The sequence below is a fragment of the Mytilus trossulus genome, chromosome 8 (assembly GCF_036588685.1).
Source record: "Mytilus trossulus isolate FHL-02 chromosome 8, PNRI_Mtr1.1.1.hap1, whole genome shotgun sequence".
Taxonomy (NCBI): Eukaryota; Metazoa; Mollusca; class Bivalvia; order Mytilida; family Mytilidae; genus Mytilus; species Mytilus trossulus.
Window position 1 is genome coordinate 16,498,347 of NC_086380.1, and position 119,848 is coordinate 16,618,194.

Below are 119,848 nucleotides of genomic sequence, written 5' to 3' on the forward strand. Positions count from 1 at the left end.
GGATATTCAGTGTATTTTTATACACCGTACTCAGCTGGGTTTGCCTTGATTGGAAGAATATATTTACAGACAGCTATAGTATAGATGAAGCAGCTGTATTTAGACTTGGCATTTACCTGGGAATTCATTCCCAAAATACAATGCTGACATGGAATTTACCATCAATTTGGAATAAGCATGATAGTCATACTGCCATACACATCAATATTTTTTTTTTAAACCAATTTTATATATAAATGCAGTGGCGGATCCAGGAATTTCCATAAGTGGGGGCCCACTGACTGACATTAGAGGGGGCCCGCTCCAGTCACGCTTCAGTGATTCCCTATATAAGCAACCATTTTTTTCCCAAAAAGGGGGGGCCCGGGCCCCGTGGCAGTGCCCCCCCCTTAATCCGCCTCTGAAATGCATAGAGTATGAAATGTATAGTTTAGCAATGATTGTGTATATCCCTCCTGTAAATGTGCTTTAAATTTTGGTGTATCTATTTGGTATTATTCATTTATTTAAAAACATGATTTTATCATATTTTACAGAAACGTATCCTACAATTGTCATTTTTTTTGTTTATCTGTTTGTTTTGGTGTGATAAAATGGCAGCTCATAAAATGCCATGTTCAGTCATGCAGGGGACTTACTGAAATAAGTGATTTTTAAATCACTTTTTTTAAGTAGAAAATTCAGTTTGCAAGGTTTAGTCACAAATTGGGATTTTGTAGTTTTTCAAAACTTAAAACAAATAGATTTAAATGCAGGCCCGTAGCCAGGAATTTCCAAAGGGGGGTTCGTTTGACTCACAAACTCGACTTTAACAGTCACAATTCGAACAGAACATTGACTTTAACAGTGCTTATTTGTTTTCAAGGGGGGGTTCGTCCGAACCCCCCGAACCCCCCCTGGCTACGGGTATGAAATGATATCTTTTATTTAGTACATGTACATTTAAAAAAAAACCAACACTTTTTGCTACTTTTAAGTAGCAAGGTGTATGCCTTTGATGCTTTCATTTAGCTGAAAATTCTATTTTAGTTGAAAAAATGCTATAATAATGGCTTTACATATTGAACTGATACTTTTTTAAATGATTTTTCCCAGCAATGGGAGTATTTTTCCTGTGAAGTTCAAGGTTTCCTCTTTCAGATTATGTAATAAAATTCTACTGTTTGCGATAAAAATATTCACTGTTTAGGGGTGTTGAAATTAGGTCTTACATAGTTGATGCGTATCCGATCTGTGATTTGTATATATTTCAATGGTGCTCTCGGTAAGGCCAAAAAATATGTTTGTTTACGGGTACCTGACCGATCTTATTTTGAGAACCCACCCTAAGCCATTTTATTGCCGTCGTAAGAAATAATCCAATTATTATAAATAGGGGAACTCTCGCCCCATGGACAACTCGGACCTTGCAAGACGAACCACACAATTCAAAATCATGGCGCAAAAAATAATCAAAAGAAAATACTGACCTACCTACCTACACTACATATTTTGATGATGTAACCTTAAACAGACATGTTAGTTTTCTCGTTTGAATTGTTTTACATTGTCTTATCAGGGCCTTTTATACATGTAGCTGACTGCGGTATGGGCTTTGCTCATTGTAACATGTACAACAATCAAACATCAACCCACACTAAACTGAATGTAATTGAAAGACATCTAGAGGTTGATATCAGAGACGGATTTAGGGGGGGGCGGGCCCCTGCTATTTGAGAAAAAATTTGGTTTCTTATATAGGGAATCACTGAATAGTGACTGGAGCGAGCCCCCTCTTAGGTCAGTCAGTGGGCCCCACTTTAGAAAATTTCTGGATCCGCCACTGGATATACAGTATCGAACAGAAGATAAAAAAGGGAACAATATGGTGAATTTTAGAGATTAATATTATTTCATGTACATGCATTTGAAATATTTAAGATATATTGTTTCGATTTTTTTAGTTCTAGGTACCACCGTGACCTAGCTTCCATTTTTCGAAAACTGTGATTAAAATGCTAGTCTATTAGAGGGATATTTCCTTTTCATTGGTTGTAGATATGGAATCTTATTTTACCATGAAGTCAGATTTGAAAATGACTTTGGGAATGAAGATATCGTAAAGACTGAATGTCAGTTTTAGTCTTATATATGTACTTTATAATTTTAGTCTTGCATGTACATAATTATGTGTACATATATCACTGATTCAGTAGCAATGGTAAATAGACACTGCAAGTCTTAGATAATATTTTATAGTTTTGAATGTTTTTTCCGTTGACTAAAATTAGGTGGAGGTTTGTGTGTTCTTATTTCCAACAGAGGTAAACTCAACACATATCAATGTGTGCATGAAGCAAATTGATAGTTGCTAGATACGGAATGATTGTACCACAAGAAAGTTTTAACCTGTGTATATATACTTAAAATATGATAAAAAAAAATCATGTCTTTTTCAGGACTTCTGAATCCAACCATGTAGTTAAAATATGATAAAAAAAATCATGTCTTTTTCAGGACTTCTGAATCCAACCATGTAGTATGGAATGTTTTTGAGATGTGGTTTTGGTCGATGGATGTTAATGAAGGACCTGTAGTACAAAGTATATCACTGAATTTAGCTCTTTGTCTAAGTGTATTATTGAATACTTTGCTTTGAGCTCAGTTCATTGTTATGCAAATCATTCTTTGTGAAATAAAGATTTGACAGAAAACTCTCATGTACAAGGATTTGTCAAAGTAGTATCATCTCTATTTACAATGTAAGTATTAGGGAGATGAAAGCATTCTATTTTGATTTGAACCAAACATATTATAAAAAAAAGAACAAATTTACCAGAGAATGCTACTACCACTACTAGCAATATGATGCTAGGTTGTTTTAATACATCTGTACTAGCTGCCTACTGATGACTCGGTTCTGAGTGTAAATGGTCCTTCAACTATGCGGGGGAAAATTATAAGGCATATCTAGGCTTATCAATTTCTAAAACAATATTTCATTGTACATGTTTGAAATTTTTAAACAACCACAGAAATTTTTGCAGTTGAAATACATGTAGGTATCCTGTCGTCGTCTTCCCAAGATGGATGGTTTCCAGATAATAACTTCAGTATAAGTAAAAAGGAAGCTTTAAAATTATAACATACTGTGGATTCATTTATTTTCGTGGGTACCAATTTTCGTGGATGAAAGAAAATTTGCGTTTTTGTGGATATTTAATTTCGTGGTTTTGCCGAAGTCTTCATACAAGCCTATAGAAAATTTGTTAATCGTTGAACATTTAATTTCGTGGTTTAACTCTACACACGAAAGCCACGAAAATTGGTATCCAAAGAATAATTATGAATCCACAGTAATATTTATATAATCATAAAAGGAAGCTTGGGATTGTTTTGGGGGGGTTATATATATAGTCCCTAAGGTTGAGGAATAAGGGTTCCAAAGGTGACCAAAACAAGCATTTATCTAGTGTCCGTACAAAAAGTCGTGTATAAGTATTTCAATTGTTCTGAAATTGTACTATAATATTGAATACCATAAGTAGAAGGTTGAGGTCTATTTTGTGGGTTATGGGGCAAACAGTTTAGGAATTAAGGGCCAAAAACAAACATTTTTGTAAATTCCAGACAATAAATTGGTGTTATTTCTTTGTCCAGAATGGTTGTTGAATTACCTAAAACCAATGCTTTATGAAATCTTCTTTAAAAATTGGAGTTGAGATTTCTCTGTCCAGAATAGTAGTTGAATCAACTTAAAATAATGCTATACATGTATATACAATATACAATGCAAAATTCACTTTACTACCAACTGATAAATTTAAGCAGTCTTTAATAGCCATTCAGTCATTTGTCAGTGATTACAAGTACTTTGATTATCATTCTAGGGTTATGCCCTTTCACAAATGGAAAAATTTCTCAAGTTTGTCTCAACTAAATTTAGTGAAATATATATATATGTATATAATGCTTATTACCTCTAAACTCAGTTTAAGTTCAATTTTTGGCAGCTTCACTTTTTGTACCTTTTTAACGTTATATGCTAGCGGGGGCATCATCACCATGACTGTATGACATTTATATTTTAATACTTTGTTTTATTAAAATGAGTAGTTGAATAATTTTTGTTGCAAACTCCATTAGAAATTTGATTTGAGATCATTTTTATACGACCGCAAAAATTGAAAACTTTTTGGTTGTACATTGGTATCACGTTGGCGTCATCGTCTTCATCCAAAGACATTTGGTTTTCGCACTCTAACTTAAGTAAAAGTCAATAGAAATATATGAAATTTAAACACAAGGTTTGTGACCATGAAAGGAAGGCTGGGATTGATTTTGGGTATTTTGGTCTCAACAGTTTAGGAATAAGAGCCCAAATTAGCATTGTTCATGGTTTTTGCTCTATAACTCAAGTATTAGTAAACAGAAATCTATGATATTTTAACATAAGGTCTATGGCCACACAAGGAGGGTTGGAATAGATTTTGGTAGTTTTAGTCCCAACAGTATAGGATTTAGGAACCAAAAACAGGTCCCAAATAAGCATTTTTCTTGGTCTTTTTAACAATACCTTTAGCATAAGTTAATAGAAATCTTTAAAGGTTTATGACCACAAAAGGAAGGTTTGGATTATTTTTGGGAATTTTGGTCGCAAGGAATAAGGGGCCAAAATTAAACTTTGTTTGCTTTCATCAAAAAAATGATTTATTGTGCTTCTTTGATATGCCAAATCTAACCGTGTTAAGATTTTTAATTTTTTGTCCTGTTTTTAAATTGATCTACATTAAGGTCCAAAGGGTCCAAAATTAAACTTAGTTTGATTTTAACAAAAATTGAATTTTTGGGGTTCTTTGATATGGTGAGTCTTTTAAAACATGTACTTAGATTTTTGATTATGGGCCCAGTTTTCAAGTTGGTCCCAATCGGGGTCAAAAATTGTTATACCAAGTATTGTGCAATAGCAAGAAATTTTCAATTGCACAGTATTCTGCAATAGCAAGAAATCTTTAATTGCACAGTATTGTTCAATAGCAAGAAATGTTCAATTGCACAGTATTGCACAATAGCATGAAATCTCCAATTGCACAGTATTGTGCAATAGCAAGAAATTTTTAATTGCATTGTATTGCACAATAGCAAGAAATATCTAATTGCACAATATTGCGCAATAGCAAGAAATTTTCAATTGCACAGTATTGCCAATAGCCAGGAATATTCAATTGCACAGTATTGTCCCGTTTTCAAATTGGTCTACATTAAGATCCAAAGGGATAAAAATTGAACTTTGTTTCATTTCAACAAAAATTGAATACATGGGGTTCTTCAATATGCCGAATCTAAACCGTGTATTTAGATTTTTAATATTTGGGCCCGGTTATCAAATTGGTCCACATGGAGGTCTAAAGGGTCTAAAATTAAACATTATTTGATTTCATCAAAAATTGAATTCTTCGGGTTCTATGATATTCTGAATTTAACCATGTATTTAGATTTTGGATATTGGACCAAAATAGGTAAATGTCCAATTTAAAAAAAATTTAAGTTGAAATTCTTAGGCCTTAAATAAAATATTGTTTGTTTCCCCAATCCTGACCGACCCTTCAAAATTTGTGCTACTCTTAAAATTTTATTGTCAAAACTAAGTGAAATATTATTTTATTCATTTTGGATTTTCAGGCTTGCCGGATCGTCCGATAATATTCAAGCTTTTTGGAAAAATAAAATTATTTCCCTACCTACCTATCCACACCTGGCTTGGCAGGGTCGGGATTGGGGAAACAAAAAATATTTTAATTTAGGCCTTACACCACATTGAATCTGTGTCAGAAACCTATGTTGTGTCAACTATTTAACCACAATCCAAATTCAGAGCTTTTATCCAGCTTGAATGTTGTGTCCATACTAGCCCCAACCGTTCAGGTTTCCACTTCTGCAGTCGTATAAAGCTGTGGAGTATCTGTCCCATTCATTTGTTATTTCTTGATTTGTGTGAATTAACATTGTTACAGTAAATGTTAATTACTACACTTGCATACCACAACAAATACTGTATTGGTTCATGTATCACTTATATTTGTATCCATATAACAAAACATAAAATGAAAAGGAATAATTTTGCAATACCTTTTGAGTACTAAATAGCTTTTTAGGTATTTAGACATATTAAGACTTATCAAGTAGATGTTGATGATATCTGCTTGACATGCTTCAAATTCAGTCAGATTACTTTTGGAGCAGTTATGAGTCTTTGAAGCATGCTCACAAAGGTTCTTTTGGTGAAATCATTTTTATATTGGTCAAAATTTGTCTTTGCTTCGACCAGCTTTGGACATGTTGGAGGAGATATAAAGAATTGATATAAATCAGCACAGAGGTTTACTTCCTATCTTATTTAGCCCCAATAATCATGTCAGACATAAGCCATTGTCATTACTTAAAACCAATAAATGTATTCTAATCTGAGGGAAGAAATTCGACATTTTAACAAAAAAATTTACTAATGATACTGACGATCCACCACAAAGTAATGTAAATAGAACCATACCAATAGTAAGCAAATACATATAAAAAAAGATGAGGTATGATTGCCAATGAGACAATTCTCCACAAGAGACCAAATCGACACAGAAATTAACAATTGCTCTCCAAGCTACAAAATGTATCCAAAACCAAAGATGTAGAACATGTTCTATCATAATCATTTGGTAACTAATGTAATTACTGTCTCCCCATGTCTGTATTGAACATAAAAAAATATCAAATAAATAACACTCCTAATGCTCAGATCGGTTGTCAAAGTGCAACACAGTTATTAACACCATATAGGAAAAACATAGAACTTTATTGTCATTAGACACTGTCAAACATCCAAACATACTATCCACACTCATCTGTGTCCACACTTGTATATAGTTAAAAAAATATTTTTTGTATAACAGTTGTTTGAAGTTCCGTTTTATAGTCGAAATTTATAGGTTATCGACCAGACAGACATAATTGGTAAATGTGATAAAAAATTGGAACTAACGATAAAAAACGTGAAAACATCCATCACAGACATTCAACACAACTAAAATAGCAAACAAACAAATAATTGTCAAGGTATCGGATCCGGAACTATCCAATTGTCGTTGAACTTTTGATGTAACTATTTCAAATTTCCCAAAACGATTTATATGAGACGAACACCAATCGGTTATCAATAATTTTAACGAATGTAGACGAAACGTGCGTCTGGCGTATTAAATTATATTCCTGGTACCTGTGATAACTATTTACAACACTGGATCGATGTCACTGCTGGTGGACGTTTCGTCTCCGAGGGTATCACCAGCCCAGTAGTCATGCAGCACTTAGGTGTTGACATGAATATCAATTATATGGCCTTTTTTTTAAAATTTCCGGTTTAAAAACTTTTGAAATTATCGGAAAACGAAGGATTTTCTTATCCTAGGAATAGATCACCTTAGACGTATTTGGCACAATTTTTGGGAATTTCAGGTCTTCAATTCTCTTAAACTTTCTACTTGTTTGGCTTTATAACTTTTTTTTATCTGAGCGTCACTGATAAGTTTTATTTAGACGAAACGTGCGTTTGGCGTATTAAATTATAATCCTGGTAACTATTTCGTTCATTTTTCCATGACTGCAAGGTGAAAACAAAATTACAAAAATACTGAACACGGAGGAAAATTGTTAAAAGGAAAGTACCTTATCAAATGTCAAAGTTAAAAGCTCGAACATATCAAACGAAAGGATAACAACTATCATATTCCTGACTTGGCCATGGTACAGGCATTTTCTTATGTAGAAAATGGTGGATTGAACCTGGTTTTATAGCTAGCTACAAATGTAAACCTCTCACTTGTTTGACAGTCGCATCAAATTCCATTATATTGACAACGATGCGTGAACAAAACAAACAGACACAATAGGTAAAAATGTCAAAAATAGGGGTACAGCAGTCAACTTTGTGTTATAATCTTAATCACTATAAAAAAAACCCAAACAAATATGTTACAAAGAAGCACAAAAAGGCATATATCAAATTAGCAACCTCATTCGTAGCTTTTCTATTATATTGCGATTTTAGGTTAACATGAACTCTGACGTAGAATTGCACGTTTGACGTACATCAGTAGATATGCATGGAAACGTCACACAGGTTAAAAAAAAAAATTTTGTCGTCAAAAGTATGAACAGGATAATGTTTTTTATAGTCTATAGGAATATCTTCTGCAGAATTTAGATTAGAAGTTTCCCTTGTTCTTCTTGCCGCTTGTCTATATGCCGTTATTGTTTATTTCTTTTAGAAAAGGTACCAAAGAAAAACAAAAAATCATAAAGACAAAGCATAAGCAAATATGAAAGACAAGAATACAAAAATTATCATAGAACAATAACACTATGGTGGGATGTATAAGTCAAATCCACGTCATATATATATATATCAAAGTCACACAAAAAATTATATAGACAAAGCACAAAAGCAAAAATGATAGATGAGAATACAATGATATGACGGGATGCATAAGTATAAGAGTCACGTTAAATGAATATCACCAAAAAAAGACTATCATAAAAGAAATATTAATAAAGACAAAAAGAATACTTTATAGCTTCCTGTTCGGTGTGAGACCAGGCTTTGTGTTGAAGACCGTACCTTGACCTATAATAGATTACTTTTATACATTGTGACTTGGATGGAGAGTTGTCTCATTGGCACTTATACCACATCTTCCTATATATATTTAACCGATTATTAAGATGATACACAACGTCAGTACGTAGAATCTATACTGGAAGACCATCGTGTATTATTTGTGAAGTTGATACGGAATATTTATCGACAAGGTCCTGGTACCTTCCGATGAACTTCTTTAAAAAAAAGGACAAGACGTTCTTTGATATACCCCTGGTTCATCAACTTTCTGGTCAGACACTGGTGACGTTTTACAAAGTCTGGGTAAGAGCTGCAAGCTCTTGAATACCGATTAAGGGAAATAAATAGATGCAGGTGAAGTTGGAATATTGCTTCAAAGGTGGGAAAATTGATAATTTAAAAATTAAAATCGTCTCAGTTGTCATAGATTCTGGTACTGAGATGATTGTGTATGTCAAATTCGAGAAAGTATATTATATGGTATTCTTGTTTTATCATTTGCGTATCTTATGTGTCTCGCTTGTATTGCCAAACTAGATAGATACTAGTACATGTAAATGTCTGCCAACCCACGACAAAAAATTATATGAAATAATAAATGTTTGCTTGAAATCCAGGTAGTGTACTGGAGGAGTCCGATGTAAAAGTAATATGCATATATCTGTTTGTTGATTTAAGTTCTGGTGGTATACTCGCCCCACTATAAGATCCCAGGATATTTGTTGCTGACCTTCCATCGTATACCTGGAAATAACAAATACAATATTGAAAGGACAATCTTATAGTGTTGTGAAAAATTAAAATATCTCAAACTGTATTGTGCATTCTTTGTGAAATTAAAACGGTCGTTAAGCCTTTTTAATACGACAATAACAAAGAAACTGACAGCCGAAATAACAAAAAGCAAACCGAATGAAAAAATACTTTATGTACGTCATATTTTACTACTAGTATCAAAAGGAACACTCAAATCAAAGCATTTGAAAGTTAAGAATGTATAAGTTCCTATACACATGAGACACTTTAATAAAGGAAAAGCCAAATTTGGAAACTTAGTTGCATAGTATTTAGATTTTTCTGTGCAGTCTTTGAACGTAGAAAAAAAGTGGACAAGGGCAATTTAAAAACTCATAAGTAAAGAGCAACTGTTAAAACAATGAAAAAAAATCATTGTTCTATGATAATTTTTGTATTCTTGTCTTTCATATTTGTTTATGCTTTTTATATATGATCTTTTGTGTTTCTTTGATACCTTTTCGAGAAGGAATACACAATAACGGCATATAGCCAAGCGACAAGAAGGACAAGGGAAAACTGACGATAGACAAACAAGTTCACAAATGCATAAATATAAAACTAAAGTTATTCGGCAACACAAACAATACTAAAACGGTGGATTATGGCAGATGACCAAGAAGCAGATCATGTTAAGTTATAGCACTTGTGGTGTTGCTCAATGTAAGTACACATTCTTAAATGAATAAAGAGTCTTATAGTTAAAAAAACAGATGATTTGCGATTCATAAACGGACGATGCCTTAACAGTTTACGCACTTGAACGAAATGTTATTCGAGTATTGAATGGACATTGAAAAATCTATGTATACAAAATAGCATGTACCGTAACTTATACGAGACACGATAACATAAACATGCTATTAACGTTTTATGTACTGTTTAGCCTTTATCGTATCGTTATGCATATTTAGTAAACGGAAATTACAGTATATTCAGTGATGTACGTTCGATGCGCTCTCTTTTCGTATTTACCTTCACCTGAAACGCTTAAAAAATTATGCTTGAAAACCAATGATGTGCGTACGAGACACGAAAACGTCAGGACCAAAAGATACAATACCGTGATGATGACGGAATGAGAGGTTCCACAACATACAAGTTGATATAGAAATTAATTGATAATTGAAGAATACTATATAAATAAATACATATACAGCTGTCGTTGCTACATGAAATTTGCAAGTAAACGTGTTTTTAGTTTTAACTTGTATGTTTGTCTGTCACAATCTTCTGTAAGCTCAAAATGGATATGAAATAGAGAAATAAATTAGAATCTACAAACCTTTACAAAATCATAACTTAACTCCGTCTTGAAAAATGTAAATTTAATTTTTACTTTAAATCCACTCTCAACTATCACCGTCCAAGATCTAGTCTGATCATTTGCATAGTTTGATGGATAGCAAGGAGAAGATATTATTTTCTTCAAACCTAAAATTGATCACAAGCAATATAATGAATACAAACAATAGTCAATTATGAAGGATTTTACTCATTTTATTTTAAATTAATAGTATAACCGGTGACGTCTGATAATAGATCATAATGCAACAAACTCATACATGTTTAAATCTTGCTTTAGCTGTTTATTTTTATATCAGCTTTAATCAAAGATGGCTTAAGTCCAAAACTATTTCATGGTCAACAAAAGGGTGATGATTGGAACTTACTGATGCCTTTAATCATATTCTGAGTGCCGACACAAGGTGAAACAAATTCATTTCTATTTTAAAATAATATCTTGTCAACTTTTTCTAGGACGATTTCTCGACTCTGTTAGGTAGCTAAGAGTCCCGCTTATGAAAATATATGCTCTGATTAGCTAAAATTGTAAATCTTGGAAAAAGTGTTCTTGTTCGTACATCCAACCTCTGATTTGGGGAATTTTAAATGACAGTTAAATGCAAACACTCGAATGCTATATTTATTTTTATTAATATTTAATTTCATGGGAGGGGCTCTCTATACAGTTGTTGTGTTTGAGCTTAAGAAATCAACACCATTCTAGCATGAAACCGATTAGTCGAGTATAATATTGGTTAACGATAACCGGTACTACCGAGCGATACTCGAGAACTCGAGTTCTCGTTGACAATCCTAGTAAAAAGATAGCATAACGTGCTATACTGGATGAATAGGTTAAGAATATAACAAGTAATAAAAAGAAACCACATTGCGCCAGGTTATTTAAATATTATATTTTGTTGAATAACAATTAAAATTATTCATAAAAGACCGTAAAAAGTGAATTAAGCATCCCATAAGTTAGATAACATTCGGGTAAAAAGGAATGTTAACCCTTAACTATTAAACAAATTTGAAACGGTAATCATTAAATAAACTGATCATATATACATGTCCCAAATTGCAATTGTATACGCCGGAAGCGCGTTTCGTGTACAAATGACTCATCAGCCACAATCTAATAAAAACCGTCTCATTATTCATCCACTGCAGCCATATTAAGATCTGTTTATTTTATGTTCAAATTGTGCAGTAGTTGGTATTTGCCATTACATAATAAAACATTAATGAAAATTAAAAAACCTAAATATCATTACAAAATCGACGAGCTCAGAATAATAAAATTACTTTCCCGTAATATCAAATGACCCGAGATCATCGATATTTCAGCAACTAACGTTATTCTTTTAAAACAAAAAAAGTTATGATGAAGGTTTACGCCGGTCAACATGTTTAACATCGTTGCATGTAAATGCACCTGTCCTAAGTCAGGATCCTTTTGTTCAGTGGTTGTCGTTTGTTAGTGTAGTTCATAAGTGTTTCTGTCGTCTCTATTTGAATTGTTTTACGTTAGCCATTTTTGGGCCCTTAAAGCTTTATGTTCGGTATGAGCCAAGGTTATGTGCTGAAGGCCGTAATTTGACCTATAATTATTAACTGTGTATACACTATGTCTCATTAACAAACATACCACGTCTCCTCTTTTCATTATAACCACTACCTTTATCAAATCCTCACAACATTAATTAGTTTCAACTAGTTCTTATAGTTGTTAAATTACATTACCTTCACATCGGCTGACATCGAACCCATACGGACAGCTACATGTATAACTACTACCAGATACACTACATTTTCCCAATCGACAAGGTGTGGATGAGCATGGAGTCACTGAGAAAACAATAACATGTTAATCTTTTCTTATATATATTTATGAGTAAATATTGTTTTGTTGGCGATATTTGTCTGTATTAATAACATAGATTTGGAAAATGAAATATATTTTTGCAATGAATTCACAATTGCCTGTTTACTCCCCTACCAAAAATGATTCCGTCTTGTCAAAATAGAAATCGCAATACTAGTACTAGTGGACCAACACTGTATATAATCTGCAGGGCACATAACAATCATATTTTTTCATTTTTCATTGATTTATTTAAATTTGAAAGTAAGTCAATATAATGTAATTTTATACGACTGAAATACAAGTGAAAGGTTTAGCCAGTTATGATATAAAAGCTTCTATAAAAGAACATGTCTCTACCAAGTCGTAATCATGACAGGTATTACACATTCGTTTGCTATGTTTGAACATCTTGATTTGGAACTTTTCATTTTTGGGAATTTTCTGCGGAGTTCGTTTCATTTTGTTATTTTTTTTTTGCATAACTGAAGACGCTAAGCTTACTGACAAAATCGTCTATCCATAATTATTCATGATCATTTGTGCAACTTATTGTTTTGGTTATAGTTTGTTATGATCGGTATAAGGTAAAAATTGAAAAAAGGTTAAAATTTGTCGTCTAACAACAATGACTCGTATAAGAAGTCGTCTAACAGGTTGACGTAAATAAATAATTGGAAGCAATGAATATTCTGAATACGTTTGTCCTTGTCAAATTTTCTCTTTTTATAATGATTTTCAAAATAATGGAACAATTTGAAATTGCAATTACTCCACTATGTTCTATTTTTAACCATGTCCTCCATTTGGACTGGCAGGCAGGTTTATCGGTCACATTTAAAACAAAATATCCCAATAAAGATTGAAAAAGGTAATACCTTCACATAATCTTCCTGAAAACCCAGACTTGCACGTACATCTAAAGTTACTATTTATAATGGAACACGTCCCTTGGTTCAAACAGAAGTTTCCGCTGCAAGGTGTTACTGCAATACAATTATTATCGCGGTTCACACAAAATATGGAGAAAACTATCTACTAAAGTACAAATAAAGTTAAGTGCATCAATAATTGTATATTTTTACTAATTCACTAATATTGTTTCCATCAGCATTGCATGTATTGAGTCGAACGAGTGATCAACGTTGATAAGTTTTATAAGGGAAGTAAAATAATATATATTTCTTCCAAGGTTTTATGAAGTTGAATTCGATTTTTTCCCTTTCTTATTTATTAACCATGCATCGCTTATGAAACTTTTCATATGTTAATAAGTATTTCTAGTAGTTTTAATTCAAGCACAACTGACAAGAAAAAAATATGTTTTATAAACATTGACATGATTGAGTATAAAACGTTTATCTTGTTAAGTTACAAGGAGTCGTGATTTACATATAACATAACTTTATTAAACAAAACTTTAAATTTAGTCTTGTTTTTAAGTTTATTTGAAGGTTATTTACTGAACTGAAAATTGTCGTGTACCTTCACATTGTGTGCCTGAATATCCCCTCTGACATGCACATGCATAAGTTCCATCTATACTGAAACATGTTCCTGAGTTTTGACAAGGACTGCTACTGCATGGTGTTACTGAAATAGAGAAGAATACAAACAAATCGAATTCTAAAAATACGAAAAAGTACCCAGAATCAGGACAACTGAGATATTTATAGAGGTAAAACTTCTGTATATCAAAGTATCATATATATCTATATAAAAATGTTGTTCATCAGACGCACCTTTCGTTTACAAAAACTCAATAGTGATGTTCGATTCTAAATAGTAAAAAAAAACCAACTAATAAAGTACGAAATGGCACTCAAAAACAGGTTTGCACTCTGTAAAACTTCCCCACAAACGTTATACTAGTTATGTAATTTTTATATCGACTGAACATACATAACAATAATCAAACTGACGAAGTCTATAAATAAAATAACTAAAATGCCAAGCTTCAAGTTCTTCATTAAATGAAAATCAAAAGCTCAAACACATCAAATAATTTGGGATAAATCACCTAAATTTTTAACGATATGTTTGTTCTTTAAAAAGTGCTTCGTTATTGTTATTGTCATATCGCAAACTATAATGTGAACTTTGATTTTTGCAGAAATTAACAAATTGCAACATATTTCTAGAACATCGTCTGTAAAAATTAGAAATTTAATATATATCTGAAATTAAATTTTACATTTACTTTAAATTTCACTGTGTCTTACCTTCACAAGATTCTCCAGAATATCCCATGTGACATCTGCAGGAGAATGTACTGCTTCCAACAGAACAGGTACCATTGTGAAGACAGGGATTGTTTAAACATGGAGTAACTGAAAACAAAAGCAATTGTTGTCACCAAAAAAAAAAATAAAATGTCGACACATACATTTGTATCATTGTGTAAACTGCAAAAGTTTCAAAGTTAATGGTTCATGACTGAGGGACATTATCATTGATCTCAATGCAAATGAGATGTGCAAATGGTAAAATAGCTGCCTACTAAATAAAATTAGAGAAAACGTCTTACTAAACAAGGCAACTGTCAGACCATATCGTTGATTTTTATTTATCAAAAAAAATTACACGAAATTTTACTGAGGTCGATCGTTCTGCCGATGAAGTGTTAAGCACCTGCCATATTGCAAATATTTCAGTTCCTACATGAACATAAGGCTATTGTCTTTTTGTTACCCTGTGTAACCTTATACTTTTATCTGAAGGAGTTATCTCCCAAAACACTGTTTTTCTTGTGTCCACTTCTCCTTCGCAATCGTAAAAGATTACTACAAATTTATTCTATAAAATTACTCGTTATATCCTTCGCATCATTTGTCCCATTTTGACCGAAGCAATATGAACACTCCATATGAAAATTATTTCCCCTTATGCATTTGATATAAGAGATATGCAGTTTTCTCTTGTAAACCATAAGTGAAATAGACCTAGGGTCTTTTGATTTGAGGTTCTTGGTCCAAAAAAATAAATGAAAACTAGGTCAAGGTTAAAGGTCAAAGTCATATTCTAATTTTTAAATTTGGGTTATTTCCACATATTCCCAAAAACCGTATAAGATATCAGCAAATTATTTTTACTAAATTTTTAGTTGTGACATGTCGTAACACATACATATTGGTTTAAAGGGTAAGCTTACTTCAAATTAGAGTTTTCTCCCCTCTTTTATTTAAAAATATACATATATTGATATAACTCATGAACCAAATATAATTAAGACTCGGGGTACTTTGATTTGAGGTCTTTGGTTGATAAGCTGCAGCTCAAGGTCATAGGTTAAATTAACGTTCTAGATTTTGACCTTTGATTTTACCTCATAAGAATACATGGCAGTAGGTTTCAAGCCATAAAAAAAATTGAGAAAGGAAATGAGGAATGTGTCAAAGCGACAACAACTCGACCATAGAGCAGACAACAGCCAAAGGCCACCAATATCTCTTCAATGTAGAGAGAATTCACGCACCCGTAAGTGTCTTTCAGTTGGCCCCTATACATATGTATACTAGAACAGTGATAATGGACGTCATACTTAACTCCGAATAGAAACTAAAATTAAAAATCATACAAGACTAACAAAGGCCAGAGGCTCCTGACTTGGGACAGGCGCAAATTGCTGCGGGATTTAAACATGTTTATGAGATCTCAACCCTCCCATATACCTCTAGCCAATGTAAAAAAATAAACGCATAACAATTAGCACATTAAAACTCAGTTCAAGAGAATTCCGAGTCCGATGTAACTATATAAAACGAGATATTTTTTTGAATCAGTGTCAAGTTAACTTTCAAATAATACCATAAGAAACATTTTACAAACACGATGTAACAAATAACCTCCCATATTTAAAAAAAACAACGTTTCATAGAAACCATATATTTTTTGAATCAGCGTTCAATAAGCTATCATTTGACGCTGGAAATTACAATTTAAACCAAATTTTACTACTTTCATATCAAAATACATGGTTTTTAGTGGAAAGTCCTTCAATTGTTCTCTCGTTTTAATTATGAATGATTTTTTAAAGTTAAAATTACATCTTGTGGTAATCCTGGAGAAACAAGCAACAAAATCCGAATATTTCTTGTAATCAACCACACGATGAGTACCGTTTCAGAAGCAAAGACTGTTTTTATTTCAGAAGCGCGTGAGAGCATCCCTTCCTTATTTAGGAGTTCGTCTCGCTCTTTCGCTTATTTCAGTATAATTTGTTTAAAGATGGAAATATTAACCGAATATTGATCTTGTGTTACAAATAACAAAATTTTAAACAAAAGCTTGTATTTCGTCAAATAATACAAATGGATTCAACTTCAACTTTTTAATAATATACACAAATCCAGTAATTTTGAAACAATCTCACAGAAGACAGAAGAGTACTGATTCATGAAACTTAAGCCCGATTCTTACAATTTTAACTAAAACATAGTACTTTACTAACGAATATATTTTATTCATCAAAGAAAACAAATTCATTAATATGAACTTTGACAATATATTTAAAATTAATATCATTAAATTATACCTTCACAGCGTTTCCCTGAATATCCTTTTGGACAAACACATACAAAGCTTCCATTTGCATTCAAACACGACCCAGAGTTGTCACAAGGACTACTACTGCATGATGTCACTGAAGCTAAGTTGAAGAAAAGGAAATAAAAATGAGTGTACTTGTTTTCTACATTGTATTCAGATAAATGTTTAATTTATCTTTAAAAATATCTTGTTTATTGATTCTGTTTTCACATTGGAAATAAAGCCCACATTATTTTTTCTTATAATTAAAGTTGTTCATGGAAATTAAATTTATCCAATTCATGTTTACTTTATAAATCATTGAGTAATATCTATCCAACTGTCGATTGAGTACTGAACTAAGTTGTAACCAAGCTATTAAAAATGTTCTATTTTAGTAACTGGCTTGCTTTGATGTAAATGTATGCATTATGCTTATCTATTTTATGATGCATGTTCTTCATTGTTGTGTGTGCTGAGTAATCTGTCAAGTATGCTTATAATTTCTTATTTGTTTTTAAATATCAAGTCGGTTAAGAGCTGTGTAGAGCACATATTTACTATGTTAATCTGAACATATCATGCCCGACTAAATAGATAAAATTAACTAACTCACTTATCTACTTATCAATTTCATACCCAGTACAATTGGAATGGGGAACTGGCTATAGGACAACGGCCAGTTGTCGCCAGCTAGTTTGACACTGATACTTATTCTTCATATTGTAATATGAAAATTGTCATGTCTTGTTTAATGATGATTGTTTTTTATTAGATAAATATGTAAGACAACCATACTATATTTACAACATGATAAACATACAAACCTAATGTAGAAATACGTTCTGTAAGATTGTCCTCACATCGAACTTTTTCCGGTAGACTATGTCTCAGTTCTTGTATTGTTTCATTCATTAACGCTAATGACTGACTAAATGAAATCATAGCTTTCATCAACGCAGCTTTTGTTTCATTTAGATTGTCATTGTTCTCTGTATTAATATCGTTCAACTCTTCTATTTGACATGTCATGTATCTCTTTATGAATTCAACTTCATTTTTCCAATATTTTTCTTGATTTTTCATATCTACAATTTCAATTTCGTTATTCATAACTCTTTTTAGTAATTCATTGTAATTTCTTTTCATCACGTTAACTTCCGCTATGAGGTTTATCACCTTAACTACAGCATTCTCCGAACTTTCAGTAGTAACTCCTTTTACGTATCTGGTGCAGTAGCACGAAATCAACGATACTATAAGAACTAACTGCATTTCCAATTCAGGCAATAAAACTTGTAAATAAGGATTCTTAAATTCACATTAACGAGATAATTTCTTTCTTTGCATCTAAATGTTGCACACAAGACGTTGAATGAGGAAGTTATGATCCGATCATGTACAGAACTATATTTTACACTTGAAAACCAAAACATTGCAAAAAATCGAATTTTCGTAACCCTCTTAAGGTCACAATAGAGCTAAGTTGAAATTACATCACAATCATTTCACATTTTCGTGAAACACTTTTACTAAACACATTTAATATCATGTTACTATTTAGAGCTTCAAAATTACCAAAAAAATAAGTAAAAAAGTAAAATCAAACAATGCAGAAAAGAATGGAAAACCCGAAATCTTGAGCAGAAACTCTAACAATATCATAATCGCTAATTAAATGACAGAATTAAAATCACAAACACATCAAGCGAATGGAAAACAACTGTAAGATATCGATAACCACTTTCCTTATTTCTTGCATATACATAGACCATTTATCTGAAAATTGACCTACGCACAAACACTTAATTTAGAGACGGAACAATACGAAGGGGACCAAGGTCAAATGACTGCATTTACTTTGTTCATAGGACAATAAGAAAAAAGGAAAATATCATAGCTGCATAAAATAAATTTGACTACATGTTATCCTCAACAAATACAACTGCACAAATCTACTCACAACATGAAATGAACCAATTCAACATAACATGTAGTGGACCAATTCCGCATAACATTGATGTATACAGCTTTATAAATTTATGCACATACAATTTGATGAACTTTCTACATTAGAAAATGCCTCTACTAAGTCAGGAATATGACAGTTGTTATCCATTCGTTTGATGTGTATGGACTTTTGATTTTGCCTTTTGATTTTTGATTTTTTTTTTTAATTTTCCTCGGAGTTCAGTATTTTTTTTTTTTTTTTACTTTTTACCCATGCGTGAAAAATCTTAATGGTATCTTTAAGTAGTTATTACTAAATATATGTAGTAATTTGCATTGATGTAGTACATTTAAATCTTTTTGTAAGTAACACATTCATAGCGTGATAGGAAGTTCTTGTGATTTTGTTCAAAAATGAACATACCTTTTTTTCATTCTACAACAACCAAGGAGTTTATTTTGATAAAGTCATGAATTCTTCAAGAATTTCAATTCTAAACATTCGACTATTTTTGACGAGCGGAACACAAATTACAGATAATGCGGTTTCAAATTGTCTAGCTAATCGGATATAAGATATATTTAGAGCTATGATATTTTTTTTTACAATGTCCCGATGACTGAACAAACTGTTCCTCTACTTATAAAAAACAAATTAAAATAAAATCCCCAAAATACTGAAGTCAGAGGAATGTCTAATCGGAAGGTCAATAATCACATGGCAAAATCGTTTATCATCATATGTTTTAACGATAACAAATTACAAACTAGAGGTATCAATAATCATTTGCTGAAACACATTCATTATAGAATTAAAATAGTGATCTATTAAATTTTAACGCTGTCTTTTTTTTAATTTACGAAGTTGGAATAAGAGACTAAGTGGAGTGACTTATGTCATACACTTAACCTTATTTACAGACGTTTCTGCATACTTAACTATTTAAAGTACTGTTTTCCTTCTTCCTTGTTTTGATAAAAAAATAGATAAGGGAAATCCTAGCTGTTGTTGAATTGCTTGATAGAATTACGTACAAAAAGTTATATGTGTGTTTACAATATTGTGTTTTGCAATATGAAAATGTTCAGCATTTATAAGAAATTGTGAGTTTGCGCGTCTAGATTTGTTATATTTAAAACATACAGCCACGTCAATTGTGAGTTCTCTATCACAAATGGTGTGGAGTTTGAGTGAACGAACGTATTTTGCCCGTTCATTACAGAAAATTAATTAGTAAAACAACAGTATACAATATAAAACAATATTTATATTTAACCAGTTAAGGGGCCATGACTATAGAACAGTTCATTGTTGAGGACTTTCATGTGTTAAAATTTCTTCTTGCAATTTAAGTGAAATATCTGAGTGGATTAAGTCTTCAAATGAAATTGAGAATGGAAATGGGGAATGTGTCAAAGAGACAACAACCCGGCCATATAAAAAAATAACAGCAGAAGGTCACCAACAGGTCTTCAATGTAGCGAGAAATTCCCGCACCCGGAGGCGTCATTCAGCTGGCCCCTAAACAAATATATACTAGTTCCGTGAGAAAACACATTTTGTGAAAATATTTCCTTCTTTCCTGTTATTAAATATTGTACACAGGTTAAATAAGAGGAGAAATTTGATTGGTAGTCTTCTAGTGATGGTTATTTTCTTATATGCAATGAAATGTTTTGTGCATTTTTTCTATAGTACTGGACAGGATAAAACTTCCCTCTTGCCAATTATTTCTTTATTTGAAACAAAGATAAATTGAGCAAATTTCAAAGACTAAGAAAATCAATGGTGGTATTATTTCTCCCCATATTTAACTTGTGTACAAGATTTAGTAACTATGTAAGCTCAAGTTTACAAAATATTCATTAGAAACCCCCCCCCCCCCAAAAAAAAAAAAAATGATGGTGCTTTGAAATACCCAAAACATATGTTTATGACACAGAAATGTGTTACTGCAATAAAATGTAGGATTAATTACCAAAAACCTTTCAAGTGCAAGGGAAATTCTTTTCGACCTATTTTCGTTTACAACCGGATGTGACGTACCCTGACGTACACCTTAAGCCAGATCAAATTTCAAACATCGTTGGAAAGCGTTTTGTGTTTTTACCCACTGACATCTGTTTGCGTTGTTTAACGTAAAGACGTTTTACTGGTATTGAAATACTCAAACCTAAAATTGCGAATTGGAGTGCGCATACAGAATTAAGTAAAAAATGCGCTGTTCAAAAGTAAGAAATCGATTGAGCCAAAACAAATCCAAACTGAAACTGAGAGTATATCATTAACTATAAGGGAAAAAACAACGGAAAAAAATAAAAACACTGAAGTGCAAAAACACAAAAAATAAAAACAAACGCCAATGCAACATACATAGAAAACAAATCATTTAGTAAATTTGATTCAGAACGATCTTTTTAAAGGTTACCACTACTGATGGACTGTCAGATCCTGAGAGTATCATCAGCTCGAAACTCCGTACTTTGGAACTGACACAGCTTCTAAAAAACTTTTAAACATTGTTCGTTAATAAATTTAGAAAGTAAAAGAAACTAAGCTTTCAACTTCCTCAAACAAAGTCGACCTTAGTTTAATTTGACTACTATTTCATGTCCATTTAGGTCATATAACTCGTCAAAATGTTTAGGTTAATATACATTCTTGTCTTTCACATTTTTGACTTTGAGCATGTTGATCGTTCGTAGTGAAGGTAAACCCAGAACAGCGCTTCGGACGCATTAACCTGATGTTTTTTTTATATTTTGAAAGCTGTTGCTGAATTGATATAAAAAGTTCCATTTTTGTATATGCTTCTTTAATTCTAATTTCTATCTACCACCTATATATGTTCTACCACTCATCTGACTTACGCTCTCTTGACAAATTATTGAATTTTCCGAAATACATAGGATCTACTACCACAGGAATATATATCTTCAGCTGTATTTTGCTAAACCAATCGGAAATTACGGTATTCAATGTTCTTCAATTCCTCATTGCTTTTTTTATTTTTTTAAAACTTTTTTCTATTTAAGTATCTCTGATGAATGGGATACAGGCGAAACGAGAATCTCGAGTTCACCATGTTTAGTCTGATATCTATCATTTTGCAACATTACGAGCTTGTTACGAAAACCCATGAAAATGGCTATGTCTTTAGCGATTACGTTTTATATTTTCTGGGGTATGCAATACTTATGCTTTTCTTAGAATTGCAACGATTTTTTGAAAAGCAGTCTTTTCCTGTTTGCATTTATGATTTTGCTACACCATTGAACGCACTAGCACATATTCGTATTCAAATGAAGATTTCCTATTTGACAGACTTGGCTTTCGTTGAATCTGGGTTAAACATTTGTTGCAGTTGCAAAACATATAAAATTAGCAAAACATATAACCATTAGGCAAGTTAAGAAGCTTAAAATGCATGAAATATTTGATTAATAGTATGCCAACAAAAAGTAAAATCACAAAAATACTGAACTCAGAGGAATCAATTTGGAAAGTCCACAATCACATGGCAAAATCAAAAAACAAAAAACAAAACGCATCAAAAACGAATGGACAAGAACTGTCATATTCCTGACTTGGTACAGGCATTTTCAAATGTAGAAAATGGTGGATTAAACCTGGTTCTATAGCGCTAACCCTCTCACTTTAATAACAGTCTCATCAAATTCCGTTACATTTACATGATGCGTTAAATAAACAGTCACAATCAATAAAATAGTCAAAATATGGGAACATCAGTCATCATCGTATAACAATTTAACAGGACACAACAACATCTACTATCTACGAACACATGGATTGATTTGAGTGTCTGACGTCAGAAAAATTATATACGTCACATAAATTTGTCGTTCAATGTGCATACAATAGTTATCAAAAGTACCTGGATTATAAACAATTTTAAATTTTATATAGGCAATGAGCGCAGACAGGGTTAAAAAATCAAAAGTATGTAAGAATAAATTACAGAAATCAAACTAGTCCAAAAGTTATACATAGAATTTATGAGAATCCAAAACTTTTAAAAGGAACAATTTAACAGGACACAAAAACCTATCCACGAACACATGGATCTACTTGAGTGTCCGACGTCAGAAAAATTATATACGTCACAATGTGCATACAAACCATTTTAAAATTTACATAGGCAATGTACGTATACAGGGTTAAAAAATCAAAAGTATGTAAGAATAAATTACAGAAATAGACCGAGATTCAAACTAGTCCAAAAATTATACATAGAATATATGAGAATCCAAAACTTTTTAAAGGGAACAATTTAACAGGACACAATAACATCTACGGTCTAAGAGCACATGGATTGATTTGAGTGTCTGACGTTAGAAAAATTATATACGTCACATAAATTTGTTGTTCAATGTGCATACAAACAATTTAAAAAAAAAAAAAAAAAAAAAAAAAAAAAAAAAAAAAAAAAAAATTCATAGGCAATGTACGCATACAGAGTTAAAAAATCAAAAGTATGTAAGAATAAATTACAGAAATAGACCGAGATTCAAACTAGTTCAAAAGTTATACATAGAATTTATGAGAATCCAAAAATTGTGAATTCCACTACGCCATTGATTGATTTTGACGTTGGAAACGATTGGAAACTAGTGTGTCCGTCTTTTTGCAGAGTTGTTCCTTAATTGTTATAATTGATAGTGGAAGTTTTGGTTCACACCTAACAGCAAGCTATAAAGCTTCCCAAAATGACTAGTGTAAAACAACTGGTTTGCACTAACCCAGTGTTAAATAGTGTGAGGCGTTGTATTCCTGGGGATAGCGTTCCAGTGTAATAGCACTAGCACTATGATTGGCTGGCACAAAGCAGTAACAATCATACATACACCCTTTGCTTCTTTTATTCATTTCTTATCTTTTTTTTGTACATAAAAAGCCTTTAAGAATTATTTTTGCAAAACTCTAATTTAAAGCAATTACCTTATGCCAAAAATTAAAGTATGAGTCAAAGGACTAAAACTCTTTTCAAAATAACCAAACCAGAACAATATTTGAGCTTGATTTGAAACTTTTTCATGTTTCTCTTCTTCTTTGTCTGCTTTTTGGGCGATTTTGATATAAATGATTAAAACAGTACACCAGCCATTGCAAAAGATAAAACCATTGCAAAAGATAAAAAAAGAGGTTGCATGCTTATCTGTTCATTTTTTTCAGCTAAAACATATAGATAAAATTTCACCTTTATAATAATGGTCGAAATGATTTATGAAAAATAATATCATAAATGTGAACTAATTTAGGTTCATTTACCTATATAATGATATTCTTTTTTAATATATATTTTGCACGTTTATATATCTTGTATTTTCTTTTGTAACTACTTTCAACTTAGCAAAATTATAGAATAATGGTAACGGTAAAAAATTACACTCAGAAAACTATTGCAAAGAAAAGTCAATGAAATTATTTTCAACTATTATTAATGACTTTCATCGTCGTAAGTAATAAATGAAACCTATTCATTTTTTGAAATTATTTTGAATAGATATCGATGAAACTTTAAGCTTAACGGAACATGCTGGTAGTATATATATGAGATAATCTCATCCAAAATGCACTGATATCTTGGCTCTCTATTATTACGACCTCAGTACGCACACTAAACAGATTTATTCTGCTGAACCGACTCTAAATACTAACAATGAAAACTGCTCTCTCCTGGATCTTGATATCATTATCTATAACGGAAGTTTTATACGATAATCTATAATAAAGGAGATGATTTTTTATTTCTATTGTTAATTATCCATTGTCAGATGGTGATGTTCACTTTTCACCATCTGTTAATGTATTATATATTTGGTGTTTATATATCTAAACTTGTTTGATTTGCTCATATATGTAAAAACTAAAAAGGAAAATAAAAAAAAACTGAAAGCCGAGTAAAATTCAAAAAGGAAAGTCTCTTAATAAAAGGCAAAATCAAAGGCTCAAACACATCAAACGAATGGATAACAACTGTCATAGTCCTGACTGGGAACAGGCGTTTTCCTATGTAAAAAAACGGTAGTTAGAACCTTGTTTTGTGGCTAGTTAATTTAAAACCTCTCACTTGTATGACAGTCGCATCAAATTCCATTACATCGACAATGGTGCGTGAACAAAACAAACAGACACAATAGGTGAAAATTTCAAAAGTAGGGGCACAACAGTCAACATTGTGTTATTATCTTAATCACTATAGAAACAAACAACTGAAACAAAGGAGCACAATTCAATAGCTGAACCACAAGTTGCGTCTCACATGTTTGGAAAAATATTCTGTTGCAATCATAATGAACTCATATTTTGTAGTATGATCTAATGTTGACATAGATCAAATGAATCATGATATTGAGAAAAGCCAGTCCATCAGTTTGTAAAATTCAAAATTATCAATACATATACATATATACTTAAAGAGTATTAATTTGAAGAACATCATTACTAACATTATGTATTTAATAATTATATTAATAACAATAATGACTAGTTCATTTGTTATACATCAGTGGAATTGCCATAGCTTTCATAACAATGGTCCAGAATATATATGGAATTTTTCAAATTCCTCTACTTATCTAGATGTAATATACCTACAAGAATCTTGGTTTAAATTTGAAAATGATCTAATTGATATTAACGGTTACACAGTTGCAAATTTCTTCGTTAGAGATGGTATAAAGGGGGTTGGCACAGCTATATATGTGAATGTAGACATCCAATACTCTAAGAAAGAAAAAAACTCAAAGTTTGAAACTTCTGTTGCTCAAATATTAATAAACAGTGACATGGTCACCATTATTAGCCTATTTGATGCATCAACAGACACAAAAAAAGATGATTATATAAATCTCTTGAATCAAATTGAAGGTAAATTCATTATCTGTGGTGACTTCAATGCTCATCATTATCTATTGGGTAGTAATAAAGCTGACACTAAAGGTAACTCATTGTACAATGCTATTAGTACCAAAGTAATAATATTATAGTTTTAAATGATGGATCAGAAAGACAACAACCCTCCGATCTACAATTGTCATGTATTGATATATCAATATCTAGTGTACAGTTAGCACACCAAATAAAGTGGACAGTAGGTACTTGATTCTTATATGGTAGTGACCATTTTGTTATACAATTAACATTGAATCAAACCTCATCTTGTTCATACAGCGAACAAGAGTTGATTTGGAACTATAAAAACATGTGATGGGTTCGCCATCTCATGTCATAAACAACTTAGTGAGAGCATTGTTTCTGACAATATTAATGAATCATGTTCTCATCTCACTAACAATATAATTAAAATTGCTGGTGAGTACATTCCATCTAAGAAAAAAAGGAACTATAATAAACTAGAAGTACCTTGGTGGAATGAAAACTGTACGTTGGTGGTAAAAGAACGCAATAAAGCTCGAAACAAGGCTAGACATACGGGTGGCGGTCATGATTATTTATTATATAAAGAAAAAGAAAAGGAATGTAGAAACACTATTAAATTAACACAGCAACAATATTGGGAAACTTTCTGCAGTGGCTTGAATAATAATAATAGTATAGGACAAGAATGGAGTACAATTAAGGAAATGATGGATAAAACAATTAATTTACTAATTATGCCTACTTTGATTTATAAAAATAATATATTTGAATCTACTAAAGAAGAGTCTAATATATTAGCTGAGGCATTTGACAATGTAAGTAGTTCAAGTAACTATTCTGAAAACTCCCAGAATTATAATGAGCCATTTACCCTTAATGAATTAAGGGAGGCTATTGCTGATACATCAGATACATCTCCTGGTAAAGATAAGGTTACCTATAGTATGTTTAAAAGCTTTGGTAATACATCACTTGGTATACTTCTTTTATAATATAACAGAATTTGGTTCTCACAAGATCTTCCTCTGGCTTGGAAACATTCAATAATAATTCCAAGCTTTAAAAGGGGAAAGATTCAAGTGACCCACATGCATATAGACCATAACATGTAGCTTTAATATCTAATTTTGTCACAAATATGGAAAAGATGATTAATAACAGGCTATGGTGGTACCTTGAGAAAAATCATATTTACTCACCTTATCAGAGTGGAAAACTACAACCAATCCTTTTTTAAGGATTCTTTATTTGCTACATCAATCGAAGAAGACGTCCTTAGATAGGAAGCATTTAACTAGCACATGTCTTGTTACAGGTTTCTAAATATACTTTTTTATACAAGTATATCACAGACGACACAAAGGGGAACATCCAGATAAATTTTCTAAACATTTTTTTGGTTATACCTATCAATTAATAATGTACATTTCATTAAGGACTATCATTTGCCCTTCTTTTTTCATTTTTTTCAATTTGTACCTTCTGATATGTGTGTGTTTTTTTGTCTCTCAACATATATATATTTTCTAGTAATTCAGTCAACCATGTCCGTCAAAGTTTCATATCATTACTCGCCAAAACGTAATACAAAATACTAAAAATAAATTAAAGACTGAAAGTATATATACATAATAGTTATGTTATATGAATTTAAGGCGCAATTACTATATAAGTAAGCGGCCTACCAAAACTAATAACAACAACAATATTTTGTAGTAAATGTTAAAACAGAACATAATTTTGAAAACTGTAAAAGAATGTATTATTTTAATTGTTGACAAATGTAACATAGAAGTTGCAAAACAGTCAATTAAATGGCTTACGGTATCTTTGTATCCCATGTGAAATTCAATAACGCCTAAAAAAATTAGTCCACAATGCATTTCAACATAAAAATAGTCGCACACGCTATGAATTTAGTACTTTAGGATATCATAAGGCATATTTTGTAAATGAAAATAATCATAAACAAAATTTTAATTTTGATTCTTTCCAATACAATGTTTTATCGAGATATGGTATTATCTATGACATTGAAATATCTTTAAAGTTGGTAACGGACTTCTATAACATACTATTATGTTATAATTTTGTAAATATTTGCACTAAATCCAGTACTCTGAATTGAATGGTCTGTTGTAAAAGTAATGTACATATATCTGCTAGTCGTTATTTGGTCGGATGGTATATTAGTTCCACCAAAAGATCCTAGGAGATTGCTAGTCGACGCTCCATTGTATACCTGAAATTGTTTTATGCAGAACTGATTAACAATTGTTTTGTTTTATTTATGCAGAATGAATGATGTATACTTAAAATTTCATTAGTCAGCAGCGTCTGCATACTGAGTATATATCTCACAATTAATACGATATTCCCGGACTTGTATTTCCTATCATTATTTTCATGATAGATGGTTGCCGCTCACAAGGAAGCTATTAAACAAAGAGTTCTAAATAGTGTAGCTGAAATCACTCCCTCGTAAATTTTACGGACGCCATCACGAGTTGGTTGTCCGTTATGGAATAACAGTTTCACAGATGATATCAAACATGTTCCTTTATGTCCTAAATACAATCCCTATGTTACCTACCGAATAAGACTATTAAACGGGGTTGTGATATAACATGATCAACACGACGGGTGCCACATGTGGAGCAGAATCTGCCTACCCTTCAGGAGCACCAAATATCACCCCAAGTTTTTGATAAGGTTCGTGTTTTTTAGTCTTTAATTTTCTATGTTGTGTGTTGTAGCCATTGTGTTGTCAGTTTATTTTCGATCTATGAGTTTGACTGTCCCTCTGGTATCTTTTGTCCTTCTGTTGCATTTTTAATATTAAAATAGTTTTGTACGATTGCAGTTCGATGATTTCAAACTATTTTGATAAATCATTTTAATTAATATTACTGTCGTGATCAGATCTAAACCTGTGTTAGAACTATCTGAATAATCGTTCATAGAAATATTCTATAGTAGTACTGTCAAAGTCAGTTCTAGACCAATACTACTAGAGTTCGTACAAGGACTGTCCATAGGACTGTTATAATAAACTGTAGTTAAGAATTATCAAATTATTTTTTTTAAGTCTAAGGTGTATGTGTATGTTCATTTATTTCTTCATGTTTATCAATATATATTTTCCTATAAAAAACATATTTCTGGTAAACTAGTTTGAACTTTATAAAAGGTTTAATATTTTGATGAAACAAAGATCATCAGAAAAAATCCAGTTACTCTATACATTCTGAATATTATAATTTGCTAGTGTTATTTAATCCAAACAAACCTAACATTATATAATCAAATTTAATTTAACATTTTTACCTTTTTTAAATTATATTAAATATGAACAGAAACAGAAGTTAACGAAGCTAAAAAGCTTATACAAACCTTATAAATATCAAAATTACGGAAAGATGAACAATACTAAACAGTTAATCTACACAAATATGACAATACAACATTAAAACTCACAGTTTGTAACGAATACTTAATAATTGAAAAAAAAATGATTGATATGATACATAAATCAAAATACCCATCTTAAAAGATCACTGACAGCAGAATTGTGAAACGACAATTATTTTTGATATACACACAACCGACAAGACAAATTTTTAAAAGATATAAAAAAAATTAATCTCGCTTTGATTTACCTTGTTTGTTTTGTCTCTGACCTATAACTAATTAGTCAATTGACTATGAAGTATATGTTTTTTAATCAACAAACCTTTACAAAATCACAGCAGGACTCTAGGTTGAATCTGCTAAAACTTATTTTGACTCTGTTTCTACTGCCAGCATCAATAGTCCAAGCTAAGTTAAGATTGTGTGTATAGCTTGACGGAAATCCCGGAGATGTTAGCGTTTGAGTAAACAAAACTATAATTAAATGCAAAAGGAACATTCATTTTTATGTTCATAAAGAAATGCCCATCAGGAGAGTGGAATATTCAAATGCAGAAGAATACTTTAAGTTCATCAATTTGTGTTTTTTTTTTACAAAAAAAATATATTCAAGGAAGTTTATTAATGTATTAAAAAAGCAATTTGTACAAACCAGGAATATTGCTGGTCATCCATAATGTAAAAATAAAAATCTTGCTTAACGTGTCTTCTGTCCATATACTTTTTGAGGTTTTATGCGTATGTCATTTTACTCATTTTGATTTTACTTATCAATATTTGATCCTTATTAATTTTAATATGTTATTTTATGATAGCAAGTTTTTTAAGATCCTCTACTTGTACATGTTGTAAAAGGACCATTTATTTACTTTTGTGAAATGAAGAGTCAGTTATGATAAAACTTCTTAAATAACAAAATTCCAATTAATTTGAAAATAGCAATTATATGGCGCATAAATTGCAAAAGCAGAACAATTCGTGTTGATTAGTCTTGAGATTTCTATTGTGTTTTGTGTTCTATTGTGTTTTTGTATTTTTTTTCTTTATCAGTTTATATTCCACTTATGAGTTTGACATATTAAGTTCTATAACGCGAGCATTATTATACTACTTAATAATGAAATATTTGCCAGTGATCGTTAAAGATACAGCCATCCCAAATTTAAATGTCATGCACTTGAATGATTCAGAAATAATTCATAAGGGATGGAATATATCGTGATTTTACCATGGGTTGGCCATTTATGACAAATATTTTACCCTGAGCGATTTTGTTTGACATCAAGAGTATAAACATGACGTCATATAGTTCGATGCTAAAGACGATGCACGTATCACATTACCTTCACATCGATTTCCCTGGAGTCCAGATGGACAACTGCATGCATAACTACTACCCGATACAGAACATGTTCCACATCTACATGGGTTTGATGTGCAAGGAGTCACTGAAAATTCAAAATAGAATAATTGTTTCATCTTTTTAAAATGAACTTGTGATTTTGTATATGATATTGTTCAACTGCATAAATAATGGATATTTCGAAATGACACAAAGGTATTCGTTGTGCAATAAAATGATGTACACATGTCCTAAATTCAAAATGTCTTATTTACAATTATAGGAAAAGAAGGCGTTTCTATTAAAGTACTACAAAATGAATAAACAAATTTACACAATAGATCGTCAAACAACGCAATGATCAAAATAAAAATGACACACCACACATTTCACTGATGACTCTGTTAAGTATACGCGAACATCAGATTTGATAAGTTTCATTCGATTATAAGTCATTTTTGCATGGTTGCATTTTTTTTTTTCATTTTTGAGAAGCAAACTATCAACTTCCAAAGCTATTGAATATACAATATCATTTAGTGGAAGATACAGCCGAATACCTCGATTAACAAGAATTACCATTTCTGCTAGTGAATGCTATTGAAATGAACACGATATATATGTTTTTAAATTTTTTGTTTTGTCGTGGTAGATACATTGAAACAGACATTATAAAATAAATGATGAATTAAATCTGGTAAAAAGTGTACCTTCACAAAATCTCCCTGAAAACCCAGACTTGCACGCACATCTAAAGTAACGATTTACAATGAAACAAGTTCCCTGGTTCAAACAGAAGTCTCCACTGCAAGGTGTAACTGGAATACAAAAGTTATCCTCGTCATGTTCATCAGTCAGAATTTTACTACTATCTTATCCATTATCTGTGTTCTCCTCTAATATTAAGTGAATCAGGAACTGATGCCACACCTTCAGTGTAGTCGGAATTGGTATCGCTGAATTCTGATATTTCTTTGAAGCTTTATGATTTATCAATATTGACTACAGTAATTTTGCATTGACACATTAAATAGTTTGACTACGTTTAAGAGTATTGAAATCATTCCTGAAATGATCGTTCTAAGAAAAAGTACAAACTTAAAATGTTACTAGAAATACAATACGTAAGTAATTTAGACTATTTGAAGATGATGTACATATTAAAGTAGTCTTGTACCTTCACAACGATTGCCTGAGTATCCAGTCTGACATGCACATGTAAAAGTGCTATCCACATTGAAACATGTTCCTGAGTTTAGGCAAGGACTACTTTTGCACGGAGTTACTGAAATATACAAAAAACTTAAATTCGAAAAATGAAAACAAATGGATGAATTACTGAAAAGTACAAGGCGCTACAAAAGCATAGAATTAATTGATAGTGAATGTACAACATCAGTACATGAATTAATTTGAAATACGTGGAATACAATCTTTACACTAGACGCGCGTTTCTTCTTTATGAAGTTGAACACTCAAGGAAAATTTGTTGACTAAATGCCATTTCACCTAAAAGTAATCACCCACCTAAAAGCTGGTTTTGTTTCTGTTATTTCGTTATTTTCTTTTATAATTGATGTGTTTCACTCAGTTTGTAACCCGGATTTGTATTCTCTCAATTGATTTATGACTTTCGAACAGCGGTATACTACTGTTGCCTTGATTTGCACTCAGAAGAAACACACCTTAAATCTTACCGATTTTCGTTGCTAGCTTGTTAGTTTGTTTCGAAAAGACAAAGATAACTAAAAGCACGAGATCGTTATTTATGTAACTGATGTTTTACAGCAAGGTTTGTCCTTTGGAAGAAGACTTCGTTATTATCAGATTATTAATTATAATGTGAAATTATAACAAACATCGGATTTCCGTAACGACGTCCATTAAAAGTTATCTAAATATCATTGCTTCTTACCTTCACATGATTCTCCGGAATATCCTGTGGGACATCTGCAAGAGGAGCCACTGCTCGTCATAGAACAGGTACCATTGTGAAGACATGGGTTGTTCGAACATGGTGTTACTGAATACAAAAGCAACTGTTTTAACATTAAAAAAAACTGTCGCCACAATTGTTTATCATTGTGTAACATGTAAACATGACTGAAGGACAGATTTAAAAATAACGTAATCAAAAGTAAAAACTTACATAGTTGTTGAACAGCTGCCGGATACCTTATCATTTGTTGATGCGCTTTATTTTTATATTTAGCAGAAAATAAAATACTTGAACCGCTCCTTTTTTTTTTATATTTATCATAGATTAAGAGGCATTTAAATAAATTATCTAAAGTGGCACGTAATAAAGCAAGCAAGAAAAATAAGCATAAACAAACAAATAAGAGTTAACAAAAATAAAACTAATAATACGATATTATATATCGGAATACAATATATATGGATGAAGTAAAAGATTTTCATCAAAAATATATAGTGCTAATGGAAATTACATTTAATTAAGCACATCTATACATAATCATTCACTATTATATCAACTAATGACTTTATCCCAGGTGTTCCAGTACATGTTACTACCTTTCACACTTATTTTTTTGAGGAAATATGTTTTTCTAAAATAAAATTTTCTTTCATATATAGTTTTAAAATCCCTTTATATGAGGTTTTTCCTCTTGCATCTTTGATCTGCATATAAAATACTTTACTATTAAAATGACTTTATTTTTAATAAAAATTAGTTCATTGTTAACATCAAGATCAAACATGATTTTATCTACATTTAGTGGAATTTCAATATGTGTTGTTTCAAAAATCCTGGCATTCAGATGGTTCCAAATGTCTGCATCAATATGACACCCCAAAAATAAGTGTTCTCTGCTTTCTGTTTCTTCCTTGCAAAATGTACATAAACTACTCTGTGCACGCTTCATCTTTAAAAGTAAAGTATAAGTACCTAAAATACAGTGAATAATGCGGTATTGAAACCATCAGAGCTGGGTATTTTTTGAAATTTAAGTGACGCAGTTATGATTTTTATTCCAATCCCTACAACGTCATTCAATATACCCTCCCATTTTCGCTCAGCTGCTATAACAACTAGTATCGCAGCTTGATTGAATATATTATACATTTCTTTTGAACTTGTAACAAAGCTTGTTGTTGCTGTTCCCTTTCAGTGTTGATTCCCATAGATTGGAACCGTTTTTTTAATGCTACTTTAATACCATAAATTTGTAAAAATGTGGGTTTTAAAGTATATAGCCGTTCAAAATTTTGATAAGACAATATATTTCCTTGCTCATCTAGAAGGTCATTCACAGCTTATACCCCGTTTTGTGCCAAACTTCTATAATAAACACTGACGTTATCAATTTTAATGGTCTCATTATTCCATATAGATAAAGATATGACTTCCACAAAACAACGCAAATAACTTCTTTCCAAATAAATTGTTTAGTTGTTCCAAAATAAGCCAACTCTGTAAAATTTATATTTTGTGTAGCAGTAAATAATTTGATCCACTTTGAATTCAATAAAATACTCTTATAACCCATGTCAATTTATGTATACAATTTCTTAAATTAATCATTTGAAAACCACCTCTGCAGTATTCTTGACATAAGAGCTCCCGATTTACCATGTCGGAGTTACCATCCTAAATGAAAGCATACATTTTACTACTGAGTTGTAGTAGTACATTTTCATCTTGACTTGGGACAGATAAGAACAGATGATTCAATTTTTATATAATTAAAGATTTTATAATAGTTTTTATACCAAACGGAGTAAGCGACTATTTTGACCATTTTTGTATAATACTTTCTATTTCTTGAATTTGAGGAGCATAAATTAGATTAAACATTCTATTCAAGTCAACACAAAATGTGATACCCAATAATTTGAAGGAACTGGAACCACATTTCAATCCCGACTTTACGCATATTTCATCTTGACTAAGTTTTTTACTTTCTATCCATATAACATTTTTTTTTATCTAAGTTTAGTTTCAGTCCTGATATCCCAGAATAGAATTGTAAAATACGGAGGGATGCACATAAAGAGGAAGGAAATCCATCTAAAATAAGTGATGTATCATCAGCATACTGAGACAATATTAACTCTGTATCATCTATCGTAATACATTTAATATCATTACTATTCTGACTAAAATGCCAAGTATTTCTGCATTTAACACGAAAAAAATCTGACAGACAACAATTTTGAGTTACTGGTGAAGAAATATTATTATAGAATGTTTTTATCTCGTTCATGATTGATTCTCAAAAAAATTAAATTTTAAGTATCTCAAATAAAAATGACCAGAAGATAGAGTCGAATGGTTTTTCAAAATTAATCAAGAGTAATATACCAGGGATGTATTTTTTTCTCCGTGAAATGTAAAATATCGTATATAAGTCTACAGTTCTCCCAAACAAATTTCCCGGGAATAAAGCCTGTTTGGTCAAAATTAATTAGATAATTAAGAACTGGCTAGCTCTATCTGCTATACAGCTAGATTCTAATTTATAAGTTTAGTTTAAATGGGTAATTGGACGTCAATTTTATAAAAAAACTGTCTCGATTTACCTTCCTTTGGGATACATGTGATAACTTCCTGCTTTTGTGTGACAGACATTTCACCTATTTCATATCGTCATTTATTGACCTGAAGACAAATGTTCAAATATCTATCCAAAAAAAATTTAAAAGTTCTGCTGTGGAGCCATCTGAACAAGGGCTGTTATTATTTTTCATCCCTTTCAATGCTTGTGTTATTTCACTAAACTTTAGGTACTAGTAATATTACCTTTGAAAGAATCTTTTTCATTATCTTTTAATTGAGGGGTTTGAAATGTTAATTCCCCTTTTTTGTTTGCGTCAATATTTTTATTTTATTTTCTACTACAGTGTTATCAATAATAATATAGTTTTTTTATAGTTTTTTTTTATAAAATTTTGGGTTTTTAGGTTACAAAATTATTAGTTGGTCTCTCTCCTTCTTCAAACCACTGGGTTCTTGATTTAACAGATTGACCTTTAATCTTGTTTTGTCGCAAAATTCTAAGTTCACTTTGTGTAAAGCATATCTGCTATAACCCTTTTTAATTAATTTTACATATTCAGTATCTTGAAGGAAAAAAGTTGTTGAATTTCCAGAGGCCCCTGCTTTTTATAAACTCATTTATCTTTAAAGTCAAAATTACTGGTTAATGGTCTGATCTGTAGCTATTGCCAATGTTAATATCACGTATGTCATCATTAAGGCTTTCAGAGATCAAAACGAAATCTAACCGTGATTATTTAAATGGATTTTTTTTTCTCGATGTAAATCGTGTAGGTTCAGGGTATCTATCTCTAAAAAGAGTCTTATATTTTATAATTTCTAAAATTTTATCCCTTGCTTTTGGATTATTCATATGTTGGATAGTTATGGGTAACTAGGTCAATATTCTGATTTAAGTCTCCACAAATCAGACACAGTTGATTATAAAAAAGTCTATGATTTCTGTTAGTTTGTCATAGAAGCAAGGAGTATCAGTATTCGGCCCGTAAACATTTATCAGAATAAATCTTCTTTAATACGGAGTTCGAAACCTCTGTCGATTTACTGTAAATCAAATGCTATAATGCCAATACCTCGATACGTGCAATATCCAAGAATTATGTTCTTGCATGAAAATACGACTAATGTCTTTGATATTTTCCTGATATAAATCGGTTAATATTAAGAAACGTCATCTCCACTAGCATAGTGTAGTTACGAGTGATGTTTTAGTTTTGAATCTTGTTGGTGCCTTTATCATCAATTGAAAGTACCTATCATGATCATCGTGATTGATGCCATTAGGGAATGCGTACTCCCCTGAGTACAATTGAATACCTATAGTGTTTTGGTGGATTAATTTCGCTACGTCTGAAGGTATCTATTCAGTATTTTGTGCCTTTGTTATATGAGTTGTGTATGTCTCCTTTAGCCTGTCCGTATTTTTGACAAAGTTTTAGGTTTAGGACTTTCACATATTTTACCACTGAAGACACATTAAAAAATTTGAAAACAACACGTTAAATGATTTTCATGCGTCCGAAGCGCTTTTCTGAATATTCCTTCATCAGGAACACTCAAAGCCAAACATTTGACATCTGAGGATGTATAAGTACCGAAACCGTTGGGGAGCTATATGACAAAAATACCTAAAATAAATACCCAAATTCATCTTAAGTCAAAGGAGTAGGTCCAGTAAGACCTTTTTTTGGCCCCAAAATATAGCAGTTTTACAAAATTGTTAAAATGTAAACTTTTACTTAAATATTGGATAGTAGAATGGTTCTGCTACACAAATATGGGCTGTTTTTGACAATACAATGCACATATATTGGGTACTAGCACCATGAAGTCGTGCTAAATTACTGAAATCTTCACACTTCCAGCATTTTAGTTAAATTTTTGACAGTTTTCGGGTAAAACGAAAGTGGCCGCATTCGTGTTCCTCCAAAATATTGAAATGGAAGTTGTATTTGTTGATAATACATAAAATATGTAAAAATTGAGGATGAACACGGATGCGGCCACTTTCGTTTTTGACAAAAACCATCTGAAAAGTGTCATTTTTTTGCATATTTGGTAGATTTTTCATATTTGAGCTTGAATCGGATCGTTTTTAATGATTAAATAAGTTAAAAATTGCACACAAATTAATTGAATCGTATGAAATAGACACTTGAGTGTTTAAAAAGTGGTCAAAATCTTTCGTCAGATGAGACTGAAATTGGAGGCCAAAATAGGTCCTTACCGGACCTACTCCTTTGCCTGAAGGAGTTGTCAATACTGACTGCAGTACCCACAGTTTGACATTATAGTACACGTAACTTCTATGTCTTTTCGATTGATTTACAAATTACGAATTATATGCGCCTGTGATTAGCTAGATATGATATCAGGTTTAACAAATTAAAAGCGTCACCCCCATACATTCCTAAAAAACATTCCCCCTCCCCACCCAAAACAAACCCAAACAAAAACCAAGCCAAAAACCCAGTAATTGGTAGTGAAAGCGTGGCTCAGGAAACAGAATAAAACACAACGATTCATCTTGTAAAGGATTTTTTTTTACAATCTTAAGTGGAACCATTTCACCTAAATCATGCTCATAAACCCTTGTATGATACATGTCCATCTATTCAAAAAAAAAACTTTTCTAGAAATAAACAGAATTGTATAAATGAGGAACCGAACATAAATGATCATAAATAAAGTTAAAACCTAATTTAAGATCACCCTTATTTAATTGAATGACAAAATCTCCCTGTGATGGTTAGTTTTTGATCTTGAAATACCCATAGTAAACCCGTTACTGATAGCATGTATAAAAAAGATAATAAGATGATAGGTGTCCACATTTATTGAGTATTATTTTTGAACATTGAACTATTAGAGATCGATCGAGTGTTGATATTGTTGATATTTTTTAACCACATGTTTTTGTTTATCTTCCCCCATTACAAACAAACCAACCAACCAATCTGTATCATACATCAATAATTATAAAATACCTTCACACAATGATCCAGAGAATCCACCTGTACATGTACACCGACAAGTTGTTCCGAATACACTTTTTGTTCCTCCATTATCACAAGTAAAGCCACCACATGGATCAACTGTAAGTGGACGTTTGTCGTAGAAGTTACAATAACCGCTTATAAACGACTTAAGTATGCAAAGTTAAAGTTAAATTTTGAGTAAATCCTGATGAAACCAGCAACAAAATCGGATTTTTTAAAATATAATCAGCCACACGTACAGAAGCACAGACATATTCTATTTCAGAAGCACGTGACAGCACCCTTTCCTTTTTATCAGTTCGTTTCGCTCATTCTTTGGCTAATATCACTATTATTTGTTGAGGATAAACATATAAGTCGGCTATTGATCTTGTGTTACAAATAGCACAATTCAAAACATGTACTTCGTCATATCATACACATTTTTTTAACTTCAAAGATTCAAATATAAGTGTTTAATGATACACAAATGTCCAGTAATTTCGAAACTTTGTTTACAGAAGAGTACAGATACATGGAATTCAAGCCTTTTAACGAAAGGATAATAATATGGTAATAATAATAACAAAAAATGATTTGAATACCGTATAGCGGGTTATTTTCACGGATGTAAAATTTCGCGATTTCCATAAATAAGGTATACGAAATATTTTGGCGATTATTATTTTGGCGGATTCAAAACTTTTATCAATACCTTTGCATGTACACTTTTAAATTGGCGGAATTTATTTTGGCGATTTTGTTCTATCCGCGTAAATAAGCGAAAATTCACACCCCGCGAAAATAACCCGCTATACGGTAATTTATGATACATACACTTAAGTTTATGATAAATTTTTAAGTCATTCTCATTAAATTTTACCTTCACAATGTTTCCCTGAATATCCTATTGGACAAACACAGACATAGCTGCCATTTGTATTTATACATAATCCAGAATTTTCACAAGGACTACTGCTGCATGATGTCACTGCACATAAGTCAAGAATGCAATTTTGATATTGGTAACAGTTTTCTTTATTAGAGTTAACATCATTTCAAACAAGGCAGAGCATATAGGTTACGATTTATATATTGTATTCAGATGAATATATTATTCATATGTAATGCATTGCTTATTGATTCTGTTGTCACATTGGCATTAGATCCATATATTCACACATCAAATTATTTCGTTCCTTGGATTTATAATCGTTTAAACTCGTTTATTGAAAATAAAAGTAACCAGATCAGGTTTACATTATTAGGAATAGTTATCAAAGATACCAGTATTATAATTTAGTACGCCAGACGTGCGTTTCGTCTTCATAAGAATCATCAGCGACGGTCAGATCAAAAGAGTTATAAAACCAAACAAGTACAAAGTTGAAGAGCATTGAGGACCCAAAATTTTACAAAGTTGTTTCAAATACGGCTAATGTAATCTATCTCTGGAATAAGAAAATCCTTAGTTTTTCGAACAATTCATTATTAAGTCTAGTCATGCTTATGCATTTTTCTATAAATATGTTTCCTAGAATTGTATTTGTAATTGGAAAACAACAATGTTTATACACAGCATGTTCATTGAATCCATTGCCACATTGTGATATCAAGTGAAATATATTTTCTACGTGTTCTAAAATTTAAACTATGTTTTTTTTTAATTTACCTTCACACAGTGCGCCAGAATATCCCTCGGAACAACTGCAACTAAATTGGTCTCCTGATACAGAACAAGTGCCCTTATGAAAACAAGGCTGGCTACTGCAAGGTGTTTCTTAAAAGAAATATCAATAAGCCACACATTGTAAATAGCTTTTTGCTAAAATATCATATTAAATGGAATGTTTATATAATGTTTGTATGATATCAGTTTTATGATACGTAATTGATCGTGATTTTAATATAGTTATTGTGTAACTGTTGTATCATTTATTTTCTCATCATATTTAAATCTTCATCTTCCTTGGACGATTCACCTTTGAGGAAAAAAATGTGAATTTTCTAGTACAAATTAGGGTTTCACTCTAAAACAGTATCTTATATGTTTTTTTCTTCTAATTAAATCATCTAAACAAATGGTGGTTAAAATATTTAAAATACTATTATAAGGTATCCAAAACTCAATTGCAAACATTAATGAATGAAATTCACCCAGTTTAAACCTGGTTAAAATACTACAAAATATGACTTTGTTTCGATGTTCTTACAAAGTTGCATCTAATAATAGTTATCAAAGGTACCAGGATTACAAATTCGTGCTTCGTCTACATAAGACTCATTAGTGAGGCTCAGATCAAAATTGTTTTAAGCCAAACAAGTACAAAGTTGAAGAGCATTTAGAACCCAAATTCCCAAAATGTTGTGCCAAATACGGCTAAGGTAATCTACTCCTGAAATCTTTAGGTTTTTCGAAAAATTCAAAGTTTTGTAAACAGAAAATTTATAAAAATTACCACATATCTGATATTCATGTAAAAACAGAAGTGCTTACTACTAGAATGAAGACACCCTCTGGGACGAAACTTCCACCAGCAGTGGCATCGACATTCGGCCATTCCCGATTTGATTTTGACAAACTTATTAGATAAACATTGGTGTGATGTTCTTATGTTATGTTTCTTACGTTAAGTACAATGACCGATAAACGGTCACTTTAAGGAGCAATATGAATAACGTTAAAAAAGGCAATACCTTCACATGATGATCCAGAGAATCCCCTTCTACAGGTACATAGACAGGTTCTTCCGGATACATATTTTGTTCCTCCATTACGACAAATAAATCCTTCACATGGGCCGACTGTGAAATCAATATATATAAACGAGTACTCAACTCATTTTTTTTTTAAATTGTTATACAATGATGACTGCTGTGCCCATATTTTAACTATTTTTTTTATTATGTCTGTTTAGTTCACGCATCATTGTAAAGATAAACAGAATTTGATGAGACCGTCATCAAAGTGTGAGGTTTAGTGCTTTAAAACCAGGTTTAATCCATTTAAAAATGCCTGTACCAAGTCAGTAATATGACAGTTCTTGTCCATTCGATTTTGAGGTGTTTTGTTATTTCATTTTGCCATTGATTATGGACTTTCCAATTCGATTTTCCTCTGAGTTCAGTATTTTTGTGATTTTATTTTTTGATACTATTAATTAACATATAATTTACAGTCTATTAAATAAATAAATTTCAACTGACTGATACTACAAAAAATCTAGTGAACTACTTGTTGTCACACAAAAATAGTGATATTTTCGTATGTATTTTCGAAAATGTGTTGAGAAGAGTTCAAAGGCTAGTGCGTTCAATTCTTAATGCCGTTGCTAGTGTCCAGCTCCCTTTAGTATTAACCGACTTTTTTTCCGTATTGTATTTTTCAAACCGCATCTTAAATTGTAATGACTACTCGCCAATAACAAGTGTTATAGACTTATTAAAAGGGATATAGTTACGATACTGTTGTCAGGTCATTAAAGATTGCATATTTTGGCTTTAATATTGATTCACTTATAGGGTCTCTGCATCGGAACTAAACACATTTCTTTCAGCAGTTGTTGGCATGACACGGGTTATGTTATTCTCATATATTTTATGATAGTATGATACTAAACCCCTAACGGGATGGATTTTGCCTAATATTCATATGATGAAGACATAATTTTTCAATCAGTTAAATTGAGGTCTGGAGCTGGAATGTCAGTTAACTGCTAGTAGTCTGTTGTTATTTATGTATTATTGTCATTTTATTTATTTTCTTTTGTTACATCTTTTGACATCGGACTCGGACTTCTCTTGGAACTGAATTTTAATGTGCGTATTGTTATGCGTTTACTTTTCTACATTGGCTAGAGGTATAGGGGGGGGGGGGGTGAGATATCATAAACATGTTCAACCCCGCCGCAATTTTGCGGCTGTTCCAAGTCAGGAGCCTCTGGCCTTTGTTAGTCTTGTATAATTTAAAATTTTAGTTTCTTGTGTATAATTCGGAGTTTAGTATGACGTCCATTATCAATTTACTAGTATAGATATTTTTAGGAGCCAGCCGAAGGACACCTACGGTTGCGGGAATTTTCGCTACATTGAAGACCCGTTGGTGGCCTTCGGCTGTTGTCTGCTCTATGGTCGGGTTGTTGTCGCATTGACACATTCACCATTTCCATTCTCAATTGTATTATGTTCCTGCTGGAATAGTACAGGCTAGTGAAAGTGAGCCTCTTTGCCTTTTGGAATTGTTGAGATCAGATGGTGACAATATTCATTAAAAAGAAACTGGTTTGCAATGCAGCGAATTGCAAATCACGATTTACAAATGTCGGATAAATAAAGGCAACAGTAGTATACCGCTGGTCAAATCGAAACAAACACATAGAGGAATTAAGACTGCGTATGAAATATTTTTTTTTTTATCTCTAATGATTATATTACGAGGAATATGATAAATGATTGGATAAAAACAATCACACAGAGACCGTAAATATTTCAACTGGATAAGTAGGGTAGGAAGGGGGGATAATTTTGATAAATAGTAAGTTCACATTACTTTATAAAATAAAACAGTGTTGAGGAAATATCTGAAAGGCTTCAACAGAAAAAAAAAAACTGATAATCACTTCGATATGCCACAAGCAAGTCTTAATATCTTATGTTAAGATAGTAAGTAAGTTATTTTTTTTCATAGTGTGCTAGTGACCTAATACAATATAGATGGGGACAGTAAATTACATATTCGCTGTCACCCAATTCGGAATTCACTGACCTCATATATATTGTCTTAACCCACTAGCGCACAATGTTACTAATAATATTTTGAATTAAAAAAATATCTCAGTCATATCTGATCTAAACACAAATAAAACAATTTCAAATTTGGAAGTTTAGATAGTGAAAAGCTTTTTTGGACCATTTATTAGTTGTCTTGAACACAAATCATAGATTCAAAGCAATGATATTGTTTTCCGCATTTACGACAAATGTGCAGCTCAATTCTGTACAAAGTCAAACTTTCACAATGAAAAACTAGAGGCTCTAAAGAGCCTGTGTCGCTCACCTTGGTCTATGTTCATATTAAACAAAGGACACAAATGGATTCATGACAAAATTGTATTTTGGTGATGGTGATGTGTTTGAAGTTCTTACTTTACTGAACGATTTTGCTTCTTACAATTATATCTATAATGAACTTTGCCCATTAGTAACAGAGAACTATATTTGGTAAAAATTTACATAAATTTACCAAATTAATGAAAATTGTTAAAAATTGACTATAAAGGGCAATAACTCCTTAAGGGGTCAATTGACCATTTAGGTCATGTTGACTTATTTGTAGATCTTACTTTGCTGAACATTATTGCTGTTTACAGTTTATCGCTATCTATAATAGTATTCAAGAATACCAAAAACAGCAAAATTTCTTTAAAAATTACCAATTGGAGGGCAGCAACCCTACAACCAGTTGTCCAATTCATCTGAAAAAGGACAGATAGATATTGACTTGATTAACAACTTAACTTCTTGTCAGATTTGCTCTAAATGCTTTGGTTTCATAGTTATAAACCCAAAACTGCATTTTACCCCTATGTTCTATTTTTAGCCGTGGCAGCCATCTTGGTTGAATGGCCAGGTCATCGGACACATTTTTCAACCTAGATACCCCAAAGATGATTGTGGCCTAGTAGTTTCAGTGGAGATTTTTGTAAAAGATTACTTAGATTTACGAAAAATGGTTAAAAATTGACTATAAAGGGCAATAACTCCTAAAGGGGTCAACTGACATTTCGGTCATGTTGATTTATTTGTAAATCTAACTTTGCTGAACATTATTGATGTTTACAGTTAATCTCTATCTATAATAATATTCAAGATAATAACCAAAAACAGCAAAATTTCCTCAAAATAACCAATTCAGGGGCAGCAACCCAACAACCTATTGACCGATTCATCTGAAAATTTCAGGGCAGATAGATCTTGACCTGATAAACATTTTTATCCCATGTCAGATTTCCTCAAAATGCTTTGGTTTTTGAGTTATAAGCCAAAAACTGCATTTTACCCCTATGTTCTATTTTTAGATGTGGCGGCCATCTTGGTTGGTTGACCAGGTCACGCCACACATTTTTTAAACTAGATACCCCAAAGATGATTGTGGCCAAGTTTGGATTAACTTGGCCCAGTAGTTTCAGAGAAGAAGATTTTTGTAAAAGATTACTTTAATTTACGAAAAATGGTTAAAAATTGACTATAAAGGGTAATAACTCCTAAACGGGTCAACTGACCATTTTGGTCATGTTGAATTATTTGTAGATCTTACTTTGCTGAACATTATTGGTGTTTACAGTTTATCTCTATCTATAATAATATTCAAGATAATAACCAAAAACAGCAAAATTTCCTCAAAATTACCAATTCAGGGGCAGCAACCCAACAACCTATTGACCGATTCATCTGAAAATTTCAGGGCAGATAGATCTTGACCTGATAAATATTTTTATTCCGTCAGATTTTCTCAAAATGCTTTGGTTTTTGAGTAATAAGCCAAAAACTGAATTTTACCCCTATGTTCTATTTTTAGCCGTGGCGGCCATCTTGGTTGGTTGACTAGGTCATGCCACACATTTTTTAAACTAGATACCCCAAAGGTGATTGTGGCCAAGTTTGGATTAATTTGGCCCAGTAGTTTCAGAGAAGAAGATTTTTGTAAAAGATTACTTTAATTTACGAAAAATGGTTAAAAATTGACTATAAAGGGCAATAACTCCTAAACTGGTCAACTGACCATTTTGGTCATGTTGACTTATTTGTGGATCTTACTTTGCTGAACATTATTGCTGTTTACAGTTTATCTTTATCTATAATAATATTCAAGATAATAACCAAAAACAGCAAAATTTCCTCAAAATTACCAATTCAGGGGCAGCAACCCAACAACCTATTGACCGATTCATCTGAAAATTTCAGGGCAGATAGATCTTGACCTGATAAACAATTTAACCCCATGTCAGATTTGCTCTAAATGCTTTGGTTTTTGAGTTATAAGCCAAAAACTGCATTTTACCCCTATGTTCTATTTTTAGCCGTGGCGGCCATCTTGGTTGGTTGACCGGGTCAAGCCACACATTTTTTAAACTAGATACCCCACTGATGATTGTGGCCAAGTTTGGTTTGATTTGGCCCAGTAGTTTCAGAGGAGAAGATGTTTGTAAAAGCTAACGCCGGACGACGGACGCCGGACGCAAAGTGATGAGAAAAGCTCACTTGGCCCTTTGGGCCAGGTGAGCTAAAAATTACTTCACCCTTTGGTCAAAATAAGTAAACAATATTATGGCAATGTCAAGAAAATATTAACTTTTTGCATGCGTCTGAGAAACTGGGTAAGGGCGATGTTCTACCGAGCCCTTATCCAGTTTTGCGCCGAGTACAAAAATAGTTCATATTTTTATGCCATTGACATATAATATTGGTTTTATACTGCAATTTAAATAATACATTGATAGCTTTTTGAATCGTAACACAAATATCAATCTTATTTTCATCCCTTAATGGACTCCTGATTGTGGAGAAAATGTTCCATGATGACATTGACATCATCAACAATATAAGTATGTTACTTTATGTACGAAATCAACAAACTAGTTGCAATATAAATATATATATTTGTTTTGGATAATATATACATAATAAGAAATAAGGTATGTTTACTTGTGCATATCTGCAATATCATTATAGCAGAAATGACCCCAAACTCGGCCTTTTGTAAATCCACATCTGCTGGTGGATTGTTAGGTCAGATGTTATCACACCTGTAGCCAGGGGAGAAGATTTGGTGATGAAAATCAGGATACTATTTAATCATTATTATGTTACAAAAATAAAGAAATCTTCTTTAAACAATCTACCTCATGCGTATCTGGAATTTCTATTTCGTTTTTCTTTTATTTTATTAGCTCTTTGAATTTTATTAGGTTTGACATCAAGTATCAATAGGTATTTATAGTATACGCGCACATCTTCTGCAGTAAAATTTGTACATCTAATGCTATTCCTTTTGTATTATCAGATTACAATGTTTAGTTTATCATAATATATTAGGTTTTTTTTGACAAATAATTCGGCCTCGATTATCCCTCTAATGTAAGAAAGCCTTTGAATAAAGTAATGTCTGTATCATATATCATAGGGATGTTTAAATTCCCTTAACTGACTTTTAAACCAACCGATAAAATCTATTTAAATGGATACACATACAGTTTTTACAATATGTTTTGATGAAAATGGTGTGAATATTTTTTTGGTAACTGTACCTTCACAACGTTTGCCAGAAAATCCGTCGGAACAAAAACATGCATAGCTTCCGTTAGCATTTAAACATGATCCCGAATTTAGACACGGACTGCTGCTACATGGCGTCTCTGAAGTGATAAAAAATAAGTTCAGATTAAGTGGAGGATTTTGCTTTAGCTTTTTTTTATAAGACACCAAACCAAAATATATAAAAAAAGTAAAATATTATTCATAATGACATAACCATTCATACAGATTTATAGACAATACTCTGAATATATGACGACTGCCACGTTGATATAGAGGGAACTTGATTGCACGAATTCATAAGTTATACATATTTAAGAAAGTTAATAAAAAAATAATAACGGTTTCATTTCATCACTTTTACTAGCGCATTCATTGCTTTCATATATCTTGTTGTGTCTTCTGTACTATTGTTTGTCTGTTTGTCTTATTTTCAAGCTATGGGTTTACCTTCTTGTATCGTCCGTCCCTCTTTTTTTCGAGTAAAAATATTTGTATACATACATGTAAGTGTTATACAAAACGATTTATTGACGTTAACAATAGTATGACGTTAAAGATACAAATGAGACACTTATTTCATTTTAAATTTCAGTCATGTATTTGAAATGTTATTTAAGTAAAACATATAATTTCATTGATCATTTAATCTGGGTTTGACGATGCTTATGAATAATTCTTCTTCCTGTATCCGGAGAAATTCAGTTTAGCCATTCATCATATACAATGGAAATATCGTAAATCAAATGTTAAACCAACGATGAAAATGGTCGGTAACCCGTGATGATTGTTTAATTTTTATGGTTGGTTTGCTGCCTATGAACAGTCTCAAACTAGCGATATTTTTTTTAAATATGCATAATTAAATTTGCTGACAAGAGATATATTTATGTTTCACTTTATTATATGTAAACAACATATCCTTGTCAGTTGATTCATGAATCTCTTATAATATTTGAGATGTGAAAATAGTAAGGTGTGGTACAATTATTAACACATTGATTATATTATATAGTCTTCCATATACTTTGTTAACTCACCTTCACATAATTTTCCTGAATATCCATTTGAACAATTACACCTGAAGCTGTGTCTTGATATAGAACAAACACCCTCATGCAAACAAGGCTGGTTACTACAAGGGGTTACTACAAATAACACAAAAATCAAATTACAGACTAACATCTTAATTGTTTGAAGGTTTCTTCAAGTAATAAAAAATCAGGTCATGTTAATATGTCACCTAGAATCCTACTTTGGTTTTTAAGAAAAAAAGGTTATAAACTCGCTGATGAAAATTATGTCACTCCATCTCTCCATTCCCAGATTCAATTTGTTTGCTTACCCACAGTTAAGTTTATTTCTGTATGAAAGGGATATATTGCTGTACAGATTAAAATGGGTATTAGTATCTAACTAAATTATACGCTTTAGATGGAGGTTTTTAATTAAATTATTGTCCAGTAATCTTTCGCTCAATACTTATTGTCTGACGAATAAAATAACTTCAAAATGAGTCAATTGTCTCATACAATTTCAAGGATTGTCAGACACTTTGAACATAACTGCGTTTATTGTTTATCGTTTAAGATAACAGTTTACCAGGGCGCTAGGGCTATATGGATTTCATGCGATACATTTAACCTTTTTTATCAACTTATTCGATTTAAACATTGGTACACTACTGTTACCGCAATCGATATGTGGTAGTTATTGCAGCGTTGAATTTACAAATTATATAAAATGAAGATAAAATGGTAGCAACTAAAACATGTAAAACGTTCACATAAATAAGCAATACCTTCACATAATGATCCAGAGAAGCCCCTTCTACACGTACATAGACAGGTTGATCCTGATACGTTTTTCATTCCTCCATTCTGACAAGTAAAACTTTCACATGGATCAGCTGTGAAATAAGTCAAATATAAACAGTTATAAGGATCATGGAACCTTACTTTTTATGTTTTGTTTTCTGTACTATTATTTGTATACTTGTCTTTTCAATTTTAGCAATGGCATTGTCAGTTCATATTCCCTCTGGGATCTTTCGTCACTGTTTTATGTGAAATATCATTTCGGTAGTAGCGTTTTTCTGAATTAGATATTGTAAATAAACTTTTTTTTTTATTAAAGTTGACATACACAACAAAATTAAATCTAGACAAAAACAAAGCTGGGTTTCCAAATAACGAGCAATTTACAATATCATAGCTTTCCATTGGTCCGATCAAAGATTCAACATATTATTTCATCCACTGTAAACTAGTACCCTTTTTCAAAGGCACCAAAACGACAAAATTCTATATCAAATAAAATACACTTACAAGATTGTTAAAAAATGGTCTACATTACAGATATTTAACAGATATTCGGCATTAATGTCTAAATGGTATACTTTTACATCGAAATGATAATAGACGGTTGAGCTGGTACAGCGAAAGTGAGAAAAGCAATCGAATTGAGATGACCAATGATAATCTGTTTATCGCTAGTTTACCTATGACGACGTTGTCAATTTCGTTAGCAACGTCATGTGGCCTCCTTAGTTTCTAGCGATAATTTTTCCATCTCAAGCGAGAAGCACGATGATATGAAAATTATCGCAAAACCAGATCAAAGGAAAAATGTACAGATAGCGATAAACGGTGTTATCAAGATAATTCATATTTAAGAAACACATGTAGAAATTCGTATTGTCGCGCTTTAATGAGTAAACAAAGTGAACTATAACCTTTAATTTGTACCTTCACATAATCTACCGGAATATCCTTTTTGACAAAGACACACAAAGCTGCCATTTGTATTCAAACAGGCTCCAGAATTTACACACGGCCTTCCGCTGCATGGTGTCACTACAATATGAAGTAAACAATTCAAATGCAATGCATATTAGTTTTCAGATTTAAGATCTATGATGATGGAAGATGTTAACGACCTTCACTGGCAATATCAGCTCTAAGCTGGGTATATCACAAGTATATTCCCTGTTTGAAACCTTAATAATACATATATTACGGATAACCCTTATATCTTTTATTCGGTACCAGATATTTGTTAAAAATTCACCATGCAGTAAATTTGCTTTCCGCATAAGGATTTAGTTATTCGTAAAATCCATATCGAGTACCGCAATAATTTGTAGTAACGCTTTAAGACATTAATTCAGAATCTAATTTTTAAATCGCTGAATATTAGATTAGAAACGTATTATTGACGAATTACGTCAACATTTTTCTCTATGATCCTATTGTGTTCTTTAGGTGTCCCGTATAGCTTACAACAATGTCACGTAGTAACCATAGTTCGATGAAGTTGTACATTTTCCATTTAAGGTTTAACCCCGGCAGCTATTTGAATATATATACTGACATCTCTATGTTGCAATCCAATCTCAAAACTCAAACTCAAAACATATTTGTAATCCGTAATATAGATTTATTTCATTTTTAAGCCAAATATAGATTTAAAGCCAAGTGAAGATTTTTCTTACGTTTAAGCCATATAAAGATTTGCATTACTATTTAGCCAAAAATATATAAGAATGTCATTTTTGTTTTTGATACTGACTTTATAGGCCGGAATATCAAGTGAGCCCGCTAGGGCGAGCTGATATTCAAGCTGATGAAGTCAGTATAAAAAAAATGCCATTATCCTTTTTGTCGGTAATCTGTCTAAACGCTTTGTCTATTTTTTTTTAACAGTGCTTATCCAGTGACCTTTGGGGTATCACATTAGCAATGACCAAAACAGTTTACCAAATTGCAGTTAGATTTCTACTCCAACTAACTGATCAACTGGTAAAATATTTTAGCAGATTGCTCAAGTGAAATGTTGTTAGTAAAAAGTGAGTGCTGTAAAATAAAAAGTAATACTTACCATCCCCATCCAGTTAGTTGATACCTTTGTCAATCATTTCTAACAAAAATAATATCTTACTTTAGTATGAGTCACTGAATAAAAAGGTATAATTTTGACATGGACACTTCTATCATAAATAAATATAATAAATGAATAGTTCAAAACATTGTTTTGTAGGTGTATATTTTATAGCTTTGTCTTCTGAGATGAAGTTATTGTGCAATTGTGATTCAATATCATTTTCTATACAAATTACTGATCTGCTGGCATTAAAGGGAAATAATTTATATTGAGTTCAAATGTACACTAAAAATTTAATCAATGATACATACCAGGCTTATGATTTTGCCTACAAAAGATTCATCAATACGACTAGAATAAAAAAAAATGAAATGCCAAATTAGTATGAAGTTGAAATCATAGAAATAATGTTACAAACAAATTAAATGGGGAAATTTGATATTTATCAGACAGAACAAAATTTTACTGATTATCAGTCATGTAAATTATTTCCCTTTAATGCCAGCAGATCAGTAATTTATATAGAAAATATTATTTGAATCACAATTGTACAATAACTTTGTCTTAGAAGACAAAGCTATAAAATGTATACCTACAAAACAATGTTTTGAACTATTCATTAATAATATTTATTTATGATAGAAGTTTCCATGTCAAAATTATACCTTTTTATTCAGTGACTCATACTATAGTAAGATATTATTTTTGTTGGAAATGATTGAAAAGGTATCAACTGACTGGATCTGGATGGTAAGTATTACTTTTTATTTTACAGCACTCACTTTTTACTAACAACATTTCACTTGAGCAATCTGCTAAAATATTTTACCAGTTGATCAGTTAGTTGGAGTAGAAATCTAACTGCAATTTGGTAAACTGTTTTGGTCATTGCTAATGTGATACCCCAAAGGGACTGGATAAGCACAGTAAAAAGAATTTGAAGTAAACTGAAATAACAAGTAAAATTACTTTTACGCGTACTTAACGTTGGTTTCGTTATTCGGTTCTATGAATGAAGTCACGTGCATTTCATTGATAAAAGGAAGCGGATGGCCAAGAATATGTGACGTTACTGAACTGATACATGACGTCATTGCCTAATATTTTCGAGTATCCAGTCCTGTCCAAAAAATTGAAAATATAAGGTATAATGATCAATGGGAATATGGTTTAATTGCCAATAATGATTTATATCGCTTTTAAGCCATATATAGATTAATTATATAACGTTTGAGTCATGAACGCATTTAACAAAATAATAACTTCTCGAAAAAAAGTTTTATCGTTTTGACTATAAAAGCCAACGTGTGCAGTTTTCAACAATCAATTTATCGAATATTCCGTCAAATCCACAAGCCGCCATATTGATCTACCGAAATTCATGAATGCACTGAGGTACTGTTTTCCAAAAGAAAAGAAAATCATATTCAGTTGGTTTTGATTTTAGTCTAAAGCATTAAGATATATACAGTCGTCTGTACAGTAGTTGTCGTTTGTTTATGTAATATATACATGTTTCTCGTTTCTCGTTTTGTTTATATAGATTAGACCGTTGGTTTTCCCGTTTGAATGGTTTTACACTAGTAATTTTTGGGCCCTTTATAGCTTTTTGTTCGGTGTGAGCCAAGGCTCCGTGTTGAAGGCCGTACTTTAACCTATAATGGTTTAATTTTTAAATTGTTATTTGGATGGAGAGTTGTCTCATTGGCACTCACACCACATCTTCCTATATCTATTCGTGTTTTTCTGTTACGCCTTATCTTTATCAACTAAATTATGAAAAACGTACCTTCACAGGATTTTCCGGAAAATCCCTTTAAACAATTGCAACTGAAGCTGCTTCCTGATATAGAACATTTACCTTCATGAAAACAAGGACGGGTACTGCAAGGTGTTACTGCAAATATCATAATAAAATCAAGTTTTAACATACTTTTTTGCTTATTTATTTCTTTAAAATTTCTTAGAGATAAACAGTATTTTGCATATATGTCTTATATCACACCATAGACTTTGATGTAACATTATTTATATTCGTACATAAGAACCCATCCTGCGTAAATCACTCTTAAAAAAAATCAAAACTGTATGCAATTATTATGTATATAAACATGTATTTTCGCGTATTGTGAATTGGTTGTCTTTTTTAAGGAGTTAAAAAAAGTATCTGGAAATTATCCGATTTAGTTTGAGTTCTTTGTGATCTTAAAATGAGCTGATAAACAAGACAATATTAATAAGTCTCATTTTTTGACCGAATGGATCTCGTTGAAATGTGTTTTTTACAGTATCCATCGTATAAATATCTTCTTATTTATCTGATATACTGATTGAAGACATTGTAACATAATCGTTTACATCGGAAATGGTAGCAACTATCTGCAACAGAAATGTCCACAAAACAAACAGATATACCTTCACATGATGATCCAGAGAAGCCCCTCCTACAGGTACACTGACAGGTTGTTCTTGATACAGATTTTGTACCTCCATTTTCACAAGAAAAGCCGTTACATGGATCAACTATAAAATTAGAATTCATAGATTGCACAATGTAATGCAAATAGTGTTTCCGTCTTTATACATTCTATAGGAACTGTTTAAATGAAATTCTTAAAAAACGTTCTTTTTTACAAGTTTCCACCTGTAAATATGAGTGAGTTAGCTGCTACCAACTTTTCCTATCCCCTTTCCTTTTGATAGGATTCTTGCCATACTACATGCATGTGATGCAGACATGTAATATCAAAACACAAAACAAACCGCACACATTGTTAATTGATGCTCTTGTGCTTTGCATTCATTGACAAAAGTACAGGGTATGATAAGCCAATAATATGCTGATACGACTGGTGTTCAGTGCAGTGTTACGAATAAGCACATTAAAAAAATCCATCTCTGAGTCAACATGTCTGTCCAATGCAAAACTTTATTATTATGTTTCACAATTTTTTGCATAACATTTCGCTTTTTAGGTTAACTATGACCAGATTTTTATTTCCACCGAAATAATCTGTGTTTCATCAATATGACTCATAAAACCAAACCTCATTCTGGTCTTTTGTGGATAGTTGTCTCATTGGCAATCATACCATATCTTCTTTTTTATACTTTATAAATGTAGTCTTATATTATATTTAAAAAATACAGTTATAGTAATGATCATTGATTCATACCTTCACATAGTTTGCCAGAATATCCCAATGAACAAACACAAACATAGCTGCCATTAACATTTAAGCATGATCCAGAATTTTCACATGGACTACTGCTGCATGGTGTCACTAGAGCAAATTGTATTAAGCTATTTTTAAGTAGTTGGTATATTTCTTTTTATATTGATCAACTTTATACATTAAATACATTAATTTGTACATTGCATGGATAAGAATATTATGTGAAAATTCATAATGTTTGTTCTGATAATACTACGGTCTCGAAATTGAATATGTTACCTATATGCACAATGAACAAAATACTGTACATTCTTTAAATAGTATTTTTATTGTATGATGTTTCCGTCTCTACTAAGTTAAATATAAATCCCATGCATACGTGTTGGCATTCAGTAAATGTAAATCTGACTGAATAATATTTATGTAGAATAAAAGAGGGACGAAAGATAAATGTTGTCAACTTATCTTTGATCAGAATACACATTTCATCTCTATAGATATAAGAAAAAAAGGGACGACAGATACCAAAGGGACAGTCACACTCATAAATCTAAAACAAACTGACAACGCCATGGCTAAAAATGAAAAAAAAACAACAGAAAAACAATAGTTCACATGATACAACATAAAAAACTAAAGAATAAACAACACGAACCCCATCAAAAACTAGGGATGATCTCGGGTGCTCTGGAAGGGTAAGCAGATCCTGCTCCTCATGTGGCACCCGTCGTGTTGACAACGATATGGTTTGAATGATAATGAGACAATCAGACATCCAAGTTACAATTTATAAGAGTAAACCATTATAGACCAAAGTGCGGTAATCAACACGGACCAATGACTCAATCGAACAGCAAGCTTTAAAGGGCTCTAAAAAATACTATTGTTAAACAATTCAAACGGAAATAAATGATCTAATCTATATAAAAAGCGAGAAACAAGAAACACTTATGAATCACATCAACAAACGACAATACTGAACATCATATTCCTGACTTAGGACAGGTACAAACAATTGCAGCGTGTTAAAATACCTAAAACAATAGTGTAACATTACAAAGTAGAAAGACACGCTTAAAAATATCAATTCAAATGGCTAAACTCAAAAAAATAAAGTGAAAATTTATAGTAATACCAAACCCTTATCAAAGCTAATATATACAATATACACCAGATGTAACCCTGAATAAGTAAACATCAAATAACAAAAAAGTATTACAAATAGTATCAACAGGTTAAATTAAAACAATCATGTGCAATTTGATAGTACTTGCAGTTACTGACAGGTAGTTAAAAGCCAAAAAGTAATTGATGATAAAAAATCATGAATCAACAACTAAAATAAACTAAAACACATCCAAAGGATAGTTTGTTATATCGAATTTGAAGAAAGTCAGTAACGTTAATGAAATCATAAAGAAATGTCTGTACCAAGTCAGGAATATAACAGTTTTTTTCCGTTCTTTTAGTGTGAAATTTTGATTTTATGATTTAATAAGGAACGTTCCGTTTAAAATATTCGTTAGAGATCGTTAAATTTGTTATTTTACTTTTATCAGTCATGAGTTTCATTTTATGTATAAATTTTTCATCACACTTACCTTCGCATGTGTTGCCCGAAAATCCCTTTGAACAATTACAACTATGACTGTTTCCTGATATAGAACAACTACCATCATGTAAACATGGGTGGCTAGTGCAAGGCGTTACTGCAAAAAAAAAAATCAGTAATCCTGATTGCGTTAACATTTGAACTATTGTTTCAAGAATCTATTTTGTTCATAGCTCAACTTTAAAAATAAATGACAACTTCTAAAATACCTTATTCACGGCCGACACTCAGCTAACCGAGAGATAGGTCGGTTAATCTATATTGAGAATGAGGCTATATCGGCGGTTGGTCTGTTAATCGGGTTGGTTATACGTCTGTTAAGAGTAAAACTCACAATTTAATGTTTAATGTTAAACTCTGTTAAATATACAGATTTTTGGGTACATTATGAGAATCACATCAAAAAAAAGAAAAGTGTCTGACAAAATGATATCTATCATAGAACATTTTCCATCATTTAAAAAATGCATAGCCTGCGCAATTTTAAGTAAAACGAAAAGGCGTCGCGCAAGTATGTAGTTTTTATGCTTGTACGCATAGCAATATTTTAGATAAAAGGCCAAAAACCAGTTTAAGATATGATTTAAAGGACACAAAATAGTGCTTTGGTTCTAAAAAATCAAATGTCAATGATAAATATTTCAAAATTGTTATACCACATTTTAATGAAAATTAGGAGAATACAGTCTGTTAATGGGTTGGACAATTTAAATCGTGTCAGTTAAGAGTTATTTAGCCACGAAAATAGTCTTACTACCTTCAGTTTATATTTTCACATTGAAAAAAATGTATTTTTCAATGCTTTTCAACTTTGTTTTTGGCCTTTTAAACATTTTTTTCGAGCGTCACTGATGAGTTTTTTGTAGACGGAACGCGTGTCTGGTGTATATATATAAGGCGCAAATATCAAATTTCAATCCTGGTGTCTATGAGGAGTTTATTTCCGGTATGTATTTTCCTTTGAACCGAGTCATCATTCTCATTTTCTGCAGCCTAAGGAAATGTTTGCACCAAGTTCTAGTCCGTGGTTCTAAACAAGAAAAAGACATTAGTAAGTTTTTTTTATATTAGTGTTGGGTGCTGATTTAATGAATAACAGCAAGATAATTTATATTCCTGTAAATCACAATAAATGCATAACATTATTTTTATTTTACGAGCAATGATATATTTCTATGATATCGTAAGTCATTTAGCCGACTCGCAGTCCGCAAACGTGCTTGTTTTTCTATCGAGTGACCATCTAGGTGGATTAGAGAAAGGTTGATGTTGAAAGGTTAGTCTATATTTGTTTGCATTATAAACATATTTCAGTTCATTTGATAAAAAAATCAAAACATTAGAAAGTTTATCTTTGATTTATGTACTTGTTAACTATGTAAATGACAAATTGTTGCCATTCATATCAATGAAACAGAATCCACCTGATATATGCGACCATTATTTGATGAAATAAATATTACTTTGATATTACACTTTTTAAAATCATTTCTATCAAATTTCAGATTCCATTGTCTAAACTTATGTTTCATTGTTCATGTGTTGTTTCCATTTATTCTAGCCACTAATCTTGGGCCTATCTCTTTATTCAGATGTAACACCCCATATAGCAATTAAATTATACTTGTAATGTCATTCATAACTCTTAACAGACCAATTAACAGACCGAGTTTTATACATCCGACCCATTAACAGACCATATTTTTATCAAAAAGTGATTTATGTCACCAAAATACAGTTTTTCGTGTAGATTTTTCACATATTGATGTTAGTATGATAAACAAACATAATGCCAGTCTTTTTTCGATGTTCAAAAGATTGCATGCAAGTAAACTCAACCAACTTGTAATTTTTGTGTACATTTTGTGTGTGTAAAATGTGTATAAATTGACTGATGAGTAACTCGCATTTTCATTTTATAGATCGTTTATTGAAGCTAGAAAAAAAATATTTACACTACTGGATTTAGTACTCCTAATCATTTTGTCAGACATAAACAGTTTTTATGATATACATATACTTAAAAAGTTATACAATGAAACATGCTGACCCTGCACTGATTTTCACGATAACACCTGATTAACAGACTTTAGCCAACCCGATTAACAGACCCACCGTTGATTTTGCCGTATACTCAATATAGATTAACCGACCTATCTCTCGGTTAGCCGAGTGTCGGCCGTGTTATTGGCAGGAAATTTTGAAAATATTTTTAATATTATTTCTATTTTTTATTTTTTTCCCCCATCTGCCACAAATTAAGACGCACGTAGTATGCACTTCAATGACTTAATAAAATTGAGAACGAAAATGGGGAATGTGATTAAGAGTCAATAACCCAAACAAAGCAGAAATAAGCTGAAGGCCGACAAAAGGTCTTCAACAAAAAAACGAAAATCCCACACTCAGAGGCTTGCTTAAGCTGTCCCCTAATAAAAAAGGGAACCTTATATCTATCAAAAGTATTCATTCATCAATTTGTCTTACATATGCATTTATTCTCAACTCTACGGAATGTATTGCATTGTTCTAGGGAAAACTACTATAACATATATACCGTTTTACAAATGTATTGTCATTCTACATCGTACATTTGAGATTACAATTGAATACATTACCCATGCCTTTCTTCTACCAAAACAATCAAATCATCGGTGACATATATTATGTCCAATTTGCTCTTTATTGATCTCTATTATCTGTTTAATGTTCTGATATGACAGAATTATTTTCTTAATGCTGAGTTAAAAGACACGACTTGTATTAAACGGTTTGATATGGCATATCGGTACGAAGCATTTTTGAACAATGAAGTATCACAAAAATAAATTGGTAGATGTAAAAAAAAAACATACTTTCACATGATGATCCAGAGAAGCCGCTTCTACAGGTACACTGACAAATAGTTTTTGACACTGATTTTGTTCCTCCATTTTCACAGGAGAAACCTTCGCATGGATCAACTGAAACATTTATATAATGCTAAGTTAAAATAAATATATATCAAGATGTTTAACCTCATATGAAATAATTTTAACTTATAATTTCAGTTCGAGACCGAATGTACAGTTAGAAATAATAAACGGCTGTTCTTGGAATACGAAAGGTTTACTATTAATTTGTTTCCTAGATCTGATGACATTGAATACAACTGATATGAACTGGATTTTTGTATAATCCTGCAACATATACTTGATTACTTACGCTGACAATGAACCATTAAGTCTCGAGGCTATAATACTTAACATTGAATTTACACAGGCAAATTCAAAACAACAAGTTAACAACAAATATTTTAGTATTGTCAATATGTAAACTGGTAAATTGGAAACCGAACTCAGCATATTTGTCTTATACAAAAATAAAGGTATTTAAATATATCTAAATGGTAGTGTCCTTAAAAACCACTCTTGCAGTATAGACTCATGCCGTTTAATACTACATTGATGTTACCGAAATTACTAAAGTTCAATATATAACCGGCTATTAATTTTGTTTTCTCATTATTGAGGGCCATACGGTTTCCATTAATTGATAACATTCTCCGAATTTACACTTTAGTTAACAGTTGTCTCAACGACAATCACAAAACAACTTCTTATTTCTAACTTCATTGATATTTGTGATATTGCTACATTTTTTACTGTGATTAAAACTTTATTGACACATCAATTGCATTTTTTTCAAAGATAATATGAATAATATCAAATAATTTTTTATTAAATACTGTCTCTTATGATAATTCTATTTTAAATAAGAATCTGTAATGGTTACCTTCACATATTTTTCCAGAGTATCCTTTAGGACAAATACAAAGATAGCTGTTATTTACATTAACGCATGATCCGGAATTCACACAGGGGCTACTGCTGCAGGGTGTCACTGAAGTAAATGTATAATGTACATTAATATAGTAGATTTCATGTTTAAATATAGATAATTTTTATTGATAATCGTTGACAGCATGGTTAAACATAACTGTGTTCGTAGGTTTGGTTAGCATAAGAATATTCATTATTATTAAAACTGTCTCCATAGTTGCAATAGACTGCGCTCGGAAAAAAATATATACATTCTTCGATTTTTCAAATTGCTATAAAAAGCTAGTTAAAAAATTGATCATATAGCTTTTAACGTTTCGTACTTACAGGAATAACGTAATGTGCCCCTGTGATCGGCGATTAAGTTTTTTTCCCTCATTTATATTGACTATCTTTTCAAGTCGGTTCTATAAAATGTTCTCAACAGTTATATTGATAAGAACCGTGTTCTGAGGATATGCCATGTCTACCTCAGATATTTATAGATTATCGTTAGTCATATCAACGAGATCGATTTTTTTTTATCTTGAGCCAGTACTGCAAAAGTGAGAAAAGCTATCGAGTGGAGATGACCAATGTAATTCTATTTATCATTGTTTTAACTATGAAGACGTTGATTATTTTTTATTGACAACGACAAGTGTGCCTTCATATTAGTATCTATCATTATTGTTTTCATATCACTGTACTGTATTGAGAAAGGAAATTATCAGTCAGTAAGATCAAAGGAATATTCCTTAAAATAGCGATAATAAAAATCATTATCTTACTTTTACAAAGTTTACCCGAATACCCCTCTGAACAATTGCAAATGAAGCCTTCTCCTGTTATGGAACAATTACCATCGTGAAAACAAGGCTGGTTACTACAAGGTGTTACTGTAGATAAAATTGAAAATCAAACAAAACTCCACTGTTATTTAAATGATTCACTGAGTTTCGTTTTTTTCATACATTTTTTATGCGAAATCGGATATACCAAATGCAGGTTCTTCATAACACAGAAACAGTCAATATATGCCTTTATTCTTAAAACTTGTTCATATATTTCTTTAACCAGTCAATATGTATTCTACGTAACAATAAAAGGTAAAAACATAGACTTCCACGTACTTTGAGAATCGCATGAATTCCGAAAAAGTTTTTTTATTATGTTTTTTGTTGTTCAAACCTTGATAAAAAGATAAACAACTCGCCTATGTTAAACATATCATCAACGTTTGTTTTTCATGCTTTCAATACATTTACATTTATTTCCCTCAGTTGTATTTAGTTGCACTGCTCAAGTAGTAAAATGGGATTTTTTTACAATTTTAATGTTTTATTAGCTTAGATAATGCCCAATTCATATAAGACCAGCTGGTTAATTTACTCATGTTAAAGTAATACTTAGTATTATGAATTGATGTGTCATTGTGAATTAACCTCGACAATTCAAAAATAAATGTACTACTGATTTTTAAAAACCTACATGTAACGAAAATGAAACGGTTTTAACAACAGAACCGTCCACATAAAGCAACTATACCTTCACATGACGATCCAGAGAAACCCCTTCTACAAGAACACTGACAGGTTGTTCCTAACATAGTTTTAGTTCCTCCATTATCACAAGTAAAACCGTCACATGGATCAACTGTAAATTTATTTCAGATATTAAAGAGTGCATACTTGTATTGAAAATATTCAAATCGTTATATGAACTGTTTTAATGTTTGAATTCTAAAACAAACTAACACACAAGTTTCCACTGAAGAATATATAGTATAGGAGATTTTTACCTTGTTTTCTTATAATATAGTCTGCACACGATGTGCATGTTTTTTTTAAATATACGATCACGTCAATGAAAAACCCTGAAGTTGCAAATTTAATGCTTTTGAGTTTTGCACTCATTAATAAAAAGCAAAGATTTGAAGGCTTCGAGTCGACAAAATATTTCAAATACGACAGGTGTTCAGTTGTATTGTTATAATGTGTATTGGCACATTAAAGTCCATTGTCAAGTATCTGTCTAATACAAGCCTATACAATTGTTTATTTTGTTTCATATTCAATTAACTCCTTGTATAAAACTTCCAGTTTTGAATCAACTCTGTCCAGAACTGTTTGTACATAAAAATTGCAATAATCTTTTCAAAATGTTTCATCAATATGCTTAAAATTAAACCAAGCCTTGCAATTTGTTGTTATTTTATTATTAACTTTTGTACGCAAAGTGGTAGTAATGATGAGTTATTTCTACCTTCACATATTTTGCCAGAGTATCCCAACGAACAAACACAACCATAGCTGCCATTGACATTCAAACATGATCCAGAGTTTACACAAGGATTGCTGCTGCATGGTGTCACTGGAAAACAATTTAACAACCAACAACATTGAAATGTCACTTTTGATAAATATCTACTTCATAAATCAAAAATAAAAAAAAACATCGTTAGGGTTTGAAAGTTGTTTTCCATTGTAATAGATATTTGATGGGTTTTTTTCTAGTGAGAGCGTGTTTATATGCTACAAACTTATCGAAGGGCGATACGTTTGATGTTAGAGAAAACATCCTCGAATTTTAATGACAATGTATAATTAATTTATCGCCATTTTTCCTATGACGTTGTTTGAGTTGAAACGGCCAAAAGCGAGAAGCATGATATCGAATATTCTTACACTAAAGTATAAAAGAAAAATTACAAAAAATGGCGATAATGTTGAAAATTATATCTCCAGTCTGTTACATTGCATCTTAAAAAAAAGCTTGGTATTGTCAAAAATAAAACCTTGTTTACAATTAAGAATTTTCATTAGCATATGTACTTTACTAAACGTACCTTCACATGAGTTACCAGAAAATCCCTTCAAGCAATTACAGCTATAGCTGTCTCCTGATATATAACAACTTCCATCATGAAAACAAGGCTGACTTGTGCAAGGTGTTACTGCAAATAAGTTCAATAGTAAATTTCAGCCTCCCGTGTTGTTAAGATAATTACTTAATGGGAACTATTAGAAATATTACTAATATGATAATATGTATAAGGGAAATCGGAGAAAGGGTGTATACTGTTCTGATGCACCATATTTTTGAAAAAAAGGAAAATAAACCCGGTAATATTGGCAAAAACAGTTATGCTGTTTATTTATGTTGCATATTATATTTTTTTTCGTAGCGTCACAAATACGTTTTTTTGTGAACGAAACGCGCACCTGGTTTCAAATGTAATTTCCTCAGTATCGTTAATGGGTATTTGTCTTTTTACACCGTTTTCCGACAAGTCCAATTCTCGTGAACTGATTCATATCTTACCTCCTATACATTTTTTGGTTTATCAGTGTGTGATAAGTTGACGCGTTTTAAATTAGAACACGGTAAGTAGTAATGTTACGGCTCTATATAAAACACAGCACGTCGTTGAAAAAAAAAAACTTCAAACTTTTTGTGTGGTAAATAGCACTGTTAAACTTTTCACATCACCTTATCTTAAAAGAACGTATTGATTTTTTTTCTTTTATTCTACATATGCTATTAATTTCAATCAGCTGAAGTTGGTTATATCGCATTAAGGAACTATGAGTATAGTAGTATACTGTATTATGTTAAGATACGCTCAATATTCATTGCTATTACTTCTAAACGTACAAATATGGTTAATATGATAACTTTAAAATCATTGCTTGTCATCCCGAAGAGTTTAAAATTTATTTATCGGTCATCGTTATGGATAGTGGTTGATAAGTCATACTGATTGAGACATTTTTCATATATAACGGAATTAAAATTAATGCAATAATAAGCAACAAAGAGTCCAAAGAAAAAAACAAAAAACCTTCACATGATGATCCAGAGAAGCCACTTCTACATCTACACTGACAGGCTGTTCCCGAAACAGATTTTGTTCCTCCATTATCGCAAGGAAAACCAGCACATGGATCAACTGTAAAGATATATATCAGGATGCTTAATCCCAAATGGAATTACATTCTAACCACTCATTTCTGTTTGTTTTTATTGTAAAGAGTTTAAAATTCAAATAAATAAGATTTCGTCTTAACTGAGGTCAAAACTGTATTAATTTATTGCTATCATTCGATTATCGAGTATAAATAGAGAATATCATATGGTTTTTTCAATATCGCATCCGTATCAACCCGAGAAACCAATATCATCCCAAGAGCTCTGCTCGAGGGATTATATTGGTTGAGGGTTAATATGGTGTGTGATATTTAAAAAGCCATATCATATACACTTTATTATATACATATACCTCAAGTAGATGTTTTTTAATGTAACATGACGTCATACAGATAAGGAGGTTTGAAATGACGTCAAACAGCTTATAGGTTTGACATGACGTCTTACAGATAAGGGATTTGATAAAGCCTTTGCAACAATGACTGCAATCGATGACGTGACGTCATACAGATTAAAGGTGTGATAAAGCTTTTGCAACCGTGCTGATCTCGATATCATCACGGGTGGCTGATACAGCACGCTTGCCATTGATTTTATTACACATACAATTTATCTGTATTTACTACTAAGTATATATTAATATAACTTATATCAAAATGAATTTAGATATATTTTGTTTTCGATTTATAAAAAAATCACAATAATATATATACTGAACTCCGAGGAAAATTCCTTATTCAAATGGTAAAATCTAAAATACATCAAACAAAAAGATAACAACTGTCATATTCCTGACTTGATACAGGCATTTTCTTATGTAGACAATGGTCGATTGAACCTTGTTTTTGTAGCTAGCTACACCTCTCACTAGCATGACAGTCGCATCAAACGGAATATAATGAAAATAATATGATCAGTATTTGTACCTTGACATAAATTGCCAGAGTATCCTTTAGGACAAATACATAGATAACTGCCATCTACATTTAAGCAAGATCCGGAATTCACACACGGACTACTGCTGCATGGTGTCACTGAAGTAAGAGAGAAAAAGAAAACCACAATATAATTGTATTGCGTAGTTTATTTCACGTTCATATATATCCATCTTATTTATAATAACAATTTTACCGTAAGAAAAGGCCAACAACATACTTTATGATCTATTCAGAGATTTAGGAATCCTAAATTATATCATATGTAATATGTTTAGATCGATATTGTTACAGTAGTCCTGTTGACAACAAAACCCGCTCATGAAAAAAGATCATACATTCTTTTAAATATGATTGCACTTTTCAAACTGTTTGAAAACAGCTATTCAAAAGTCCTTATGTACTTAGTTTACGGTTCATACTTACCGGAATAACGTATAATGCACCTGTAGGTGGCAATTTGATATTTTTTTTAACAAGAAGAAATAAACCAATCCCTTTTCCTTCATCAGGAAATTAAATTGTTATTAACTACAAAAATGCTTCTAAAAAATTAAACAGTGTGTTCAACAAGTACCATATCAAAATGAAGACGTTGATTTCTAATGAGACAACTCTCTACAAGTGAACACATTACAAAGCAATTAAAACAACTATAGGTGACCGTAAGGAATTGAACAATGAGCAAAGCCCATACCGCGTAGTCAGCCATGTCTTCTTTAAAAATACAATAACTCACCTTCACATGATTTGCCAGAATATCCCTTTGAACAATTGCAACTGAAACTGTGTCCTGAGATAGAGCAACTACCACCATTTAAACAAGGCTGGTTACTACAAGGTGTTACTGCAGAAAACATTAAAATTAAATAATGTCATAAAATTTGCCAATCAAGTGAGAGGAACATACAAACCGAGGGAATTGTATGAGCTCCAATAGTAGTTGTAATCATGTTTAAGGTTTGAAACTTCAGGAATAAGATAAGCTATCATCTTATGTAAATCATGCTTTTTACATTTTAAATATTAGATTTCACTTATTCAAATTTGTTTTCATTTATAGGGATATTTCTTAGTTGCATTGCTTGAACTAGTAAAATGGGTATTTGACTAGATGCAGATGTATCATAAAAGCATAATGTCATATTCAAATTATATCAATTTAGATTACGATTTACTAGTTGATCTGCTAATATAAAAGTAAGGCTGTGAATTGATTATTTGTCCCTGTAATTGTACTTTATGAATGTTTATATACATCATCAATTTATAAATGGAAGTGTGGTCTATAATATGGATTGACAGGGTTTGTAGATAATTTAATTTAACGAAAATGAAATGAAAGCAACTTTGAGTTACAGAAACGCCCACATAAAATATTCAGAAATACCTTCACATGATGATCCAGAGAAGCCACTTCTACATGTACATTGACAGGCTGTTCCCGAAACAGATTTTGTTCCTCCATTATCGCAAGGAAAACCAGCACATGGATCAACTGTACAATAAAGTTTCTTAGGATTTATTACACTCAAACAAAACAAATGTTGCATACCGTACATGTTCATATATTATTTTTCAGTAATATATATTCTTTCGTGTGCTCTTTTCGTGTCAATAACGTGCTCCAACATTTTAATATTAGTATTTGAATTTTATCTTGACCATAGCAAGATTTCAATAAGGCAGGTTTTACATGTACGCCAACCACGACCAATTTGACGTGCTGATAATAGGAACACTCTTACTTGAGCTAGAATATCCCCTATATTGACTATCTTTAAAGCAGGAAAAGGCTGAATGGCACAAATTCAAAATTTCAATCCTGGTATCTATGATGTGTTTATAGCATGTACATTTGAAAACCTGGGCTAACAATTCAAAACCAAATATCGTTAAGATAAGTTCTTTGTTGAAGCTTTCTGGCGCCTCAAGTGCGCGAATTCGTAAAATAAATCCTAGATCAGACCAGATAAAGCTGAAATAGCAAAAATCAAAAGCTAAAACATATCAAGTTAATGGAAAACAACTGAAAGTGTTTGCAATTTCAAATTTCTGTTTCTGTGATTTAAATTTTGAACTTTTGAACATTCAGGATAAAGAGCAAACAGTTGTAGGCCAGAATTTGATTATATTACCTTCACATGTTTTTCCTGTATATCCAATTGAACAAACACATGCGTAGCTGCCATTATCATTGTAACATGAACCTGAATTTAAACAAGGGTTACTGCTGCATGGTGTCACTGGAACGAAGTTATATCATAAAATATTACATGATACAGGTACAATGTTCACATTTTATATAAATTATGATGTCATTATTAGAACAACTGGTACAGTTCAGTTTGATATGCATGAATCATTGAGAAGATGGCAGGAAGACCAATTTATTCAGAGTGATTCTTTTTATAAAATAAAACAACGAGTAAAAACACCGTTAGTCATAAAGAATTCGGAATAACTTACGATCAATCTAGTCGATGAGTTTGAATGTCCCTCTGATATATTTCGCCCCTCTTAAATGTACGATTTTTTGGGAAAAGAATCGCTGCTGTCTGGTACAACACAGAGAAGTCGTGCATTGTATACTTTCTTATTTTCATTTCTGTTTAGTCGTCATGCAAATATTTTAAGTGGAATATAAATCGTAGGGCTATATTTTAAGCAACCTGTAATGACTTCATTTTTCAGATAGAAAACAGAACTATGAAGCATGGCATACTTCCTTGAACTGTATGCATCATGTAATGATACTTTTTTAAAATGAATTTACATCTCAACTACAGATCAAACTAACTGTAGTAAAGTTTTATATGATTATGATAGGGCTTTGACACTTTGTACATATTTATGTTTCCCTGTTGTCAGAAATAAAACCACAACTAATAAGCTTTCTGAAATAATTCGTAAACAACCGTTTTCCTTAGAAGATAACGTGGAATCAATTCTATTATTGTTTTTGTGGCTATGTGAAATGTTGTTAATTTTCGGTGTTTCTATGTGTTTATGGTATATACATTTGGATAAAAAATATAATTTGCGGAGGTTTCAAATTTCATAATTTGAAAGCTGTATCAAATTTTTTATACGAATAACACATTGTAACAGTAGATGCACGACAGATGAAACAATACAAAAGTAAGAAGACGTGGTATGTTTGCCAATGAGATAAACCTCCACCAGAGACGAAATGACGAAAAAGTCACCAATCACAGGTCATCATACGACCTTCAGCATTCAGAAAACCTCAAACTGGATAGCAAGCTATCAAAGGGCACGAACTGAGAAATATAAAATAATTAACCGGGGAACCCGTTCCTCCTGTACAAAAAAACAAAGAAATGAATGTATAATATACAGCAATAAACAAAAACCAGTATAAGAGAGGGACGAAAGATACCAAAGGGACAGTCAAACTAATAAATCGAAAATAAACCGACAACGCCATGGCTAAAAACGAAAAAGACAAACAGACAAACAATAATACACATGACACAACATAGAAAACTAAAGAATAAACAACATGAACCCCACCAAAAACTAGGGGTGATCTCAGGTGCTCCTGAAGGGTAAGCAGATCCTGCTCCACAAGTGGCACCTGTCGTGTTGCTTAACAAATACGGGAAATAGTCTAGTCAAATTCGGTAGGTCATATTCATGAAAGGGAAGGGGATTGAGGTTACGACGTAGTTACGACGTAAGGAACATATCCGATATCATTTGTAAAGTTCCTCACTTGGAACAAGCAAATACACATTATGGCGGGCTTCAGCATGATATTGGGCGATCACCACTCACCATTAACTTTGAAAGAGGTCAAATAGAAAAACACAGAATTTATCTATACAAGACAATAAAAAAACTAGCAACAACCGAGAACTGCTCCGTTACAGTCTCCTCACTTTGAACATGCACATAAACTGTGGCGGTTGTAATACATCTCTGTCGGACGAGGTTTGGTATGCCACAAAACCAGGTTCAACCCACCATTTTGTTCTTTAAAAATGTCCTGTACCAAGTCAGGAATATGGCCATTGTTATATTATATTTTATCGTTCATTCGTTTCTGTGTGTTTTACATTTTAACGCTGTGTTTCCGTTGTATCGTTTGTTTTCTGTTGTGTTTGAGTGTGAATTCACATTACTATAAGACGTGTCACGGTACTTTTCTATCCCAAAGGCGTGTATTTGGTTTTGATGTTATATTTGTTATTCTCATCGGATTTTCTGTGTGTGTTACATTTTTATGTTGTGTCGTTGTTCTTCTCTTATATTTAATGAGTTTCCCTCAGTTTTAGTTTGTTACCCCATTTTTGTTTTTTGATCATGGATTTACGAGTTTTCAACAGCGGTATAGTACTGTTGCCTTTGTTGAACCCGATGCAGTCGCTAAAATTCTCTCTTTACGTCTGACAGAGATGTATTAGCACAGAATAATCACAAACTTAAAAAAACCCACTATCTCTTCTAATTTCAAATATTTTGTGTAACATACCTTCACATGATTTGCCAGAATATCCCCTAGGACAGTCACAAGAGTAGCTTTTCCCAGACCTAGAACAGTTACCATCATGCAAACAAGGCTGACTGGTGCAAGGTGTTACTGCAAATATTATTACTTTTTATTATTTTACTTTTTTCGAACGTTTAATTCATCAAATTAAATTTCCTTTTAGTAGATAACCTTGATTACTTTGAATTTTTAATTAATTAAAAGATGATGTGGTATGATTGCCAATGAGACAACTCTCGACAAGAGACCAACTGACACAGAAATTAACAACTAAAGGTCACCGTACATAAGCTACCTTTTTTTAAGATCTAAAAGGGTATTCGATAATTAATATGTTATACTTTATTTTCTTTAGCTTATATATAATTAAAATATAGACAATTTCAAAGTTCATATAACCCATTAACTTCTTTTGAATGTACGTATCACACTATGAAACACATGACTAGTTTTTGTGTCAAGCTCCATTAGATTTTGCTACCAACATCGTTCAACGCCTAATCGAATTGATACTGCTTTCCTTTCAACAACAAAAAACAGTGTTGCTGATTATGACAAACAATTAACTAGAAACAGATCATTAACCAACGCACAACCCACTATTACCAAACGAAGTACCTTGACATGTTGATCCATAGAATCCAACTCTACATGTACACTGACATCTTTTCCCCGAAACAGATTTTGATCCTCCATTTTCACATGAAAAGTCTTCACATGGGTCATCTGTGAATTGATTTTGATTTAAAATAACAAAGATTATTTAACAATGATGATGGTTAGAGACGGTGTGTCGTCATGATGTCTTAAATGATTGACGATATCTAAATACTGGAAAGCTATTGTTGTCTTAAATAAACTGACAATTGTACAAGGATACAATCAAATGGAAAATATGTCATTTTACTAGAATACAGCATTTTCATATCAAGGCAATGGGTTAATATGATTTCTGCTTAGCGGATGAGATGATACACATGTGTGTCTGTCCCTTGGTTTGAATTGGTTGATCAAAATTAAACACATGAAGTAAGTTCTTGTACGATATAAAAACATTGACTGTATCAACTGTTCTTCAATATATGCATTTGTTTTGTGTACACATCGTTGTCAATATAATAAATTTTGATGCGACTGTCATACAAGTGAGAGATTTAGCTAGCTTCAAAACCAGATCTACTCTCCACCATTTTCCACATAAAAAATATCTGTACCAACTGAGGAATATGAAAGTTGTTTTCTATTCGTTTGATGTGTTTGAGATTAGATTTTGCCCCTAAATTTGCACCTTTCCTTTTTGATTTTTCTCAGAACTCAGTAATGTTACATTTTATGGACATCCAATGTCTCTTTAATGATGCTCGACTCTTCTCAATATTTAAAAAACAAATTGCATATCAAAAGAATGAAGAACTGATGAACCAGACAAATATTAACACATATATTTGCCGGACAATAAACCAGTTCTTTGCATGACGTTGATATATTCTGTATCGAAATTTGTTGTAAATATCAAATTTTTATAACTCAATATCCGTTTTTTTCAAGATTCTACATTTATTGAATTTTGATGTATCGAGGATTTACAAATTTCACTAATATGATTGATTTCTAAAATTGAAAAGAAAGACAGAAGATACAGATATAATATTTAATCCCATACGTCGAAGGCAAACTTACAACGCCTTGGCAAAACAAAAACTTAACACAACCAAAAGACATAAAATAATCCACAAACACAACATCAGAAACTAAAGACGAACCCCACTAAAATAGGGGTAATTTTTAGTGCACCGGAGGGTTCTGCAGATCCTTCTAAATATGTGACCTCCATTGTAGTCTCCTACACATATACATTGACAAGTTAATCATGGGCAATTACGCAAGAGCCGACTGGTATTTTTATCAATGAGAAAACACATGTCTGTCATATAAATTGTCTAACCTTGACCAATTTTGAAAAATTATTAGTTTTTGACTTATATTACAGCTAAAGAAAGATAATATACTTTGTAGATGATACCTTTACACAGTTTGCCAGAATATCCAATTGGACAAACACAAATGTAGCTTCCATTAGCATTTAAACATGTTCCAGAATTAACACATGGATTACTGCTGCATGGTGTGACTGAAAAAAGTTGCAATAGGAATTATTACAGGATAAAAGATAAATCCTTTATGAAACAATTAATAAGCATGGCGGGTGATTCGTGATAATAGCAAGTTGACCCTTTTGACCAATACGGTATGACTCTATTTAGAGTTCAAGTGCGATTCAATCATTATGTCACCTTGACGGAGGTCGGATGACATATTGTTAATGTACAATTTGTTTTCTTTTTCTTTATTATTCCACACTTTTTGTTCAGACTATTTCTCGGAATTGCTCGGATCAATGGTCATGGAACTCCACCATAATGATAACCCCCGTGTCCAGATGTGCAATCGGGTGTTGGCATTTCCAAAATGGCTGCCGTTGTCATGGAAACAGAAACAATGTGAAAAATCGAAAAGTCTTCCAAAATGAATGAAACTTGATGGAAATGTTACTTGGCATGCGAAGACTTGCAATCCATCTTTGGAATTTTCAAAATGGCACCCGTTGCCATAGAAACAGTACACAAATGAAAATTTGTAAAATGCTTTATACTTTCATAAACTTAGCAGAATGATGTATTGTGAAGTTATTATGTTAACTCAATGTTATTTTTTCGAAACGGCTGCCACTTAGTGGCAATTGGCGGACCAGGGTGACATCAGCCATTGCCCGCAATGGCAATTCTAGTTCTATGTTTGTTTTTCTTTATTTTTCAATTCAATCCGTGTATCAGATTAGGACACTGGTACTATATAAATAGCAATATATTTCACTTTTTACATCAAGTATATACACATTCCTCATTTCCATTCTCAATTTTGCTAAAAAATTCTGTATGGTATTTATGCCTAATTGGTTTTTATCTGAACATGCATTTACTATTTGCTACTGTACTTAAAGCAAGTAACAATCAAACAATCAGTTGGTGTGAAGATTATAATTAAGATTCTTAACAAGCTATAAAATCAGATGTATGCAACTATTTTCTATATAATAAATGGCTGTACCAAGTCAGATATATGACAGCTGTTTCTCTTTCGTTTGGTGCGTTTGAGTTTTCGATTTTTGAAAGGGCTTTCTGTTTTTAAATTTTCTTGGAGTACCGTGTTTTTTCCCATTAAATTGTGATAACTCTTTTGTGATATATATACTGTACACAGTTAAGTGTTGCTTGCAGCAAATATTGTTTCAAAAATGATCATAAACAGAGATTGCCATAATGTCTTTTGACCTTTATCTTCTTTTTGAGTGCATGTATGTTGTAAGTAAAACATTCGCAACAGTTGGCGGAGTTTACACAATTCAAATTGAATAGTCGGTGTCCTTTAAAAAAAAAAATTCAGTTGCAGATACCTTCACATATGTTTCCAGAATATCCATCTGTACAATTACAAATGAAGTTGTTGCCGGCTGATGAACATCTGCCACCATGGAGACAAGGTTGACTGGTACAAGGTGTTACTGAAACAGTTTCAACAAACCAGATTAGACAGGTTTGCAATGCTTTTTCTTTTTCCTAAATATATGATTTTTTCTTATATATTTGATTCCGTCTGGATACTAGTAAACAATATTGTCACTTTTCTATGTTGATAAATTGATACATTGATTCAAACGCCTACATGCAAATTTTACCCTAAATGTAACTGGTTATCATTTATGTAAAATTTGTTTATATAGAACTTCGAATATTGTTGTTTTGTTGCAGCATTGGCTTTTGCATTTTTTAACATACCAACAGAACATTCATTAGTGTTAGCATGGCTAGTATGATGGGGTGTCCAAAAATATTCTTTCTCATGTCCTGAAATATGTTCATCAAGAATACCTGCAATGAAAATCCGAGTTCCGAAAAAAGTGCTTTCTCCTTTATTAGCGAATACAAATTCTTATAACTACTGTTAATAAATTTTTGAACGATTTACCTTCGCATAACTTGCCGGAAAACCCTTTGGGACAACTACAATTAAACACGTCACCCGTTATAGAACAGTTACCACCATTAAAACAAGGTTTACTGCTGCAAGGTGTAACTACAATTGAAAAAAAAGATAATCAGAATTTATATTCAAAAAGATGAACACATATTGTTTAAAATTATTCAATTAATCCGATGATGACAAATTGTCAGTTAATGTATGGATTTGACTAAAACAATGCATAGAATAGCACGTATGTCCATTTCGACATGCAAACGCAATTTTTGGTGGGGTTCGTGTTACTTATTCTTTAATTCTTTAGTTTTCTATGTTGTGTCATGTGTACTATTATTTGTCTAGTTGTCTTTTTCATTGTTAGCCGCGTTGTCAGTTTATTTTCGATTTATGAGTTTGACTGTTCCTCTGGTATCTGTCGTCCCTCTTTTGTCAATAACTAATGTTTGATTTTGAAAATCATCAGATTTTCAATATTTCAGAAGTCTGTTGTGCATATTTATAGTTCTCTGGAATATAAAAAAAGGTTAAAATGCCTTTACAGAAAGTTATTCACAGGTCCATAGCAGATATGTATATACCAATCTTAGTTTTGGTTTCTGCAATGACCTCATCGAAATGTTGCATATAATCAATAGATATGTGATTGGACCATCATTTTGGAATAACCGATTACATAATTATATAGAGAGTTTTGTAAAACGGTATACCATTCATGTCGCCATTTTGAAATTTCCGAACAACAAGTACAATAAATGTTACAAAATTTCTATATTGTACCTTCACACGTATTTCCAGAATACCCTGCAGGGCAAGAACATACATAACTTCCATTTGCATTAAAACATGTTCCGCGATGTTCACAAGGTCGACTGCTGCAAGGTGTGACTGTAAAATAAAATGAAATTACACATTAAATTCTATAATGAAAACTACCATTACTGCATAACAGAAATATGCAATCAATCAAAGCAGTTGGAATTGATTTTTATGTTTTAAGAATAATCAAAGATTATGGATTCATATTCACACAGTTTTCCCTTTTCGGAAAAGAACAAATGTTTTTAGTTTAAAAAAAAAAAAAAACTTCTGCAAGTCAAGTATCGAAGACTGATTAATGTATAATACCACACACTGAGATTGCGCATTCAAATACAATTAAATGCCTGTATATCCATTGCCTCTAAATAGTTCATTTATGTTTCAAGTTAAAAAAATAATTGTATGAGAAAAAATCATACCAAGTCAGGAATATGACAGTTCTTGTCCATTCGCTTTTGATGCGTTTTGTTTTTTGATTTTGACATGTGATTATGGACTTTCCAAATTGATTTTCCTCTGAGTTCAGTATTTTTGTGATTTTACTTCATACCAATAGTGAATTCAATCATACTTAATACATGAGTGTTTTAGAATATATTAATCACTTATCAATACCTTCACATAATTTCCCTGAATATCCCGTTGAACAGTTACAACTGTAACTGTCTCCAGATATAGAGCAACTGTCACTATGTAAACAAGGCTGGCTGCTGCAAGGTGTTACTGGAAGTAAATAAACACCAAATGTATTTGTTGAACTTCGTGTTTATAGACATACTTTCAGTCTTGAAAAAAAGTCTAACCATAATCCTAAAGAGTGCTTTAAAATATTTTAATCTCTTTTTAATACCTTCAAATATATTCACCGATTATCCTGTATCTATAAAACATGCTGTCAATGTCATAAAAGTAGCATGTTTTATGAGGCTGATAAACTGGGCAAAGACGAGGTTCTACCGATCCCTTCTATATATAGTTTTGCGCAAAATACAATAAAGTTGATATTTTTCTGATTTTGACCTAATATTGTTTTTACACTGCAACTTAAATAAATAAAACTATATATATTTGAATTGTAACACAAATTTTAAAACTAATTGTCAACCCGTAATGAACACATGACTGTGGAAAAAATGAAGAAATTGCCATTGCACAAATTATAGCTGTGCTATTATATTTAGGAAACATACACAACTAGTTGCAGAATAAAAGATATTGTCAATCAGAGATTACTTCATTTTAAAATGCCTATATATATATGTATGTATGTTTTTATTTATAATAATATTAAGTAAATATTCAAGCTGATTGAATAATATCTTAATAGTTTTCACTATTGTTTTATCTTTTTAGTTATGTCTTTATCGATAGGTAAGATTTCGTTGTTTATGTTATTATATTGAATAATAATGTCACCCGTTTCAAAACGACTCAATACTGTTTAATGCAATATCAATAATAATAACTTATCGCCAATATTCAAACAGTTAAATAAAAGGTTACCTTCACATGATGATCCAGAGAAGCCACGCCCACATAAACACTGACAAGTTTTCCCTGATATAGATTTTGTTCCTCCATTATAACAAGAAACACCGTCACATGGGTCAACTGTCAACAAAATATTTATCGACAACTTAACAAAATTCACATAGAATTTTAAACAAATCCAAAACCCGAAATACTTTCACAGAACAAGTTGACTTCTATATATACAATAATATGTTGGGTCACTTTGATCTTCAATTCTTCCAATGATCAATTTTCAAAGTACCAGCTTTTATTAACTTTGCTATCTAAAAGATCTCTGGATATGGTCAATGGTTATTGGAAATACTTATTTTTTCCACCATATAATTGACAATTTGATTCTTTGGATTCCACTTTAAGTTTGAAGATTTGATAATTGATACTTTAAACCCTTCTTTTCCTTTCTCATCAAATTGTTATTTCTAAAGATTTCTAAATGAGAGCAAACAAATAATGACGCATTTAGTGTGGCCTAGGTTGCCAATTACAGTACATTTTGAAAAATAAGGATAATTAAACAGTTATTTTTAAAATATATGAAAGAAGAAGATATTATTTAGACCTAAAAGTTGGATCCAAATATTCGAATCAATACTATGTCATGCGAATTGTACCTTCACATTGTTTCCCCGAATAGCCTTTTGGACAATCACAAACATAACTTCCATTTACATTTATGCAATTTCCAGAATTTGCACATTGACTACTACTGCATGGTGTCACTGAAAAACAACCAGTCAAATAGAATATGTCCATAAATGATCTGAATTATCTATTACAGAAACTAAGCTATCAATTATAACTGTATAATATTAAATACATGGTTGCAGTTATCATGATGAAATGAACTTCACAAACTTACTATCATCTTAAGTATTTTATTTGATAATTGAAATGAAATAAACTTCTGCTAATATGATACTAGAATAGAATACCACAGAAATGTTATACTTTAAACAGATTTAAAATGTAATTGTTTGACATTTATTTCTCATATGATGTCTCCGAAACGTTTGAATCATTAGAAACAGGCAAGTCTCTCTACCTAGGACGTATATTGACCTATATATGACTACATTCTCCCAATTTTTATGGTTTGTCTTTTCACATGGGTACTAGTCTTTCCCTCAACTATTTTGGCACCATACTCTTTATGTGTATGTCGCAATTCAGAAGGTCAAAATTCCGCATGTGTGTTATTTGTTCTGCACGTCTGGATTTGATTTGATATGTATATGGGTTTATTTTAATTGAGCACCACTGATGTATTTTATGGAAAAGGAACTCGCAACTTTCTATCACAAAGATAATGAGTTTTTTCCGTTATTTGGTCACAGCTATTAATGAAGATAATTTGTCCTGAAGGCAATGCAGTTAAGAAGTCGTTGCTCGTTTGCTGACATTAAATAATATTGAGGCCCACACTTTTAAATTTATCATTAAGAACTTGGAAAAAGCATTCAAAACACTGACTCTTTTCTAACTACAGGCGATTTCATTGAGTGTGTAGCTAAAAGTAATATGTTTGGTTAGCGTGCTTGTTAACTGAAGCGTGAAGTCATTATAAGGTCAGGTAAGCAACCAACCTTTCAAAGTAGCATAGTCCAGCAGACAGATAGGTTATATGTTGGACTAGTCTACTCGTACAGGAGAGTAGTTTATCTGACTTAAGGATGTATTCTTCTGACTTTTCAGTCTCGTTCAGTCACCTTGAAATCTCGTTCTCGAATTATTTCCATAACATTTGATACAAGTGGAAATTATCAATGAATTTAAAAAATATTATAATCAAACATAACTCTGTGAAAAAATGTGTATTTACAAAGAATGGGTTTTGAGTAATCCAGTTTTCAAATTTTACGACCAATCAAGTCCATATTTTTAGCCAAAATTTTGAGAAAATGGGTGAGGGATACAAAAAAAATTATTTACAAGAATCATGTACATCCTGAATCTTTTTGGTCTTTTCAAATTTCTTAGATATGTATTTTTTCAATCATTTATAACAAAAAAGTTGAAATAATATGCATTTTGTTCCTAAAACTGAGAAAAATCACAAAAATAGAAAATTGACAGCATGGTAAATTTGACACAAACAAGTGTCAAAATATAATAAAACTTTCTTATATTAACACCTACCTATAGTTTTTTTTTAGTAAAATTTACTTAGATTGGTCCTCTTCATTTTTATAGAAAGTATGGAAAAAAGTTTAATTGTTGAACTTTGATTTTTTTCACGATAATAGCCCAAAAATAGTAAAAATAAAAAAAACATCAAAATTGGGCATTTTCAAAGGGCCGTAGCAAAAAAAGAAGTTCACCACCATATGATCTTTTCTTCATCAATTATTTTGTTACAGTCTTATTAACTCAAAAATCAGGTTAAGAAAAAAAGTTTAATTCTAGATATTTTTGGCTCCTCAGAGGTGTACATCTTTAACAATGACTTCACGGTTCAGCTAACAATCAAGCTAACCAAACATGTCAGCTTTGGCTTCATCCTCAATGAAATAAACCGTAAGAATCTATCAAAATTAGGCATTACTATGTTCAAGTTATATTAGAGATCTGACATTCTAGTTGTTTTGAATTGAGAGCCACTGTTGAGGGGTCTGATGAAAACGAAACAAACATTTTTTTCACAGGAATTTATCACCTTTGATCTGACGACTGCCTAAATTAAAAAAATGAATCATCTGTTTACATAAATATGATTCTGAACTTTTTTAATCCCGTCTAGAAATTCTATAACAAATCATTTAAAATATCTTTCAATATGTTTTTACGTCAGGGTTACCTTCACATAACTTTCCCGAGTATCCCTTTAAGCAATCACAATTAAAGAAATCTCCAGACATAGAACAGCTGCCACCATAACCACAAGGATGACTTATGCAAGGCGTTACTGGAAACAATGATCAACATAAACATGATAAAATATACCATGGTTATCAAATATAACTTTGGTCTATAATTGTTAAATTAATGCCAGTTAAACTCAGATTTCGAGTTGTATCTTTGGCAATCAAACCACATCTTTTCCTATTGTCTATTTCTGCCACTAAAATTGTTTACAAACATTTTGTATTGACGTATAGTCAGTAAATTACATATCATATTAAAACTTGTTTACAATAATTTTATTACAGTCTTTTTAGTATTAATAATATTTTACAGTTTCATTTTAATACATCCGTTGATAGTACCATTTTATAACTAACTATAAAACTATTGTAAATTATTTCTTCCGGTTACTAAAATTGTCATTGCTTTTTATAATTGGAATTGTTTTGTCTGTTCGATTTCGTGCTCCTACTGTCGTCAAATTTAGATTTGGCTGGAGTGACAAACTATATGTAGGCATACATATCGTCTTGCGTATATTAATAATGGACTTATATCTTTGATGAGCTTATGTATGACACTTGGTAAATATTATGACTACAGTGTATAACACAGCAGACTTTTTTTGCTTTGCTTGTTCGCGTGAATCGTTGTATCAAATATAACGTCTATAATTTTAGACACAGATAAACATTCTTTTCTATTTTGGTGCGTGCTTTAAAAAGGGTTAGATAATTCGAAAATACAGTATTTATGTCCTTACGTATTAGTAAACCATTTAAGTATCAAATACTTAGTAAATACCTTCACATGATGAACCATAGAAACCATCTCTACATGAACATCGACAGTTACCTCCTGATACCTTTTTTGTTCCTCCATTATTACAGGTAAATCCATCACACGGACTAACTGTGAAAAACTTTGATATATTAGGAGATGCAGTAGTATATTTGCTGTGCAATTGGCCGTTTCAGAATCTAAAGAATCATGGGTAATTTCATTGTTCGTACCCCAAAATGAAAATAACGTCACGTCATTGATTGCATTTTCATTGTGTATGAGATTTTTAACCAATCAAGACATTTTGGTGTACATTTTTGAAATATTACCTAAGATGCATAAGATTCTGAAACGGTGAATTGAGCAATATTTTTTTGAGAAAATGTTGAAATGTTTCTATATGTTTTGATATCCAAACAAGATACACTATAGTATTCGGCTGATCATTTAAATTTGAATTCATTTGTATCAACAGTTAAAGGTGACCGACATCATGAATTTTTGATGTATTGAATGCTCTTTAACTTTGTATATGATTGTGTCTTACTAAACATGTAATAGTCGATACGCGTGTGTGTCGTTTTACATTATTTTAATTTTGTTTATGATTTTTGTTTCTGACAGGACATTCTTTATCACTAAGCGCAGAAGCATGCAATACTAGTACTTATAATTATTTTTTTCTGATATGATCCTGATAACTCCATCACTATCACGATTGTCTTTATGTATTGTACTTGTTATGAATATTTTGATATGAGCGTCACTGATGAGTCTTATGAAGACCAAACGCGCGTCTGGCGTACTAAATTATAATCCTGGTACCTTTGATATATTGTTTATCTGTTAACTTTATTGTGGAAACACGTTTCATGTATGTTAAAATTCATTTTGGAATGAAAGTTATTTTCAGAATGAAGTAGGATTTTTATTAGCCAATCAAAATAACGTATTGTTATGAGAAAAAAAACACATCTGAAGTATTTATTATATGATGAAATCAATTTTAAAACTATACCTTCACACTGCATTCCAGAATATCCCGTTGGACAAACACATACGTAACTTCCATTTACGTTTAGACATGAAGCGGAGTTGAAACATGGGTTACTGTTGCATGGTGTTACTGACGAATTAAGTTGTTGTAAGCAAATAAAAATCAAATTTTAATTGACACAGAAATATGTGGTTTCAATAAATCAGATAATTGTCATTTTCATAAAACAGTTTATTTTACTTTGCATATTAAAATACTTTTGGTACCTTATTTGTCTGATATAAAAGAATTTAAATTTTTCATCTCATGAAAATATCTCAAATTAAAAAAAAAAACGATATCAAATTAACTTATATCATGAACAGTCTTTCCTTTTTTTTAAAATTTATTTAAGGAATTACTGTAATATGTTTGTTCTATCTATAAAGAAATAACATAAAAAATTGGTGCACACTGAATAACGCGCATAGCGGGTTATTTAACAGTATGCACCACATGTCTAATGTTATTTCGAATAGACAGAAAAAATATTACTGTCATTTTTTATAATTCAATTCTAAATTTTAAACGGTAGAAAAACATGAAAAAAACGTTGATGACGTCACGGTCACATGACTAAATTATGTCTATGAGCTGATAACAAAATAACGTCAGCCAATCAGAAAACGCGTTACATCCAAAATTTTATTATTTAATCGTAACAATAAGAAATACCTTCACACAAACGACCTGAATATCCTTGTGAACATCTACAATTGAAGCTTCTTCCTTTCATATCACAACTGCCATTATTAAGACAAGGTTGACTGGAGCAAGGAGTTACTAAAAAATGTTATGACAATAATTAGTACAATCTATATTGTGATTTTGTTTGGCAAATGGGAAATGTACAAACGTCTTGCTAATTCCAAAACCTATGCACCGAGGAAGCAATTGAACGATATTCAATTTTTATTATAATATTTGGACTTCTTGATGAAATTGTTCTTAAAGGACAGATCAAAACTTTGGATATATCGATCTTACTTTATAATTTAAAGTCATTGTATGAAACTTTATATTGCTTGAAAATTAATCAAAAATGTCAAACAAGAAAAACAAAGTTAAAAAAACTCGGCAATTTAAGTATAATCAACAAAATAAACTTCCTTAGATCAAGTTATACATATACATGTGTATAAGCATCAAAAAGTTTATGTAAAAGAGTGCTCTGCTCGGTCGAATATTTGTTATCGTACAGTAATTGTAACAGATAGGAAATAAATGATATGCAAGTTTTTTTTCGATTTCTATTTTACGGTAAATTTATTCTAATTTTATTACAAATCAGTTGTTTTCAAAATTTATCTGGATTTTAGCGTTAGCCCGTGTGTCCATATTATTAGTTACTGAAATTCCAGGAAAACGCTCAGTGAAAACGTAGTCATCTATTAAAGTATAAACATATACCATCTTTTAAAAACAGTGTATACATACAAAAAATAGAATTAAATAGTATACATCATGTGTTTACCGAACATCAACTGATTAACTTTCCGAAATTGTATTAATCTTCCCATATTTGTAATCGTTGACACAGTTATTTTGTACTTGACCTTATGTGCCGGATTAATAAAAATGTTTATTAATTCATTGTCGTCCAAATAAAGTGTACAAAAAGAATACGTTTCTTGTTATTAAAAAAAAATGAAAGTTAGGAATTCCTTATCCTACAATAACTTTCAATGTAAGTACTTGTACCCGTTATTGATCTGTTGTGGTAAATGTTAAGCTTGCAACAACAGCAAAGATATATCAACGTTTTTTAATAATCATAATATCATTTAAAAGAGGGACGAAAGATACAAAAGGGACATTCAAACTCATAAATCTAAAACAAACTGACAACGGAATGGCTATAAATGAAAAAGACAAACAGACAAACAATAGTACACATTACAAAACATAGACAACTAAAGACAAAACAACACGAATCCCACCTAAAACTAGCTTGATAATCAAGGTTTTAAATGTCAAAAAATTGCTACTAAATGAAACAAAGCCTTATATTGAAATTAAACAATGATCATATATTTGTATGCCTTGCCAATTAAAACGATTGCCTGTGTCTCATAATATTGTTCAAAAGAATGTTGATTTTATCAAAATTAACTTTAAAAAAAAAGGAAAAGATACTTTATTAATAGAATTTATACGTTATTCGCTTCAACATTGAACATGTTTTGAATCTGTCTAGATAATAAACAGAATCATTCATTATCTTTAAGACAAAGACAAACAACAAATTCAGAACCACAACTTCAACCATAAAAAGATAATTAATTCTATCAATTAGTTTGTCACAAACAATCAAATATGATAGTGTTTTAATATTTGAAGAATAAAGGCACAATTAATCTACTTTCCTTGTCTTAGCTAGAATAAGTATCTGTTCAAGGTCTTCTGATTTATTATCAGATAACAACGATAAATTTATGAATAAAGCAACAGTAATATACTGCTGTTTGAAGTCGTAAATCGATTAATCAAAATCAAATTAGAGTAGCATTCTTAAACCAAGGGAAATACATACACTACAAGAGGGTATGAACGCAAAAAAAAACCCATAAAAACAAAGGAATAGGTCCAGTAAGATCCCATTTTGGCCCCAAAATAAAGCAGTTTTACAAAATTGTTAAAATGTAATCTTTTAGTTATTTTTTGGACAGTAGCGTGCTTGTGCTACATAAATATGGGCTCTCTTTTTTTTTTACAATACAATGCACATATATCGGGTACTAGCACATTTAAGCCATGCTAAATTACTGAAATCTTCACAATTCTAGCATTTAAGTTAAATTTTAGACGGTTTTCGTGTAAAACGAAAGTGGACACATTCGTGTTTATCCTCAATATTGAAATGTAAGTTGTATTTTATGAAAACATATATCATATATAAAGGTTGAGGATGAACACGGATGCGGCCCCTTTCATTTTTGACCAAAACCATCTAAAAATGACATTTTTCGGCATATTTGGTAGATTTTTCATATTTGAGCTTGAATCGTATCGTTTTTAATGACTAAATCAGTTAAAGTCTTTCACATATACTAATTGATTCAAATGAAATAGATACTTAAGTGTTTAAAAAGTGGTAAAATCTTTCGTCAGATGAACCTGAAATTTGAGACCAAAATCGGATTTTACCGGACCTACACCTTTCTTTGTTTTATAAGTATTTGTCATTCATTCATACTTTTTCATATAGTTTTAAACAGAGGAAAATTACCTTCGCACAATTCTCCTGAATATCCTTCTTGACATCTACAATTGAAACCTTTGTCCGTAATAAAGCAATGCCCTCCATGGAAACAAGGGGCACTGTTGCAAAGTGTTTCTGAAATAAAACATAATTTACTAATATTTTGTTCCATGTTCATTATTGTAATAATTAGTTATCAAAGATACCAGGATTATATTAATTAGTACGCGAGACGCGCGTTTCGTCTACATAAGACTCGTCAGTGACGCTCATATCAATATAAATGATTGATATTTGACATATTATAATCATTGATTACAAAATTGCTTATGGGTCTGTGAATGAGACATATGTCATTTTAGTTTCAATAGTATGCATAACATGTCATGCATTGAACAAATCGAATATATCGAGATAAAATAAATGTTTAACAAACGGACATCACAAAAAATAACTATCATATCCTTGCGACAACACAAACATTAAAAAAGCTACAAATATGAAACACCGATATTACTTTTTTGGCATCCTGATATAAATTTGCTTTTTTTTTACATTGCATCCAGCTAATCGACAGCATAAACATATACACATATCTGGACACATTTTCCGACTTCGAATCGACAATTATTTTTGGGCGTTCTTTTAATAATTTATGATACGACAATGATTTGAACAAACGGTAATTGTTCGGTAGAGTATAGACATAATGAATTGTAATTACTACCTGTACATTCTTTGCCAAGGTATGCTGGAGGACATAAGCAGGTAAACGAACCATCAGCATGAAAACACGATCCAGAGTTTTTACATGGACTGCTGCTGCATGGCGTATCTACAAAAAAAAGCTTTTTTGGTTATGAGCACAACCGCAATTATTCAACTATGTTCGATAATCTGCAGCTTGATTACAGTTGATCTGATATCATTGAAGGCCATATCGTGTTTTCCAGTTTCTTAAATACTCGTCATTTAGACTCTGTTGCATATTTTTCTCAAGGAAAAGCATACCACATCTTCCTCTTTTCATATGATTGTTCAACATTTCGTTCATTTTTTTTTGTGCATTTACATTATCTTTATCATATAATATGTTGAAGTTATACATGTTATACTTTCATTTACGTTTATGGTTCTTTCATTTACGTTTATGGAACGTGAAATTCGTGAACGTAAAATTGTCTGCACGTTTGTTTATATTTACGATAAATACGTTGTGTTCATGCTATTTTATTTACTCAAACATGACGTATAACTTACGATCCTGTTGTTCGCTTCGATTCCCTTGGGTATTTGGCGGAAATTGGTGTTGATCTGTGACAAAAATGAAAGTAAATACTTAAAAACTCAATGTGAACCTTTCAAGATGCATGTTGACCTTATATATAAGTAATTTTAAATATATTTTGGGAGAAAGAACGTGAGTTAGATGATATAATAAATCCAATTTTAGTATTTACAATTTACTATATATAAATAGAATAAAAGTGTCGTATTTGGTCAATTGGTAATTATGTTGAGATCTTATAAACATGTTTACTCCGCCACATTTTCGCTGCTGTCCCAAGTCAGGAGCTTCTGGCCTTTGTTATTCTTGTATTATTTTCAGTTTAGTCTCTCGTGTATAATTTGGAGTTTAGTATGACATCCATTAGCACTGAACTAGTATATATATTGGTTTAGGGGCCAGCTGATGGCCGCCGACGGGTGTGGGAATTTCTCGCTGCATTGAAGACCTATTGGTGACCTTTTATTGTTGTCTATTCTATGGTCGAATTGTTTTCTCTTTGACACATTACTCATTTTCATTTTCAATTGTATGTGTCATGCTTGAATGTTTTTTCTATTTGTACATGTAATTCTAACGTTTATCGTCTTCACACATTCATTTTTGTCAAACATGAAATCTATCAATTATTGAATAATATTCCCTTTACTATAAAATATTAGTTTAAAACGAAATTGCTTTACCTGTCTGACGAAGCATTAACACTGCCATAATAAGAGACACTACTAAAAAGATTATTGTGGTTAGAAGAAACACATATGTGCAACATCTGAATTTTCTATTTTCTAGTGCCAACGACCTGATAATGTGCGCTTGATTCGTAGGTCTATGTACTATGACCATATCTCCAATACTATTGTTGTCATTACTCTTTTCCCCGTAAATAGGATTTTCAAAGAATTGGCTGACACCACGTATTCCCTCTTCATTTTCGATCTTCACTTCATTTTTCGTAAACGAGGATAATTTATCTTCTTTAAGCCTTGTTTCGGAACCAATATCTCTGTGACTGTCAGAGATGCTGTCGTCTTCGGAATCAATCTGTGTAACATCCATTTTGTATCACGACTGCCCACTACCAGACATACATGTAATGTTAGTTTCCCTAAAGTGTTTAATATTTTGTACGTTGCAAACTATTTCAGGTTATTGCCAGTTCAACACAGGAGTATATTTATATCAATTCATACGATATAAAGGTCAAGTTTAAAAGATACGGTAATTTCATTTGAGTCCTGCCAATTATAGAATAAGTTGATACGTGATTAAAAATAAAATGAAATTTTATATATTGTTAAGATTACGGATGTGAACTACGCACGTATGCAACATTTCTTTAATTTTTCGAAACTGACAGATATGAAAATGATGGATTATATAAAATGAAAACTTCAATATTTCGATAATTTAGAAATAATATGATCATGTTTTTATGAAAAAAACTTTAAAAAATTTAAATTCAAATTCCATTTTTTAAGTTTTGTTTTGAAATATAAAAAAAATGCAAACATTTCCGAGTATAGATACCAAAACCGAAAGTTTGATTTGGTTTTTAGAAAAAAACAAATGTGTACAAAATGAAAATACTTTTCTTATCGTTTTTTTCCCTGGAATCAAAAGCTGAAAATGAATTCAATTCGTCTTTGATATTTAAAAGCAAAAAACACGAATGACGCAAAGATACACGCACCAAATACAATAGGTAGTTTAATAGTTTATTCAGCATTGGTGACCAGATCCCAAAAATCGTCAAATGAAAACAAAATTGTTTGAAATTGGAAAATTAGCGTAGAATTAGAAATTTTTCAAAAAACATTAATTCAAAGTTTATTTTAAATTTGCTAGATCTTTCTTTAGTTTTACATTTAAATGATTACTTTTTGTTGTGTATTAACTAGTAGCGCCAACTGAGAGTTAACACACAAGTCTTATACTTCAACTTTACTAAATAATGCACATGTATTTTTATACAATCGCATGCTTTAAACGAAACTTAAAAAAGAACTAGTACAGATAAAATATGAAGATTTTAAAAAGAATTATATGTAAATATTTGTGGCGTAGAGTTTATCAATTTATGCTTTTAAATGCACGCTGACAACGTTATAATTTGCATTAGTCGAGGTCATACTTTTACAAATACTTTATAATTGTCAATTTTATACTGTCATTTCCAAAAAATATGTAAATCATCTATAGCAAAATCCGTTATAACTTCGTCGTGTTAGCCTTGTGCTTTCAACAAAAACACTTCTATTATAACAAGGTGACCAATCGAAACTTGAAATTAAAATAGGTCAGTTGATATGTGTAATGAAAAACGAATAATAAACCACAAATAAATGTAATCTGATTTATGAAAAAATAAATAAACCTTCAAAATAGATTGTTCTCCATGTGTAAACTACAGACATTATTAAACATACGACAAAAGAAATCAACGCAAACGATACAGATCAGTCTTGACATTGATCTACACTGGACAAAAAATATCAGTTAGCATTGAAAAAGTTTCTTTTGAGAATTAATAGATTTTTAAATATGTCAGAGTGTTATCGAGAACAAAACAGTATTTCAGGAATGGATGAACACACACAACATTTTCTTAAAATAACTTCCAATACTGTATTCATTAATGGTATACAAAATGTTGCTATAAAAGAAGAAGATATGATATGACTGCTGATGCTACTACTCTCCACAAGACATCAAATGACACAGAAATCACCCGATATAGTCACCTTTAACGCCTTCGTCTTCAACAATGAACAAAGTACATACCGCAAACTCATTGATATGGATTTTAGTATAGGTTCTAGCTCTTGCATGACAGTTATTATGTCTGAAAATGAAAAAAAAACCCAAAAAAATAGATGAATCCAGTCTACTTCCTTTTGTAGTTTATGTGATCTCCCATATGCCGTTATTTATCGCTTCCTAATCGACGTAAATGATTTTATGGTGATTGTTAAAAGATCGTCGACATTATTTGACAGATGTAAAAGGGAAATAATGTAATAGTGAAACTTTTTGTGACAAGGAATCCGATCGAGATTAAGAAATATGTTGATGTACAGAAACAAAACAAAGAAAACGAACGTTATAGTTTTCTAGAAATAAGCATTTTACAAAACTATGTATAACAAACGCCCTTGTCTGTTAATAGTCTTGTTTCAATAGACTAAAATCGAATAAACAGAGCCAACATGCTACCAATTAACATACATTAAGTTTTTGTAATGAAATACTAGTACACGGATATAGTATTTCACTTATATTTACTTTTGATTACTGTTTTATCGTTTTTTATTTTCGAATTGTGTTAGCCGCAATTTCTCAATAATCAATTAAAGATGTACAAAATGAATCATGGTAAAGGCAACAGTAGTACACCGCTGTTCAAAACTCATAACTCCATGGACAAAAACAAAATCGGGGTAACAAAATAAAACTGAGGGAAACACAGTTTTTTTCCAATCGAGCATGTATGCCCATTCTTACAATATAACAGTACAGTAATAATGACGTGTCGAGTTGATTTGCACATTTAAATGCTATTTGTTTTTATAATAAAACTATTGTATGCATGTTGTTTACTGTATTGTGTTTCATAGATATGTTTAAGTTAGGAACCACTAAATCAGAATATAAAACTGTAGCTTTTGGAGCCCCTCAAGGTTTTATACTTGGACTTTTATTGTTCCTAATTTATATAAATGACTTACAGTTAACCTTAGAATATACAGAATGTGATCTATATGCTGATGATACAACTTTACATTTATCATCTAAATCTATTATAAATTTAAATATATGTTTGAATAAAGACTTAGACAATGTTGTTAAATGGTGTTAAGAAAATGATAGGACGATAAATAGCAAGAAATCAAAATATATGATTGTTGGATCAGACAGAAAACTTGTAAACTGTAATGAATGTTTATGTGTTTTATCACACGATAATATAGCTTTAGATAATGTTGAAAGTGAAAAACTTCTCGGAATTCATATTGATAAAAACTTATCATGGTCAATTATAATTAATAAAATATGCGAAACTATTTCAACAACAATGCATTTGTTAAAAAGGTTGAAACGTTATTTACCATTAAAGGGTCTCATTCTTTTTTACAATAGCTAGATATAGGAAGATGTGGTGTGAGTGCCCAGGGGCGGATCCAGGATTTTGGAAAGGTGGGGGGGGGCGAAGTACTAAATTTCTAAATTTTTGGGGACCTTATTTTTGGCTAAAAAACATAAAATAAGTGTAAAATGCATTAGGGGCTGGACATTTTTGGTGCCGTATTCTCTACATTGATTGTCTATTATAAAATGATTGAATGGATCCAAAGCTATGTACTATTTAATATATTTGAAGTGGAATTTGTCAGTAAAAAATGGACATGGGAAATTCCCGTTTGTTATAGTTTAACATATTTTATTGTTCAAAATGACAAAAGGATCAGACACAAGTTTTACAACTTAGTAACCTGGTAACGTCTTTTCCAAATTGTAAAAATCCCGTTTTTTGTATGGTTAGTTAGCATAACATTACAGATTTCTGGTTGTGAACAAGATATACGGCTATTCAATGAAATTTACAATACGACCGACACGAAGAAAACCAAACAAAAAATTTTGATCCATTGAAATATTCGGTTGAAATGTTTCACCCAACAATAGAAGCGAGGGGTACAAATCAACCAAAAGGCTACGAATGAATCTGAAACGAAAATGAAGTTGTGAATTACGGTCGACACATAGAGTCATATAGGCCACACCCAGCAGGCCGGTTGCAGTCGGGCTTTGAAAAAAATATTCAGTATATCAGTTCAGCGGAACAGACCTTCCGGTCAGATATGGGATTCACATGCAATCCTCCCCCCCCAAAAAAAAAATAAAATACGCCCGGTTTTTTTAGAGTGTAATAGAGTATAATTTTCTGTTGGGTGGAATTGTGATAAAGAAGTCAATACGTCCTTGCTCATTACCTTAAAGGCGTCATCATTAGCCTAAACATGTGTTACTGTAATCTGAATTTCAAAATGACTGAGTGACGGTTATGTTTTTCGACATACTTGTCAATTCCACCGTAGCGGATCACATAACTTTGACATAATCAATAATATATCACAGTGAATACGAGCGAAAAAAATATCTTTATAAGTGCAGAACTGCATGTCGCATTAAAATTAAATACACAGCAAAATTTACAAAGTCTAGGCTGATTATTAATCATTTTATAGAAAAAAAAAGTGCCAGGAAAGGAGGGGCGTACGCCCTCTACGCCCCCTCTGAATCCGCCACTGGTGACAATGAGACAACTCTCCATCCAAATAACAATTTAAAAAGTAAACCATTATAGGTTAAAGTACGGCCTTCAACACGGAGCCTTGTCTCACACCAAACAACAAGCTATACAGGGCCCCAAAATTACCAGTGTAAAACCATTCAAACGGGAAAACCAACGGTCTAATGTATACTACCCATTATTGGCTACTGTTGTACAGTATGGGGTCTTACCACACACATTAATCTGGAGAGGATACATAAGCTCCATAAACGTGTTGCAAAATTAGTTTTATCTGTTTCTTTTGATTTTCCATCAACAGTAATGTTTTAAAAACTTGCATGGATGACTATATTTTCGAGGATACACTATTTTCAAGCTGTGATAATGTTTAAATGTATGATTGGTCTAGCACCTGATTATCTATCTATTAAATTCACTGCTTGTGCAGATCTTTATAATTATTGTCTGAGGTCGACAACATCGGGACTTTTTCATGTACCAAGACCTTATTCTGATTTTTTTAAAAAGAACATTTAAATATTCTGGTCTTATTACCTGGAAGAATTTACCAAATAATATTAAAGAAATAGATAACTTAGATATATTTAAGACCAACTGTTCAAATTTTTTCTAACTGAACAGAATAAAGATGCACAAAACTAATGTATTTTTCTTCTTCTATACTGAATGCATATGTACTTATTCAATAGTTTAGCTGCTATATTTAACTGTATTATGTATTTTATTTTGTATGTATTTTTTTCCGTTTTCTATTTGCATTAATAGTTTTTCAAGGCCTCATGGAATATTAATATGTAATTGTTAAATGTGTTACCTTCGTTAGATAAAGAATTTTATTATTATTATCAACAAAGTACTTAAATAAGGAATTTGCCATTTACTTGAAGATAGCGACAAATAATATTTAACAAACATAAAATATGACAGACCTAATACAAAACAAGCATGAATGGTGTCCCGGTTCTTAATTCTACCATAGGTGTTAGCTAAAAGGAATGCTTTATTAATTAATAGGTTTCTAAAACTAAACTGGGCGGAGATAAATCAGAAATGAGAAAACTTTGTAAGACCGTCAGTGAGATTATTATTCATCAAAGATAAATAAACTGACAGTTAGTCAACTGTCTTTAAAACATATATCATTTAGACTGTTTATATTCGAACTAAATTATTTTGCGTCAGCTTTTAAATGTTTTTAATTTAATTGATCTACTGTTTAAGATCATAATCGTGGGCCACGGACTATGAACAGCTATTCAAGATGTATCTACCACTTAATGCATGGCTCTTCAGTTACAAGTGTGCAATCCTCTGTTTCAAGTATAAGTATGTGTTCTTAGGAACCTTCCACTTGGGATAAGGACAGGCAAGTATCTTCCTGATTAATAAGAAAAGACACATATTTTTATGAATTAGAATGAGTTTCAGTTCGAACATTTTCTTTTGAGGGGGAAGATAACAACATCAGTACAAAACAATTGAACAAAATACAAAATATGAAGATTGATAAACCCTATATACAGCTTCCGGTTATCATGATTATCTTTTATTTGGCCTGCATTTCATTACTAGCGATTATATTTATACATGATTTTATACATCATGTAAATGTTTTACAAAAATTTCAATAATTCTACAGTCGACCAGGGAAATTAAAAAACTGTTTGAAAACACAATACATTTTCGTCAGAGTATATAGTACGTAAAAATTCATTTCAGTTGCTTCAACTAAAAAGAAGTGCATTGATTCATGACAATGCGACAAGTCTATATCTAGAAGTAACCTACTAATATATGCAGATCACTCATTTTGTCCTGTGCTCATATATTGCTACATGTATGCCCAGTCTTGATATGATTAAAATAAAGGATGAAATGTAAGGCGTATGTTATTAAAAAGCAGCTTTAAAAAGTTTGGTAAAAATAATGAACTGCAAGGCAAACAGAAGTAGGGTAAGTCCATCGGAACAAGTAAAAACGACTGCCAGATTGCTGACTCATTTCAATTCGAGATATTCTTGCAATTGCATCTAAAAATCTTAAAAAAACTACAGCTACGCACATTTAATGAATCTCCAATAGTATATCATGTTTCAATCATCTGGATCATACTAATAGACATGTTACGAAAAGGTATATTCACGAAGCTGATGTTGACAAATTACATTTTAAATGTGGGGTTGTGTCAAGACACAAAAGAGATTACCATTGTATACATTGAATATAATTTAAAACCCTGCATTGATCCTTTTGGAGGAAATTCCGTATGGAACGAATATTCAACATTTTTACCAAAAGAAATATGAGAAATAGATAGCAGTTATACAAAAATGAGAGAAAGGGGGGGGGACGGGGCGTTCATGTAAATGCAGTAAATGTGCGGGGCAACGGAGACACGGGGTGCATACGTGTGTGAATTCTTCGGCGAGCCCTTAACAGGTCTTTCAAAAAATCTGGTATTATACTACACGTGAATAAGTTTCTTTCGGTAATTTTAATAAAGTTATGAAAATAAAAATACACCGATCCACTTATTAACCACCTATTCTTTATTTAACGGGGTCTATTTTAAAACACCTTAAACAGGATTTTGTTTTACAATTTCAACTTGAAACATGTTGCATTATAGTTTTAGGAAATTTACTTGCGACCATATAGCTTCGAATACATGTATTTTTTTCCCTTTATTTCCTTAAAACTTTGTCTTAATTTGAACAGTTACAGCTCAATTTGTATTTTCTTTATAAGTGGTTTGTGATTTATTGATTGTTGCTTTACATCCAGTGGCAAATATTTCATGCGCGTTCAGAACGGTACGAGGTTTGTGTAATACATGCCCCACTACTCACCGGTTTAACATCCCTCTCACCGGTTTAACATCCCTGCAGTGTTTCAAATAGATATAGGAAGATGTGGTGTGAGTGTCAATGCATGATAGCATACTGACTTTGCATTTACACTTTAACGCCACATTATGCAGATATTTTGTATTTTATAAATTCCTGAAACGTTTTGTGGAAATTCGACAACCGTTTAATTAAAAAATGACGATAGTAAAATTAACACCGATGACCGATGGGTCTTTTCTCTATTTAAGATAACAATGCTAGGGGTTCTCTAAAGATATTTATGGCGTTTTTATATCAAATCTGTTGGATGTGTATCTATTACTGCTCTACAGAGGTACCTTTTTTTAGGGAGGGGGAGTGGACAAGGATTCAATTTGAAAAAAAGGAAGTTTCGAGATTTAAAAAAATGGCAGAATGAGCAACTTCACACAAGAAAGGCAGGATGAAAATTCATGTCAAACAAGGCTGAACAAGGCTGAACAAGCTAATAAAAAGTCCGGATAGAATAGGGCAATAAACAGCCAGGACATATAACAAAAAATTTGAAGCTTTTCATAGGCCTGTCCTAAGTCAGGGGCCTGTAGTTCAGTGTTGGTCTTTAGCTTCTATCTGTCATATGTGTTCTTCGAAAATGTTTACCCCTACAGACGCCACCAACTTGGAACCTTAACCTCGAGTAGAAAGAAGAAAGTGTAAAAAAATGAATGTTCTATATCAGAGTGTCGAACATGCTATAAAGCACTAAAAAACTCAGTCATTGGAAGCTTATGACGACACCCGAGAGAGAAAAATCAGCCAGACTATAGAGCTCTGTGTTTGATTAGTGGAGCGACAGAATGAACAACAATAAAACTAATATCTATTTAGCTTAATATGTATATAATATCAATCTATAATCGAATGAACTTGTATACCTCTCAGCCCCCCCCCCCCCCTTTTTCTAGCCCACCCACTCCTGCACGAATACACTTTTCATGTCTTATGATAGCCAGATATGATATCACAAACACAATTACCATCATAGGATGTTACATGATGATGTTCTAGATAAATGTGATTAAAATTTACCAAGACGCACAAGATTTAAGATCATTTAAAGTTTATCTGTTTTAATTACAATCAATGTTTTGACACCGTCCCTTAATTTAAAGTCTAGTTTGTCAACCTCAGCGTCGAGAATATACCTTTTCGTAACATGTCTATTAACTGATTGTCGTTTGGTTAAAGTTCAGTGATGATATATCATGCATATTTTAGACGAGATCAAATAATTCATCATTTATAGCCGAGATATGTAAATTGGTTTTACATCACTTCTAATCTGTGACATAGTTAGGTAAAGTGTACGAAGTTATAATGAAGTTCATAGAACTTGTGAATGAACTATTTTATCATAAAAATAACTAATGAAAACTAATCCCAAATACATGAATATCATTTGTAAACGTTTCTACAACTGATACATGGAATTATTGAAAGGATATTGTGTTAATATAATGTGTAACATGTAATTGAAGAGTTTGACATTGTTATCCGAGAATTTGACGTCACTAAGCAGTAAAATGTGTAATCAGAATCAAAGGTTATCTGTCGGCTAAAAGTGAAAAAAATAGTAGCTTGTTAAAAAAACTAAAATATTTTCAAAAATTAAATTGACAACATTAAAATTTAATGTTTCATAAAAAAAACATATTCTTACACAAAAGTAATCATAAATGATACATTTTTAAATTGATTTTTTAGTGTTATAAACTGAGATATTTTGCATAATGAAACCATTTTAATATCTGAATATTTTAATCTATCTGTTGTAAAACAAATATTTTACATCTACAAAACTATTATTAGGAAAGTTAAAAAAAAATTAAAAAACAATTAAAAAAAAAAGTGTCCATATAACACGGATGCCCCACTCGCACTATCATTTTCTATCTTTATTAATCGACCGTAATATTTGGATCAAATTCTAATTTGGTATTAAAAAATGAGAAAGACCAAATTACAAGGATTATGTGTACTAGGTTGCAAGTTGATTATACTAAAACTTCTTAGAAAACTACCTTTTTAATGTGTTCTTTTTTTGTAAACGAAAGACGTTTAACTGATAGTTTCGAAAAAATATATAATTTAAAGGTCATCAACCTGACAGCTTAAGGACAATAAAGTCATTTTGAGTATCATTCCTCATTTACATCGAGATCCATGTTAAATCAATTAATAAGTTTCAAGACGAATAATGTAGGTTAATTTTATTAAACTTAGAAGTTGAAGATAACATTTATAGATTGTGAATGTTTATGCACAAACCATTTAAAAATAGAAATACATTTTATAAAAAAAGTTGAAGACATGGTAATTAAAAATAGTTTTTATTGTCTGAGGTAACATGAATGTCAATATCGTGGTGTATAAATACGTCAGCAAAAACATTAAAAGAAGAAAAAAATATTTAATCTAAAATATTTTATTAAAATACAAAAAGTAAGTATTCTATAAAAAAAAAATCAAAGTAGCAATAAAGTAAATTCAATTGGAAACAAAGAAACCATGTATATATATGTTAGAATCAGATCGACGAGCGGCCTCTTATCGACGTCCATTCCTTAAATTGACGGCCATTTCTCAAATTGACGTTCAAATGTAACGTCACATTCTTAAATCGACGTCCAATATTTTGATACTCATATCGACGTCAATGTAACGCCGTGTTTTGACAAAACTACGTCCGATTGATTGAAGTCGAAGATTTAAATTTCGTAATCATATCTTGGTCGTCATTTAATTCCTCTAAAAAGCTATGCTCTTCTATTCAATTATATTTAAGTTCTATAATGCCACTGTTTGAAAACACGCCATTTCAGTCGAATTCGTCAAGCATTTAATGAACAAGCTAAAAGAAAGTGTTTAATCAGTGGGAAGACCAGATTTGTAAGGAGAAGATAAGTTTTTCGTTATGTTTTGTGGAAAGTACATTAAAATGGCTTTCTTAAAAAAAGATTTCGTTTGAGAGTGGATGGGCTGACATGCGCATCAGATAACTGCATGTGTTTTGCTTTAATCATTAATGTATAAACGCAGTAAATATAGCTCATGACTCTGTGTCGTTTGATTATTTGATAGACTTGTGTACGGAAAGATAGTCATCTTGATCACAGTTTAATTTTTGGCGTTCAATTATGAATCTATAAGAGCTTCTTGTGCTTTCAGTCGTACACTCACTAAATGAGTTCGATATCTTATTTAAAAAAATGGATGGAAGTCAGTAGACTAATAGATGAATTTGAAAGAGATTTCGTGGTTTGAGATGGATGTACGACATCATGAAGTCTTTACGAAACACAAACAAAGGGGATTTTCTTAGAAAGTATTAAAGGCTTTCTAATGTGATGAACGAGTTTGGAAATCCACTTTTTCTTCTTCTAGAACAGTCGTCAGATTTGTACAAAATTGACTCTTTAGAGGCCGATGAGATATACATATAACTCCAAAATATTGGGTCCGAACAAAACGAAGTTCTTCTGAAGCGAAAGCAAAAGAACGGAGAATCATTTTTTTATCACCAGATAAAAAATAATTATTCCCTATTAAAGCCGTAATATAAAACTGGAAATGTCTTTGTCAAAGCTGAAGAACATGAAAAGCGATTGCGATCTCTTTTCTATACTTTTCATTTCTAGTGAAAGTAGACAGTTTGACTTGAGAGAATTCCTCATCAACGAAAACTAAACTTGTCTAAGGATGTCACTTTAAACAGTGTTTTTAGATCACAGCAAATTGGTAAGCTTGAAACATTGTGCGATTTGCCATGAACTGATATAACTGGTGACGCATTTATAGTTGTTTGGCAAGCAAAGGTTAATTCCTGGCTACCACGTGCAAACAATTGATGATTATGCAAATGATGGCATGCTGTCTGACATAAAATATTGCAACAATAAGTATTTAAAACACTAGACATTGTATTTGATGTTTACTAAATTATTAATTTAAAGGCTGGACCAAGAAAAGGCAAGGTGCTGGTGCTAGACGAAAAGTTGTTGGTTGTGGTAGAACGCCAAGGGTTCGGAGAAGTCTATATGAAGATGGCAACAACACGGAATTGTTCAAGTTTCTTACTGACAGAGCTGCTTCTTTAGAGACTTATTAAAATGATTATCTAACTGAAGGTGAGATATTCTTTGCAATTTCAATACGGATACTTCCCTTTATAACCACGAACAAGCAGATACACTTATGTTTGTCCATGATAAGCTTGCTGCTGTAAATGGTCGATAAAAGTAAATGTAAGTAGTACTGACACAGATTTGATAGTATAAGGGATTGCAGCTCTCATAGTATAAGGTATTGACAAGTTATGGATAGCTTTTGGAAGCAATAAAGACTTTCGATGGCTTCATGTTTATGACATATCAAAAATGTTTGTCCTCGTTGAGCTGCTATTCTTTTCTTCCATACGTTCTGTGAATGTGACGCTGTGTCAGCGTTTGGTGGGAAAGTGAAGAGGCCAGCTTGGAAGACATAGGAAGTATTTTGGGATGTAACGGATATTTTTCTTCGCTTAAATTATGGATGAAGACACAGACACGGACATCATATAAGCATTTGTGTGCATCATGCACGGCAAAATCAACATTCGGTGTTAACAAGACACGATTTGAATCATTTTTCAGGAATCAGCGCCCATATGAGTGATATGTGCTATTCGGACTACCGAGGTTCTCTTCTGGAACACATCAAAAGGGAAGCATATAAAGGTGTACTGACTGAACCGGATGTATCTATTAAACAGGTTCACGTACCAATTCATGGACACTGGGTTAAAATGAAGAAAAAGAATCAAGGACAGTCGGAAACTCAAATGGACTTCTTTGGCTGCCGTTATACCCTGATATCAGGAACTTTTGAAACGCAGATGCAAACAAATGAGCGGTGTTGATACTGTACACGCTACCGTTCTAGCCTTCAATGAGTTTTTGTATTGGCAACTGTCAGATAATTATAATAAATGCAACCTGTCTTTTCTTACCAAATTAGGTATTTGAACTTAACAAAGTAAGTGATATCTCTTGTTAATTAGAAGAAAATGGAAAAAAATATGAAATTTTCAACTTTACGCCACCATTTTGGAATCGGAAGTTGCTTTTTCGTCATGTATGTATTGTTTTATTATAGTTAAGGAACAGAAATCTACGTTTGATCAAAACTTACATTGGATTTTACCTACAACACAACTGTCTAAGGATTTATGAAATGTAGCCGTTTTCAATATTTTTGCCAGCATTTTGGAACCGGAAGTAACTTTTTCGTCAATTATGTAATGCTTCATCGTACTTGAGGAATTAGAATGAACATTTTATCAAAACTTACTTTGAATTATACCTAGAACATAGCTTTAAAATGATTAACGAAATGTAGCTATTTTCAACGTTTTAACCGCAATTTTAGAACCCGAAGTCACTGTTTCGTCATTTTTGTGTTGTTTTATCGTAATTTCGGAACTGTTATTTTTGTTTTATTAAAACCTAAGTTGGATTGTACTTATAACACAGCTTTCAAAGGATTTACGAAATTAAGCCTATTAGATATGATGCCATTTGCAAAATGAGCGGTGACCATCTTAAAAAATGTTTTTTTTATATGGCCAGTAGCTGATTCTTTTTAAGTATCGTTTGATTAACCTTTATACCAAATTTCATGCTATTATGGAGATAATAGTTTGCACAATTATCTTCACAATATCTCCCAGTAAAACATGAAGAACGGGTTTTAGAAAGAAAAAAATATGACACTATTCTTAAGATTAAATAAGTCCAGGTTAATAAAAAACAAAAACAGAATGTATGTTATTAAAACATAAGATAACTTCATCATTGATTCAAGGAATAAATTCGTCCAAAGTTCATCAAATTCATAACATCCATATTAACGGGCTAGTGATTACCTTAATCATGTTAATATAAGCCACTTTAAAAATCCGACACTGAGGCTTCGAAAATCGTTTAATTATTTTAACTAAAAATTGCACCTGAGATTATCCCCATTTTGTATGGAGTTCGTGTTGCCCTGTCTTAAGTTTTCTATGTTTTGTATTATATCTGATGTTTGTCTGTTTTTATTGTCCATATCGTTGTCAATTAATATTCGACCAATTGAGTTTAAATGTTTCTTTGATATCTTTCGCTTCACTTTTGTCGAAGGTTATTGTTAACGTTTCAATCCTTTTATAATATCAATATTAATAATAAAAAATGAAATAAAGGTAGAGAAAGTATTCTAGTTTCTTTTCTGTAATTTACTCTATTTTGTTGTTGATAAATAATTGATACGAATATTATACATGAATGATGTGAGTAATATTTAAATTAGGATTCATATACTCTATATTTGTATTTTGTTACAAATAAGATTCCTGATAAAAAAAATGGCGTTCAAATGTTTCAAATTATGAGTTTTCTTTCAAAGCATATATTTATTAGTATCATTCGTTTGGTGTGTTGGAGCTTTTGATTTTGGCATTTATATAAGGGAATTTCTGTTTTAGTTTTTGATTATGAACTATCCGTTTAAGTTTTCCTCGGTGTGATTTTAATTTTCAATGGATATTTTCTTTATAGAACGGGGTTAAACTCAGCTTTGTTGACAGAGTACTTTTTTTGTAATAATGATGCAGTTTCAAAGCTATCCGATCGCATCGCGTTTCTTTCGCACTAGGTCCAAACTTAGCGTTATTTTTTTAATCTTTCAAATCAAATGATATAGAATAGTTGTATTTAATACATTTCATAGTGCCCGAAAATCACAGAGAAATCACCGAAGAACAACATTGACATGTTCCCTGTCTACACAAAAACATTTGATTTATTGAATTGTTTTACATTGTCTTATCGGGGCCTTTTATAAGAATTGTTTTACATTGTCTTATCGGTGTCTTTTATAGCTGACTATATGCGGTATGGGCTTTGCTCATTGTAAAAGGCCGTACGGTGACCTACAATTGTTAATGTTTGTGTCATTTTGGTCTTTTGTGGATTGTTGTCTCATTGGCAATCATACCGGTACCACATCTCCTTTTTTTTTTTTTATAAAACCTAACATGGCATCTTTAGCTTAATTCCTTAACGTTTCCCGACTTTTCACTTATGTAATTCATTTATTGATGACATGTAAATGCAATCAGTTGAGATCAGTAGAATGGGGTACGATCAAAGCGGAATACGTGAAAGCCTAGTACGCATAAGATGCGAAATAGATGTAGGAGCCAACACCATTTAAAATTAACTTTAGGGAGTTTAAACGGTAGTTTCTTAATAACAATCACAATTTACACTGTTATAAATCACATCCGATCACAGAAGTATTGACCACCGAGCTGATAATACCATCTTTGACAATTTACAAGCAGCGGTATCGACACAGTGCAATAAAATAACCAACAACATGGCGCGGTTTTTCCTTTTTTACAAGGAACGCTCTTCGCCGAATATTTGAAAACCATTGATGTATAACGACGGGAAACAGTTGAAGAGCTATATTACAAAGAAGCACATACGATAATAGTAATTACACTGATATCAGGCTCATTTATTCTTAATTTTGAAGAAATCGTAAAATGGGTCATATGATTGTAGAACACACAGTAAATTTCAGTTTTCATATTCATGGTTATACTATTGAAAAGATAATATGAATATTTATTTCATATGGACTCATGCTAACGGTGTTCATTTATCATCACTAAATCTAGCATCATATCAAGTTATTCTTTGACATTGTTGAAAGTTGTACATGTCTTTTTGATAGGATTTGCAAAACCTTGAACATCTTTTCATTGATTGTTCGACAAAAATGGCTTTGTGAATTATGCATGTTATAAGTACTTCTTATAAAAGATTTTTGTTGTAATATTTGTTCATACCAAAGAATGCAGGCTGTACATAGGTTTAGGTCATTTTAAATTTTCTTGGTTTTTCCATTAAATTTATATTTCATGAATAAATAAAACTAATTACAATCGAGATTATCACCATTTGTTGGTCGAGATTTCGTCATCAAACTAAAGATTTATGTGCAGCGCTTTGTTTTGTTGTGATTTGTTTGAATTTTGTCATTTTGATTGAGGCGATGTATGGCACCCGTCATCAGCAGTCGATGCTTGTTGATTTTCCTTGTTATTTTCTGTTAAATTGTATTTGGATTTATTGATAATATGCATACATTATCGTTTTGAATACTTTAATATGATTCCTATTTATTTATCATCATATGCACCAAATACATTTTGTATCCATCAGATTTATAACAATACTTTGAACACTCGTATATTTATTTCATTTGTAGATTGACATGTCCAAGCTATAAAAATGTAATTCGTAAATATTTGAAAGACAAAATTCGGGGTAGATTGTTGTAACACACTTCATATCCATACATGTAGTTTATGTAAAAATTATTCAATTTGAAATTACAAAGACGTATTATAAGTTCTTCTTTTACGTTCTTGTTCTGGCTTCTTGTGCAACCATTCTGAGTAATTGTTCTGAAAAAAAGTACAAAAAAACATTTAAATGAAACGAGACCAACATACATATTAAATGTGCATTAACTGCAATAGAATATTTACAAATAGTTATTAAAGGTACCAGGATTATAATTTAATACGCCAGACGCGCGTTTCGTCTACATAAGACTCATCAGTGACGCTCAGATCAAAACAGTTAAAAAGTAAAACAAATACAAAGTTAGAGAGCATCGAGGACCCGAAATTCCAAAAAGGTGTGCCAAATACGGCTAAGGTAATCTACTCCTGAGGTAAGGGAGTCCTTAGTTTTTCGAAAAATTCAAAATGTACATCTAGATCTTCTGGTATAAGCGTTATAAGCGATTAGTGTCTCCCCTGTGCATGTATGACTAGGGAACCGAATCAAGATATGTTACACTCAGGAATAGAACACAATCCGTAAATATATAGACAAAGTAAGGGAATCGATCAAATACATACATCATACATGTAGATTCCAGGATTGGAATTTTGTATTTGAGTCTATGAAAAAAATATCAGTGAATACAAAAAGGTAAACAGATAAAAAGGTTAAAAAAGTACGATGTTGAAGAGCATTAAGGACAAATATTTCCACACTCGAGGTACGTATGTTTTTTATAACATCATAGCTATGAGTGTTGCTGTACATTTATATATGTACTAACAAATTTTCATAACTGATTGTAGGATAGGTTGTGAGAGTCGTATGTTTCTTTCAAACATTAGAGAATAAAGATCATGGCATGTATTTTGTTGAATAACTTCACCAACGAAACCATTATTAAGAAAAATACAAACGAACAACGTGTGCCCTACACGATCAAGTCAATGGTTTATCGAGATACGGGCAACCAACGTATATTAAGTTTATCCACCGTTTTCTATATAAGTAAATGTCTGTATCACGTCAGGAATACGAAAGTTGTTTTCCATTCGTTAGATGTGTTTGACCTTTCGATTTTGCCATTTGCTTAGAATTTTCCTCGGTGTTTGGCATTTTTTTGTTATTTAACTTTGAACTTTCTGTTGACTCCAAATGAACACGAATCTGCGTAAAATATTACTTTGAAAATATCTAAAAGGTTATATCTTCACAGTGTTTTTGACATTTTTGACAATTAATTTTCTATTGAAAACGTCTTGACGTTTTTAACTGGCATTCATTTTAAATCGTCTCTTAAAAATGTAAGGAATCAATAATATAATAGATACAGATAAGTACGAATTATTTGATAACATCGTTTGGTCTTTCAAAGTTATAAAGTACAAATGAAAAAAACATGACTTGTACGTGTAGGAATGAAGATGCTAAAACTAAAGCTTGTTATTGTTTTATTTCAATATAATATTGGAATAACATTTCGGACCTAATCCTTTGTTTTATTTGTTTATAAAGAATGGTGACTTTTTTTTATTGATCATCAAACAAAACAACTGATTTAAAAGACATTAACATGAAGATAATTAAAATAATTATACCATTCTATGAAGTTTCATTTTTTGTGAGAAGAAAACCAAGATATAAAACTGATTTTTTTATCTTTATAACTATTTCAAGGTTCAATTTCTTAACATGTCCTCGGATAATTTAAAAAATATAACAATTTAAGAAAATACATTTCTGTGTTTAGCTTGCTTTATGGCAATAGTTTATGAAAGTTCGTTTACTGCAAGAACGTTTATGTGTGAGTTATATATAATACATGAATTACTGCTCCTCTCCAGCCTGTAATGGCATATGTTTTCATCTCAAGGATGATCTCTACTCTGTTTAGAAATAACAAGTTTTAAAAAACCGCATCATAGATACCAGAATAGAAATATCATTTTTGCACAAGACGTGCGTTTCGTCTACAAAAGAGTCAGCAATAATGATTGAATCAGAAAATTTTAAAAAGGCCGAATAAAGTACGACTTGGTCGATTAAAAATGATAGAACTTGAAAGAGAAAACAAAAATTTGGCAGGAAATGATTTCTCTAGTTCTGTCGTACATTCAACATTGGCATCTTTTCTTCAAAAAACTATGTTAAAAAAAGTATGGATTTATAAAATTTTCAGAAATTTCTTAAAATAATCAGAAAATAAATAATAAATAAAGTTTGGGTTTTCAAAAATTTATTTTCACCACAAGATAAACTTTAAAGTAGAATCACAAGTATACTGAACTCCGAAAAAAATAAATAAATTAAAACACATCATACTAATAGAAAACAACTGTCATATTCATAATTAAGTACAGATGTAGAAAATGGTAAATGAAACCTGGTTTTATAGGTAGCTTAACCTCTCATTTACATGACAGTCGCATGTACTTCCTTTATATTGACAACCATGTGTGAACAAAACAAATATATATATATAATAAGTAAAATATAAAAAACGTTTAAAGTTTCCAAGTACGAGAAATGTGCAGGAGTTATATATAAATTAATATCCAAGAGAATAAGGACATGGTGAACATGTCGCATGAATAACATGTATGATTATGTTTTTTGTAACATAATGCTATCATCTGTCTCATTTACTTAGCGTTTCTCATTATAAGCTAGGCCCTATATTGAAATACATTATACATTGCAAATAATGTAATTGTCATGTATTGGGATTGATTGGTAAAATTTGTATAGATAACGAGAGACACCTGATTCTACCGAATGAGAAAAACCAGAAGACGAAACTATAACTAACAATAAAGAATATAGTTTTCACAGTTTATTTAATAAATCCAAATATAATGATAGATATAAGGAAATAATGTTCATAAGTTTGTCATGAATGTAAAAAAGAAAAATGAACAGGTATTGAACTTATTCAAGTCATGTTCAGTTTTTGTAATGTACTTATTTTATAGAAAGAATTGATTTTCATAATGTTGTTATGATGCGAATTTGAAAAAATGCAGGTATTGAACATGGATATCTTGGATATCATGATGAGTCTTCTGTAGACGAAACGCGCGTTTGGCGTATATATAAAATTCAGTCCTGGTATCTTTGATGAGTTAATCAGTCTTACTCGATTTTCATACATTGTGGCATTTCATATGAAAGAAAGATGAATCAAATGGTTAGATGAAAGGGAGATAAATCCGAATAGTAGAATGGTTTCATAACAGGCAAAAATGTATATGGTATCATATACGCGCTGTTACACTGCTACTTTTCATAGGTACTATATCTGTACTAAAAATATGTAGTACTTGAAACTTACTTTTAATATTCAGTACTATTTGTTTACCTGAATATTATTGTAATATTTAGGTACATGTCTCTTACAGTACTTTATTTGTACTATAACTTTTTGGTACAGAAATAATACCAATAGTGATCACAATATTCCATTTTTGAAAATCGTAATTTTGGAAAAGAAACAAACTTTCAATGTCAAATGAATGTGCTGAAAATGTAACGGTGTAACCAAAATTCTGCAGTACTTAAATTTCAAGTACAAATCAATTACTGTAAAATACAGATACCCAAATATTACAATAATTTCAAAGTAACAAAATAGTACTGAAAATTATACGTAAATTTCCAGTACTAGAGATGTCTGGTCTAAAAATAGTACCTATGCAAAAGTAGCTGTTACAGCACTGATATAAACAAGGAAAAAGTATAAAGTGTCAGCATATATAGAGTTTAAAGCGTTAACATACTTTAGGATGGCATAATTAAAATGTCGGTCTCAGCTTAATGATGATATAGTCTTTGCTAAGCTTTATAATCGTATGTAGAAGTTATGTCTGGGAAAATGACGATATGACTGAATGGTTTGATTAAAATTTTGGATAAACACAAGGTTGTTTTTTATCATCCTGTTGTATATATAATGGAATTTTATACGACTGCGTATAACATAAGCAACACAAGCAAATGCCTATGCCTAGGAATATCACAGTTGGTATCCATACGTTTGATGTGTTTGAGCTTTTGATTATACTATTTGATTTCGGACTTTCCTTTTTTTAGTTTAGTATTTTTACCTTTTTCTCAATAATATTTTTGTTATTACATATTTCAGAAATCCATCTTTTATACAAACTTAATCTAAATGGTCTGTTGCTAGTAATGTTGTAGAATATGCGAAAAAAAATATAAGTTTTAATAACAGTGACTGTTGAACGAATTTCAATTAATGTCTAAAGCAGAAGCAAAATCAGCAAGTAGAATATAAGAATTTGTAATAGTAAAAAGAAGACTTCATGGATAATTCAAGTAAAAAATGTTTTTAATTATAATTGTATGATATGTTATTAGTTATGATATAAGGGGCAATTCTGCATACTTTCGGTACACATATTTCATTGGATTTAGTCAATACACAATACGGGAAGGTAAAACAGAAAAGAAGTTTTTTAGGTGACATGTTTTAAATGTAATTCTAATATAGATGATGAACTTAATTTCGTTTAAACGACCATTATATATAGATTCATATTAAAACAAGCTCATTATACTTGAAGCTGTACATTTTAAGTATCGTTTTAGCTAACTGAAAGAAGTTATAGATTTCCGTTGGTTATCTCAAGGAGATTGATTTTCTCGCTTGATCATCTGTTTATCTGTTTGTCTTTTTCATTTTTAGCCATGGCGTTGTTTTTGCGATTAATGAATTTGACAGCCCCTTTTGGTATCTTTCACCCCTCTATTATCGCAATTTTACCTATAAAGACGTTGTTAATTTTTTTTTTTTTTTACATCTGCACATGACACATGTTCGCTTTGGTTATTCAAGAAATATTCGTGAAAAGGCGGTAATAATCTTATAATGAAAAAAATGTTCTTATCTTATTTTCGATGTGTTCCCTGGGTTTGTTACCTGGGTTTGTTTTTGTTAACTCGATTTATGACTATTGAACATCGGTATACTACTGTTGTATCGTTTTGCTTCCGTGCATGCCTAAATCTCAAACAGCGTTTTAATGAAAACAGTATTCTACTTGTCTACATCAAGATAGAAAAATAGAATTTCTTTGTAATGAGGCTGACATATAAAATATTGAATTTAAATATGTTGTACTGAATTGTCTATCGCCAGATCAAATAGGGCAATTGTTTGATAGGCCATATATATTTTTCTGTAGTATTCAATTATATTTTAATAGTTTATGATTTGATATGATATATTTTGCCCCTCTTTTAATGTTATTTCAAAGTTTGAATTTTATTTAAAAAAATATGTTAAAAAAAACCATAGTGAAAATGTATAAATTGAATTGTGATTGATTGAACAATATAAGATATGGACGATTTATATCTCGAACTATCTCTTATATATTAATAAAATTGATAATAACAATGGGAAAATCCTGTATCTGGAGTGGTTACTAACTGATTAATGATCACTTCTTTTATCATAAAAGTTGTCTTGTGACTTTTGTCTATTTTGGCCAGTTTTTTTCTCTTTACCTTCTTCTTTCTTGCAGACATTACTTGTACTTGTGATAAAAACTAAGTCTCTTTTCAAACTATATTCTAAAAAATATACAAATCGAACAAATGCATTGCTCAAATGTGTATCACAATTATTTTAATATTATACATGACCGTGATTTTCAGTTCAAAATAACGTTTAGAGATGTTTTTCTCATTATCTAGGTTAAGAATTAATCCGATACATCTCGACTCTGCATTTACATTTATAATTTTATTTGAATTGCATCGCCCTTTTTTTCTGTTTATAACTTTATTCTATTGAAAGAGGGTATAAAACTGGATTGAACGCACCATTTTCGTCGGTAAAACACCACATTTAGTTAGGAATATGACATTTGATTACACTTGTACTGTTGGCTTGTAACGTTTGATTTTGTCATTATTATTGTCCATATCTTTTTGACTTTCTTTGAAATGCAGTATCTTTCTACAATATAATACCTCTGTTTAAGATTATGACTTAATTCGTTTGATCTCGTTTTTGTTTTTCTAGTTGAATACCCTTTTAGAATTTCATTGGTGGTTACAGAGAATTGCTATTAACATGTTTGTGCTACTTGTTTTATTATTTTATTAACACCTCAAGTACGACACAAACAGAAGATTTCTTTTAAAGAAAGACGACAACGGCGACATTATGAACTAAATGTCAATTTAAAGGTTTTTCAACACTGTTAATTTGTACGTTATGGCAGTCTGAGAAAGCAAAGAATTGTATCAATTAAGAACACTCATCTCACAAATATGTTTTTATTTTTACTTGAGATTAGTTTTTAAGAGTGAAACTATTTTAAGATATACAATCTTGTTAATTTCATAGTGTTTGACCTTCACAACCAAAAATAAATATTTTGACACATCTGATATTTGTAATCTATTGACTTGGTACCGATATACATGCATTGTGTTAAAGTAATAGTATAAGTATTTACGGTGGATATTTTGATTGCATTTTACTTGAAAATTTAATTATTTGAATTGTGTGACGGCACTACTGGAGTAAAAGATGTATCTCTCTCTGTTAACGGAAAGTTATTCAAAAACATGCACGAAGAAAAACAATACAGTACTAATAGGGATTCTAATGATAACAATGGAAAAAAATAGACTTACATTTGACCCCATAGATTCCTTAACTATCATACAACACACAGGGATAGCTTGTTGTACAAAATATGTTTTTTCCACTATTTTCTACATTTGGAAATCCCAGTTACAAGTCAGAAATATGACATTTATTTACCATTCGTTTGATGTATTTGAGCTTTCAAAAAGTAAAATCTCAAAAACACTGAACTCCGAGGATAATTGAAAAGGAAAGAACCTTTATTTTGCTATTTGATAAAGGAAATTGCGTTTTTTATTTTCCTCAGTGTTCGATATTTTTACCAGTATAATTCCTCATTTCCTGTTAAAGTGTTTAAAAATATTGCTCCACATAGGGTAACCGTCGTACTGCTCATGACAGTATAACCAAGTAATATGTTTAATTTGGTATGTCGCATTCGAGAAAAGAAGACCGATTATGAAAATTGGAAACTGATATTCCATCAGGGTCAATCAACTGGTAATGGCGCCTCTATAAACTTTGCAGGTATTATTTCAACTTTATTACTAGGCACTCGTTATTTAAAAGTTAGCAGTAAATATCGTAAGTAGAAATTTTTGTAAGAAAACTTTTGCATTTGTTTTTTTTAGAAAAAAAGTCGTGTTGTTCTGTGTTTTGCATTTTGTGTCGTGCCATTTTTAACTGCAAAAATAAAACGTTCAAAAATAAAATGGAAAATGGTTTTTCAGTCTTAATTCTTTTTGTATACCAAAATATTAAACAAATGCATGTCTTTGAATAAATAAATTCTAACATTGTACTGAGTTCTTAGAATAGGACAGCCAAAAAATATAGGTAAAACAAAACATATGAAACATGTGAAACCACTCTCGAAATAACAGTAATGCTAAACATAAAAAACCCAAATCTAAATAAAAGAAACATTTCAAAGTTACAAAATGTCTTACCAACATGACTTCTATCTGTTTCACTTGTAAGTCCTTGTCTTTCTAATACTTGATAATATCTGTACCATGAGCGTAGCAAATTCTGTAATTCTGTTCTGGACATGCTTCGTAAATAGTCAATCTGTGCACTAACAGCCGGGCTACAGGAAAAATAAAAAGTTAATGTAAAAACTATAACCAATGTTGACAATGAACATCTTTTTTGTATCATCATATATCACTAGTAATTTCACTTTCTCTGATAGTATAGACATCTTTCCATCTATTTATACTAGTGTATTAATCTGTTTTCTAAACTGTCAAATAAGGATTTAATGTCTAGTATTACGAAGGCGTTGATTATAAGAAACATTATATGCGAATTTGAACTATTGTATTAGCCTATCGAAATTGCAATAATGGAAAGGTCAGCAAAACAGTATTATTATGAACTAGTGGATAGTTGGGGTACACTTTCATTAGGCCGCAAACATACGTCATAATTAACCATCAGAAATAAAATGGTAGTGTAAAAAAAAAACTGGATATCATTTGATTGAGTCTTTTTTTTACTGTGTATAAATTTCAGAAATCATTTAAATTAAGAATCTATTTCACTCATGATATGCAAAGATCTGAAACGTTTTATTCAATTATACATTATATATTATATAATAGGTTTATAATTTGAAAATGTAATGGCCTCCAATATCACCAAAGAAGGGAGCGAAAGATACCAGAGGGACATTTGAAATCATATACTTAAAATTAACTGAAAACGCCATGGCTAAAAAAGAAAAGACAGACGAATAAAAGATAATAAGACACAATATAGAAAACTAAAGACTAAGCAAAACGAACCCAACCAAAATTTGGAGATGATCTCACGTGCTCCAGAAAGGGTACACAGATCCTGGCCACATGGAACATGTCGTGTTGTTCATGTTATTACACACCCGTTAAATCGTCTAGGTCTCATAAAACAAATATTGATTGTCAACATGCACATCGAGCTCTGTAAAATTGGTACTGTAATCTTGTTACGAAATATATAAATATACATGTAGATGAACTTTAATGGGACAAACATCCAACGACACAAATAACCAATATTGAACGTAGTTAGTTAGAGAATTCGACTTCAATGCCATATATTTGAATCTGTTTGTTCAATTTATTTGCAACTGTTAAAGTCTTGGTAAGGTTAAAATGTGCCATATTGAGCTTTCACATATTTTTTGTATTCGAGCGGCACTGATGAGTCTCTTTTAGACGACGTACATATAACGCCTGTTATTGTATATATTCATACTGTTGGGGAACCAATATGTACTTATGTCGATCGTCGGTTAACTAATTCATTGATGTAAATTAAACCCACATCAATCGGAATTCACAAAATAAAGTTGAAAATGGAAATGATGAGTATGTCAAAGATACAACAACCCCACAATAAAGAAGACAACAGCCGAAGGCCAATAATAGGTCTTCAATGCGGCTAGAGAACCCGCAGTCGAAATTGGTCCTCAACTGGATCCTAAATGAAATTGTGTACTGGTTTAGTAAAAATGGACGTCATACTTTACTCCAAAACATATATTTGAACTAATTTAAAAAAAAAAACACCATACAGAGCAACTAAGGCCAGAGACTCATGACTTGGGATAGGTGCAAAATGAAAACGGCGGGGTTAAAAATGCTTTGTGAGATGTCAACCCTCCCCCAATAATTCTAGCCAATGTAGTTAAAGAAACTCATAGCAATATACTTTTGTAAGTTTTGATGTAATTATTGTCCTTGGCGCTATACAATGATGGACTCCGTATTGATTGAGTCCTTGGTTTTCAATGGGTTTTTTTCAATTATTTAATTAGATGTCAACAATGTTAAAGGGTCTTGATTGAGTCCTTGGTTTTACATGTTTTTTTTCCAATAATTTAATAAGATGTCAACAATGTTAAAGGTATACATGAGGTAAATTATAATACACCATGAAAGGACCAGGGAGATGAAACCTGTTCCTCCAGATGAAGAACTGCAGGCAATTCACCTATCGCCGCCCCGCCCATAATAATTTATCGACCAATGAAATCGCAGATGCGCGCGCGTATTTGTGTTGCAACAACAAGACTCAGACAAACAATGACGTCTGCCTGAAATTGTCTGAGTGTACAATTTAGTCAATTATGTTCTGTTGCTTGTTGTGTTTTTAATCAAATTGATGCCTACAGTTGTTTTGTCTTTAAAGAATATTCTTTTAAATATGTCTCGATGGTTAAAACACTTCATTTATGATGCCCTGACATTTAAACTGACAATCTTAAAAAATCGATGAATCATGAAGACGAAAGATGATAAAAGGAATACTTAATGTTATATAAGTTTTATATGTTATTTTAAAATCCCAAAGAGACTTTGTTTTATATGATTCGTCTAGACCTTAACGCGTTATAACAATTAAAGACTACCAAAGTTTATTATATTTTCATTTCAAAATGTGTTAATTCTATTTATTACAGAATTCTGCAATGAATGACACTTTCTACTAGAGATTAAACAACACACTTTTCAACGATATTGCTTAACAGAGCAGTATAAAAAAGTGCCAGACGATAAGAACAGAAGAATAAACGCTTATAATTTGAAGACACACATAAAAAAGTATAACAGTAAGTATTGAATTTCGGTTTTACATAACTCTTTTTCTCGTTAAAGCAAATAAAATATATAAGAAAAACAGTCAAAAGTTTAAAACATGTCAAATAAAACGATCATTCAGATAAACATCCATAAAGGAGTTATTACAACTGTTAGTGTAAAAGTGTAAGGTTTAGTCAGAAGGTAGGACACTATACAACACGGAAGAGTGAATAGATCGGCAAGAAAGTGCCCTTTCCAAAATGCATAGAAACTATACACCTGGAAAAAAAGCAATGCAACACAAAATTGAAATTCAAATTAAAAAAAAACCACTATGTATTTGTGATATAATTTGTTGAAATAGAGCTAGTTAAACATCATTTGAATATCACTTGAGTTTAATCAATAAATATCGACTCGATAAGTTCTTATCTACACATGCATCTACTGTACTCGTAAACAATAAAACAGATGTTTTTTATCCTTAGTGTTTTCAACACTTTAAATAACTAAATATATAAAGTTATGTGATTGCACCTTGTAATTAGTCATCCAAAACTCATAACTGCAGCAAGATGGTAGATAATAAGCATGAGAGAAGCAGGAATGTCGTTGTGATAATTGCACGTATTCTTGGTTATCACCATTCCACTATAAGTCGTTTTGAAACTAAAAAGCAGGCAACAAACGATGTTAAAGACATTTCGAGATCAGGAAGACCCCCTATAACAGCTGCTAGGGAAAACAAAGCATAATGAAGGTTGGTCAGAAGGAAACCCAATGAAAACAATTCAATCCTAAAAAGAGAGTGAGGAACATACAGGAGCCTTTAAACAAAAAACTTTTCGAAATCGGCTCATCGCTACTAGTTATTGTGCGAAAAGGCCATTTCGGGGACCTCTGTCTATGAACAGACACACAGTTGTCCGTATCCAATATAGTGCAGAGCTCGCCAAAGATGGAAATTAGCATCGTGGAGGGAGATTCATTGTTTAAATGGAATTCAGCGTATCCTCTTTGGCCCGATCGTAGACCGAATTTGAACCATATCGAGTATATTTGGGTATCTTTTGGACGTAAAGTGCACGAAAGTACCCCCAGTTAAAACACGTCATAAAATAAACAATACCCTTCGTCAGGAATGGTTGCTGCTACCTTATAATTTTTAGCAACAAATTATTCGACTTATGGCAGGAATCCGAAGACGTTAAGATGCGGTTATCTGTTTGAATTGAGGCTGAGAACAAAGTACTTATTCTTTGGCGTATAACGATCAACCATGATGTGAACAATCATCTTATGATTAATTTTGAAATGTGTGACATTGTAAAGTTCGACTACAGTAAAAGTTGTAAAATGCATTTTTTTTGTACAAAAAACATTTCAATTTATTTGATCTCACGTGAAATGCTTTTGATATTCACCTCAAACGAGCTAATACGTGTAACTCACATGAAATCAGTGTATGTGTGTTTCGTATCGATCTAATGTGAAACTTATGTAAAGTTTTTTTTTTCAGGTGAAATTCACATGAGTTTTTAAACTAAAGTAATTCAAATAACATCTAAATTTTCAAATTGAAGTAAAACCATGAAATATTTAAAAAAATAAAATAAATGGAAAGTTCATATGAAATTCATGTGCAAGTTTTAACGTGAGAATCATGTGAATCTCAATTCACATACGATTCACAAGAAAATTTTCACATGAGTTTCATATATAAGCTCGTTTGAGGTGAATCTCACATGAATTTTTACGTGAATTTTAAGTGAGATTTATGTGAAATTCGTATGAGCATATTTTTCCTGTTTAGTTGTTAATTTTTGTGTCATTTTGGTCTCTTGTGGACAGTTGTATCATTGGGAATCATACCACATCTTTTTTTTTTATATAGAAATTAAAACAATCAAGTTGAGTACGATTTCTTAAAACAATCAGAGACAAAGCCTATTAAGAATAACCTTTTTCTTGGCAAAACCCCACAGAAAGACAAGTGTAGAAGAAAAAATATTAGACTTTACAAAAACAAAATCTAATTTTCCTACTGCTGACCATATCAAAATTCAAAAAGATCACAAACTCAGAAAAATAGTGACAAAAAGATTTAGCCACCCAGTATAATGGCTAGATTAACACACCTCCATGAAAATTAAATTTATCATAAATCCGTACTGTGGTATCATTTTCAAGTATACAATCTTATATCGGTACTTGATTTATCATCAAACAGAAACATTATCATCAAGCCAAAAGTCAATGTTTTGTAATTACAAAGTCAAACCCTTATTATCCAAACATTGTTTTGAATTTATAAGGAATAACTCTTATTGCATTACACAAAAGTTCTGAAAATGGTAGGGTTTGAGGGGAATTGGATTGATTATATCTCTTAATACACGTGACATTAAGACTTATGTTGTATTGGTTTAAAATTGATAAAATTGATTCAAAGCTTTGCAATTAATTGAATCGATCGATACTTTGCTTAAAGAAACAAACTCAATTCATCTTCAAATCGTGTAGATTTTAGAAGTATTATTCTATAGTTTTGATAATAAATTTGGCTGCTTATGTTGATCACATATTGTTGGTGTTAAAATATGCATATCTTTATTCAACAAAAGTTATTTAAATGTTCAAATCAAAATATTGATGATAGTGAATCTAAATAAACAGACAGAAGGTCTTTCCTCAATATGGAATACGTCAGTCTGGAAATATGGTGTAAATGACATTGGTTTATAAGGTTCTAATACTCTTTTTTAAGTGTACAATTGCCAGCTTCAAATATTTACTAGAAATTTGTTGTGTGTTTTATAACATGATGGATCTCAATATTACTGTTTCAAACCCTACCGATTTATGAATTAATGACGTTATAAGCAATTTGATCTAATCTTTGTTGTATCTGCTCAGGCATAATCTCAAAAGTTCTTGATAAAGTCGAAATAAAAAACGTTAAAATAAACTGCAAAGCGGATCAACTATATATACCCTGATATGTACTCAAATATGAATGACAATGCATAACCAAATTTGTACTTAATTTTGTAACGTTCAAGGGTTTTCAAGTCAGTATTCGCATGAAAGATCCGAGTGAAGGAAATAATAATTAAAATTACCTTCTATACTTCATACTATTTCAGTTATCAGTATTATTCTTAACACAAATAAGAATACAAATACAACAAATAAAGTGGTTCATAAAATATACGACACGAAAATCAATAGGAAAATATATCTATATATATTACATTACTATGTACACCAAGCTGAATAAACAATTTCAGCTTTGTGCACTGTATTCAAATAGACTCAGATTCAGCAGACTCCCTGCTTGCAAACAGTAAGTCAGCATTTCATATGAAGACAATGTTAAATAAACTGCTTTGCTATTTGTCCTGTGTCAATCATTATAATTCAGCATTTTTACTAGGTGCAACAAATCATAATCGTTTACAATATACTGTTAAATAAAGGCAACAGTAGTATACCGCTGTTCAAAACTCATAAATCCATGGAAAAAAACAATTAGGGGTAACAAAACTAAAACCAAAGGAAACGCATTAAATATAAGAGGAGAACAACGACATAACACTAAAATGTAACACACACAGAAACGGACCAAGCATCAGACAAAATCCTACGAGAATAACAAATATAACATCAAAACCGAATACATGAATTTGAGATAGACAAGTACCGTGACACGTCTTATCGCAATGTGAATTTACACTAAAACAAAATAGAAAACAAACGACGCAACGTTTAAAGGTAACACACACAGAAACGAACTATAATATAACAATGGCCATATTCCTGACTTGGTACTGTTACCGTTATGTAGTATGTCGTTTTATATTTCATTGGAACATATTTGTGTCTTACAAAAGTATCCCTACTCTCGAATTAAATATAGAGAGCTGCACCTGATAATTATTTATAGATACATAAGCAACACGACGGGTTCCACATATGGGTTACGATATCTTTACTCTCCAGGATCAACTGAGATAACCCCTGATCCTATTGACCACTCTTGACATTTCTATGTCATGTTTTGTCTTTCTTTCGTTTGTCTTTTTTACCCACGACGTTGACAGTTTATCCGGATCTGTTTCCCCTTCGAAGCACCTCAGATTATTTCAAGTTTTTGGTAGGGTTCGTGTTGCTTAGTGTTTTGTTTTCTATGATGTGTCTTGTGTACTATTATTTGTCTGATTGTCTTTCTTTTTTAGCCACGTTGTTTTCAATTTATTTTCGAACTATGAGTTTGACTGTCCCTTCGGTATCTTTTGCATCTCTTTTATCATTGACCTGACCCTATATTTACATGAATAATGTCACGTGTTATAAAATGTTGTTATTTTAGCGGTATTGTGAACAGTGCCATTTAAGAAGGAGGTTTGGCTAGCCACAAAACCGGGTTCAATCCATCAGTGGGTATCAAATAATATTATCTGGTTGTCACTTGCTTAGACTTGTTTATAAATAGTTATCAAAGGTACCAGGATTATAATTTAGTACGCCAGACGCGCGTTTCGTCTACATAAGATTCATCAGTGAAGCTCATATCAAATATTTATAAAGCCAGACAAATACAAAGTTGAAGAGCATTGAGGATCCAAAATTTCAAAAAGTTGTGCCAAATACGGCTAAGGTAATCTATGTCGGGGATAAGAAAATGCTCTAGTAAAATATACTTATTTCTAGATACTGTATAATAAATTTAATCGTTATACTATTCGGTGATTATCAACTGTTGAGTTAGATTGCTGACAAATAAAAATACTTTGGGTACCAAAATAATTTTACCATTTTCACACGCTCCAAACACTTGTTTAGTTATGTTATCTCCTCGATTTTCATTACATTGTTACTATCGCATCCTTTTAAGGTATCTCATTTTGAAATTATCTTTTATCCGTGTTTTAAATATTAATAATCTTTCAAAACAAAATGTTCGTGAAATTTCGTAAACGTAATGAAATGCTGGACTCTTAATCTCATTCTAACATAACCCTATGGGATCATTTAATATAATTGAGAATGCGACCATGGAGCATAAACAGTACATAGCTACCAATGAGTTCTGAATACACCTACAAAATTCCACACCAGGATAAAGAATTCAACTGGCCCATTAACATTCTGCAAAGCTAAGTTTGACATGTTTGAGTCCGATGTTAATAAAAAACCCAGTGTAATTGAGAAAAAGAATATAAGAACCTTTCTATTTTATTCTCTTCAAACGATAGTATGAACTGAGTTGTGAATGACGTACAGAGTACTCCTGTCCAGGTGTTTAGTTTAAGAGAGTGTCTCATTTTCGAGAACAATATCCATATGTTTATCCCTTTTGCTTTATTTCGTAGTTGGAACTCATTTTACTAATAGCTGATCAAGTTACACTCTGTCACAATATGTTAGGTAGCAATACACAGTAAGAAGTTAAGTTCATCATTATGGCCATGGTGAATTTTTCCAATATGAAGGTTTTTTACCATAAAATTAGTTTTTAGATAGTTGAAAAGTATTATAGCCTTCTTAGTGGGTTTGTATGAACATTTAGATTGTTTCAGCATATTTTATAGGCCATTTTTTTCTGATTCACAGTCCGTATTGTCCTATCCGTACCGTCCATAGGTCCATATATTAGTGTAGTGTTTATCAACAACTATTTGACGCTCGATCTTTCAATTCAATGTTATGAAAAAACGAGCAGAAATGCAAATGATTTTTTGGACCTCTTGATAGATATATGTCTATGGTTACAGGAAAGGCATCACAGTAGTTGATTGAAATTTTCCTTTGGAACAAATTTTGGAGACTTTTGTGTCATTTTCACCCCCCTTTTTGCAATATTTAGTATCAAATAAATGCAAATTGTTGCCATGTGTATACCAAGAAGAGATTATTTTTCACCATTATAACCATTAGCAATCAAATAATGGAAAATTTTCTTTTAATAAATATACACATGTTTAACACAAATATTAAGCCTTATTTGTTAGAAAGGAAGGAAAAAAGGGTGTATAAAAGTTATGAGTGTCAATTTAAAGTTTTTTTTCCTAACTGTGTATTGCTACCTTTATCCTTAATGTTCTTATTTGCTGTCGTTTAGAGACAATCTAGAAATCAAGCATTTTGATAATGTCAGTTTCAGAGAATTTTTGGTTGGAATCAGAGTATATTTTTACAAAGGAGTAAGTAAAGTCATTAATAGAGACACCATGAATAGTTGGTTATGCATAATGACAATGGCAATGTCTGTGTATACGCCAAGGAGTTAAATGACAGTGGTATGATAGCAAAACAAAACATTAGATATCAGATATCAGTACACAAATAACATACGAGAAATTATAAGACACGGAATATTTTCTAACTTAGTTAATCTGTTACAACAGTAGGGTACATAATCATTAATTGTTCATTAAACCCTTCCATTGTTAGCGCCCTCATGCACTCTACAATTAATTTGTTCGGATATCTGTTTTGGATTTTGATCTACTCTTAAGGCCATTATAGTATTTATTTAATCTATATTTTTTTCTGTTAAAAAACACATATAAAGAATAGGGTTTGATTTATTAATATAGTAGATATACAATATTAGGTCAATGTCAGAAAAATATAAACTTTTTTGTATGAGGCTGAGAAACTTGGGAAGGGCGAGGTTCTACAGAGCCCTTCCTAAGTTTTGCGCCGACTACAAAAAAGTTTTTATTTTTTGCTGATAACATTCTGAGAAATGGAAGATGGCCATTGTTATAATATTGTTCGTTTCTGTGTGTGTGTTGCATTTTAACGTTGAGTCGTTTCTGTTTTCTCTTATTTTTGAGATAAGACGTGGCACGGTACTTGTCTATCCCATATTCATGTATTTGGTTTTGATGTAATATTTGTTATTCTCGTGGTGTATTGTCTGTTGCTTGCTCCGTTTCTGTGTGCTGTTGCGTTTCGGTGTTGTGTCGTTGTTCTCCTCTTATATTTAATGCGTTTCCCTCGGTTTTGGTTTGTTGCCCCGATTTTGTTTTTTGTCCATGGATTTATGAGTTTTGAACAGCGGTATACTACTGTTGCCTTTATTTATACTGCAACTTAAATTATTAAATTGATAGTTTTATAAATCGTAACACAAATGTCAAAGTTATTTTAATTCCCTAATGGACCTCTGATTGTGGAGAAAGTGTTCCATGATGAAATTGACATTATACAAAATATAGCTTTGTTACTATTTTTAGGTAATACACACAACTAGTTGCAGTGTAAAATAAAAGATAAAAACAATGAAAGTCGTCTGTCTTGAGAGAAAAGTTAATTCAGAAATAACTGCGAAATATACGATAGGATTATAAACGCAATAACTTAAACTCGCATTTTGAAATTTCTTATATGTATTCAACGATCCATATCGGTAAAGTTAAAATAGCATAGTAATCTAGAATGACAAAATCGTAATAATAAATGCACACAATAGTTTCTGAATTTAAAGTAATTCAAATTCATTTTATAATTTCTTACGATGTACATATTTTGATTATTCATTTATGATATCAGCGTCATATATCAAACTGATTTTAATCAAAATTTGAATTTCAAAAATGGAAAAAAAAGAAAAACTATGCTTTTTTCCGGTTTTGATGGAATAGATTATTCGATATCTGAAATATCAACTTTAGAACTTGCTCACGTGACGTAAGTGAAACTTAATTATCATACTTAATTCGTTAAACCGCTCAGTCTGTCAAAGTACAGGATCAATAAAGACATGCTATATATATATATGCGAAAGCAAATTTACAGATCTAACATTGTTGGGTTGATGTTTAGACGAGTTGTATATACATTATATACACAGCCATGTATTACCATCATTGATGGCGATCCGATGGATACATCTGTTGTAGAGTCGTCACTGACTCAGACGTACTTATGAATATAATTATTTTCTGTGACTGTATCTTACATTAATTTGTAGGATCCTTTACTATAGATAATTTAGCTGATCTGTAACAATAGCATCTTCATGCCTTATATATCATGTACTGTAGTACGCTGCTAGATTAAAACTGGCGTGGAAAGGTAACACATGGCCAGCGAAAGCTCTATTTTTTGTAGAGCCCAGTTGGTCGTGTGGTCTAGCGGGACGGCTGCAGTGCAGACGATTTGGTGTCACGATATCACAGTAGCATGGGTTCGAATCCCCACGAGGGAAGAACCAAAAATTTGCGTAAGCAAATTTACTGATCTAACATTGTTGGAATGATGTTTATACAAGTTTTATATATATACTTAAGATGTTGAATGATTGCAAACGAGACAAATCACCACCAGAGATCAAATGACATAGAAGTTAACAAATGTAGTTCGCGATTTGCCCTTCAAAATTGAGTAAAAATCGAGTTTATATTATATTTGTTAAGTAATAATTATAGTGATTAAGTTTATACTTTTTTAATCCGTGTTACTTAGCTATAAACTAAAGTATACATAGTGCTATATTTTATACTTCACTAATCCTTGCTATTTCAATTGTAGCTACTAAAAAGAATATCTATCGAAAGTTCTAATTAAACCAGCTGAATCTATTTTATGTAAGACATCCGTACCATGTAAGAAAATGTGAAATCCATTAGAATGAGATTTAGAAAAATAGTTTTTCCAATTTCGTAGCTGGTACAAACACATTTTCCTATTTTCCTGTAATGTACAAACACTGTTTTTATCCTGCAATTTTTCATGTACGTCTAAACGTAAAGGAGTTTTGTTTTAATCACACCAGTTGGATTTGTTGTTAAAAAAACCAACATTACTAAGACGAGAACAAAAGCGGAGTACAATGGTAATTGGAACGACATAGCTGCCTTATGTGAACATTTGTTTATATATGCACATACTTTACAATATATGCACATACTTTTTCTTAATATGAACTACTTTTCTAATATGTGCCACATTGTATACTTTATATCCACATACCTTATAACTCGTAACAAAGCACACAATTTCGGCATTTACCTCAAAACCTAACAAAAAGTTTATAAAGACTTATAAAGAAGGGATACATTTAAGTATAAGATAAAGCTGCCAATTCATTAAAAATCGCATATTTTGATTCACTTATTGGGTCATTG

The 119,848-nt window shown here is 31.4% G+C and overlaps 2 protein-coding genes across 2 annotated transcripts; both read right to left on the reverse strand.

The window, feature by feature from the left end:
- Positions 1–9,202: 9,202 nt before the first annotated feature.
- LOC134681687 (delta-like protein 4) lies at positions 9,203–18,501 on the reverse strand. The gene is made up of 8 exons (XM_063541332.1): positions 17,951–18,501; positions 17,131–17,244; positions 14,819–14,926; positions 14,082–14,189; positions 13,475–13,582; positions 12,476–12,580; positions 10,728–10,876; positions 9,203–9,391 (listed from the first exon to the last, which is right to left on the reverse strand). The coding sequence occupies exons 1-8, from the start codon at positions 18,396–18,398 to the stop codon at positions 9,230–9,232; spliced, it is 1,302 nt and encodes a 433-aa protein (XP_063397402.1). The 5' UTR covers positions 18,399–18,501; the 3' UTR covers positions 9,203–9,229.
- A 9,522-nt stretch (positions 18,502–28,023) lies between these two features.
- On the reverse strand, positions 28,024–85,131 carry LOC134727394 (neurogenic locus notch homolog protein 1-like). The gene is made up of 46 exons (XM_063591773.1): positions 84,618–85,131; positions 83,907–83,960; positions 83,374–83,481; positions 82,674–82,781; positions 80,120–80,227; positions 79,427–79,534; positions 78,430–78,537; positions 77,579–77,686; positions 75,396–75,503; positions 74,755–74,862; positions 73,867–73,974; positions 73,210–73,317; positions 72,421–72,528; positions 71,849–71,956; positions 70,418–70,525; positions 69,013–69,120; positions 68,377–68,484; positions 66,017–66,124; positions 65,269–65,376; positions 64,618–64,725; positions 63,870–63,977; positions 62,858–62,965; positions 61,862–61,969; positions 61,279–61,386; positions 60,562–60,669; positions 59,805–59,912; positions 58,988–59,095; positions 58,069–58,176; positions 55,203–55,310; positions 53,602–53,709; positions 52,841–52,948; positions 52,215–52,322; positions 49,291–49,398; positions 48,345–48,452; positions 47,584–47,691; positions 46,537–46,644; positions 40,928–41,035; positions 39,903–40,010; positions 39,114–39,221; positions 38,240–38,347; positions 32,646–32,753; positions 31,908–32,015; positions 31,441–31,548; positions 30,732–30,836; positions 29,711–29,862; positions 28,024–28,219 (listed from the first exon to the last, which is right to left on the reverse strand). Exons 1-46 carry the CDS (start codon positions 84,988–84,990, stop codon positions 28,055–28,057), a joined length of 5,277 nt encoding a protein of 1,758 aa, XP_063447843.1. The 5' UTR covers positions 84,991–85,131; the 3' UTR covers positions 28,024–28,054.
- Positions 85,132–119,848: the final 34,717 nt, after the last annotated feature.

Excerpts from the sequence above, each read along its gene's own strand:
- LOC134727394 (XM_063591773.1), bottom strand. The coding sequence starts at position 84,990 with ATGGATGTTACACAGATTGATTCCGAAGACGACAGCATCTCTGACAGT. Across the intron at positions 59,913-60,561 it reads CTCTGGATCGTCATGTGAAG|TAACACCTTGTAGTAACCAG; the intron begins GTATAGTTGCTT and ends TTTTATCTACAG. Across the intron at positions 58,177-58,987 it reads CTCTGGAAAAATATGTGAAG|TTGATCCATGCGAAGGTTTC; the intron begins GTAACCATTACA and ends TAAATGTTTCAG.
- LOC134681687 (XM_063541332.1), bottom strand. The coding sequence starts at position 18,398 with ATGCAGTTAGTTCTTATAGTATCGTTGATTTCGTGCTACTGCACCAGA. Across the intron at positions 14,190-14,818 it reads TTCTGGAGAATCTTGTGAAG|TAACACCATGCAGTAGCAGT; the intron begins GTAAGACACAGT and ends TCTCTATTTCAG. Across the intron at positions 9,392-10,727 it reads TAAGTTATGATTTTGTAAAG|GTATACGATGGAAGGTCAGC; the intron begins GTTTGTAGATTC and ends TGTTATTTCCAG.